Below are 121,896 nucleotides of genomic sequence, written 5' to 3' on the forward strand. Positions count from 1 at the left end.
GTTGTGTGTTGTGGGTTGGTAAGTAAGTTCGTATAAAAGAAAGAATTTGCATCTATATAAATACTTTTCACATCCTCATAATGTCCCAAAGTGTTTTACAGCCAATGGGTCATATTTTAAACTCTTGCTATGTTGGCAGAGCAGCAAGGTTCCATAATTAATAAATGAATAAATTGCCATATATTACAGATTACAAGAAAAGAGTAAGATTGCTTGGGGACTAAGATGATAACTTGCAAGTGGAGATGGAGAATGTGGGCAAGGTTCTGAAAGAATACTTTGCCTCTGTCTTCACAGAGGGGTACGATGTGAACATTGTGGTTGAGGAGGAGCAGTGTGAAATATTGAATGGTACAAACATAGCAAAAGAAGAAGAATGAAGGGGTTTATAGCATCCTGGATATTAGATAAATCACTAAATCACCAGGCCTAGGTGAAAAGCTGCTAAGGAAAGCAAGAGAGGAAATAGCAGAGGCTCTGACCATCACTTTCTAATCCTCTCTAGCTAGACACATGTTGCTGGAGGACTGTTAACATTGTATTGTTGTTTAAAAAGAGAGGAAAGGACAGAACAACCAGTCAGCCTGACATTGCTGGTGGGCAAATTACTAGGAAAAATTCTAAGACACAATCTGAATCATCTTTTAGAAAGACACAAACTAATGAAGGACAGTCAGCATGGATTTGATAAGATTGTATCTGAGTAACATGATATTTTAGGAGGTAATAAGGAGGATTGATGTAAGTAGCATGTCTGATGTACTCTTCATGGATTTTAGCAAGGCTTTTGACAAGGTCCCACATTGCCTCTGGTCAAAAAAGCAAAAGCATATAGGATCCAAGGGGAAATGACAAGTTGGATCCAAAATTGGCTCAGTGGCATGATGGTTTTTTGTGACTGAAAGGCTAATTCCAGTGGGGTTCCACATGGCTCATTACTAGGTCCCTTGATTTTTGTGATATATATCAATGATATAAACTTAAATATTGGGACATGATTAAGAAGTTTGCAGATGATACAAAAATATATGGCTAATAGTGAGGAGGAAAGCTGCAGACTGTAGGAAGGTATCAATACAATGGTCAGGTCAGCAGGAAAGTGGAAAATGGAATTCAATCCAGAGAAGTCTGAGGAATACATTTGGGAGAGCAAATAGGCAAGGAAAAACACAATAAATGGTAGGATACTACCAAGTGTAAAGAAACAGAGGGACCTTGAAATAGATGTCTACAGATCCCTGAGGGTAACAGGAATATGTGGATAAGGTGGTTAAGAAGGCATACGGAATAATTTCCTTTATTAGTCAAGGCATAGAATATGTAAGCACAGGGAACTGTGTAAAACACAACTTAACCCATGGCCAGAGTACTGCGTACAGTTCTGGTCACCATTACATGAAAGATGTGACCACATTCGAGAGGTACCGAGGAGATATTGCCAGGACTGGAAAGTTTTAACTAGGAGGAAAGGTTAGACAGGCTGTAATTGTTTTCTTTGGAACAGAGGAGGCTATGATGAGATTTAATTGTGGTGTATAAAATTATTGAGAGGGCTATAGTTAGAGTGTATAGGAAAGACCGATTTCCCCTAGCAGAGTGGTAAACAATCAGGCAGCATAAATTTAACGTGATTGGCAGAGGGATTAGAGGGGTGTTGAGGAGAAATTTTTTCACCCAGAGGGTGGTGGAACTCACTGCCTAAAAGGGTGATGGAAGCTGAAATCTTCATTGTATTTAGAAAATACCTGGATATGCACTTGAAGTGTCATCTACAAGGTTACAGACCAAGAGCTGGAAAGTGGGATTAAGCTGGATAGCTCTTTCCTGGCCGGCCTCCAACTGTGCTGTAAATTTTCATGTTTCTAGGTTTCTATTACATAGAATTCAAAACACAGAAACCAGCCATTACAATGTGTCGATATTGTAAAGAAATTAATCCTAAATTCTTTATATGATATATTCATTGCGAACATGACTTTCTTCTCCCTTTTTCTGGACTTGCCCATAAGTAGAAGTTCCTCTTACCACAATGGACAACTTCATAATTTGTTATATTGAATTAATTTCACATTCATTTACTCTCTCTGCATCCTATAATCTGCTTTTGGCTCTGACGCTGAAGTGGATAAAGTGGCGAGGAGAGAGATCTAAAAAAAATTGCACATCTGACAATTGCCTCATTGTGCTGAAATATTTGGATTGCACGCTCAGAATCCTGGAGTAGGGCTTCTGCACTTCGGAGGTCAGAGTGCGAATAACTGGACCAAACTGACATTTTCAATTACGTTGAGGTGCTGTCGAAAGCATGGGCAAGTTGTTGACTAGAATTTTATGGCTGAACAAGGGAAGACATGATGGTAGCTGGAGGAAAACAAATTGGAAGTGATAGAAGATGGGAGAAATGAATGTGGATAGAGAAGGGGGTTGGACTTGGCAGCAGATTAAGGAAACATGCAGATTGTCAGATTTTTGAAACAGAAAGTTGGAAAACAATCAAACCCAGCAAAGGATAGAGCAAAATAACTTATAGATGCTGGATGAGAGTTTAAAATCATGTTGTTTAAGCTCAGTGAGAGGACTAAATCACACGGGCAAGTTGTAAGTTTCTCTTTCTTTTTCGACACATTGACTTGCAGTAAGCACTAAACAATGGACAAAAATTGCAGATACTTATTGCCTCAAACTTACACAAATATATATAAAAGTAAATATTATTTAAAGTAAAATAAGATATCAAAGTACTTACTTTTAGCCTCTGCCTTGGTGCTGTGGTTTAAAAACAGCTTTGTGCAGCCTCTTGCCTGCAGATTGCGAATCCAATTTGTTGCTACATTACTCCTCCCCCCTCTGCTGCGAATTCCCACTCTTACCAAATTCTCAACTTTTCCACTCTATTTACACAGCACACTTTTCATGACTTCTTTGTGCATTAACTTTAGACAACTTTTTGAGCCATGCCTTCAGCCCCTGACTCTGTTTCCTGCACATTGTAATCAGCATCTATTCAAGCGATGACTTACTCTTTATGGACAATTCCTATTAACGGGCTTGCAGTTCTTAAAGTTCTCTAAATTTAATTCAAAATGTTTAAAAACAAAATTTCAGTTTGAGACATATGGCGGAATTTCTTGCCGCCACTGGCATCGTCCAGTCCCGCTGAAAGTCAATGGGCTTTTGGCTGGGCCGCCGGATCTCCCGCCACAATGGGTATGGAAAATCCCAGCCATAGTCACCTATAGCCAATCCGAGAATTCCCACTTTCCTACTCTCAGCAAATTCTGGACTTTTATAGTCTATTTCCACTGCATTCTTTACATAACCCCTCTGCAACCCATCATAAGCTAGAAGTGGGAATGTTCTCTGATGATTGCACAGTGTTCAGTTCCATTTGCAACTCCTCAGATAATCAACAGTCTGTGCCTAAATGCAGTAAGACCTGCACAACATTCAAGCTTGGGTTGATAAAGTGCAAGTAACATTTAGGCCAGGAATTATGTAATATCCATCTCCCATTGGTATTCAATGGCATTCCCATCACTGAACCCTGCACGAGCAATACCCAATGAGTCACGATTGGCCACAAACTGAATGGAAAAATCTGTAGCTACAAGAGCAGGTCAGAGGCTGGGTATTCTGCAGTGAGTATTCTGCATCTCCTGTCTCACCAAAGTATGTCCATCATCTACATGGAAAAGTTAGACATGTGAAGTAATACTTTCTACTTGCCAGGATGAATTCAGCTCCAATAATACTCAAAAAGCTTGCCACCAAGCAGAAAAAGCAGCAAACTTGATTGCACCCCAACCCCAATACACAAACTTAAACTGCCACTACTCCCACCATTGCTGCACAGTGGCAGCAGTACCAAACAAGGTGTGCATGCATCAACTTGCCAAGGCTACTTCAAGTCAAGTATTATCCTGACTTGGAAATATATTGATTTTTGGTGATCATCACTGCATCACAACCCTGGAACTCCCTCCCTTGCAGCACTGTTTGTATACCCCCCAGATGGTTGCTCTCCACTGTCACATGGTACCTCTGTGCCTCACAGAGTCACCCACTGCCTCTTTATCTCCCAGTGTCACCAGCAGCTTTTGTATCTGCCAATATCACTGGGTGTCATTGTGTCTCCCAGTGTCACCCGCTGTCCCTGTATCTGCCAGTGTTACCCTGTGCCTCTGTATCTCCCAGTGTCACTCAATTACTCTGTATCTCCAGCATCTCTGTATCTCACAGTGTCACCTGGTCTCTCTGTATCTCCCAGCATCACCCCGTGTCTCTTATCTCCCAGAGTCGTTGCATCTCCCACTGTCTCTGTATCGTGTGTTATTCACCCAGTTCTCTCTATATCCCAGTGTCTCTGTATCTCTCATTGTCTCCCATTGTCCCTGTATCACCCAATGTCTCTATATCTCCCAGTGTCACCCAATATCTATGTTTCTCTCAGGCTTCAGTATCTCCCAGTACATTCAGTTGCACTGTATCCCTGTGTCAACTGGTGCCTCTACTGCCTCTGTATCCAAAAGTGTAATCCACTGTCGCTGTATCTCCCTTGTCACCCAGTGCTTCCATATCCCCAGTGCCACCCAGTGTCTCTGTATCTTCCAGTGTCACCCAGTGTCCTTGTATCTTCCACTGTCTCTGTATCTCCCAGTGTCACCTGATTCTCTATATACCCCAGTTTCACCTGCTGGCCCCATATCTGCCAGCGTCACCCATTGCCTTTGTATCTCCCAGTGTCACCTGGTGTCTCTGTATCTCCTAGTACCACCCACTGCCTCTGTATTTCCCAGTATATCTGCACCTCCCTGTGTCACCCAGTGTCTCTGCATCCCCCAGTGTCAGCCAGTGTCTTTGTATCTACCAGTGTCACCCGATGCCTTTGTATCTCCCAGCGCCTCTGTATCTGGCAGTGTCACCTGGTGTCTCTATCTCCCAGAGTCCCTGTATCTCCCACTGTCTCTGTATCATACAATATTCACCCAGGTTTCTCTATATCCCAGTGTCAACCAGTGCCTCTGTGTCTCCCATTGTCTCTGTATAAACCTGTGCCTCTGTATCTCCCTATATGATCCAGTGTCTCTGCATCTCCCAGTGTCAGCCAATGTCTTTGTATCTACCAGTGTCACCTAGTGCCTTTGTATCTCCTAGCACCTCTGTATCTTGCAGTGTCACCTGGTGTCTCTGTATCTCCCAGAGTCCTTGTATCTCCCACTGTCTCTGTATTGTATGATATTCACCTAGGTCGCTCTATATCCCAGTGCCTCTGTACCACTCAGTGTCACCCAGTGCCTCTTTGTCTCCCATTGTCTCTGTATCTCTCAGTGTCACCCAGTGTCTATGTTTCTCTCATGCCTCAGTATCTCCCATTAACAAGCAGTTGCTCTGTATCTCTGTGTCATCCAGTGTCCCTACTTCCCCTGTATCCCAAAGTGTCACCCACTGTCTCTGTATATCCCAGTGTCACCTGGTGTCGCTGTATCCCCCTGGTGCCTCTGTTGTCACCCAATGCCACCCACTGTCTCTGTATCTCCCAGAGTCTCTGTATCTCCCAGTGTCACCCACTGCCTCGGCATCTCCCTGTGTCTCTGTATCCCCCAGCATCATTAGGTGTCCCTGTATTTTCCAGTGTCCCTGTATACCCCAGTGTCACTTGGCATTTATTTATCTCCCAGTGTCACTCAGTTTCTTTGTATCTCCTGGTGTCTCTGTATCTCCCAGTGTCACCTGATTCTCTGTATATGCCAGTGTCACCCAGTGTGTCTGTGTCTTGCTATATCACCTGGTGTCTCTGTATCCCCCTGTGTCACCTGGCGTCTCTAAATCTCCCAGTGTCAACCAGTGCCACTGTATCCCCCAGGGTCTCTGTATGTTCCAGTGTCACCCAGTGTCTCTGTATGTTCCAGTGTCACCTGCTGCCTCCGTATCTGCCAGTGTCACCCGATGCCTCTGTATCCCCAATGTCATCCATTGCCTTTGTATCTCCCAGTACCACCCAATGCCTCTGTATTTCCCAGTTTCCCTGCATCTCACTGTTCCACCCAATGTCTCTGTATCTCCCAGCATCAGCCAGTGTCTTTGTATCTACCAGTGTCACTGTATTTCCCAGTGTCTCTGTATCTTGCAGTGTCACCTGGTACCTCTATCTCCCAGTGTCACCCCATGTCTCTGTATCTCCCAGAGTCTCTGTATCTCCCACTGTCTCTGCATCGTACAATATTCACCCAGGTCTCTCTATATCCCAGTATCTCTGTATCACTCAGTGTCACCCAGTGCCCCTGTGTCTCCCATTGTCTCTGTATCACCCACTGTCTCTGTACATCCCAGTGTCACCTGGTATCTCTGTATCTCCCAGTGTCTCTACCTCCTAGTGTCACTCATTGCCTCTGTCTCTGCCAGGGTCACCCAATGTCTCTGTATCTCCCTGTGTCCCCTGGTGTCTCTGTATCCCCCAGTGTCTCTTTATCTCTCAGTGTCAACCCCTGTCCCTGTATCACTCAGTGTCATCTGGTACCTCTGTATCTGCCAGAGTAACCCGGGGGATCTGTATCTCCCTGCGTCTCTGTGTCTCCCAGTGTCACCCAGTGTCTTTGTATCACCCAGTGTCACCTGGTATCTCTGTATCCCCCAGTATCTCTTTACCTCTCAGTGTCAGCCCATGTCTCTGTGTCTCTCGCTGTCATCTGGTATCTCTGTATCTGCCACTGTCACCCAGTGTCTCTGTGTATTCCAGTATCACCTGGTGGCTCTGTAAATCCCAGTGTCACCTGTTTTCTCTCTATCTCCCTGTACCTCTGTATCTTGCAGTGCCCCGGTGTCACTGAAGCTCCACGTGTCACCTGGTGTCTCTGTATGTCCTAGTGTCTCTGTATCTCCCAGTGTCACCCGGTCCCTCTACGTCTCCAAATGTCTGTACCTCTCAGTGTCATCCAGTGCCCCTCTAACTCCCAGTGACTCCCATTGCCTCTGTATCCCCAAATGTCACCCGGATTCTATGTATTCCCCAGTGTCTCTGTATCTTTTAGTGTCACCCAGTGTCTCTCTTTCTCCAAGTGTTTCCCGATGTCTCTAGTCTCCCAGTTAACCAGTGCCTCTATATCTCCCACTGTCTCTGTATCTCTCAGTGTCACCTGGCGTCTCTGTATCTCCCAGTGTCACCCACTGCACTGTATCTCCCAGTGTCCACCCAGTTTCTCTATATCTCCCAGTGTCAACCAGTGTCTCTATGTCTCCCAGTGTCTCTGTATCTCCCAGTGGCAGCCAGTGTCCCTGTATCCCCTAGTGTCACCCACTGCCTCTGTATCACCCAGTGTCACCTGGTGTCTCTTTATCTCCCAATGTCACCCACCACCTCTGTATCTCTTTGTGTCACCCAGTGTCTTTGTATCTCCCAGTGTCACCCACTGCCTCAGTATCTCTCAGTGTCTCTGTATCCCCCCCAGCATCTCTGTATCTCCCAATGTCTCTGTATTTCCCAGTGTCACCCACTGTCTCGGTATCTCCCACTGTCTCTGTATCTCCCAGTGTCTCCGTATCACCTAGTGGCTCTGTATCTCCCAGTATCACACACTGTCTCGGTAACTCCCAGTGCCTCTGTATCTCCTAGTTTCCCCCCACCTCCCCCCGCCGCCTCTGTATTCTCAGTGTCTCCCGGTGCCTCTGTACATTCCAGTGTCACCTGGTGCCTCTGTATCACCCAGTGTCACTCACTGCCTCTGTATGCCCAAGTGTCACCTGGATTTTCTGGATTTCTCAGTGTCCCTGTATCTTTCAGTGTCACCCAGTGGCTCTCTATTTCCCAGTGTCAACCAGTGACACTGTATCTCCCGTGTCTCTGTACCTCCCAGTGTCACCTTGTGCTTTTGTAATTCTCAGTGTCAACTAGTGCCTCTGTCCCCCCCCGTATCACCTGGTGTCTCTATATCTCCCAGTGTCACCCATTGTCTCTGTATCTCACTGTATCATCACTTAAATGTGGGTGGCAAGACTGGGAAGCTTGCAGAAGACACAAAGATTGGCCATGTAGTTGATAGTGAAAAGCTGTTGTCTCCAAAATGATATCAATAGTTTGGTTGAGTGGGTGGAAAAGTGACAGATGGAATTCAAACCAGAGAAGTGTGAGGCAATGCATTTGGGGAGGACAAACAAAGCTAGAGAATACACAATGAATGAGAGTATATTGGGAGGGGTAGAGGAAGTGAGAGACCTTGGTGTGCATATCCACAGGTCCCTGAAGGTGGCAGGTCTGGTGGATAAGGTGTTAAAGAAAGCATGTGGAATGCTTTCCTCTATTGGACAAGGTATAGAATACAAAAGCAGGGATGTAATGATGGGACTGTATAAAATGCTGGTTAGGCCACAGTTCTGGTAATTACATTACAGGAAGGACATAATTGCTCTGGAGAGAGTACAGAGGAGATTTACAAAAATGTTGCCAGGGCTTGAAAATTGCAGCTATGAGGAAAGATTGGATAGGCTGGAATTGTTTCCCTTGGAATTGAGGAGATTGAGGGGTGACCTGATTGAGGTGTACAAGATTATGAGAGGCCTAGATAGAATAAACAGAGATGCCCTGCTTCCCCTAGCAGAGAGGTCAATTATCAGGGGGCACAGATTTAAGGTTATTAGTAAAAGGATTAGAGGGGATATGAGGAAAAAGTTCTTCACCCAGAGGGTGGTGGGTGTTTGAAATTTGCTGCCTGTTTTGGTGGTGGAGTAGAAACCCTCAACTCATTTAAAAGGCACTTGGATCTGCACCTAAAGTGCTGTAACCTGCAAAGCTATGGACCAGGTGCTGGAAGGTGGGATTAAAATGTGCAGCTAGTTTTTTATATTTTTTCTTTTTCAGCCAGTGCATACACGATGAGCTGAATGGCCTTCTTCTGTGCTGTAATTTTTCTGTGGCTCTAACCAGTAACTCTGTATTTCCCACTGTCACCTGCTGTGTATCTCCCACTGTCACCCAGTGTCTCTGTATTTCCCGTGTTACCCAGTATCTCTGTATCTCTCAGTGCCACCTGATGTCTCTGTATCTCCCACTGTCCCCCGGTTTCTCTATATCTCCCACTGTCTTGGTATCTCCCAATGTCACCAGCTGTCTCTGTATCTCCCATTGTCACCTGGTGTCTCTGTATCTGCCAGTGTCTCTATTTCTCCCATTGTCACCCACTGTCTTTGTGCAAACCAATATCACCTGGTGTCTCTCTATACCCTAGTGTCTCTGTATCTCCCATTGTCACACACTGTCTCTGTGTTATCCCATGTTACCCATTGTCTCTGTATCTCCCACTGTCACCCAGTGTTTCTATATCACCCAGTGTCACCCACTGTCTCTGGACCGGCCAGTGTCACCCACTGCCTCTGTATCTCCCAGTGTCACCCACTGTCCCTGTATCTCACAGTATCACCCAGTGACTCTGTATCTCCCACTGTCACCCACTGACTCTGTATCACCCACTGTCACCCAATGACTCTGTATCCCCCAATGTCACCCACTGATCCTGTATTTCCCAGTGTCACCCAATGTCTGTGGGTCTCCCAGTGTCACCCACTGACCCTGTATCTCCCAGTGTCACCCAATGTCTCTATAGCTCCCAGTGTCACCCACTATCTCTGCATCTCCCAGTGTCACACACTGTCTCTGGATCTGCCAGTATCACCCAGTGTCTCTGTATTTCCCACTGTCATTGGCTCTGTAACCTCAGTGTCACCCACTGTGTCTGTATCCCCCAGTGTCACCCATTGTCTCTGTATTTCCCAGTGTTTCTGTAGCTCCCAGTGTCACTACTGTCTTTGCATCTCCCAGTGTCACCCACAGTCCCTGTATCTCCCACTGGCTCTGTACCCCACAGTGTCACCCACTGTCCCCATATTTCCCAGTGTCACTGTATCACCCAATGTCTGTATCTCCCACTGTCTCAGTATTTCCCAGTGTCACCCAGTGTCCCTGTATCTCTCAGTGTCACCCACAGCCTCTGTATCACCCTGTACCACTCACTGTCTCGGTGTCTCCCAATGTCACCCACTGTCTCTGGATCTGCCAGTGTCACCCAGTGCCTCTGTACCTCCCACTGTCACCCACTGGCTCTGTAACCACAGTGCCACCCACTGTCTCTGTATCCCGCAGTGCCATCCAAAGTCTTTGTATCTCCCAGTGTCTCTGTAGCTCCCAGTGTCACCCACTGTCTCTGCATCTCCCAGTGTTGTCCACGGCCTCTGTCTTTCCCAGTGTCACCCATAGGCTCTGTATCTCCCACTGTCACCCACGATCTCTATATCTCCCACTGGATCTGTATTTCCCAGTGTCATCCACTGTATCTGTATCCCTCAGTGTCACCCCTGTTTCTGTATCTCCCAGTGTCACCCATTGTCTCTGTATCATCCAATATCTCTGTATCTCCCACTGTCTCTGTATCTCAATGTGTCTCTGCAACTCCCAGTGTCACCCACTGTCTCAATATCTCCCAGTGTCACCCATATCTCCCAGTGTTACCCAGTGTCTCTGTATCTCACAGTGTCACCCGTGTCTCTGTATATTCCAGTGTCTTTGCATCTCCCAGTGTCACCCATTGTCTTGGTGTCATGAAGCTATCAATGCATATAATATTTTGGAAAATATTTTTCTTTTAAAATAGAGGTTCAGTCTGCGGGTGTGTCTCAATTGGATTAAAGCTAGCTAGCCTGGGTGCTTTGATGGGCACTAGTTTTGATATGTGAGGAAGATAGCGTGCATTTGCATTTTTTTGAATATAGCATTCAAGAAGTGGGGTGAACAATATGTTTATATTACGAATAAAATTGGTACTATGAAAGGGGTTTCATTGTTAAAAGGTGAAGTTCAAAGAGGCTGGTGAGACAATGAGAATCTGAATTCAATCAGTGGTGGAGCACCCAACTGGCACCACAGTGAAAAGAACCTCATTTTGAATTCATAAGGTGAATATGATCTGCCTGGTGTCTGCTTAAATCTATGGGTTGCTGTTGCCTCAATGGAGATTAGTTTGGAAATTTGTTAAAAGTTATGATAGTAGTAATTTGTAGCCATGTGTACATATATTTTAACCTGTGTAAATTAAATAAATGTTTCATTTAGTTTATTGTAAAAGTTCGAGAACCGGTGGTCAGATTCCTGAATTTAGAGTCGCATCTCAAACATAACACTTAAAATTACAGGTTATGACAGTTGTTTAAAGATTCCCCCTGGGATTTTTAAATAACTCCACATTACCAACTGCATCGGTCATAACAATTGGGTGCTCTGCCGGGATAAATTATATTCCTAATTCCTTGATTGGTTAGAAATTGGTGAATTTTAAGCTTACGAGTACGAGAAGCATTTTGAATTCAGGAGTTGGTGAGATATTTTAGAAGTGGTGAGACAGCTTAATGGCTTTGGCAATTGCTAAGACTTGTCTGGGAGTAGAAGAGATAACTCTGATTGGGTTGGAGAAAATAACCAAAAGTAAGTTAACAGAGTTGATGGATAAGTTACAATTAAGGTTACCTACGAGGGCTAGGAAATCAGATATAATTAAAAGTATAGCACAGCATCTACAGTTGGATGTGAAACCTGACACTAGTGAGTCACAGCTGGAGGTAGTGAGACTTCAGTTACAAATGAAGATGCTTGAATTGAACAAGCAAAGGAGCTAAAGAAGCTTGAATTTGAAGCAAAGGACAGAGAAATGGCTTTGAAAGGGGAACTAGAAATTGTGAAGATAGAGAAAGAAGGAAGAGAAAAAGAGAGAGAGAATTCGAACTGCAAATGTTGGCAGTTAGAAAGGAGACGTCAGTAGGTGAGGAAGGATTTGTCTCCAGAGTAGAACCCAGTGGGAATCAGTTAAAATTTGTACAAGCTCATCCAAAGTTTGAGGAAACAGATATTGAAGCATTCTTTATTTCATTTGACAAGCTAGCCAAACAGAAGAAATGGTCACAGGAAACCTGGACGTTATTATTACAGTCTAAGTTGTTAGGTAGGAAGCTTGAGGTATATGCTTCACATTCAGAAGAAATATCGGTGAATTATGATGTGGTGAAAAAAAGTTATTTTGAGTGCATGTGAGTTGGTTCCTGAAGCATTTGGGCAGAAATTTAGGATTATGAGAAAACAGCCTGGACAAACTCATATTGAATTTGAAAGAGTAAAACAAAGTAATTTTGACCGGTGGATACGGGCATTAAAAATAGAGACAACCTATGCAGCTCATGGGAAGACATTCTTTTGGAAGAATTTAAAGATTCAATCCCTTCAGTAATGAGAACTCATGTGGAGGAACAGACGGTTGATTCTGTAAGGCAAGCAGCAGAGATAGCTGATGATTATGAGCTAGTTCTTGGAGCTAGACCTTTGTTCCATCACTCTTTCAAATTAGAAAAGGATAAAAAGTGGGAAGGTGAAAGGAAGGCAGATAGTCAGGGAAGAGAAGGAGTAGCTGGAAGTTCCCAGGACATTTTTTCTCAGAATAAAAAGGAAGGTGCTGAAGGTAGAAGTGACTTTTGAAAATTGATTGTAATAAAGGGGGCACAGGAAGTCAATGTGTTGGAGATTGCAGGGAAAATCTGTAGGAATTGTTGGGGTACAGAAAAGCTTTGGAAGTAAAAGTACTGTGGGTTTGGAGATTCAGGCACAGGAGAAACTAGTGGATTGTGTACAGGTGAAACAGGGAGAATCAGTGAAAGGTAACGGTAAAGAAATGAGATTGTGTTCACAATTTACTGAAGAGACTTCTGAGAGCAGGTTGCAGAAATGTTTAAAGACTTTGTAAGTGAAGGGAAAGTCTTACCATTTGTACAGGGTGAAGTATGCAAAGATGTTAAAATTTTCAGAGACACAGGGGCTAGTCAATCCTTAATGCTGTTCAAATGGAGTGTTGCAGAAGAAGGTAATAATAAATGGTATTCATGGAAATGCTAAACCTATGCCGCTGTGGAAGGTAAATTTAAAGAGCAGACGGAAGACGGGTGAAGTTATAGTTGGGGCGGTGGAAAAATTGCCCATTGCAGAGGTTCAGTTTATTATGGGTATTGGTATAGCTGGGTCGCAAATGTGGGTGATGCCTGTAGTAGTTGAGCAGCCTGTAGATGTGTTTTCAACAGAGGTGTTACAGAAGGAACATCCTGGATTGTTTCCTGATTGTGTTATAACAAGATCAAAGGTCCATCGGGAAGAACAAAATAAACAAGATAAGCAGGCAGTTCAAAGGCAAGAGGAAGGTGTTGAAATCCAATTAGCTGGCTCTGTATTTGATAACGTTGTTCAGGAGGAAGGAATGCAGCACAGTTCAGTTGAAGTGTCTAACTCAAAGAGGTTAGTGGAGTTACAGAAAAATGATTTGCAATTAAAACAGTTATATCAGAAAACTTATCCAGAACCCAAAACAAAATGTATTCCAGTATGTTATTTTCTTCGAGGGAATATATTAATGAGAAAGTGGCTGTCAGACCATGTCTCAGCAAATGAAAGCCGGAGAGAGGTGCATCAGATTGTTATCCCATTAGGTTATAGAAATGAGATTCTGAGGATTGCTCATGAAATTCCAATGGGGGGACATTTAGGAATTAGGAAAATACAGGAAAAGATACAGAGGTTTTTTTTTTGGCCAGGATTGCATAGGGATGTAGTCAAATCCTGTAGAACCTGTCATATATGTCAAGTGACAGGAAAATCACAAGCAGAGATTAAGCCGGCACCATTAATCCCAATACCAGCATTTGAAGAACCTTTTACCAGGGTCATGATTGATTATGTAGGACCCCTCTCTAAGACTAAAAGTGGAAATCAGTATTTATTGACAATAATGGATGTGTCTACTAGGTTTCCTGAAGCGATACCTTTAAGAAATATTACAACTAAGAAGATTGTGGAGGAGTTAATTAAATTTTTCACAAGATATGGTTTACCTAAGGAAATACAATCAGATCGGGTCAAATTTCATGTCACAGCTGTTTAAGGAAGTAATGAACAGTTTGGGGATAAAACAGTTTAAGTGAGCAGCTTATCATCCAGAGTCACAAGAAGCTAATTTGGTGATGAACTTGGCTAAAAGTGACTGACTGAACCAGTGTCACCCACTGTCTCTGTATCTGCCAGTCTCTCTGTAGCTCCCAGTGTCACCCACTGTCTCTGTATCTGCCAGTTTCTCTGTATCTCCCAGTGTCACCCACTGTCTCTGTATCTGCCAGTCTCTCTGTAGCTCCCAGTGTCACCCACTGTCTCTGTATCTGCCAGTCTCTCTGTATCTCCCAGTGTCACCCACTGTCTCTGTATCTGCCAGTCTCTCTGTATCTCCCAGTGTCACCCACTGTCTCTGTATCTGCCAGTCTCTCTGTAGCTCCCAGTGTCACCCACTGTCTCTGTATCTGCCAGTCTCTCTGTAGCTCCCAGTGTCACCCACTGTCTCTGTATCTGCCAGTTTCTCTGTATCTCCCAGTGTCACCCACTGTCTCTGTATCTGCCAGTTTCTCTGTAGCTCCCAGTGTCACCCAGTGTCTCTGTATCTCCCCAGTGTCTCTGGATCCCCCCAGTGTTTGCTGGTTCAGAGCTGCTTCCGGGACTTGCTCAGTAGTTTGCGGTGCTGCTCAGGCCGGCTGGGCTGCAGTGTCCGGGCCCGACTTTGCTGTTGTCTATCCCGGGCTGGGTTGGGTTGAGCCGGTCCCGGTCGGGCTGTCCTGCACCCCGGGCCGGGCTCGCTGTGTTTGCGGTGTTGTTGGAGCCGGCCCTGTGTCCGCTCACAGCGGCTCCGAGTTGAAATGCTGCGGGTTCTGTGGCTCCGGCTGGGCGGAGCGGCTCCGGGACTGGGACTGGGGCCGGGGCCGGGGCCGGGGACTGGCAGAGCTGGAAGCCGGGGCTCGCTGCTGATCCTCTGGATTGGCATCAGACTGTGCGCCGCCTCTCTTGATCGATCCCCCTGGGCTGAACATTACGGCACCAAGTCCAGGTATGAGGGGCTGAGGGGGGACTCAGTGCCTGGTGCTGACTGGCTGGCACCTGCCAACTGCACTGTCTTACAGGTGAACGCCCTCATCCGGCATGGCACCAGGTACCCAACCAGGAAGAATGTGCCCCGCATGGTGGAGATCCACCAGCTGATCAGGGAGCAGGGTGACCCAGGCAGCAGCCTGGTGCAGGCTATTGCAGGCTGGCACATGTGGTACAACGAAGGCATGGATGGCAATCTCCACCCGTTGGGCATCTCCGACATGGTCAAGTTGGCCAAACGGTTGGCTGCCAGGTTCCCCGCTCTCTTCACTGCGCGGAGTTACAAAGAGAAGAGACTCAAGTTTCTGACCAGCTCCAAACACCGATGTGTCAACAGCACTAAGTCTTTTATCCAAGGGCTGGAGAGCTACCTGAACTTGCGAGATCAGGCAAGCGGGCAATGGGAGGTCAATGATGGGCTACTGCGCTTTTTTGATCACTGCGAAAAGTTCAAAAACCTTGTGGAAAACAATAACACGGCTCTGCAACAAGTAGAAATATTCAAGAAAGGTCCAGAGATGGAAAGAATAATGAATAACATGGCAAAGAAGCTCGGCATCTCACCTAAGGCTATAACCACCAGTAAGTACGACTAACTAATCGATTTTAAATGAACACTTTAAGACCTTTAGTGGTTACAAGAGCAGATTGATACCACTAATGTGACATCATGTTGATGTGTGACTTCCAATCTGTTACCATGTTTCCTGTGACCACCTTCAACTTTTGCCTAATGGGCAGGTGTTACTGAGCTGCTATTTGTCTTTACTACAATTTCGAGGTTAAAAAGAATCAAAATGTTCACATAAAGTGATAGAAATAAGAATGTAAATCATGAAAACAAATTAACAAGCCACAATCTGCATTAAATGGCTTTTTAAACAAAATGTAATAGCCAATTTATATTACTGCACCATTTCCATATTTCAACAAACAACTCTGGCAACCTACTTGATTTCAACACCAACCGTCAGCCACACAATATAGGGAATGTTAAAAATCCAGTACCAGGCCTTAGGCCTATGTTTAGTTGCCTCCTCAATATCCTTTTAACTCAAAAAGAAAACAACTTGGAGAAAAACAATTGAGCAACAGTTGCCATGCCTTGTATGATTACACATATCACTGCATGATTTCATTGTGTTTACTTTCTTAATTTTTGTTCACAGGTTCATAAATAGGCACAAGTTCTGTTGTTATAACAACTTGACAGCCTGACTAACATCTCTCCCGACCTTGGAGCTCATGTGGTTTTGCGTATTCTCTGACATGTAGTGCGATATTGCTGCAGTTAATTTTGTCGTGTCCATTTGTGCAGTTGAATGCATTCGGATATAGTTAAGTCAAATACAAAATTCAGGGTTCACAGCACATTGACGTTCATTTGCTGTCCGATTATGATCTTGTCAAAATCTGCAGGAGTTTTCTTTTAAACATGAATTGTTTTGCTTGCATGTCCGTTGATGAAGTTGTAAGAATGTTTTAGCTTCTGATCTGTGTAGATTACAATTCTCAAGCTGCAGAAGTGTCTCTATTTAGTGGGGATTTTGGCACAAATCCTGTTATGACCCCAGCAATTCACAATATATATTAATGATTTAGATGAAGGAACTAAATAAAATATCTCCAAATTTGCAGATGACACAAAGCTGAGTGGGAGGGTGAGCTGTGAGGAGGATACAGAGATGCTTCAGTGTGATTTGGACAAGCTGAGTGAGTGGACAAATGCATGGCAGATGCAGTATAATGTGGTTAAATGTGAGATTATCCACTTTGGTAGCAGAGGAAGGCAGATTATTATCTGAATAGCTATAAATTGAGAGAGGGGAATGTGCAACAAGACCTGAAGGTGAGCATGCAGGTGCAGCAGGTGGTAAAGAAGGCAATTGGTATGTTGGCCTTCATAGCGAGAGGATTCGATTACAGGAGCAGGGACGTCTTGCTGCAATTATACAGGGCCTTGATGAGACCACACCCAGAATATTCTGTGAAGTTTTGGTCTCCTTACCTGAGGAAGGATGTTCTTGCTATAGAGGGAGTGCAGCAAAGGTTTACCAGACTGATTCCTAGGATGGCGGGGCTAACATATGAGGAGAGATTGAGTTGGTTAGGATTATATTCGCTGGAGTTCAGAAGAATGAGGGGGGATCTCATAGAAACCTATAAAATTCTAACAGGACTAGAGAGGGTAGATGCTGGAAGGATGTTCTCGATGGTGGGGGAGTCCAGAACCAGGGGTCACAGTCTGAGGATACAGGGTAGATCATTTAGGACTGAGATGAGGAGAAATTTCTTTACCCAGAGAGTGGTGAGCCTGTGGAACTTGCTACCACAGAAAGTAGTTGAGGCCAAAACATTGTATGTTTTCAAGAAGGAGTTAGATATAGCTCTTGGGGCGAAAGGGATCAAAGGATATGGGGAGAAAGCGGGAGCAGGCTATTGAGTTGGATAACAAAAACAGAATTACCTGGAAAAACTCAGCAGGTCTGGCAGCATCGGCGGAGAAGAATAAAGTTGACGTTTCGAGTCCACATGACCCTTCAACAGAACTGAGTAATATTAGGAGAGGGGTGAAATATAAGCTGGTTTAAGGTGGGGGGGTGGGGGGAGAGAAGTTGGGGGGAGGGGTGGTTGTAGGGATAAGCAAACAGTGATAGGAGCAGATAATCAAAAGATGTCACAGGCAAAGGAAGAAAGAGGTGTTGAAGGTGGTGATATTATCTAAACAAATGTGCTAATTAAGAATGGATGGCAGGACACTCAAGGTACAGCTCTAGTGGGGGTGGGGTGGAAAGACTAACAGGGCATTAAAGATATAGATTTGAAAATAATGGAAATAGGTAGGAAAAGAAAAATCTATATAAATTATTGGAAAAAACAAAATGGAGGGGGAAGAAACGGAAAGGGGGTGGGGATGGAGGAGGGAGTTCAAGATCTAAAGTTGTTGAATTCAATATTCAGTCCGGAAGGCTGTAAAGTGCCTAGTCGGAAGATGAGGTGCTGTTCCTCCAGTTTGCGTTGGGCTTCACTGGAACAATGCAGCAAGCCAAGGATAGACATGTGGGCAAGAGAGCAGGGTGGGGTGTTAAAATGGCAAGCGACAGGGAGGTTTGGGTCTTTTTTGCGGACAGACCGCAGGTGTTCTGCAAAACGGTCGCCCAGTTTACGTTTGGTCTCTCCAATGTAGAGGAGACCGCATTGGGAGCAACGAATGCAGTAGACTAAGTTAGGAGAAATGCAAGTGAAATGCTGCTTTACTTGAAAGGAGTGTTTGGGCCCTTGGACGGTGAGGGGAGAGGAAGTGAAGGGGCAGGTGTTGCATCTTTTGTGTGGGCATGGGGAGGTGCCATAGGTGGGGGTTGAGGAGTAGGGGGTGATGGAGGAGTGGACCAGGGTGTCCCGGAGGGAACGATCCCTACGGAATGCTGCCGGGGGGGTGAAGGGAAGATGTGTTTGGTGGTGGCATCATGCTGGAGTTGGCGGAAATGGCGAAGGATGATCCTTTGAATGCAGAGGCTGGTGGGGTGATAAGTGAGGACAAGGGGGACCCTATCATGTTTCTGGGAGGGAGGAGAAGGCGTGAGGGCGGATGCGCGGGAGATGGACCGGACACGGTTGAGGGCCCTGTCAACGACCGTGGGTGGAAAACCTCGGTTAAGGAAGAAGGAGGACATGTCAGAGGAACTGTTTTTGAAGGTAGCATCATCAGAACAGACGTGACAGAGGCGAAGGAACTGAGAGAATGGGATGGAGTCCTTACAGGAAGCGGGGTGTGAGGAGCTGTAGTCGAGGTAGCTGTGGGAGTCGGTAGGCTTGTAATGGATATTGGTGGACAGTCTATCACCAGAAATTGAGATAGAGAGGTCAAGGAAGGGAAGGGAAGTGTCAGAGATGGACCATGTGAAAATGATGGAGGGGTGGAGATTGGAAGCAAAATTAATAAATTTTTTCAGGTCCCGACGAGAGCATGAAGCAGCACCGAAGTAATCATCGATGTACCGGAGAAAGAGTTGTGGGAGGGGGCCGGAGTAGGACTGGAACAAGGAATATTCCACATACCCCAGAAAGAAACAGGCAGAGCTGGGGCCCATGCTGGTACCCATAGCCACACCTTTTATTTGGAGGAAGTGAAAGGAGTTAAAGGAGAAATTGTTCAGTGTGAGAACAAGTTCAGCCAGACGGAGGAGAGTAGTGGTGGATGGGGATTGTTCGGGCCTCTGTTCAAGGAAGAAGCTAAGGGTTCTGAGTTGGATGATCAGCCATGATCATGATGAATGCCGGAGCAGGCTCAAAGGGCCGAATGGCCTACTCCTATTTTCTATGTTTCTATGAAATAAGGCTTGTAGAGTCTGGCAATCATTTTCCAGCCATCCAATATGAGTTGGGACTGCCAGTTCTACAGTGGAATTATTTACAAAGTTTAATTTTCCCCTCAGGGAAATCACTTTTTAAAAGCAAAACATCAAGGCACAGAACATCATCAAGGTTGAAAAGAATAAAAGAGCTGAGTCAGGAATAGTGATTCGGTGACATTAAATTTAGGTTTTAAAAGCTTTTTTAATTTGTCAGAGGCATGAAAGATGTGAGGAGTACAGAGTTTAACAGTTTTTTTCTTTGGCATCTTGGGAAAGAATAAGTTGGAGAAGGGCAGAATGCCATTGAGTCTTAATTTCATCTCTTTGGAAGAACCTCGGGCAAAGTGAGCATGGATGGTGTGTTTTGAACTTAGACTATTGCTGCTATCAAGAACATTGCAATGAAGTGTTGTGAGAAGCAGAAATAATCTAAAATGACTAATTATGTTGTTTCTCCTGGCTGCATATCCTGCAACTAAATAGTTAACTCCTTCTATTGACAGTGATATAAACACTGATATATGTGATATGCATATGATTATAGACATGCTTATTATCTTACACAGTTTAAGGAGTTTAGTTTATGTTAGTGAGATGTATTACGTAGAGTGTACAGCACAGAAGCAAGCCTTTTGGCCTAACTGGTCTATGTCGGTGTTAACGCTCCACATGAGTCTCCTCCCACCCTTTATGATCTAATCCTGTCAGCATTTTGTTCTATTCCCTTCTTCCTCTCATGTTTATCTAGCTTTGCCTTAAATGCATGTATAACAAGTAGCTCGGCCTACTTTTCCATGAAAAACCTGGAATTGAAAAATAGTTTTCACTTTCAGCAAGCTGCAACCATGGCAACTTCCTCAGCATGGCTGCCGTATGAATTCATCAACAGTACAAAAACATTCATGTGCTGTAAACCTGACTAATCAAAAGCTTGAACAAAAGGCATTCAAATAAAATAGAATAAAACGGCCCTCCAATCAAAGCTGAATCCTGGTTATCAGTTGCACAAGGACTTCAGGGCTCTCTTTTTTTATTCATTAATGGATTGTGGGCATCGCTGGCTAGGCCAGCATTTATTGCCCACCCCTAATTGTCCTTGAGAAGATGGTGGTATGCTGCCTTCTTGAACTGCTGCAGTCCATCTGGTGTAGGTACACCCACAGTGCTATTAGGGAGGGAGTTCCAGGATTTTGACCCAGCGACATTGAAGTAACGGCGATATATTTCCAAGTCAGGGCAGTGAGTGGCTTGGAGGGGAACTTCCAGGTGGTGGTTTCCCGTGTGCCTGTGCCCTTGTCCTTCTAGATAGTAGTGGCTGTGGGTTTGGAAGGTGCTGTCTAATGAGGCTTGGTGCATTCCTGCAGTGCATCTTGTAGGTGGTACACACTGTTGCCACTGTGCATCGGTGGTACAGAGAGTGAATGCTTGTGGATGGGGTGCCAATCAAGTGGGCCACTTTGCCCTGGATGGTGTCAAGCTTCTTGAGTGAGTTTGGAACTCTTATCCTGGCAAGTGGAGAGTATTCCATCACACTCCTGCCTTGTAGATGACGGACATGCTTTGGGGAGTCAAGAGGTGAGTTACTTAATTATATGGCTAGTCCAGTTCAGTTTCTGGTCAATGGGAACCCCCAGACTGTTGATCATGGGGGAATTCAGCGATGGTAATGCCATTGAATGTCAAGGGTCAATGGTTAGATTTTCCATTGTTGGAGATGGTCATTGCCTGGCAATTCTGTGGCACGAATGTTACTTGTCACTTGTCAGGCCAAGCCTGCCTACTGTCTGTCTTGCTGCATTTGTACATGGACTGCTTCAGTATCTGAGTACTGTGTAGTGCTGCTACACAATACTCCACGTGACATTACAGAGAAGCTACCAATGTGGATTAAAAAGTAACCAGCACATTCAAGTAAATACTGCATAGGAACTGTTGTACCATGTTTATTCAACAAGTGAAGAGGACTTGTGTAAGTTACTCCTGGCCTTTTGCACAGGAGATGGGTGATATGAACCATCACTATTCATAGTGTGAAGTCAAGGATGAACACGGTTTGAAACCCCACTGTGCTCAGATCCCACTCTGAGCCCTGCACAATGGGGAGATGCAAAGTGTCAGCTTGGCTGCTTCCTGCAGCAGGAAAGTGATGTGAGGGCCCCTTTCTTCCACAGGACATGCAGAGTTTATCTTTTGGTTAAATCTGCCCCGCTCTTTTAATCTCAAGAGCTAAGATTCTGCATAAATGCCGATCAATCCCCAGTGGAAACAAAGCAAAAATTTAGAATGTTCCTAACCTGCTACTGTCTGATATCACTCTCTCAAACCCCACTCATGGCTGCAGTTCCAGCAGGGGACAGAGCATTGTGTCACATGCTATAGATGATCTCAACCTAATTTACACCTGTTTTGAAAAGGAATTCGTGCTGCATAACACACCCTCCAAAGCCTGCCTGATTTCAGTCCTCATCGTGTCAAATAATTGGATAACCAATGGAGGTGATGGAACTGATGATGGGGAGCTTGGCAGATTTCTTTTACTGTATTTATTAAGGCATGCTTGCTCACATTAAAAATGAAACTTTGAGTGTATGCTAGATCAGTTAGAGATCGAAGAGATTAACGTTTTGCAACATGGGAAGGTAAGGTGCACGGTTTGTGTTCATACAAATATACAAATTAGGAGCAGGAGTAGGTCACTCGGCCCATCAAGATTGCTCTGCCATTCAATAAGATCATGGACTAGGGCAGCAGACACATGGGAACACCACCACCTGCAAGTTCCCCTCCAAGCCACTCACCGTCCTGACTTGGAAATATATCATTGATCCTTCACTGTCGCTGGGTCAAAATCCTGGAACTCCCTCCCTAACAGCAGTGTGAGTGTACCTACTCCACATGGATTGCAGCGATTCAAGAAGGCAGCTCACCACCACCTTCTCAAGGGAAATTAAGGGTAGGCAGTAAAAAATGCTGGCCCAGCCAGTGAAGCCCACATTCTGTGAAATAAAATTTAAAAATTGTATTCTAATTCCCGGGAAATGGATGTCGCTTTCAAGATTGGCATTTATTGCCCCTCCCTAGTTTCACTGAGAAAGGAGTGGTGAGCTTTTTTATTGAACTGCCACAGCCCATGAGGTGAAGGTGCACCCACAATGTGATATTGTTATTCTTTGTAGCAGTTTGCCATGACTGAATAGTTTGCTATGTCTTTTCAGAGGATAGTTAAGAGTTAACAATGTTCATGTGGGACTTGTCTCCCTTCCTAGAGCACAACAGTGAACCAGCTGGGTTTACACCACAACGTGACAGTTTCATAAGCACTTTTGCTGGTACCTTCATTAAACTGCATCAAGTTCTCAAACAACTATAGAATATGAATTCATGTTCTCCTGGATATTGTTCTTAAAATGGGTTGTATTCTTCAACTGTATTGAGCTAAAGAACTTGTTTCATGCACAGGGCTGGAGGAAGTTCAATGCATTTCTTCATCCTGTAACACAGCTCCATCATGTTCCATTTCCTTTTGTGAATATAAGACAGGAACAAGCTGCAAGCTTCCCCTTGACTCACCCTCCTGATTGCTTGTCGTAACCTTCCTGTCTTAACTTTTTGTTTTGAACTTAGAACAAGCCCAGGTGAGTTTGGAGTCCTATCCCACAGAAAGAAAGAAAGACTTGTATTTGCATATAGTGCTTTTCATAAGCTCAGGATGTGTAATCATTGTTGCAATGTAGGACGCTTGATAGCAAAATAACACACAGCAAGCTCCCACGAACCACATTGAGGTACATAACCAGATAATCTGTTATTAGGTGTCGGGTGAGGGATACATATCAGCCAGAACACTGGGGACAGCTCCCCTGCTTTCTTTGAAATAGTGCCATGGGATCTTTTACACCCACCCGAGAGAGGCCTTGATGTTATGTCTCATTGAAAGACAGCGTCTCTGCTAGTTGTCACAAAGACATAATAATGTCTATGTTATTGGAAATTATTTTAAAATAGAGTTTAGTGGTGTCTGTGTCTATGTGTTTGTGTCTTAATTGGATTAAAGCCAGCTGGTCTAGAGGCTTTGATCTATAGAAGAGAAGTAGGTTTGAAATGTAATTATGTAAACGTGGGGGCAATTTACATTTTTTCTTTAAACAGAATCACAGAATCACACAGTGCAGAAGAGGCCCTTCGGCCCATCGAGTCTGCACCGACACGTGAGAAACACCTGACCTACCTACCTAATCCCATTTACCAGCACTTGGCCCATAGCCTTGAGTGTTATGACGTGTCAAGTGCTCATCCAGGTACTTTTTAAAGGATGTGAAGCAACCTGCCTCCACCACCCTCCCAGGCAACACATTCCAGACCGTCACCACCCTCTGGGTAAAAAGGTTTTTCCTCACATCCCCCCTTAACCTCCTGCCCCTCACCTTGAACTTGTGTCCCATCGTGACTGACCATTCAACTAAGGAGAACAGCTGCTCCCTATCCACCCTGTCCATGCCCCTCATAATCTTGTACACCTCGATCAGGTCGCCCTTCAGTCTTCTCTGCTCCAACGAAAACAACCCAAGTCTATCCAACCTCTCTTCATAACTTAAATGTTTCATCCCAGGCAACATCCTGGTAAATCTCCTCTGCACCCCCTCCAGTGCAATCACATCCTTCCTATAATGTGGCGACCAGAACTGCACACAGCGCTCCAGCTGTGGCCTCACCAAGGTTCTATACAACTCCAACATGATCTCCCTACTTTTGTAATCAGTGCCTCGATTGATAAAGGCAAGTGTCCCATATGCCTTTTTCACCAGCCCACTAACATGCCCCTCCGCCTTCAGAGATCTCTGGACACACATGCCAAGGTCTCTTTGTTCCTCAGAACTTCCTAGTGGCATGCCGTTCATTGAATACTTCCTTGTCAAATTACTCCTTCCAAGGTGTACCACCTCACACTTTTCAGGGTTAAATTCCATCTGCCACTTATCTGCCCATTTGACCATCCTGTCTATATCTTCCTGTAGCCCAGGACACTCAACCTCAGTGTTAACCACCCGGCCAATCTTTGTGTCATCCGCAAACTTACTAATCCTACCCCCCACATAGTCACCTATATCGTTTATATAAATGACGAATACTAGGGGACCCAGCACAGATCCCTGTGGTACGCCACTGGACACTGGCTACCAGTCACTAAAGCATCCTTCTGTCATCACCCTCTGTCTCCTACAACGAAGCCAATTTTGAAACCAGTGTAACTAGTGTAGCTTGGATTCAAAGAGAGGGAGTGAAATATTACACCTAACCAGGTGAAGCTCAGAAACAGTGTGTTTGTTTATTTTTGCCAAGGATTATTAATATAGTGGGTATTATGGAAGGTCTTATTATTAGAAGGGGTGAAGTTCAAAAGACATAGTGATACAATGAAAATTCACATTCAAAGAGGAAAATATGCATAAAGGAAGAGAAGGCTGTTGGTAAAAAGGAAAGAGATTCTAAGATCTAAAGCCTCCAGCCTGTGAGCCTCAAGCTGCTGTCTGCAAGGACCCAGAGCTGAAAAAAACTCATTTTGAATATGACTGACCAGAGTGTGCTTTGCCAGGGGTCTGTTTAAATCTATGTGTTTTACTGTTGCCTTAGCGGAGATGTAACTGAGAATCAGATTAATATGGAGAATATTAGCAGTTATTATTGTAGTAATTTGTAGTCATGTGTACATGCTTATAATCTTTTAATTGATAAATGTTTAATTTAGTTTAAGAAAAACCTCTCAAGACTTGGTGGTCTTATTATAACTGAATTCAAAGAAGCCTGCATCTCGAAACATACAAATTGCAAAAATTAGTTATGACAGTTGTTTCAAGTTTCCCCCTGGGATTTGAACAACTCAGCATTTACCATCAACTATGTTATAATATAGTGCATCACTCCCTCATTACTGTACTGGAGTATCAGTCTTGATTTTTATTCTCAAGTCCTGAAGTAGGTTTCGAACTCACAACTGCCTGATTCAGAAATGAGAGTGCTATCACTGAGTCACGGCTGGAACCGAAAGGTAGTGCAGCTCTCAGAGACTGCATGGAAGGGAATAATCAAATAAATACGTTAATCCCAAGATGATAGCACCTCACAAGTAATGCGAGGTAGCTTGTTTTGGGTGTTTAAATAAAGCACAATGGTTTGAAGCTTTTGACATTTTGACATGCAGGCCATCACCATTTGGAATGGGCACTCAGTCTATTCACATCAGAATCAATCAATCAGATTGGGCCATAATTGCTGGAGCAGGGCAAGGGATGGTACCCTGGTATTGCACCACTCCAACAGTCAAAGCAGACACTAGTGATCATCAGAAGATGAAGGGAACAAAAAAAACTTTTATAATCTGAGAACAAGAAGGGAGAAGAGAAGAATAAATAAATTCAAAAACACCACATACAGTAGTACTTCATGGCTATAAAACGCTTTGGACCATCTTGAGGCCGTGGAAGGCTTTATGCAAATTCAAGACTTCTGTGGCTAAGAGCAAAGATCAGACAAAGTTAGGGAATAAGGGTCACCTAAACAGCCAGGGAACAAATGCAGTTATAGAACATTAGTTTGAAGTGACTGCTAAAAATAGAGTGAGGGGAACGATTAATAAAAGATTAATTGCCAATACAGCAATGTGCAGAGTATATGAAACAAAGCAGTGGAGCTGGAGGCAATAATTTGTAATGAAGAGCCAGCTGTAATAGAGATAACTGAAACCTGGCCAGATAATGAACAGGACTGGCAGCTAAATTTTACAGGAGGTGACATCTTTATAAAAGGATCAAAGAATAAAAAGGGGATTGTGGGATAGCAGCGCTAAGTAATGGCAACATAATAGCAGTGCAAAAAAAAACTAACATTAAGATAGAAACAGAATCGATACAGGATGAGATTAAGGATAATAAGTGACCAAGCACATTAATAGGGCATTCTATAGACCACCAAATAATGGAAGTAAAGTGGAGGAAGAAATATGGGGACAACTCTATAAAACAAATAAAAGAGAAGGGAGATCATTTGCCAACCTCCCTTTCCTTTCCAAAGTCCTTCAACATGCTGTTGCCTTCCAAATCCATGCACATTTCTCCTATGTTATGGTCCCATAGAGACCAATAACTTCTAAAAAGAGAAATTAATTACCCAGTGACCAAAGCAAAAGGTTGCACAACAGGATTTCATGTTTTAAGACTTTTACTGTAACAAAGTAAAATCAACAGTTACTAAACATTACTTAGTAGGTAATTAATACACTAAACTATAGTACACATTAATACACTAAACTTAACACAACCAAAAAGCCCATGTCATTTTATATATTACACTGCGTTCTCAGCTGAAATGTAGTCTTATCTTTAAAATCCCAAGCTCTTCTCAGCTTTAACAAGATCACTTTTCCCTGCCACACCAAGGTAAATCTTCCAGTTTCCTTTTAAACAATGTCCACTCACTCAATCCTTTGGGCATAATCGAATGGACTTCAGTAACAAGGCACTCTCTGGCAACTCCTTGGTCTCTAACTCTCCACAAACTTTGTTTTTCTGAACAGGGGACCCATCCTCAGCAGCATTCTGCTTGGTGGTTTACCCAAAAACCATCCTTTTTTCGTGCTTGGCAAAGCAGCACTTGTTGTGGTCTTCTTCCCCAAATCTCTCTGGCTGACTGACTCAGAGGCTATGGCCTGGATTTTCATCACCAAGGCTGATAGCAGGAATCAGGAAAATTCCTGGCTCAGCCTGCACACCTCGAGAGAAAGCGCCCGCAAAGGTGGGATCTTCATTGTTCGGTTGGGGTGTGGGTAAGGGCTGGAGTCGGGCCAGCTAACCCAGGAATGAGGTCGGAGGCAGCCACAGGGGCTGCCGGGTACCAAGGTGGGCTGTTTAAAAGGCCCACTGTGGTGTTGTGGGACTTGGACCCCGTTAAAAGAGCAACAGGAAAGTTCCTCCAGCCCTCAGCCCTTACACCCAGTCAACCCCTCACACACTTCCCATACCCCATTCATGCCACATCATGCCCCCCACCCACCTTGTGACTCTTCATGCCCCCCATGCCAAGGTAAGGCTTGCCCAAGCACCCCCTATAGCTTGTCCATGCCACGCTATTGGCACTTCCATGCCCATTCACCCACTATATACTGTATAGAAGCAATGAACCCTGTAGTGGCAGTAGGATGTGTAACAAAAAAACCTTTTAAAAAAAAGTCATTCATTGATAATTTTCCACTTTCTTGAAAAAACTCCTTTTTACTACAGGGCAAAGTGTCAATCATCCTTTAAAGTTTCAATAGTTGAAACTGCAGGCACTTGAAACCTCTTAATCTTGCATAAGCAAACATTGCGAAGAGAGATCAAAGAGCCAGATCAGTCAATGAAGCAATATTTTCTCTGGGACTCAGATGTTTTAGTGCTCTAATGGATGCCCGGGCTCTCAGGCTAGCATACATAATGAGGTGGGGCACCTCTGAGCCCCTGTAATTGGACTTCTGCCTCAGCCACAGTACAAACAGCTCTTACCAAAGTCACAATTGACATATTATCTGACTGTGATAAGGGTAAACTTTCTCTCCTCATCCTTCCTGACCTGTCTACAGCCTTTGACATGGTTGACCGCATCATCTTCCTCCAACACCTCTCTTCCATCACCCAATTGGGTGTGTCTGCATGTGCCTGATTCCATTTTTATCTATCTAATCCTATCCAAAGAATCTCCTACAATGGCTTCTCTTTGCACTCTTGCACCATTATCTCTGGTGTCCCCCAAGGATCTATCTTTGGCTCCCCCCCTATTTCTCATCTACATTCTGCCCCTTGGCAATATCATCCAAAAACAGTGTCAGTTTCCAGATGTACACTAACGACACCAATTCTATCTCACCATCATCTCTCACAACTCCTCCACTGTTCTGAATTATCAGACTGTGTTATTCAGTATTAGATAAGCAGAAATTTCCTTCAATTAAGTATTGGGAAGACTGAAGCCATTGCCTTCAATTTCCACCACATACCCTGTTCCCTAGCTACCAGTTCCATCCCTCTCATTGTCAACTGTCTGAGGCTTTTCCAGACCATCCACAACCTTGGTGTCCTATTTGACCCCAAGATGAGCTTCTGACCACATACCCACATTGACCCTGAGACTGCTTATTCCCATTTCTGTAACTTTGCCTGACTGAAACCCCCTTCCATACCTTCGTTACGTCTCAACTTGGCTATTCCAAAACACTCCTTGCTGGCTTCCGACATTCCACCCTCGGTAAACTTGAAGTTTGTGTTCTGTGTCCTAATCCACACCAAGTCCCTTTCACCCATGACCCCTGTGCTCACTGACCTACACTGGCCCCCAGTTAAACAATACCTTGATTTTATAATTCTCATCCTGGTTTTCAAATTCCCCCATGGCCTCACTCCTCCCTATCTCTGTAATCTCCTCCAGCCCCACTGCACTCATTTAATCCTCTTTAGCATCTCTGATTTTAGTTGCTCCAGCACGGGTGGCTGTGCCTTCAGCTTCCGAGGTCCTAAGCTCCAGAATTCTCTCCCTAAACCCCTCTGCTGCTCATCTTTCTCTTCCTCTTTCAAAATGCTCCTTAAAGCCTACCTCTTTTATAAAGCTTTTGTTCATCTGCCTGAAGATGCCCTTTTATGCCTCAGTTTCAAATTTGGTTTTACAGTGTTGTGAGGCACGTTGGGACATTTTACATTAAAGGCACTGTATAATGACAAGTTGCTTTTGTTATGGAAGAGATAGGTAAAGGGTAAAAGGGAATTGAATTTTCACCGTGCAGTCAGGTCTCTTCTTACACAATACATAAACAGCCCGGCTAGAGAGGAATCACTGCTGGATATGTAACGTAAAATGAACCAGAGCAGATAAGAGAAGTAAGTGTAGAGGAACATCTAGGCAATAGCAATCATAACATGTCTCTGTTAATCATTTAAACTTTTTTATAAGTATGACAAAGGCCAAAGTAGTAGATTGGAAGAAAAGCCAATTTTGAGAGGATGTGATCATGGAACTGGGGTAAGTCTACTGGAAAAAAAATGTTGACAGACTAAGAGATAAAACAGCAGAGGAAGATATTTAAAATGGTGATCAGTTGAGTTCAGGGGAAATATGTTTCTCTAAAAGTCAAAAACAAACTAGCCAAAAATGACGAGGAAGACAAAAAGGAACTCAAAGAGGTTAGAAAAGACAAAGCAATTAGGAAAGCAAAGAGGAACTATATAATTAAATTACCAAGGGCTTTAAAAATAAAAAGTGAAGTATTCTACAGATAGATAATGAAAGAAAAATCAAAAATGGGCCAGCAAAAGATAAATTCACAGTTAATAACCAGGTAATTACAGTGAAATGATAGAAGTTAGTTACTTTGCCTCAGGATTTACATAAGAGATGAAAATGGATGTGACAGAAGAAAGGAGCATAAAGATCTAAAAAATTTTAAGACAGAAAGGGGTGATTTAATTAATAAACTAATCAAACAAGAAAGGATACCACATCCCCACCCCCTTCAAGGTGGGGATGAAATAAAGGTGCCTTTTACATATATATACATTTTAATGAAAAATTCATTAAATAAATAAATAAAATAGTGCCGGAGGACTGGCAGACAACAAATGGGATTCCTGTCTTCGAAAGGGAAGATAGAATGAGATCGAAGAACTATAGACTCATTTAGCTTAATATCAGTGGTGGAAAGGTAATGGAATATTTAATCAAGATGTAATTGAAGAACATCAGTATGACCTATTGGTCAGCACAGATTTCAAAAGATACAGTCTTGCTTAACCAAACTTATTCAATCCTTTAAGAAGTTACACAAGGGTAGACGAGGGGAATCCAGTGGATGTAATATTTACATCGGTGATGTAAGATTTTCAAAAGGCCTTTGATAAGGTACCACAAAGCAACTTGTGAGTAAGGTCAGACCATGTGAAGTCAGGGGATAAGTAGTGGAATGAGTAGCATGCTGGCTACAAACAGGAAACAGAGAGTAAGAATTAAAGGACTGGCAAAAGCTGGGAAGTTGTGTTCCAAAAGGATTGGTGTTGAGACCACTGTTGTTTACAATTTACATTAACTCAGGAATCTGAAGAAAAATCAAAATTTGTGCGTGATACCAAATTGCAGAGGGTGTAATTAACACAAAGAATGCAATAAAATACAAGAAAACAACAAGCTCGCAGAATGGCGACTTAGCAAATTAAATTTGATAAAGATGTGTGAGGTGCTGCGTTTTAGTAGAATAAAGAGGTCACATTCTGCTTGGATAAAAGGAGTCTAAACGGGGTAGAGGAGGAGAGGGATCTAGGGGTAAAGATTCACAAATCAATAAAAACAGCATCGCAGGTTGATTGGGCTGTAGAAAACCAAATCAAGTGCTGGGGTTTCTTTCTCGAGGGATAGAATTAAAAAGCAGGGAGGTTATATTAAACTTGTATGGAACCTTGTTTAGACCACATTTGGAGCATTGTGAACCGTTCTGGTCTCCATGTTATAAAAAGGATGTAGAGGCATGAATGAAGGCACAAAAAAGATTCACATGGTTGGTGCCAGAACTGAGAGGATATAAGTATCAGGAAAGACTGAACAGGCTGTGGTTCTTTCCTCCAGAAAAGAGAAAGCTGAGGGGGACCTGATAAACCTCCTTCAGATTCTGGAAGGGTTTGCCAATGTAGATGGAGAGAAAATATTTCCACTTGCGGGGAAATCCAAAACTAAGGGTTATAGGAATAAGAACTTCACCATGAAATGAAATAGAAACTTCTTTACCCTGAGTGCATGAACTATCAGAATGCAGAACAAGCTGCCACAAGGTGTAGTTAAGGCAAATGGCATGTATACATTTAAGGGGAAGCTAGATAAGCACACGAGGGGGAAAGGAATAAAAGCTAATGCTGATAGGATTACATAAAGAATGGTGTGAAAGAGGCTCGTGTGGAGTATAAACAGTGACATATAGCATTTGGGCTGAAAGGCCTATTTCTGTGCAGTAGACTCCATGGGCAGAATTTTCCTTTCTGGGACTAAGTCCCATGGCGATGGCGGGAATAGGGAGAGTTTTTCATTGCGGAGGCCGCAGGGAATTCGCGCCATAATGTGCAACCCTGCCCTCATTAATTATGCAATTGGGGGTTTCCTGACGTATCGGGTGGCAGGACGGGTTGGATGGCGTGTGCCCCGCCGTCATATCCGGGCATCATATTTAAAAGGCACCTGGACAGCAACTTACCCAATGTTGAAGATAGAAGATCTTCCACCTCCTGGAAGATACTGAAGTCAGAAGATAGACCTCCTGGAAGAACCTGAGGATAGAAGATGGACCTCCTGGAAGATTCTGAAGTCAAAAGACCCACGTCAAAAATGCTTCACTTACCTACTGATGCACCAGGGACCATCGCTGGAGACCTCCACCTTCTCTTCGGATCGCTGTGAGCTGCCCCTGGCCTTCTTCAGGTAAGTGCCAACGTGTACACGCCACGTAGATCCAGACGTGTTCTGGACTGGTGTGATTTCCCAATGGTGCCCCGCACAATCGAGTGGAGTGGGGGGGAGACAATTCCACTTGGGCCTTAATCTGCACCTCATTAACAGGATGGAAATTAGTTTCACACTGGCCTCTAGTGTGAATGGCGACCTGCCAGGGCAGGCGGGAGTGCAAGTTACCGCAGTCATTTGACGCCGCAAACTGATTTTTCAGCTCCTGCAGCATTGACCCCCCTCCCCCCCCCCATTAAACCCAGCACAGGGGGGGTGGACTGGAAAATTACACCCAATGTAACACGATAAAGAGCTTACTAAATAGCATTACAACATTTTGGTTCTGTGGATCTGCATCTTTCTTTTTCAGTAAAATGTGTCACATTTTTACCTCCTGCAAATCATTGATCCAGTAAGTTTGTTTTGCTTTCAATCGAGGGTGAGCTGCTTAAGCTATAACAAGACCCTGGCAGATAACAAAACCTACTGGTATGTATGTAACTCCCCATGAGCATGGCCATGAGAGTTCATCTAGTTTGCTCTATAAAAATCATATAAGTCACTTCATTATATGTATACAATAACAGACCATGCACAGAGAGTGGCCTTTTGCACCAGATTTTACACCAGAATACATTTGGAGTGATTCACACGTACAAACTCCGTTCCCTAGCTACTGGCTCCACCCCTCTCCCTGGCAACTGTCTGAGGTTGAACCTAATTGTTCACAGCATTGAATTTGACTCTGAGATGAGCTTCCAACCATATATGTGTACAATGCTCAGACCACCTACTTCACCGATATCAAGAAACAGCTGAAGGCACTGGATACTGCAAAGGCTATGGGCCCTGACAATATCCTGGTAATAGTACTGAAGACTTGTGCTCGAGTACTTGCTACGCCCCTAGCCAAGCTGGCATCTACCTGGCAATGTGGAAAATTGCCCAGGTATGTCCTGTACACAAAAAGCAGGACAAGTCCAACCCGGCCAATCACTACCCCACCAGTCTACTCTCTGTTATCAGTAAAGTGATGGAAGGGGTCATCAACAATGTTATCAAGCAGCACTTGCTTAGCAATAACCTGCTCACTGATGTTCAGTTTGGGTTCTGCCAGGTTCACTCTGCTTCTGAACTCATTACAGCCACTTTTAATCCCATATCCTTTTAGCATTGGCAAACCTGGCTGATGAGTTGAGGTGCCTATAAATGCCTTCCGTGGGACAATCTCCTTTTAATTGTCCTCATCATTTTAAATTTGACTTGCACTCAGTTTTTGATAGGTTGTTGTCCCTAGGATCAGCTGAGTTTTCACCTGTAATTATAAGTCATTACACAAATAAAATTCCAGATGAAATGTTTGCCCTTGTTTTTCTGTCAGGCCTTAAAGCAAAACCAAGTAGAATTGAACTGAAGGTGAAAATTGCGCCCTCTTACGTCTATTCTGCACATCTGCTGTCATGTGCAGCATGGGCCACTAGATGGTGGTAAACTGATGTTCTCATTCTGGTTTCTTTGCCCATGCAATATTTCAGACTGCTTAAAGAGAGAGAGTGGGATGGAAATGTCACTTATGTGCTGCCATAAGCATTTCACCAAACTAATGCTGGGAATTTATAATGGCATGAGAAGCTAATCTGCATTTCCAATCAGAATGATTAGAAAAGAAATATTCTTTGTTCATTCTCTTTAACGAGCATAAGGTTTTGCGTAGCAATGATTATTATACAGTAAAAAGAAATCAACTCCTGTGTCTCAAGCTTAATAAAGTACGATTGAATTATAATCTGTTGTTTCAGCACCATTAGAACATTACTTAATTTAAGTGTGGACAATCGTGATTTAGCTATGCTTGTCTTTATTTTTGTACTACAGATATGGTGGAAGCAACGTTTTACCTCTGCATCTATGAGTTCATCCTTAAAGGCATAGTTTCCCCCTGGTGTGACCTTTTGGAAAAAGAAGATGTGAAGGTAAAAACAGGAAGTAAAAGTCAGCAATATCTCTGAGTGACACTTTCCATATATAACCTCCAAAATTAATGTTTGGGGGAGAAACCTTCTTTAAGCAGCAGGCTCCTCATCTCTCAGTGAATGAAGGCACCTTGCTGACTCAGGTCTACTTAACCAACAAGGTGAAAATGAGCAGTCATATTCTGATCTATTCAGTATTATATTGGAACTAGACTCGATGCTGAAGCTGGAAGACTGGGTACCTATAGAAAACCTGAAATATTGAGTCTTTTGGGGGGAAAGGTTAAAACTGTAAATGACAAGTAGTTTTCCTTAATTTTTGTATCTGGAAGAGAAGAAGGAAAGAGCACCTTTCACAACCTCAGGATGTCCGTAAGTGTTTCCCAGCAGATAAAGTACTTTTGAAGTGTAGTCACTGTTGTTGTGTAAGATACATGACAGCCAATTTGTACAAAGCAAACTCCCACAAACAGCCCTGAGATAATGACCAGATAATTGTTTTGTTTCATAATGTTTGAGGGATAAATATTGACCGGGACACTGGGGATCACTCTCCTGCCCTTTGAAATAGTGCCATGTGACCTTTTACCTCCTCAATATTGAACACTCTTCCTGCTGCACTACCTTAGCTTTTAGAACATTACCAGTACTGCAGCAAGAGCAGCACATCTGCAGTTTGATTTACAGTTATTCCAGAACAGTACAACAGACCAAACCCCCAGGCTCATCAGGAATCGCATGCTTGTCTGTTGAACACAGATTTTCCTCGGTCTCATTTTCTTCATAGCCACATTCTGAAACGGTCACTCCACCTGCTCATTGCTTGTGGATACTTTTTTAAACATTTCATTCTTGGGTGCGAGCAATGCTGGCAAGGCCATATTTTTTGCCCATCTCTAGTTACGCTTGGGAAGGTAGCAGGTCTTCTTGAATCATGTAGTGAAGGTCATGCATCACTAATGTGTATAAAATATGAATGAGCTTCTGGCTGTCTTTTCCCAAATTTTCTTTTGCTAATCTTTCTTCCCCTCCTCTCCTGAAGGCAGTGTCCAGTAACTTATCCCGACAGCCATTGTTCATTTGTGTGACTTGGCCAATGAGGGTCAGCAACAATGAGGGTCAGCAACAATGAGGGTCAGCAACAGTGAGGGTCAGCAACAGTGAGGGTTAGCAACAATGAGGGTCAGCAACAATGAGGGTCAGCAGGCAGAAAGACAGCCGCAGCTAAACTTTAACTCATACTGCATCCAGCAGCAGCACCTCCAGCAGGGATCATTGGAATGATCATACCTCCAGCATGAAACAAAACAGATTTAATATTGAATCTGGCTTATCTAAGTCCAGTGAATCATCTAAATACAAGGATTTGATTTTAGCACTAATACAGTATATCAAACAGCACAGCAATTGCAAGACTAAGTGAGACTTATACACCATGTTGAGCAGTTTAGGCCTATACTCGCTAGAGTTTAGAAGGATGAGAGGAGATCTAATTGAGGTATATAAGATGCTAAGGGGGATAGACAAAGTAGACATGGAGCAGATGTTTCCCCTTGTGGGGCATTCTAGAACGAGAGGCCATAGTTTTAGGCTAAGGGGTGGCAGATTTAAATCAGAGATGAGGAGGAATTATTTTTCTCAAAGGGTCGTGAATCTGTGGAATTCAATACCTCAGAGTGCAGTAGATGCCGGGACGCTGAATAAATTTAAGGAGGAGATAGATTTTTAATTAGTAACAGGTTGAAAGGTTATGGGGAGAGGGTGGGAAATTGGAGTTGAGGCTGAAATGAGATCAGCCATGATCGTATTGAATGGCGGGGCAGGCTCGAGGGGCTGAATTGCCTACTCCTGCTCCTTGTTCTTATATTCTTATGTTTTACAGTTTGAGATTGTCAAGTGTTTTTTTCCTTCTAGGACATTGTAGGAAATGTTTGTTTGGTTCTAGCATGACATTTGCAGGCTCTGAGTGCAAGGCCCATTCCTTTAAATTTAATTCTTTATTCAATAAGGATTAATTAGCACCAAACAATGTTTTCACTGTGAAATGCAGAAAAAAAAGTAACTGTTTAAATTAACTATTCCAATTATCCGTTTGTCTCTCAGGTGTTGGAATACTTGGGTGATCTCAAGCAATACTGGAAGAGAAGCTATGGATACAAAATTAATGGCCTCTCCAGCTACAAGCTGTTTCAAGATCTTTTCCAGTATATGGATCAAACCATTGAGGAGAGTGAGAGGTAAAGATCAGAATCTCTGAAGTGTGCCTCAATAATGGATTAACTGTCAGTGCATCAGCCTAACCAGAATCCCTTGGTTCTTGTGCACATTTATCACAGTGAGTGAACATGGCTCTAAGACTTGGAGCATTTTATATTCAGATTCATTCATTTCGCAATTTATTTCAATGTAGTTTTTTAAAAATTATTTCGCGGAATGAGGGCTGCACTAGCTAGGCCAGCATTTATTGTCCATCCCTAATTGCCCTTGAGAAGGTGACAGGGAGTGCCTCCTCAAACTAATGCAGTCCATGTGGTGTAGGTACAATGCTGTTAGGAAGGGAGTTCCAGGATTTTGACTTCTGGAATACAGCCCACTTAATCCCAGAGTTGACTGGAGCCCTGGAGCTCACTCCGGTTAACCTGAGTTTAAAATGCAAAGGTTAATCTCTGTGGAAACGTCTGAATGATAATGCTTTTGTCTCCATTTACGTTTGTGTTGGTCACTTTGTGTGAAAAAGAGCTTTTCTGATTTTCATCCTAAATTTGCCTCTTATTCATTTGTTGTTGCAAAGCAATTTTTATTTCAAACAAGTGCACACTTCCAGTGTAAGCTTAGGCCTGACCCATGTGACTACCCTTTCCAGCGAGCTTTGGCCTATTCCAGAGTAAATCTAGGTGAGAATCCCTGAAGGGGGTAGCCTCGTCCTGCTTCGGTTCAACATCATGTGGACTGTAAATTAGTCGATAGAGCACTAAAAGAATCCATTGGACAGATGAAGGTTTCCCGCTAGGCTCGAGTCAAGCTCTGCAGTCACTGGAATATAAACACACATCCTTCATAAGGCAGAGAAAAGATTGGGGCCAGGCAGAATTGAAGTGTTCTCACTCAATTATCTGCCTTGACCAATAAGAATCAACCTGCCTGGTTTGAATTTAAACAAAGCTTGGCAGTTAACTGTCAGTCATCAGTTAACTGGTGCATTCTCCATGGCAACACCTCTACCAATTGGAGTCCACTTGCCAATAAGTCAGCACTGTCTTCTCATGAAGTGTAAGTTGTAGTTCCCTTTACTTTTGGTATTCTCGTGAATTGTCCCAATGAGTGCAAGACAAAAATCTTTGACAGCATGTGTCTCTTTTCAGCAATACTCCATGTTCTCACACGCCTCAGCAGGAGGATGTCTGTTCACCTTTTGAGTGCAGGCAGAAATAACCAGGTTGCTCTGGGTATAGGTGACAAAAATAGCCAAGCAGGGAACTCAGCCAACTTCAAAGTTTGCAGATGATACGAAACTTGGAAGCATTGTAAACTGTGAGGAGGACAGTATAGAACTTCAAAAGGACATAGACAAATTGGTGGAGTGGGCAGATAGGTGGCAGATGAAGTTCAATGCAGAGAAGTGTTAGGTGATGCATTTTGGTAGGAAGAAAATGGAGAGACAATATAAAATAAGGGGTACAATTCTTAAGAGGGTACAGGAGCAGAGGGACCTGGGTGTATATGTGCATAGATCATTGAAGGTGGCATGACAGGTGGAGAGAGCAGTTAATAAAGCATATAGTATCCTGGGCTTTAATAATAGGGGCATAGAGTACAAGAGCAGGGAGTTTATGATGAGCATATATAAGATACTATTTAGACCTCAGCTGGAGTATTGTGTACAGTTCTGGGCACCACACTATAGGAAGGATGTAAATGCATTGGAGAGAGTGCAGAAGAGGTTTACAAGAATGGTTCCAGGGATGAGAAACTTGAGTTACAAAGATAGATTGGAGAGGTTGGGACTGTTCTCCTTGGAGAGGAGAAGGCTAAGAGGAGATTTGATAGAGATGTTCAAAATCATGAGGAGCCGGATAGGGTAGATATGGAGAAACTGTTCCCGCTTGTAAAAGGATGAGAACAAGAGGGCACAGATTTAGTGATTTGCAAAAGAAGAAAATGTGATGTGAGAAAATTTTTTTCACACAGCGAGTGGTTCAGGTCTGGAATGCACTGCCTGGAAGTGCGGCCGAGGCAGATTCAATCGAGGCATTCAAGAGGGCAATGGTTAATAATTATTTAAATAAAAACAGTGTGCAGGGTTACGGGGAAAAGGCAGGAGAATGGCACTAAGTCATGATGTTCATTTGGAGATCCGGTACAGATATGATGGGCCGAATGGCCTCCTTCTGCGACGTAACAATTCTGTGATTCTGTGAGGCAGAAGAGCTGAGATTTCGCAAAGGGCAATTCAAAAGAATAGGAAATGAGAGATTCCTGGCGAAAGATATCAAGGTCTTCAGAAGGGAATTTTAGAAAGAATAGAACTTCCACTCCAATTCAAAGGACATTATTCTTTTTAATTTTACGTGGTCAAATTCAAGACTTATTGTTGTTGATGTTATACAATATTTCTATCAGTAGATGGTGATATGGCACCGCCTGTACAACCATTTCATTTTCCATTTGACACTGTGGACAGGAAGCACCTCTGGTATCAATGTATTAAAAACTGAATTTTTTTTCAAAAAGGGCCCTTTTATGAAGCTCTTTTTTTTTGTCTCTAGGAAATGAATTTAGTTTTGTATAAGCGACCTTCGTATCTCTTTTCAGCTCAGGATTTCCTGTGATGTTGAAGCCCTATTCTGGAAGATAAATATCCTTAAGACTGCTTTCAGGGTCTGGTCAGTAAGTTCCATGCCAAAGCTAATGTTTAGCCAGATTTGAGTACTTGGGCCCTATACTGACCCAGGGAGGTTTGAGCAGAAATGGTATCTTGTTACAGAAATCTCCACTGCAGCTTTACCCCAGTGATGCAAATCTTGGATGTAATCTACTGCTTGCACTCTCTGTCTGTCCCATAAAGAAGACCAACAACAGCTTGCCTTTATAAAGCACCTTTAATGTTGTTAAATGTCATAAGGTGCTTCATAGAAGCATTACTAAACAAAATTTGACACCAAGCCACATAATATTTTCGCATATTAGGGCCAGTGACCAGCTTGGTCAAAGAGAGAGGTTTTCAGGAAAGCCTTGAAGGAGAAGAGAGAGGTAGGGACGCAGAAAGGTTTAGGGAAGGAATTCCAGGGCTTAGGGCCTAGGCATCTGAAGACCTGGTTGCCAATGGTGCAGTGATCAAAATTAGGGTTGTGCAAGAGGACAGAACTGGAGGAGCACAGAGACCTCCGAGGGTTGTAGGTCTCGAGGAGTTAGATAAAGAGGGTTCTACTGCACTTTCAGTCTTAATTTGCTTAAGTTGCTTGTCTTCCTGTGCCTTTCAGCCTAAGTGCGTAGATGTTTTTTCAGCTGTCGGCATTTGCTAGGTTTCTAGTTTGGCATGTATGCCGTTGTCCTGGAACTATGCTGAACTATCTGCAGATGTGTTAAGACATTTAAATAGCTCTGGCAGTGCATGTCCTTATTCGAAAAATAATGCTGATAATGGATAATATATATTAAGCAAGGGTTGCTCAACAGGCTTGTATTCTTGAACCCTAGTTTAATCAGTACTAGAAGATAAGTAAAGAGAACATGTTATCTTGTAACTTTTTACCTAGTTTTTATTTGAAGTCAGTACTGTGGGACAGAGTTTAGTAATACAGACTTTTCAATTTGTACAAAGGCACTCCAAATAAAAGTATGTGCATGTTTTATTGAAGATCATTTGCTTGTGGAGATTGCTGTTTCAGCAAACACAATGCCGTTTATTATATGATTACCATCTCTCCAGAACTGTCCAAGGTTTGCAGGAATGTTAAGATTTTAAAAAATTCATTCCTGGGGTATGGGCGTCGCTGGCTAGGCCAGCATTCTTACTGCCCATCCCTAGTTGCCCATGAGAAGGTGGTGGTGAGCCGCCTTCTTGAACCACTGCAGTCCATGTGGTACATCCATCATGCTGTTACAGGGAGGGAGTTCCAGGATTTTGACCCAGCAAAAGTGAAAGAATGGCTATGTAGTTCCAAGTCAGGATGGTGTGTGGCTTGGATGGGAACTTGCAGGTGCTGGTGTTCCCATGTGCTGTCGAAGGAGCCTTGGTGAGTTGCTGCGGTGTATCTTGTAGATGGTACACACTGCTGCTACTGCGTGTTGGTGGTAGAGGGATTGATTGTTTAAAGTGGTGAATGGGGTGCCAATCATGTGGATGGCTTTGTCCTGGATAATGTCAAACTTCTTGAGTGCACTCATCCAGGCAAGTGGGGAGTATTCCATCACACTCCTGACTTGTGCCTTGTAGATGGTGGACAGGCTTTGGGGAGTCAGGAGGTGAGTTACTCACTGCAGAATTCCCAGCCTCTGGCCTGACTCTTGCTCAGAATATGCAGCAGTGTAAACTATGACCTAACTTTGAAAAATAAAACAAATTAAAAAGGAAGAGAAAACCCACTCCTGAACACTTTTTATCGTGCTAAGTGAGATGTTATTCACGTATGAAGTGGTAAAAGGTAAGAAGCTGACATTTTTAGTACTCAGGGTTTTGCAAAGACTTTTGCTTCAGCTCTCTGGTTTAATCAGATGTAGCACAAGGCACATCATGGAAAGTCCCATCTCATATTCCCAGTCTCTGCCGAATAAGCCTTACTCAGCAGTTAGAGCTGTACAGTTGACCTCAGAACCCCCTGGGCTGAGGTTAGGAAAAAATATCAGTCAGGGCCAAGGACCTGAGCACTTTCCTATGGCCCTGCTGGGAAGCATATGGATAACAGCCTGGAACAGAACCCGACTGGTTCTGGTAACCTCAATGATTGGAAAAACCTGCTTCATTCACTGGAGCCTAGCAAGGACCAGAGGGAAAATAATTGGAAATAGTCTTATTTGTCCCTCTTGATACCTTGCCCTCTCCATTTTAATTTGTTTTATCCCCAGCTCACAAATTTTCTTCTGATGGTTCAATTTTTATTTTGTTGCCAGTCTGTTGTCTCCATTCAAACCAAAAGGTTGCTAAAGTGACAAACTTGAGTATTCTTCAAAGATACTGCAAAACCACAAGGAGGTTTTAAAATGACACCTGGAAGCAGCAAGAAACAAATCACTTGTTGATGCCTATGTGTCATTCCAATGTTTCAGTTATTAAAGTCTTTTCTTGCTTTAAGGAGGCAGGCTACCTACTCAGTTATCACTTAGCATCAGCACATCCCTTGTTGCATTACTTATGGTGCATTAGAGGTGATCTTGTTTTGAGGGCAAGATCTCCGGCATACAGACGTATGACAGGAGTGGACTAAAACATTAGGAAAGAGTTTCTGAGAGATCTCCCTCGAGTCAGTGATTTAAGTGTTTCTCGGTTCCTGGACAATAAATAGTTTCTCTTTCCTTATTGGTTGCAGGTGGATGTATGTGTTCCCTCATACTGTTTTAACACAGATAGATCTATGCATATAATTGATCCCTTTATTTTAATCTTGTTTTTACATTGTGTATTTAAGTAGAACCTTTTGGAAAAATATCACCATGATTTTAAGGGATGAGTGTAAACAGAATAGTACGGAACAGAAAATAATGCCTGGTCACCAGCTGCCCTGTTTCCACATAGCATGCCAGCTCGAGACTCTTCAGCCAATCTAGCCATTGCCACCTTGGATAGGGTCTTGAGATTGACAGCCAGAACATCCCCATGTTTCAGGCAGGAGGTCACTTATACTATGCAAGTCAAGCTTCCGGGTTGTACCCTGATTGCAATTTTGCATTGACCGACTTAACTAGCAGTCCTTAAACCAACCACTGGAACCATCTTGAAAATGCCCAAAGCTGCTTCTAAAGATTGATTTTTCCTGGCCCCGCGCAAACCTTTGGTCCAATGCTAGAGTCAACATGATCAGCCGGCTGATTTCCCACCCTCAAGGCTGTTACCAGGCTTCTGTTAGGTGTCAGCATCTCACCAGCTGCGTGTCAGTGAGACCTGAGCTTCATGATCAGGCAGTAGACACAATCAGCCCATCACCCACTGTATTCTCTTCCAGCTAAACTCACCCTTATAAATTCAGCTCTTCATTCAGAACTGTCCTCCAAACCTTAATTATGCTCCACTCCTCCAAGAATTTGCTGTCTATAAGGGCTCTCAATTTCTGAAAATAAACATAAATAAAGGAAATTTTACATTTACAGTGTAACACAAAATATAAAGTAGCACTTTGAAAATTATCACAATATAAAATTTAATTTGTCTCACATTTAACCTGGAATGAACAGACTCTTGAATATCAGAATCTACATTGTTTTGTTCTGGCAAAGCACCTCAGAAAAATGAGGAGGGTCCAAGGGCACATTTTGTGAATGGCCATTCATTGCCGTGAATCGAAAGCCTTCTAGAAATTAAGAAAAAAATGCATGCAGGGAAGTGTAGCATGTCAGCTTGAGCCTCTGCAGCCAGTAAGGATGAGTCTGGCAACTTGCATGAAGAGCAGGCTTCTCACTGAGGTACAGGCCTGAAACCAAAAACATTGACCGGAATCTTGTGCCCTCCCCGCTGTGGCGGGTTTGGTGGTGGTGGTGTGGGGGGCATTTAATCAGGCGGGAGAGCGGTGGGTGGTGATCCCACCACCCTCCTCCATCCCGATTAAGTCTGTGGTGGGAATGCTTTCCCACCCTGCCGCCAGTTGATGCTGACTGAAAGGCCTCATCCCATCATCGCCTAGTGGTGGGTGGGGGGGGCTCGCCATGTGGGAAGCACAACAAGTAAATCCGTGTGGGGTTGCTTGCAGGCTCCTGGGAAGAGAGTTGAGGAGGGGGTCTTGTTCAAAGGCACTCTGTGCCTGATCGAGGGAACCCAGCATTGGGAATGGGGAGAGGCCGCTGAGAGCTACCTTGCTTCTCTGGCTGCTCTTGCTGCAAACACCCCTCCCCCGCAACCTCCCTTACACCCATCACTCACCTATGCCTGGGTCCATGGTGATCCTAGGCTTTGGTAGGTGCCATATCAGCAACAGCCACCACCCCACTGGTGACGCTGGTGTTCAATAGAGCTGTCAGCTCAGATTGGCCAGAAACTCTCAGCGGATGGGTCTTCCAGCCCTGGAGTCCTTGATCCTGGGGGAAGGTCCAGCGTGCTCAGATAAGTGCCTGAGTGAAGCAAGATGCTGTGGACTTTCCCTAAAAGAGGTGACATGGAGCTCTCACTGGCTCTCCAGTCAGTGACTGAGATCCCCTGAGATCCGCACAAGATTCAGGCCTTTGTTAGAGAATTTCAAGCATAAAATAAGATGGATTAAGTAAGTTTTATTATTTTCCAAATGTTGTAGTTTTTGTGTATTTATTACATGACAAATAATAAGTGCGCAGCTGCTGAGTTAAGGCAAACGTTATCTTTATTGGGAAACATCTTATAGTGGCTTCATCTTGCCATGAGGTCTACAAGAGAGAGCAAGATCATGAGATGTTGAGGTGAGAGTGATTGCCCTTGACATCAAAGCCGCATTTGACCGAGTGTGGCATCAAGGAGCCCTAGCAAAACTGGAGTCAGTGGGAATCAGGGGGAAAACTCTCCGTTGGTTGGAGTCATACCTAGCACAAAAAAAGATGGCTGTGGTTGTTGGAGGTCAGTCATCTCAGCTCCAGGACATCACTGCAGTAGTTCCTCAGGGTAGTGTCCTTGGCCCAACCATCTTCAGCTGCTTCATCAATGACCTTCCTTCCATCATAAGGTCACAAGTGGGGATGTTCGCTGATGATTTTACACAATGTTCAGCACCATTTGCGACTCCTCAGATACTGAAACAGTCCATGTCCAAATGCAGCAAGACCTGGACAACATCCAGGCTTGGGCTGACAAATGGCAAGTAACATTTGTGCTACACAAGTGCCAGGCAATGACCATCCCCAACAAGAGGGAATCTAATCATTGCCCTTTAACATTCAATGGCATTACTATCACTGAATCTCCCACTATCAACATCCTAGGGGTTACCATTGACCAGAAACTGAACGGGACCAACTATATAAATACAGTGACTACAAGAGCAGGTCAGAGGCTCGGTATCCTGTGATGAGTAACTCACCTCCTGACTCCCCAAAGCCTGTCCACCATCTACAAGGCACAAGTCTGGAGTGTGATGGAATACTCCCCACTTGCCTGGATGAGTGCAGCTCCCACAACACTCAAGAAGCTTGACACCACCCAGGCAAAGCAGCCCGCTTGATTGGCATCACATCCACAAACATTCACTCCCTCCACAGTAGCAGCAGTGTGTACCATCTACAAGATGCACTGCAGGAATTCACCAAGGCTCCTTTGACAGCACCTTCTAAACCCCCGACCACTACGATCTAGAAGGATAAGGGCAGCAGATAGATGGGAACACCATCACCTTGAAGTTTCCCTCCAAGTCACTCACCATCCTGACTTGGAAATATATCACCGTTCCTTCACTGTCGCTGGGTCAAAATCCTGGAACTCCCTCCCTAACAGCACTGTGGGTTTACCTACTCCACATGGACTGCAGTGGTTCAAGAAGGCAGCTCACCACCACCTTCTCATGGGCAATTAGGGATGGGCAGTAAGAATGCTGGCCTAGCCAGCGACACCCATACCCCAGGAATGAATTTTTTAAAATCTTAAAATTCCTGCAAACCTCCGACAATTCTGGAGAGATGGTAATCCTATAATAAACGGCATTGTGTTTGCTGAAACAGCAGGCTCCACAAGCAAATGATCTTCAATAAAACAGCACTGTGACTGGGTCCAAGTTTGTTTTCACTATGTTCATTACATTGAATTCTATTCTAGAGGTTAAAGTTAAAAGTGTTGTCCACAGCAATAGCGCAGTTTGTTGAAATGGCTGACGTCAGATAAGTATTTGGGCAGTTACCCTGTAGCATTTGAGGGAATGCTTTGGAGCCCTACTTGGAGTAAGAAAAAGAGATCTGAGGCTGTACTCAAACGATAGCCACAATGTCATTGGGAAGCTGTTTTACTGGGCACCGAAACAATCCAGGCCCATGGCTGACCACAGACACAAGCAGAGTGAAACTTCCACTTTGTACCAATGTCACACTTGTTCAGCCTTAAGCATACTAAGAAGTCACTATAGAGCTAGTATGATGCATTGACTTAATACTATCAGATGACAATAACTGTTGTTGAATTTAACAAACTTGAACTTTCTAAACCCAATGGAAAGATATTGCAGAACCACAATTAGCAAGTGGTTGCCATCTTTCATGATTGATATCCGTACTAGCATGTAACAAACATCCATCTGAATGAACTATAGAAGTCCACTCTGCTGAATGCATTGACTTAATATTAGCCCTTGTGTTTGAATGGGCCTTTTAATACAACTCTGTACCGTTAATGGCTGTTACACTATGCACCAGATGAAGAAATGCACAGTGAATTAACAAAATTACTTAAGTATTTCTTAATATCCTGTAATTTTAGCACGTGGTCAAGCTATCTAGCAAGCCAAGAATTTCCGAGGTTTGTTTGAAGTCTGTACTTCAGTGGCAATTGGTGATCTATCTGGCAGATGTGGTACACAATAAATAAACCTAATGCAGCCAGTTTGTTACCATGGCAGGACCTGGTAATTTCTTGCTCTGGGACCACCAATTACTGTTTAGTTTCTGTATAACACCAGAAACTATGTAGAATTCTCATCACAATTTCCTCAATATTCTTGAAGATACTAAAATGTTGCATGGATACTGAAAGGACAATATCAGATTTTTCCAGTATATGCTTTTTCGACACAAGAAAAGAGACAGTCAAAAGCCTTGGTGGTTTTTCTTTGTAGCTACTGGGTCTTTGATCTGAAACGGACAGAGTTTTATGTGTTTCCTTACTGTCTATGATCAATGTGATCCATACATGAGGTGTGTGTTTTTCCTTACCATCAGAGTGGTTGTCCCAATTTAAATAATTCTAGCAGCAAACCTTTCTGTGAGTTTGAAAATAAGGGAGGTTATCTATTATCCCACACTTGCCCTGGAGGTTTAAAAAAAATGACATCTCACACACTTGACTCACACAAAGGCTAGTTAAACAATACAAATAATTGTCCCAGTCTCTCTTTCAGTCTCTTAGATGAGTTGATGCTTTTAGGTGAAGTGAAGGTCTTATAAGCAGAGGTTTCTCAGTAACCTGCGAGGCTTCTTGTAGTTGAACTTCCAGGAGGTTGGTAGCCAGGGGAACTTGAAGTTGGAACACGTTGGGGAGGGTCCTTCTTCCACTTTCAAGGTTTTGCTGTTTATTACCTTGAATGCATAGTTGATTCCAGTGGGTTTAATGGCTTTCTGATGGTCACTCTGTCAAGAACAGCTTGCTGTTTTTAAAAGCAGGCCACAAACATGGCTGTCTCACCATGTGACCTGTTGCAAGTCCAAAGGCTTTTCCCAAATAAGGTAGGTGACCAGGTTAATTATACATTTTGGGAATTCACACTTTGGGAGTTTGAGACAGCTAGTGCCTTTATATCTGAATGACTCATTCAATTTGAAATTACCCTTTTGAATTAGTTTCAGGGAAAAGGCATTGAGTCAACATCAGTTTGGAAAATTCCTCTTGTTCCCTCTTGAGACAGGGCCATGTTTCAATCCACAAAAGAAGTCAGGTGATCCTCAGGCAGCCATGTTTTTGTAGCCCATTTGTGGTATTTAAAAATGTAAAGTATTGACTGGAAGTTCATAATATACTGGAACATGACAGATGTAATGTCACATGGAACTAACCTCATACAGAGTCACTGTTAAGTACTTCACAGGATCGGATAATTCAAAGTAGAGAAATAAAAGCCAAGAGACAGACATTCATCATATTGATGCCCCTCCTTGAACGAAAGGACAGGCCCCCTCAAGGTTCATTTGCTGTTGACACCTGCTGGCCATTGAAATAGCATCTTGCTCTGTTCCTGAACATCTGTCAATGCTTTTAAACAATGCGTGACTTTCACTCTTTTTTGGTGTCTTGATGGTTCAGCCGTCTAAGAGGTAATTAATTAATGTGTAGGATCCTTTGCACTTCCTAGCAATTGAAACCATACCTGCGAATGATAAGCAGGAAGTTGGAGTTTACAAATCAAATATCCATTGAGGCTCTGAGGATTACTGACATGCTCTTGTCAACCCTGATCAGTGCACTGAACTATGCATCTACACCCTGACTATTTTAGAAAGGGACAGCAAAGATTCGTTAGAATTACATCAGAAATGAGATTATGACTTTTTTCACTGATCAGGGAAATCTAAGTGAGAATTGAATAGAGATTTACAGATTAGTGAACAGTTTGGAGAAGACAAACTTTGTCTGTAGGTTGGTGAAACAGTAACAAGGAGGCACAGACTGGGAATTGTCACTAGAAAAGTAAAGGGGGAGCTGGGGCAAACTTTTTCACACTGAGGGTTAATAGAACCGGGCATGCTTTACTGCAAGTGACTATTGAGTCAGAGACTGTACAATGTCAAGGAACAGGAAAATAGTTGAAAAATAATAAGTAGGATGCAACGAAATGGGATTACAGTAGTTAACTATTGTGGATGAATAAGCACCTGCCCAAGTCCAGTAATCCAAACAGCTTGCTCCTCTACTGTAACCTCTATGATTTCCATTCGATGACTCAAGCAGGTACAATAAAAATTCTGCTCTTTGTAGTTAGATATATAACTGGATTGCAACAGTACTTGTTTTAAAGATAAGGTTAATGACTCAGAAAGGTCAAAACATCACAAAGCTAAAAGTGCCATCATCTCACCAACAATTGTTAAATCTTTCATAGGAAACAAAATGGCATCTTTATGTGATGTTTGAAGCCAAGGTCGCAAATAACTTACTTTCAGAAGATTGAATTGTATATCATCAATACCTCCAGAAAGGCAATAGGAATTTGAGAGTGCAAAAAGAGGATTCTGTAATGCTTGTTGTACATGGTGTATCTTTCCAACTGAAGTAGAATGGAGGATGAAATGATGGAGTCACCAGCAAGGTTTCTGCCTAGGCCCACTTACCTGCCTCAAAAGTCTTTTTTAAAAAAAGGAGCCTTCCCAAAACTGTCTTACACAATGGTGGCACAGATTGAGAGGGGTCACATATAAGTGGCCAGAGTCAGAGGGATGAAGAGCTGAAATTTAACCTGCCAGGATGGGTGGGTTTTGGTGCATGTGGCAAGTTAAAGAAGCAAAAATTGTCATTGTGTTGGGAAGCTACCAGGAACCCACTGACTCCTGCATTTAACTAGTGCACATTTATTAGTGTGTGGCAGACCCTGGTAGGACACATGGCTCTGAGATTGATGCTAAAAAGCAATTGACTGCATCTTTAACCTTGGACTCTGGCTTTAACTGTCAGCGCAAAGGTTTCCAGGGCTGTCTGGAACTTGCTAAGTTAAACAAAGTGAGAGGACTGTAGGGATTGGCAGGGCTGAGAAATTCGGAGATTGGAAAGTCTTGAAACACAGACTTGAGACAGCTGCTACTTTGCTTCAGTGAAAGGTTTTTGCTTCTTCATAATCTATATCAATAACCTAGATGAGGGGTTTGAGCGTAATGTGTCCCAAGTTTGCTAGCGAAACAAAGTTAGGTGGGAAAATAAGCCATGAGGAGGGCACAAAAAGGCCACAAAAGGATATAGACAGGTTAAGTGAGTGGCCAAGAAAGTGACAGATGAAATATATTGTGGGGAAAAGTGAAGTTATCTAATTTTGTTAGGCAAAATAGAAAAAAAAACAGAATGTTGTTTAAAAGGTAAGAGACTGAAGGATGTTGATAAACAGAGAGTCTTGGATGTCCCTGTATGTGAATCACAGAAAGTTAATACTCATGCAATTCGGAAAGTAATGGCTATGTTAATCTTTATTGGATTGAGGTATAAGAGTGAAGGAGTCTTAACTGCAATTGTATTGTAAAGATTACACCTGCTGTAAACTAGCTGTTGTACCTCATCTGGAACACTTGAGGTTAGACCATTGTGGCAATTTGTGACGTGTTTGTATGAAGAGAGTCAGTATCCATTTGTAAAGGATAGAGCGTGCCTAGTGAAGAGTGTAATTGACAGGGGAATGCCAATAATGTTATTTGTATGAACTTGCTGAAGATTTGATAAAGTCCCTCATCAGAGACTGTTAACTAAAGTTGAAGCTCCTGGAATTGAAAGCAAATTGGGGACCTGGTTAGGAAATTGACCGAGTTGCAGGAGACAGATAGTAGGGATAGGGACACCCAGATGAATTCCGGGTCCCAACCCCACGCACGAGCTGTGTCATGCTGGCAATGCAATCTTCAAATTAAAATGGCCTAATTCTCCAGGAGGCGGGAGCTGCCTGCCTGATGCCAGTGATAAAAGTAGGCGGCAGCCATGTTGGGGTCTGCCACTGCTTTGCTGATTTGATTGGGTAGGTGCTCGGGAGGCCAGGAGGTTAAGCGAGGAAGACAACGGCCTTGGATGATAAGGATCAGCACCCGTGCTTAGTTGACCTCACACATTCCTCTCAAAGTCATCTCCAAAGTAATTTATTTGGGCACTCCAACAACTTTGCACTGATGTGCACAAGATTTTTGGGCATGACAGAAGATCTTTGGAGTTTCATTCCGTTCCAGAAAGACCTCTTAACAAGCTCCTTCAGGAGCTTAAGGGACCATTAATTGGAGATGAGAGCCTTCCCTGTTTCCTCCCCACTGCCAGCCCACTGAAAATTCGAAACCGTCTCTGAGACATGGGGATGCCCGCATGACCTCCAGTCCTGCTGCACTCATAGGCTTTATGCCCTCTTGTATAAGCCAACAGCTTTCCTCAGTACCTCTTGCCATTCTCCGTAGAGCCCATTGAGACATACGTCACAGTTTCCTTATGAGCAGCAACCACAAATGCCTGATCCTACTCTCTCACTGACCTTCCTATTCAGCATGCGCATTGGGGGAAAATTTGCCAATTTCCTCCACGCCCAACTCACGCCTCAGTGCTTGCCCTTTGGACTCTGTTAGCTGATCAGCTATCACTATGATACTTTGCAACCCACTAGAGAATGAATGTTCACTTGTGAACAAGGCCTTTGCCCTCATGAGCTTATTGAAAGTGATTGTGTTGACACCACAGCATTGATGGCGACCTGGCTGAGGGGTGATGACAGCCTGCCCCTAAACAGAGCACCCCCCTCCCTCCCTGCCCCCCCACCAGGCTATATCATCCAACTTTTTAAAAAATTTGTTCTTGGGATGTGAGCATCACTGGCAACTATCACCACGATTTATTGCTCATGCCTAATTGCCCTTGAGCAGTTGGTGGTGAGCTACCCACTTCAAAGAGCACTTAAGAGTTGTGGGTCTGGAAACACATGTAGGACAGATTTCCTGAAGGACCTTAGTGAATGAGACAGGTTTTCTACAACAATCCGATAGTTTCATGACTATTATTAATAAAACTAGTATTTTATTCCTACTTTATTAATGCATTGAATTTAAATTCGCCCTGGCTGCAGTGGTGGGATTTAAACTCATGTCTTTGGCGCATTTAGTCCAGGCTTCTGGAATACCAGTTCAGTAACATTACCATTATGCCATCATGTCCCAACCCTGCCTCACCAAGACTGCCAAAGTAGTAGTGTGGCTCTTATCACCAATTCAAACTTTGGCCTAAACCTGCACTCCTCCAGCACTTTCTCCTTCTTTGAGCATCTCACCTTGTGTGTCCTCCCTCACCTCTCATTTAAAATCCAAGTCCTCGACTGATCTCCCAAGTACAATGAAAATTTTCTTATTGAGATATCGTCACTGCTTTCCTTCCTCAGCCTCTGTACCAAACGACTTCTCACCCTCGGTGATTTCAACCTGCATCTCAGTTCATCATGCTCTCACTCCTCTGCATTCACTCTCCTACCCTTTCTTAATCTCACCCTCAATATAAACTTGACAAACCATTTTCACAGCCATCCCCTTGACCTCGCCATCTCACATGACCTCACTTCTCCCATTGTATTATCACAGGTAAGGCCGCGTTCTTGTATAGCTCACCACACACATCCCCCTTTCCTCTTCCAACCCTACCTTCTATATCCGTCCTTGGGAAAAAAAAACTATTCATCTATAACTGCACTTTCAAAATCCCAACTATTTAGCCTTTTGCCCTCCATTCACCACAGCATTTCTGCAGCTATTGATTAGCTCAAGCACACCTTTACTTCCACCTGTGATATGCAGTCCCTATGGAAACCATTACTTTCCTTCTCCCCTGACTGTTTCCCACAAACACCTCCACTGTATTAAGTTCAACGAACTCAACCTTACATGGATATAGCAGCCAATTGGTTTTGCCATTCACTGTCAGAACTGGTTGGACCACATAAAGCACTCTTGGGCCCATTATCTGGAATGCAAAGATAAGCCCTGCCTTCTGTCCTCTATCATAAACTATCTTCTTAAACCTCCTCATCTTGCCTCCTCCATGCTCACCTGCAACAAGTGAGATTGAGACCATCCAACCACCTGCCTTTGTCTCTTCCTCCCCCTAACCAGTGGGCTAAACTTCCTGTAAGGCTCCCCCCTGCCCTACCCTGACCCGCATTTTGACCTAGTTACTCGCCTATCTCCCCTCACGCCCTCTCTGTGCTCATCTTGTCTAAGAAATATATTTCCTGCTCTATCAATCTTATTCCCACTGAACTGCTGACCACCCAGCTTCTCTTCCTATCTCCATGTTGGCCGACATTGTTAATGGCTCTCACTCTTCAGGTGCCATCCCTCTCTCCTTTAAATCTGCCACCAGATTTCTCACCAAAAGTCCCAGCCCTTGACTCCTCCATTGTTGCAAACTACCATCCCATCTCCAAACTCCCTTTCCTCTCTAAAGTCCTTGAATGTGTTGTTGCCTCATAAATCTATGCCCAGCTTTCCTAAAGTTCCATGCTTGAACCCCTTCATTCAGGTTTCTGCCCCAGCCACAGTAATGAAATGGCTCTTATCATAGATACAGATCACATCCTATGTGGATGTGGTAAAGTTAAACTTTCCCTCCTTGTCCTTCTCAATGTGTGTGCAGCCTTTCACACGGTTGACCACACCATCCTCCTCAAATGCCTCTCTGCTATCGTCCGGCTGGGTGGGACAGTTCTCGACTAGTTTCATTTTTATCTATTTATTTGTAGCCAACAAATCACCTACAATGTCTTCTCCTCCCCTTGCCCTTCTTTTCACCGTTATTTCTGAGGTATCTCGAGCATTTATCCTTCTCTTTGTCACCTACATGCTGTCTCTTGACGACATGAGCTAAAATTACACTGTCAGTTTCCACATGTCCGCTGATGACATCCAGCTGTACTTTATCACCACCTCTCTTGACCCCTCCACTGTCTCTAAATCGTCAGGCGGTTTGTCTGACATCCTACTGGATGAGCAGAAATTTTCTCCTGTTAAATATTGAGAGCCGAAGCAATTGTTTTCAGTCCCTGCTACAAACTCCGTTCCCTAGCCACTGATTCCATCTCTCTCCCTGAAAACTATCTGGTTAAATCTGGTTGAACCTGGTTTATCTAGCCTCAGTTTAGTTGGCTATAAATACAGGGCTCTCTAGTGTAGCCAAGGCAAATGAGTACAGCTGAGGAAACTGAGAGTTTGATGAGTGGGAGATTTCGATGAATGGGGGGAAGGAGGTCTTTGTCTCCTTTGCTTTTCTACCTTTCCCGTCCTGTAGGAATTGGTTCTTACTCAACTACAGGGAAAGGAGCTAGCTGTTTGGTGAGTAGTTAAGGCCTATTCTATTTCTAAGGTTTAAAGTAGTATATAAATTGGTGGTAAAGTTAATAAAATATATAAAACAGCAACATAAATCAGTGAATGGTATAATTAAGTAATTAATTAAGACACATTAAGGATGGCAAGACAGGTGATGTGTCAAGACTGCAGCATGTGGGTGCTCCTGGATAACATTGTTTGTGGTAGGTCTTTGTGGCTCGAGGAGCTTCAGCTGAGAGTCATTGAGCTAGAGGCTGAGCTGCGGACTCTGCGACACTTCAGGGAGGGGGAAAGTTACCTGGATGCTTTATACCAGGAGGCAGTCACACCACTTAGGATAGGGCCTTTTGACTGCAATTGCCCAATAGGTTTGAAGTTTTCCCAGTTTGTTTGGATGAGAGCAGGGGCTCCAGGTTGGACATGCAACTGCCCATGGCACCGTGGTACAGGAAGCTGCTCAAGTCAGGGGAGCAAAAAGGAATGTAGTGGTGGTAAGGGACAGTATAGTGAGGGGGATTAATACTGTTCTCTGCAGCAAAGAACAAGAGTCCAAACGGCTGAGTTGCCTGCCTGATGCCAGCTTTCGGGAATTCTGCCCAGGGCTGGAGAGGAACTTGCAGTGGGAGGGGGAGGATCCAGTTGTCATGTTCCATGTAGGGACCAATGACACGAGTAGAACTAGGAAAGAGGTTCTGCCTATGAGGAGCTAGGCACTAAATTAAAAAGCAGAACCAAAGGCTGGATTATTACCTGAGCCGCATGCAGATTGGCATAGGGCACATAAAATTAGAGAGATGAAAATATGGCTCCAAGAATAGTGTGGGAGAAGTGGGTTCCAGTTTAGGGCACTGGCACCAGTACTGGGGAAAATGGGGGTTGTACCTTTGGGGCAGTCTGCACCTGAACTGGGCTGGGGCCAGTGTTCTTGCAAGCTGCATAACTAGGGAAGTAGAGAGAGCTTTAAACTAAATAATGGGGGCAAGGGATCAAATGTGGAAAGATGTGGCAGATCAAAGAGCAGAGATAAGGTAAGAGAGGAAAATAATAATATGGGAAATGAGGCACAGAGAATGGTAGGAAGGGACAGAGAGAAAAAACCTAAGAATGCACCAACAATCAAGACTAGATGTTACAAAGATAACAAAAAGGCAAAACTAAAGGCTCTGTATCTGAATGCATTCACAACAATGTAAATAAATATATGATAGCCATTACAGAGTCAAGGCTGCAGGATGACAAGGGTTGGGTCCTGAATATTGAGGGGTATATGACATTCAAGAAGAATAGGAAGCTTGGTAAAAGTGGAGGGGTAACACTGTTAATCAAGGATATAATTTGCGTTAGAGATGATCTTGGTTCAGGAGATCAGGATGTAGAATCGGTTTGGGTGGAGATGAGATATAGTCGAGGAAAGAAGTCACCAGTGGGAGTGGTCTACAGGTCCCCTAACAATAACCACAATGTAAGACAAAGCACACGAAGAAATATTGGGTGCTTGTGCTAAAGGGGTGGCAATAATCATGGGTGACTTTAATCTACGTACAAACTGAAAAAATCAAATTGGCAGTAGTAGCCTGGATAGGGAATTCATAGAATGCTTTCGAGAGAGTTTCTTAGAGCAGCAAGTTCTGGAACCAAACAGAGACCAGGTTATATTAGGCTTGGTATTGTGTAATGTGACGGGATTAATTAATGACCTCAAAGTAAATGCCCCTAGATAGCAGCGGTCACAATATGATTGATTTTTACATCCAGTTTGAAAGGGAGAAGAGTGTGTCTAAGATGAGTATTTTAAACTTTAATAAGGGCAACTATGTGGGCATGAAAGCTGAGCTAGCTGAAGTGAATTGAGATATTAGGTAAGGGGATAGATCAATAGAAAAGCAGTGGCAAACATTTAAGGGATCATTTCAGAATACTCAGAATAAGTATATTCCTACTAAAAAGAAAGATTCTAGAGAAGGATCCACCGTCCGTGGTTAACTAAAGAAGTTAGAGAAATCATCAAACTTAAGGAAAAAGCTTACAACTGTGCAAAGATAAGCGGCAGGTCAGATGATTGGTCAGAATATAAAGAACAGAGAATGACTAAAGGTTAATCAGGAGAAAAAAATTAGAGTACGAGAGGAAGCTAGCAAGAAATGTAAAAACAGATAGCAAGGAAAGCGTTCCTATAGGTATTTAAAAAAGGAAAAGAGTAAGTAAAGTGAGTTTTGGCCCTCTAGAGAGTGACAGTGGGGAGTTAATAGTAGATAATAAGGAAATGGCGGATGAAATGAACAAATATTTTGCTTCTGTCTTCACCATAGAGGATACAAAAAACATTCCAGTAATAACTGCAAATTAGGAGACGGAAGGGAGAGAGGAACTTGGTGAAAGTACAATCACTAGGGAAGCGGTACTGAGCAAACTGATGGAGTTGCAGGCTAACAAGTCTTCGGATGGACTTCATCCTAGGGCTTAAAAGAGGTGGCTAATCAGGCAGTCGATGCACTGGTGTTAATTTTCCAAAATTCCCTAGATTCTGAAAATGTTCCATCAGACTGGAAAGTAGTGCATATAACCCTTCTATTCAAGAAGGGAAGGAAGCAGAAAACAGGAAATTATAGGCCAGTTAGCTTGACGTCTGTCATGGGGATAGTTTTACAATTGATCATTAAAGAGGTTACAGCTGGGCACTTAGAAAAACTCAAGGTAATCAGGAGAAGTCAGCGTGGTTTTGTGAAAGGGAAATCATGTTTAACCAATTTATTAGAGTTCCTTGAAGGAGTGACACACTGTAGACAAGGGGGAGCCTGTAGAGGTGCTGTACATGGATCTTCAGAAGGCATTTGATAAGGTGCCACATCAAAGGTTACTGCGGAAAATAGAAGCTCATGGTGTAGGGGCTAACATATTAGCATGGATAGAAGATTAGCTGGCTGGCTGGCAGAAAACAGAGTATGCATAAATGGGTCTTTGTCTGATTGGCAAGATGTGACGAGTGGAGTCCAGCAGGGGTCTGTGCTGGGACCTCAACATTTTAAAAATTACATCAATGATTTAGACGAGGGGAGTGAAGGCACGGTAGCTAAATTTGTAGACGCCACAAAGATAGGTAGGAAAGTATGTTGTGAAGAAGGCATAAGGAGTTTGCAGACGGTTATAGGTAGATTGTGTGAGTGGGAAAAAATTTGGCAGATGGCGTATAATGTGGGAAAATATGCAGTTGTTCATGTTGGCAGGAAGAATAAAAAAGCAGAGCATTATTTAAATGGAAAATGACTGCAGAATTCCGAGGTGCAGAGGGACCTAGGTGTTCTAGTGCATGAGTCACAAAAGGTTAGTATACAGGTGCAGCACGTAATCAAGAAGGCTAATGGAATGCTATCCTTTAATATGAGAGGAATTGAACATGAAAGTAAGGATGTTATGCTTCAGTTATACAGGGCATTAATGAGACAACATCTCGAATACTGTGTGCCGTTTTGGTCTCTTTATTTAAGGAAGGATGTAAATGTATTGGAGGCGGTTCAGAGGAGGTTTACTAGATTGATACCTGGAATGAGTGGGTTGTCTTCTGAGGAAAGGTTGAACAGACTGGACTTGTTTCCACCGGAGTTTAGAAGAGCGAGTGGTGACTTGATTGAAGTATATAAGATCCTGAATGGTCTTGACAAGGTGGATGTAGAAAAGATATTTCCTCTTGTGGGTGAGTCCAGAACTTGGGGGCACTGTTTTAAAATTAGGGGTTGACCTTTTAGAGCAGAGGCGAGGAGAGTTTTTTTGTCTCAGAGGGTTGTGCGACTTTGGAACTCTCTGCCTCAGAAGGTGGTGGAGGCGGGGTCATTGAATATTTTTAAGGCAGAGGTAGATAGATTCTTGCTAGCAGGGGAATCGTAACCTTGGTGTCATATTTGACCCTGAAGTGAGCTTTTAACCACATATCCATGCCATCACCACTGCTTCCACCTCCGTAACATTGCTCAACTCCTCTTTTCCTCAGCTCATCTGCTGCTGAAACCCTCATCCAAGCCTTTGTCGTCTTTGGACTTGACTATTCCAATGCTTTCCTGGCCAGCCTCCATCTTCCACCCTATATAAACTTGAGGTCATCCAAAACTCTGCTGCCCATGTCCTAAAACACACCAAATGCTATTCCTGCATTTGTTGACCTACATTGGCTCCAAGTTAAGCAAGGCGTTCCTTTAAAATTCTTATCCTTGTTATGTAAATCCTTATGTAAATCTCTGCAATCTCCTCTGACCACAAATGGCTCTAAGATCTCTGCGCTCCTCTAATTCTGGACTCTTGATCATCTCCGATTTTAGTTGCTCCACCACAGGTGGCCGTGCCCTCAACTGCCAAGAGCCTGAGTTTTGGCCTCTTTTAAGATATTCCTTAAATCTACCTATTAAATCAAGCTTTTAGTCATCTGCCCTGATATTCTTATGCGGAGGCTGGATCTTAAATTTTGTTTTGTAATTAATACTCCTGTGAAGCACCTCGGGATGTTTTATTACATTAAATACAATTTGTTGCTGTTTGCTCATCGGGTGGTCGGCTGGGGGAGGCATGCTTAATTGAAGTACCGGTATAGTGTTGCCATCATTGTCTTTGTTGTTGAACAGGAATATTAGCTGTACGCTGAATTATCACCTTTTGGAAGCTTTTGCAATGCTGACTAGTAGGATGGTTTAATCAGGTGATACTTTTTCAGCAGAACGATTTCTTATGGGTGATTATAAGACTGGGAAAGATTGTTTCTATGCTTAAAGAGGGGGAATTGATGAACCATTTGCCATTGTAGAATTACAATAGGGTTCTTGTAAGGAATTGGGAAACATCCAGGCTTTATTTTCTGAGCTTAATACATATTTGGCGGAATCATCCCAGGTTTGCACCAAGTACGGTAGCAGGCGGGTAAGACAACGTTTTACCCACCGGCCGCAATGGCGTCTTTTCACGGCGTATTGTCCCAAACCCGCCGCACTAATTACGCATTCCTGGGAAACACGCCGTTTCCATGGCAGCCGGCCTCTCATTTGCCCTCCACACCATCACCTCGCCGCTTCATCATGCCGGGCACCACATTTAAAGTACAGCCGCGCGCACACCTCTCAGTGCCTCCAGCCCAGGACTGCTGCATGGAAGACAGGATGGCCCCGAAAGGCAAAAAGACTGCAGCCCCCTGCTTCAGTGAAGCGTCCCTCGAGCGCCTTTTGAATGTTGTGGAGGCCTGCATCTACCCCTGCTCTGGCCGCAGGATGGGCAGCAGCACGATCAATCCAGCATGGGAGGCAGTGGCAGGCGCCAATGCCCTGCAAAAGAGGACAACCACCAACCGTGATAAAGGATGAATGGCCTCATCTGTTCCGCCAGAGTAACGCATTCTTCTCATCACTCTCAACTCAGACACTCACAAGTCCATCACATATCCACAAGGATCTCACACCTCAATGGACAACATCACTAATTCTCACACACACCCTTCCATCTCCATCAGGCTCACAGCCTCTCGAGTTCGCGTCCTCATCCTGTTCATGACTCTGCTCACCACACAAACATTCCACGCAGTGCCATGTGTCCTGCTCACACTCTATCTGTTTCCATGCAGGAGAAGCTGGCTCACAACAGCAAGCAGGGGACCCAGACCGAGGGGTGGGGTGGCCCACATTAGGCCCCTCACTCACTTTGAGGAGCGTCCCATCGCGCTGACTGGTGAGGACAAGGACTGTGCCTGTGGTGATGGTGATGTCGGCGGTGAACACCCTCGTGAGGATCCTGCATCACATCATCCCTCTCTCAATGCAACTGTGAGTGCTCTCTCTCTCCTGCTTTTGACTCTGCTGCCATGCACTGATTATCTCTACTTTGGTTCACAGGGAGCTCTGCCAAGTAACCGACACCCTCAGCCAGCCAGTCCCTCAGCTCCATCCAGTTCCTCACCTTCAGCCAAGAGGATACCTCCTCCATTGAAAAGCTGGAAGTAAGCAGCCTGGAAGTCCCGTCACAGCGCTTACCCACACACTGCACCAGCACAGACACACACCTTGGTGGGATCTAGAAATAGAGCAGGCTCGGGTTCTCAATCTGGTGGTCACCACACAGACACATGTCCGCAGCTGGAGGAGGCAGGTTCAGTCGAGCTCCCAGCACTTGGAAGACTGCTGGGGACGAGGCATCTGTGAGGTCCAAGTCAGATGAGTAGCCTCTGGATTTGGCCTTCCAACTCATCCTCAAAAGTCAGCAGAAGGCATGGGAACATCACTCAGAGCTGTTGGGAGCCCTTAACAGAGTGGCATGCGACTGGGAGGAGTGCGTCTGCCTGCTCTCTGGTGAAGTGGTGCCCACATGTGCGCGTATGGAGGTCTCCATGGGAGGATGGCAGATGCCATGGAGACACTGGATCGGCAGAATGCTCAGACCTGTTCAGACCTGCACTTCATCGAGGGAGCCACGTTTGAGTTCCTGCAGTAGCAACGCGAGAGGGAAGTGGGGCACCTCGATGTCCCTCCAGGTGCTCCTTCCCCTCAAGGAGTCAGGCTGGGATCCTTGGGCACCCAAAGGCAGGAGGAACTGCAGCTGGACACCCCTGGATCGTACACTCAGGAATCTCAGTGGCTGCCCTCTCCCTCCGAGTCCCCTTTGCCTGTGAGCCCCTCAACCCCGTCCTCTGTCACCACAGAGGAAGCAGCGGGCCAACGAGTAATTCTGGAGGGAGAAGTGTGTGTGTGTGGCAGGGGCTTTCGGAGCCTTGTGTAAGCACTCTCCCACCCACGTGGATCCTTCACATATCTCACACACCTCAATGCCCTGAGCATTTTGAATGCTGCCTGCTGGGGTTCACTTTCAGTTGTCCATCTGAGCTGACCTGCATCTCCGCCCACCCACTGATCACACTCCCAGGCAGCACCTGATCTCACCCACCATGACTGTCTTTTCACATTCGATTTGGACAGCATGGTCTGGATTCGCTTTTTCGTCAACCCCCTCCCCCCGGTCTTTTCCCTTCCCCCAGTCACCCATTTCCTTTCCCCAATCACAGTTGAGCCCCCCAGCACCATCTTCCACCTCCCCTCCGTGACCTACCGGCCACAACCCTTTTCCTTTGGGGATGTCCAGGTGAAGGCGCAAGTTCCCTTCCACATTTCACCCCCATCCACATTCACCTCCCTGACCTCCTCCTTCCCACCTCCAAGGCCCATGTCTGCCTCCGAGTCCCCATCAACCACCCTCGCTGTCCCTTCTACCACTACCGTCTAACCCTCACCCTCCCGTCTCACTCTGTCCTCAGTCATTCTCACCATTCTCTTGTTCCAAGCCCATCCTCAGTTCGCTCCCCAGGAGGCAGTCATGGACTCATTAGAGCCCTCCCTTGCATATTCACCTGGATATCCCCCCCACCACTGTACCCCTTCCCTCCCTTGGAACCCCTTCCGTCTCCCCCTCCACCTCCCTTGGCCCTTCCCACGCCCCTGGACTCCACCCCCGCTTAGTCCTTCCCCTTTCCTGACTTTCTCAGGCACCCTTACTTCTTCCTCCAGCCTTACTCCGTCCCCTTTCCGCACTCCTTCCTTCCCCATGGACTCCCTCCCGGCTCCACACTCCTTCCTCCCCATGGACTCCCTCCCGGCTCCACACGCCTTCCTTCCCCATGGATTCCCTCCCGGCTCCACACTCCTTCCTTCCCCATGGACTCCCTCTCGGCTCCACACTCCTTCCTCCCCATGGACTCCCTCCCCTCTCTGCACTACTTCCTCCCCTTTCCGCACTCCTTTTCCCCTCGGAACTCCTTTCCTTACACCTTCCACCCTCCCCCCTTTACATCTACCTCCCCAGTTGCCATCTTCTCCCCTGTTACCCTCTTTTCCCCTGAACTCCCCTCTCCCAACCTCCTCGCCCTACACCTTCATTCCCCTCCTCCCAACCTCAGCCCATCCTGACATCCTCATTCACCCCCTCCCAACCTCCCTCCCATTCTGACATCTTTTCCTCCCTCAGTTGACCCTAGACCTTCCTCCCCCTCCCCTCAGTGCATCTTCCTCTCCCAAACACAGCTGGACCTTCCTCTCCAGCCCCTCGACCATCATCCATTGTAAGCAGATCCTCAACGGTGACTTTCCAACTTCTGTGAGCTGCTTCGCGGTGGATCCATGTCCATGAGAATCCATCCAGCATGCCGTGGACATTCCTCCAGTATGCCGTTGCTGTCGGGCTCCAGCATCTTCTGCTCCTCGGATGTCCGCGATGTGAGCAAGGCCCTGGCGGTAAGTCCCGACTTCTGCACATCACATTTGTCAAGGCGTGTTCCTGCCAACAGATGATCCAGCGGAGCGGTGGAGCGGGGGAATGTTTCCAGCGGGCTGGCCTTATAATGATATGCTGATGTATTGCAATGGGGCTCTTGACGTCCGATGGTGGAGAACGCAGCCCACCATCGATGGGCTGAGCGGATGATGACGAACTGGTTTCACGACATTGTGAAACTGATTTTTGGCCTTCTCGCCATATTGTCCGCTCATGCCGCTGAGCATGCCCGACACGGATGATTCTGCCCATTGTCTTAAAATGTGAACTTATCCTAAGTAGGGGCAGTTAACAAAAGAAAATATTTTTGTAATATTTAAATATTTTTGAGAGGTTTTGATATTGTGAGAGGTTTTGAAATATGTAAGATCCTGAGGGGTCTTGACAGGGTTGATGTGGAGAGAATGTTTCCTCTTGTGGGGGAATCTAGAACTAGGGGTCACTGTTTAAAAATAAGGGGCCGCCCATTTAGGACAGAGACGAGGAGAATTTTTTTTTCTCAGAGGGTCATGAGCCTTTGGAACTCTGCCTCAGAAGGTGGAGGAAGCAGAGTCCTTGAATATTTTTAAGGCAGAGGTTGATAGATTCTTGATAAGCAAGGGGGTGAAAGATTATCTGGGGGTTAGGTGGGAATGTGGAGTTGAGGTTAAATTAGATCAGCCATGATCTTATTGAATGGCAGAGCTGGCTTGAAGTGCCGCGTGACCTACTTTTGCTCCTAATTCGTACGTTCGTTTATATTTGAATTATGTTAAACTTTTACCAAGGTATTACTGCACAATCATTTCAATCTCCATGTAAATATAGTTTTAGGGAGAGTGCAGTGTTTGTTTTCTGTGCAGCTGTCGTTAAAGTAAATTTCTTCCTTGTACAGTATTCAGGGAGGATATTGAAAACCTCAGTGAGGAAAGCCTCGAATCACTGTGCGTTTCACAGTAAGTCTGTTTTCCAAGCTACATTGCTTAGAAAGAGGCCAGTGTGTGAAATTTTTTTTCTTGCAGGGCTAGTGACCTTTTTACATACTACATCCATTTAGAGCAAAAAAATATATGTTATAGCATTACTCATGGTGAATTGTACATTGTTTTATTACAGTTACACTATTCACTCTAGTATAAGAGTCTGGCACACACAGGTTTAATGTAGGACTGAGTACAGTACTGCCCACATGGTGATGTAAGAAGACACATGACCCAGATCCAGGAGTCAGTGTGGTGTTGAACATGTAAAGACTTAAACATGGAGATATCTCTTAGCCTGTACCCTTTATTGTAAATAGTTCTACTTGTTCATAAAGTCTCGCAGTTAACCTATTGAAGATTACAAAGAGTGCTTAAAAGAGACACCGTTCTGTAATCAACACCCCCCAATGTTCACAATCCTGCTGTTCATTGAAGGTTATCAAGTTTATTGCTCTTAAGTAAACATGGAGGCATGGTCAGCAGGATATCAATTTGCGCAATTAAAGATAATGCACTAATTTTCTGTTTTTGTTTATTCATTCATAGGAGATGGGTGTCTGCAATTGTTGCAGATCCCTAATTACCCTTGAGAAGGTGGTAGTGAGCTGCCTTCTTGAACCGCTGCAGCCTATGTGGTGTAGGTACACCCACAGTGCTGTTCGGAAGGATTTTTCTGTATTTTAGCCCGGTGACAGTGAAGGAACCTGTGATATGTCAGGATGATGTGTGACTTGGAGGGGAACTTGCTGGTTGCGTTCCCATGTGTCTTTTGACCTTGTGCTTCCTGGTGATAGAGGTCATAGATTTGTGAGGTGCTGTCGAAGGAGCCCTGGTGAGTTGCTGCAGCGCACCTTGTAGATAGTACACGCGGATGCCACTGTGAATCGGTGGTGGAGGAAGTGAATGTTTAAGGTGGTAAATGGAATGTCAACCAAGCAGGCTGCTTTGTCCTGGATGGTGTCGAGCTTCTTGAGGGTTGTTGGAGCTGCACTCATCCAGGTAAGTGGGGAGTATTCCATCACACTCCTGACTTGTGCCTTGTAGATGGTGGACAGGCTTTGGCGAGTCAGGAGGTAGTTACTCGCTGCAGGATCCCTAGCCTCTGACCTGCTCTTGTAGCTACTGTATTTATATAGCTGGTCCAGTTCAGGTTCTGGTCAATTGTAACCCCCAGGATGTTGATAGTGGGGATTCAACAATGGCAATGTCATTAAATGTTATGGGGAGGTGGTTAGATTCTTTCTTGTTGAAGATGGTCATTCCCTGGCACTTGTGTGATGAGAATGTTCCTTGTCACTTATCAGCCTAAGTCTGGATATTGTCCAGGTCTTGCTGCATGTGGGAACAGGTTGTTTCAGTATCTGAGTAGTTGCAAATGGTGCTGAACACTGTGCAACCATCAGCGAACCTCCCCATGTCTAACTCTATGATGGCGGGAAAGCCATTGATGAAGCAGCTGAAGATGGTTGGGCCTAGGACACTACCCTGAGAAACTCCTGCAGTGATGGGCCTAAGATGATTGGCCACCTTCCTTTGTGCTAGGCATGGCTCCAACCAGTGGAGAGTTTTCCCTGATTCCCATTGACTTCAATTTGCCAGGACTGCTTGGTGCCACACTCAGTCAGCTGCTGCTTTGATCATAAGGGAAGTCACTCTCACCTCATGTCTGGAGTCAGCTCTTTTACTTATGTTTAGACCAAGATTGTAATGAGGCCAGCAGCTGAGTGGCCCTGGTGAAACACAAACTGAGCGTCAGTGAGCAGGTCATTGCTGACTAAGTGCTGCTTGATTGCACTGTAGATGACACCGTTCATCACTTTGCTGATGATCAACAGTAGACTGATGGGGCAGTAATTGCCCGGATTGGATTTGTCCTGCTTTTTGTGGGCAGGACAAACCTGGGCAATTTTCCACATTGTTGGCTGATTGCTAGTGGTGTAGCTGTACTGGAACAACTTGGCTAGGTGTGTAGTTAGTTATGGAGCACAAGTTTTCGGTACTGCAGCTGGGATGTTGGCAAGGCCTGAAGCCTTTGCCGTACCTAGTGCTCTCAGCTGTGTCTTGATATCACATGGAGTGAATTGAATTGGCTGAAGACTGGCATCTATGATGGTGGTACCCTCAGGAGCAGGCTGAGATGGATCATCCACATGGCACTTGTGGCTGAAGATGGTTGTAAATGTTTTAGCCTGATATTTTGCAATGACTTGCTAGGCTCCATCATTACTGAGGATGGGGATGTTTGTGGAACCTCCTCCTCCAGTTAGTTATTTAATTATGCACCATCATTCATGACTGTTTTTTTACATTGTCTTACATCTGTGATATCTGTACACCCTGGTGAATGATTTTTAATTTATAACAGATAGATACATTTCTATATAAAAAATTATTTTAAATCTGAGACTCAACATGTCGTTGGGAACTGCAGTGTAATATATAGTATGCCTGAATATATTCAGTTCCACATATTACTGGAGTTGTTGTATATCATATGTTGGTGATTGGAGCTTGTTATCTGAAGATCTGAGGATCATTTCGTCTTACATAACCCTTGGTTTATATGTTGGAATTGCTGGCTGGATGTCAGACTGCACTGTGGACATTTAAATTTTGAAATCCTGACAGTTCCAGTGAGGCAACACATAACACAAGCAACAAACACTCACAGGAGGAGGCATTTGCGATCTCAAACTATTGGGTACATTGCGGAGACCTGCATTTGCCATAAAATCTTTGTATGACACATGAGCTTTCCAATAGAAAGAGGTCCACAGAAACTGAGAAAACATCATGGTCACATTTAATTACAGCAAATGCCCATTTCAACTTGGAATCACTATTTTTGCAATAAATGACTGTGAGATTTGCAGAAAAATAAGTCATGCTCTGTAGTTGAAGCTTATGTGATTTTAAAACATGTGACCAAGAGACCTGATTGCCAGTTTTCCATTCTGAACAGGGCAAAGGCAGGAACACTATAAAGCAGAAGTAACACCAGCCTGAGTCACGTACATTGAACCCTCACAAATTACCTGGCATCTGGCTTCCTTACATATCCAGAGCACTTCTGTGACAATGTGATCTGTCAGTGATTGGGAACCTGCTATTTCAGAGCACGATTTCTCATGCTACTGCAGATATTTAAAGGTTTGCAGCAGCCTTTGAAGGGAAGTACATTTTGATAGACTGAAAGCTTACAGCTATGAGAATGGCGGTGAAGAGATGTACTGATTGACATTCTGGAGTGGCAGGAACATGGCTGTTGTAGGCACCGATGAAGTCGCTAATGACCTTTCAACTTGCTCTCAAACGGTGAAAGATCTGGCAGAAAGTTAACAGGATGAGGTAGCCTGCATGGAATTGGATGTGATAGTACCAGTTGGAGGGCCATCCCCTGTCCAAGGACACAGATTTACAGGGGTTTTTAATGCCAAGATACTTCTGATGACAGTCTCTATCTAGCCAACCACCTCACATATTCTTGAAACTAAGGAAGTGCCAAGAAGGGCCACTAGATTAGGATAGAAAGACATGAATAGCTTTGAGCTTGCCCGGCCATTCAGTTAGATCATGACTGATCTGTACCTCAACTCCATTTACCTATCTTGGTTGGATATCCTTTAATACCTTTACCTAAAATGTAGATAGATATAGAACACATAAAAGATATACTAATACCAAGGGGACAATGAGGTTGAAAGCATTGGGCATTTGTAGAGCTGTAAATAGGTTTATTTTGCCATCTTTTCCAGAGAGTTTCTTTCTAATAGTGCAAAAAAGTTGCCAGCAAATGTTCCCTTCATCTCGTACAGGTAAATACATGAAATTCTGCCATTGGACCATTTTCAACATAATTTCACATTAAGTCCCAAACAGCATTGAGCTGTCTACTTCATACTTGAGTATTGTATACTGGCTTAGTTGGAGGGAGTGTTGTACTGAACTCCTGGAAATACTTTATTTTTAGTAAGTTTCTCCTTGAAGCTGAAAACTTATAACAGCAATTTCTTCACGTTCTGAAACACGATGCATTCAGATATAGTGGCATTACCAAAACATCTAGCTAGAAAACAGCCAGAAGATCTAAATAACAAAAGTCTGTGACCCATTAACAGCTGCCCCCTGCATCCTTGTGCATCTATGATTTTCATGCCCCACCACTGGTAACCATGTGTTCAGTTGTCTGAACTCTAAGCACTAGAATTCCCTCCAATACCTCTTCATATCTCAGATGCTCCTGAAAACCCACATCTTTAAATGTTACCTGGCCTAATATCTACTTATTTGGCTGGTTGACAAATTTTGCGAATGATTCTGCAATGCACCTTTGGATATTTTACTGTGTTAAGGCTGCCAAGTACATGTTGTTGTTACATGTAGCTTATCTTTGAGACTGTGTGGAATATTGACATATACCATGACAAAATGTTGAGGATTTTTGCATGTTAATGTGATGCAGGTTCTCTTCGGATTTTGAGCCACGGAGTTTGCAGATTTCAGCTAAGTGATGGAAAAAGAGAAATTGATGGCCCACTGAAATGCCATTAATGTCCATTATGAAGTATTTTCCGAAATCACTGGGGCCACTCACATTTCAAAAGATGATGCACTCAACAATAAAGTGAAACCAATATAATGTGAAATATATAGAAGTAAGATTTAAGTTTGAAAAAACACCTGTGCCACCTTTGTGCCCTCAATAATTCTTATGTTAATAGCGTTGGAGTTAGCAGGGAAGTTGTGGCCGTGATCCAGAGTCTCCCACTTTGAGCAGGAGGATCTTTTATAGCCCGCCCATCCCTTCAGCCTTGTCAGTTGACGGCGGGCTTCACCATTGAAAAGCTTCCCCCACCACAGAATTGCACATGACCCCTTTTAATATTGTGAGACAAATATAGAGGTAAAATTTGACACCAAAAGCTTGGTGAATCAGAAAGTAATCTAATCAGAAAGCACAAAGTAATCTGATTACCTCAGCGACTTATGGAATCATGATTTACAAGTAGGATTGTTACTAGACATCAACATCACCTCAGCAACCGATTATCACCAATCGTTTTTGCAGCAAATTAAACAGCCAAAAAAAATTAATGTGCAATTAAAGTGGAAGCAATAAATGAAATCAAATAACGTGGCATCTTTGAACCAATTTGTGAAAAGGTTAAACAAACCACCTCTATTGAGTTTACTCCTATGATTGGGTTTCATTGTCAATCTTTCTCATAAAACAAATGGACAAGGCCTTTAAGGATGATGAGTAGCCATTTGATTCCTACCAGTCAAACAGCCATTCTTCGAACTATGTAAATGAAATTGGGTCTTGTCTAAGGGCGGAATTTTATCAATGGCGTGCCATTTCCGACAGTGGAACTGGAAGCGGGAGTCACTTCCGCTCTCTTTTTCCCATTTCCCACATGATTACAATTAAAATCTAAAACGCCAGCAGCATGTCTGGGGTCATGTGCAATTCCACGGCGGGGAAGTTTTTCAGTGGTGAAACCCGCCATAGCTGATGGTGTGGCAGGTAAGGATGGGCTATAAAAGAGCCTCCTGGACAAACAGCGAGGCTTTGCATCACGGCCACAACCTTCCTGTCCAACTTCATTGCCATTAAGGCTTATTTAGAGCACAAAGGTGGAACAGGTATTTTCCAAATTTAAATTACACCTGTAAATATTTCACATTTCATTGGTCGCACTTCATTAATATGTGCGTCGTCATTACTTGTTGAGACTAGTTTAGCCAGAAAGCTAAATGTACTGGCACGCCATATGGTTCGTACACATTGATGGTTACAGGGGAGTTAGGTGTTATGACCGATACAGTTGGTACAGCTGAGTTATTTAAAAATCCCAGAGGGAAACTTCAAACGGCTGTCATAACCTATAATTTTAAGTGTTATGTTTGAGATGCGACTATAAATTCAGGAATCGGACCACAAGTTCTTGAGGCTTTACATTAAACTAAATGAAACATTTTATTAATTTACACAGGTTTAAAAATATATATATATTATATATATATATATATATACACATGCATGGCTACAGATTACTACTATCATAACTTTTAACAAATTCCCAAGCTAATCTCCATTAAGGCAACAGCAACCCATAGACATAACCAAACACCAGGCAAAGCATTTTACCTTACGAATTCAAAATGTGGTTCTTTTCACTTTGGTTCCTGTGGAGCCAGTTGGAGGCTTACAGCTGCCTTTTGATCTCACATTGCCTCTGCTCTGCACACCTGAAAACTACTAAAGTTATACCTACTATCCCCATTGAATGTAAATTCTCATTGTATCACCAACCTCTGAACTAAACCTCTCTAACAATAAATCCCCTTTCATAGTACCAATTTTATTAGTAATATAAACAGATTGCTTGGTATCTGCTAGATAGGCATCAGTTTTCACCCCACTCCTTGAATGTCCTATTCAAAAAATGCAACTGCACACTATCTCTCTTACATATCAAAACTAGTACCCATCAAAGCACCCAGACTAGCTGTCTTTAATCCAATTAAGACACACCCACAAACTAAACCTTTATTTTAAAAGAAAAATATTTTCCAATAATATATATATAAGTAGCTTCAAGACATCCCCCTCCTTTTTGAAAAATGAACTGTCATAATTCTAAAAGACAGCTTCATTTTAATAAGCCATCTCACACCATCTCCTACACTTATTAAGCTATTACATTACCAGATTCATGCATTAACATAAATATATATATATACAAGTCCTTGGTATCAACAGAAATCACTCCAGTTCAGTGTCCAGGTTTTTTTTCAAATGTCCCATTTTCCATTAAGCTTCAAACTTTTGATAATGCATCTGTGAAAAGATTTTCTCTTCCAGAAATATGTATAATATGGAGATTAAATGGTTGTAATAATAGACTCCATTTGAAAAGCTTTACACTTTTGTCTCGAAATTTGTCCAAAAACTTCAAAGGATTATGGTCTGCATAAACAATTGTTTCTGATGAATTGTTTGCAACATAAATTTCAAAATGCTGCAATGCTAACACCAAACTTAAAGTCTGTTTTTCGATTGTTGAATATCTTCTCTGCTGTACATTCAGCTTCCATGAAAAATACCTTATTGGTTTTTCAATTCCAATGTCATCTTCTTGTAATAGTACAGCCCCAATGCCTATATCGCTTGCATCAATGGCCAACTTGAATTGCTTGGCATAATTGGGTAGTGCCAACACTGGTGTCGTAGTTAATACAGTTTTCAAACTACCGAATGATTTCTGACACTCCAGTGTCCATTGAAACTCCTTGTTCTTTTTTAATAGTTCAGTCAGTGGAGCAACCACTTGGCTAAAATTTGGTACAAATTTCCAGTAAAACCACTCATGCCCAGAAATCTCAAAACTTCTTGTTTTGTTGTAGGCACTGGAAAAGCCACGTTGGCCTTGACTTTCGCATCTCTCGGAGCCACCTTACCATGTCCAATGGTTTGGGCTAGATATGTAACTTGCGCTTTTGCAAATTCACTTTTAGCCAAGTTCATCACCAAATTAGTTTCATGTAGTTGAGTAAATAATTCTTTCAGATGCTGTAAATGCTCCACCCACATCTGACTGAAAACAATTAGATCATCAATATAAACTGCACAATTGCTTAGACCTGCAATTACTTTGTTTGTCAGTCTTTGAAATGTCACAGGTGCATCCTTCATTCTAACGGCAGACTTTAAACTGATACAGTCCACTTGGCGTTACAAAAGCTGATATCTCCTTTGCTCTCTCCAACAATGGTACCTGCCAATATACTTTTAGGAAGTCAATCTTTGTGATAAATTCCGATTGTCCCACTTTCACAATGCAATCCTCCAACCGTGGTATGGGATATGAATCTGCTTTCATCACCGCATTCACCTTTTGATGGTCCACACACAGTCTTAGTGTTCCATCCGGTTTCAGTACCAGTTACTGCAACTAGACTCAATGATATCATTTTGAAGCATGAAATAAATTTCTTTTTGTACTTGTGATAACTTTGCCAGATTTAACCTATAAGGTTGTTGTTTTATTGAGGATGATATTCCTACACATACATCATGTAAAGCTAAATGTGTCTTTCCCAACTTATTTCCACAAATAGGTTTGTGTGACTGCAATAGCTTTTCTAAATCACTTTGACACTTGCTTGGAAGGTAACTCAATATCTGCTTTAAATTTTCAAGCAACCCCTCACTATCCAATTTGATTAGAGGAAAATGAATTTCAGAGTCCTAGGGCAGAATTTTCCGGTCAGCGTGCGAGGGCGGGCCCGACACGCTGACGCGTAAACTGACGTATGATGATGTCGGGCGTGTGTCCTGACGTCATCGCGCTCAGTAGCAATGTTTTGTTTGGTGGGCACGCACCGGAGTTGGCTACGCACCCACCGATATGTAAATGGCCTATTAAGGCCATTAAGGATCTAATTAAAGTTATTCCAAATGCTGCCTGTCCAACCTTAATGTTGGCGGGCAGGTGAAAAGACCAAGCGGCCTTCACGTTTTTTAGGAAACCTCACCCACGAGCGGGATGAGGTTTCCTAAAGAGTTTATTAAATAAATTTTAAAAATTTCATAACTTTAAAAACAAGTCCCCACTCATGTGACACAGTCACATGAGGGGACATGTTTAAATAAATTTTTACACCTTTTATTTAATAGTTTTATTATTGATTCAAGATCCCTGAGGCAGCTTTGTGCCTCAGGGAGATTGAAGCACTCTTCCACGCACATGCGTGAAAGAGCGCTGGCCCCGACTCTCCCTCCTCCCCCCACTCGCACAGGTAGCGCTGAGCGCTGTTAGCCCTGTATTACGCTGGGCAGACCTTAATTGGCCCACCCACGTAAAATGGCTCCCGCAGAGCCCGCCTGCCATTTGAAAAATCCTGCCCCTGAACTTCTACCTCTTTCTCATCATCCACCATCAGTAAAAGCTTTCTTTGTTCTTCTTCCCTGGCAAAGTACTTTTTAAGCATATTTACATGACACACCCTCTGCTTCTTTCTTCTATCTGGAGTATTTATTAACTAATTTACTTCACTCAATTTCTTTTCAATCCTGTAAGGCCCACTAAATCTTGCATTTAATGAATCATTGAGTACTGGTAACAAAACTAGTACTTTCGCTCCAGAAACAAAACTGTGAACCTTAGCCTTCTTATCTGCTTTCACTTTTATCACTTGCTGTGATATATTTAAATGTTCCCTAGCCACCTCACATGCTCTGTTCAATCTTTCCCTGAAGTTTGGTACATAATCCAGGAGAGTAGTTTCTGAATTTTGACCCACCAATTTCTCATGAATCAATTTCAGTGGTCCCCTTACCTCATGACCATAAACTAGTTCAAAAGGGCTAAAACCAGTCATTAGGAACATCTCTAATAGCAAATAACAAAAATGGAATTCCTGTATCCCAATCCTGTGCATAATCATGACAGTATGCCCTTATAGTTTTTAAAGTTTGATGCCATCTTTCCAAAGCTCCTTGTGACTCCCGATGATAAGCTGTTGACTTAAACTGTTTTATCCCCAAACTGTTCATTACGTCCTTAAACAGCTGTGACATGAAATTTGACCCCTGATCTGATAGTATTTCTTTAGGTAAGCCATATCTTGTAAAAAATGTAATTAACTCCTCCACAATCTTCTTAGTTGTTATATTTCTCAAAGGTATCACTTCAGGAAACCTGGTAGACACATCCATTGTTGTCAATAAATACTGATTCCAACTTTTAGTCTTAGAGAGGGGTCCTACACAATCAACCATGACCCTGGTAAAAGGTTTTTCAAATGCTGGTATTGGGATTAAAGGCGCCAGCTTAATCACTGCTTGTGGTCATCCTGTTATTTGACATGTATAAGAACTTCTACAGAAAACAGCAATTTATACTGTATGTGAAGAGACTGCTGATTGGTAGAGGCGGTGCCATGTAGAATGCACCAGTGATGGTGACTAACAGCTAACTACCAAGCATTGTTTGAAATTTAAACCAGGCAGCTTGACTCTCATTGGTCAAGGCATCGCCCTGAGGAATGAGTCAGCGAATGGCATCACTTAATTTGTTTAGCTGAAACAGGTGCAATGTGTGTACATGTTCTTTCTGTCTGCGAAGAACAGGGCCCTGTGTATTAATATATGTAGCTTCTGGTACACGCAAATGTGCCACATTGCGAGCCTGACTGACAATCTTAAATTGGTTGTCAGCGTAATTCTTAGCACATTGAGGATTATTTAGTAAATGTTGTCTAGTTGCAGAATCAGATCTAACGTTGGACACTGTTTTGAGTTTTGCAAGCACAGTCTGTACCTTGCCCGTTGCGAACAGCAGCTGGGACATGCTGTTTGATATGATCCGCCAGTCTTTGGGATGTACAACCTACATACCTAGCATCACACTGGCACTAAACTTCATATAGCACATTGCTCATTTGCGTGATAGGTAGAACGTCTTTTTGGCTGGACAGCAGAATCCTGTTAGTGGCGAATACCACTCATGTTGCTACTGCATAGTAACAGTGTAAAACAACTAGATTCACCTGTTGCTCAAATTTTTGAGATACCTTGCCCTTCCAGGGTAATCTGAGGTAGACTGGGCCCATTCACGAGTTTGCATGATCTACAGTGCGAAATGATCTGATCAGAGTAGCCATTATCCTGCAGGATGCCCTTGATACGCCCCATTTCAGCATCAAGCTTGCATGGTGAGCAAATGGCTCAGGCCCTATTTACAAGGTTGCCAATAAGACCAATCTTATAGCATGTGGAACTGTAAGAATCCCAATGTGTTTATTGATCAGTGAAGGTAGGCTTGTGGTAGACCGTGGTAGAGAAACCCCTGGCAGATTTCTTAGCTATTGTGTCAAGGAAGGGGAGTTTATTTGACTGCTCCATTTCAAAGGTGAATTTGAGTGCAAGATGGAGCCCATTATGACGTGTAAGGAGATTGTTACATGCAGCTGCAGATTTAGAATAGCAAACGTATCGTCCACATATCAGAAATATGTGAGGGGTAGGAGGTTAGGTGTCATTCCATTGAAGACATGTTTCTCGTGAAACCCAACAAAGATGTTTGCGAGGGGATCTTATGGCAACATGAACTATTTGGGCACACGTGCCATTAAAACTAGACTCAACTGCGCAAATTGCTGAGTTCATAAGTTCATTGAATACTGATTCACGTAATGGTGGCGGATCTAGATTGTGCTGCAGCACAAATATCTATGGCTTCCTAAAATGGGACATCAGTGAATATGCTAGCAATGTCAGATGAGCACACGGACACTGCTATCGATGTGAAAGTCCTGCATGGCCTTCGCAAATGTGAGTAGCAGGACAGATGATTGGACAGAATATAAAGAACGGCAGCGAATGAGCAAAAGGTTAATTAGGAGAAAGAAATTAGAGTATGAGAGGAAGCTAGCTAGAAATGTAAGAACAGATGGCAAGAGTTTCTATAGGCATTTATAAAAGGAAAAGAGTAAGTAAAATTGAGTGTTGGTCCTCTAGAGAGTGGCAGTGAGGAGTTAATAGTAGATAATAAGGAAATGGTGGAAGAAATGAACAAATATTTTGCTTCTGTGTTCACTATAGAGGATACAAAAAACATTCCAGTAATAGCTGCAGATCAGGAGGTGAAAGGGAGAGGGGAACTTGGTGAAATTGAAATCACTGAGCGAATTGATGGAGCTGCGGGCTGGAAAGTCTCTGGGTCCCAATGGGTTACATCCTAGGGTCTTAAAAGAGGTGGTGAATGAGTTAGTTGATGTGCTGGTGTTAATTTTCAAAAATTCTGGAAAAGTTCCATCAGACTGGAAAGTAGCAAATATAACCCCTCCATTCAAGAAGGGAGGGAGGCAGAAAACAGGAAACTATAGGCCAGTTAGCTTGTCGTCTGTCACGGGGAAGTTGTTAGAATCGATCATTAAGGAGGTTATAGCTGGGCACTTAGAATAGCTCAAGGCAATCGGGAAGGGTCAGCATGGTTTTGTGAAAGGAAAATCATGTTCAACCAATTTATTAGAGTTTTTTTGAAGGAGTAAGTGGATAAAGGGGACCCTGTAGACGTACTGTACTTAGATTTTCAGAAGGCATTTGATAAGGTGCAACATCAAAGGTTATTACGGAAAATAAAAGCGCATAGTGTAGGAGTAACATTAGCATAGATAGAAGATTGGCTGGCTGGCAGAGAGTATGCATAAATGGGTCTTTTTCAGATTGGCAGGATGTGATGAGTGGAGTCCCACGGGGGTCTGTGCTGGGGCCACAACTGTGTTGAGGTTGCAGATGGATACAGATAGCTTGACTGAGTGGACGAAGATCTGGCAAATGGAGTTTAATGTGGGAAAATGCCAAGTTGTTCACTTTGGCAGGAAGAGCAAAAAAGTAGAGTATTACCTAAATGGAGAACGGCTGCACAATTCTGAGGTGCAGAGGGATCTAGGTGTTCTAATATATGAGTCACAAGAAGTTAATATGCAGGTACAGCAAGTAATTAAGAAGGCTAATTGAATGCTATCCTTTATCAGGAGAGGGATTGAACATAAAAGTAAGGATGTTATGCTTCAGTCATACAGGGCATTGGTAAGACCGCACCTTGAATACTGTGTGCAGTTTTGGTCTCCTTATTTAAGGAAGGATGTAAATGCATTGGAGGCGGTTCAGAGGAGGTTTATTAGATTGATACCTGGAATGAGTGTGTTGTATTCTGAGGAAAGGTTGAACAGACTGGAGTTTCCACTGGAGTTTAGAAGAGCGAGTGGTGATTTTATTGAAGTATACAAGATCCTGAATGGCCTTGACAAGGTGGAAGTCGAAACGATGTTTCCTCTTGTGGGTGAGTCCAGAACTAGGGGGCAGGGTTTTAAAATTAGCGGTCGCCCTTTTAGGACAGAGATGAGGAAAATTTTTTTGTCTCAGAGGGTTGTGCAACTTTGGAACTCTCTGCCTCAGAAAGTGGTGGAAGCGGGTCATTGAATATTTTTAAGGCAGCGGTAGATAGATTCTTGTTAGGCAAGGGAGTCAGAGGTTATTGGGGATAGATGGAAATGTGGAATTTGAAACACAAGAAGATCAGCCATGGTCTTATTGAATGGCGGAGCAGGCTCAAAGGGCTGAATGGTCTACTCCTGTTCCTATTTCTTAAGTTCTTATGTGAAGGAGTCCTTCGCTGTGTATGTGGAAACTTGGTCAAAACTGGTTGTAACAATTCACCCAATCATCTGACCAATTCACGTTGTGCAGAACCGGTCATAAATAAAGTAGGGTGTCAAGGGACAAGGTTTTTGTGTGCCTTGGGCAGCCCATACATACACGGACATAGCGAAGCATGAGGACGGTCCTTGTCATATATATCACAAGGAAGGTCAGCACTCTTACACAAGTCCAGCAAGCTTACTTTTGAGCATGGCTGTCTGGTCAAGTATATGAATTTGGACCTGTCGTTAAGAATGGCATGCATTTCATTGATCTAGACACGCTTGTTAAGGGTGATTATTCCCGTCCCTTTGTCAGGTTTACTAATATGTATATCCAGATTGGCCTTAAGGCCTCACAATGCTGTTCCATTCTTAAGGAATGAGACTACACACTTGTAAAAATTGATTTTTCTGGGCCAGAGTGGTTGTTTGGCAGTAATTAAGACTTATCACACTGTTAAAAATTCAGTTACACCTGAATGTGCCAGCCCTAACTTTTTTCTCCCGTTAATAGTGGTTAATTGGTGGGTAAGGACAGAAGCGTTCATGCCATTACATGGATTTTAGTGCCAAGTCTATGAGTAACATACCAGTATACGCAGCTTGCGGAAGAGCAGGGCAAATTGGACAGCAACATCTGGATTCCCGTGTTTAACTACACATGCATAGATGCCAGAAGTTGTTGTCAGATTTATTCTACATAACGGTGACGCTGATGGTCTCACCATTATTCTTGATACAAAACCTGAGTCATGATATTGTTTCCTGCAGCTAAAAGTTTGAGAAGAAACAATCCTTCCTTTGGTCCCTTCCAATTATCTTATTTCATTTCACACCTGCTGCCACATATCATCTTCTACTTTTCAAAAATTACAGATACCAGGTCTTGCAATTTGAACTCTTTCCTGATACTCTTCATCCATTATCATAGCAAAAGGCAATCTCTGGAAGCAGAGCTGTATCTCCTGTGGTCTTCTACTTGGAACTTTAGAAGGGAAGAACAGAATTAACAGTTATCTTTTTATCATGGTCTTTTGCAGCACAGATTGTGCAGGCTGCCTACCATATTCTCCTGTTCACTCCAAGAGGCAGACTGCAGTGTTCAGTGTAAAGTAAGAATTGTAGTTATTTTAAAGAATAATATCGTTATGCAGAAGCAAAAGACTACAGCAAATAACTTCCAGTGTAATAATTGGTGAACACAATACTTTAAACTGTTCTGAGCATATTATATTCATAGCAATGGGTAAAATGACATGTGGCCAACACTGCTGATGCTATCCAGGTACAGGTTTACTTCTGATATTCCCAGACTAGAGAAACTGCAATTGTTCCCCTGAGAACAGAGAAGGTTAAGGGGAGATTTTAGCATAAATGTTCAAAATAATGAGGGTTTCTGATGGAGTAAGAGGGGGGAAAAACTGTTTCCACTGACTGTGGGGTTGGTGACCGGAGAAAATGGACTTAAGCTATTTAGCAAAAGAACCTTGAAGGAGGTGAGGAGACTTTTTTTTAAGTAACAAGCGATGATGATCTGGAATGCACTACCAGAAAGGGTGGTGGAAGCAGTTTCAAAGGTAACTTTCAAAAGGGAATTGGATAAATGCTTGGAGGGGAAAAAAATTACAGGACTATCGAGAAAGAGGAGGAGAATAGGATCAGTTGGATACCACTTTCAAAGAGCTGGCACACAATGGACCTGTGCTGTACGATTCTAGGTTTAGATTGAATCTGCACCTGAGTGAACAATCTTGCCAGATAACACAGGGCTGATTCATTTACACCATTTCCTGGCACTCTAGTTATGTCACTCATGATATACTTGGAGTGTCCAGGGATGAAAACTCAGCCAGTGAAGGTCAGCTTGCTGCCCCTTCTGTGCCAAGTGATCTTCCAGCGTGGGAGGAAGGGAAGGTTGTCCTTTGCAAGGAATTAGGAGTGCCCAGGGTTATTTTTAAAACATTGAGCTCCTCTTCAACAAACATTATACACTTGGAATGCAGCCGAATTGTTCAAATCAGAATAAGGAGCTGCTGCCGTTCAGTATAAACAGCAGCTCATTGGCCATCTCATTTTTATTTTCCTCTGCCACTGCATTTGCACATCAAATGGTTTTAATTCAAGAACGTCTCTTTATGGTATCCATCTGCAAGTGTCACATGAATTTAATATCACAGTGAGGGAATTTCTGATGCAATTAATATGTGTAATGTTTTTCCTCCGGGAAGCCAAATAGCCATCTCCCCGTGAACCTAATGGCTATCTCTGGACAGACTTATTTATTGTCCTGCTTCCCCCATGCATCTGCTGTATATGGCATTAGCTACCCCTGACCCCGCTCCACCCGCCCTCCGTTCCCCCCCAAGGAGGCAGGCATTCGAACTAACTGACCAGTCCAACTCAGTTGTGACTGTCTCAATACGAAATAGATGCTTGGCATGCCAGCTCAGGTAAACACCTCAGTGCCTGGTATTTTGTCCTGCCATCTGATCTCCAGAAGCTTCCGAAGGCAGCTCAAGTGAAAGTGGTTGAGCTTCTTGGCATGACGCTGGTGCACAGTTCAAGCCAAGTGTAGAGCAGAGTGGGCAGGGCTATTGCAGACTTCATTGTCAGACTGGTGTTCAAAGTCTGCTGAAGACTACACTTACTTTGGCAATTCTTGCATCATGTGTTTCATCCTCAATATAGACAGCTTGGGAGAGCGTGCTGCAACTGTTCACTGTACCAATGGAAACAAAGATGATAAGCATATAGATCCTGGTATCTCCTGATTTTAGACTTTGTGTGCTTGGTTGCCTAACATGCCACCATAGTTGGGGATACTCTACACACAGAACTGTTAAACTGTTAGCAAAACTAAAGCAACCTGAGTACTCAGACAACTGTACAGTAAAGGATGGCTGTCACCACTGGAGGCGGCATTTGCATTGCCCCTGGGACAACAGGAAAACACCAATTCATAAGGATCTTGGCAATAAAGTCACCTGTTTGGCTGCCACTGCCAGGAACACTAAAATAAATAGGCTTTGGGGGGAGGGAGGAATGTAAAGTAATCATTAAGAACCCAAGAACACAAGAAATAGGAGCAGGAGTAGACCAAATGGCCCACCATGCCTGCTCCACCATTCAATACGATCATGGCTGATCTTGGGCTTCAATTTCACTTTCCTACCCAATCCCCATATCCCTCGATTCTCTGAGAGAACAAGAAAGGGATAGGCTTTAGTATGAGCCTGATATCTCCGCCACCCATGGAACGCTAATGTCCTACCTATGAACTGCAATTTGTCTGTTACCCAGAGAGAGTTTACCTCTGGCTCTCCACCGAAAATCATGATGGTATTGTTGAGGGCAACTGACCAACTATCCCTCCCCCATTTAAATACCTGGCGTCCATGTGTCCTCCTTGTACCTAATGTACAGCATAGTTGCATCATGATTAGCTGGGCTGGCCTGGTCTGCAAGGAACACAGAATAAGAAAAGGATTCCATTAAATTCAATTCATTAAGATGTGTAAATGGATTAGCATTGTTAACTTTGCAGTGATTTCTTTGATTGACTGCTCTGAACTGCAACAGGAATCATTTGGCAATTTATTTTTTTTAAGTTTTGTTTAATCTCAATTCTATGGGGATTGTTTTTGTGTTGTATGTTTTCAGTTTTTAAAATGTCATCATCTGTGAAACATAGGCACGTTAATCACAGGAACATCTGTATTTGTTACACTATTCTCCTTGGAACCCTCTAACAGTCCTGCCCTACAACTTTATTTTTTTTAATGGTTTTTCTCCTCCCTATGCCTGCATGAATTCGGTCAAGATTTACTCCCGTTAAGTAACAACCTAGCATTTAAAACTGGGGTGCCCTGAGTCAATACATTTCCATTGACTGACCAGCAGGTTATTTCTCCTGTGTTGTCTGAATAAACCGCTTGTTTTTTTGTGTTAACTTGCATTGCCTTCTGGAAGTTAGAATGTGTGTCTGTGGGACTCTTTCAGGGGTCTACACTGCCAATGATGCCACATTTTTTTGGTGACATTCAACTTCTGGCCCTGAATAAATAAAACATTATTCCAGTAACATAATCACATTTCAGCTTCATGATTGACATTATGTATAAGGAAAGAAAAATAACAAACTGATGGAAAGGGCTAGCAGGCCAGGCGGCATCTACAAAGAGAGAAACCAGTCAGTGAGCTTTCATCAGAACTGGAATAGCTTAGAGGTTTAACAGTTTATAAGCAAGATAAGTTTATAATCAGAGAAAAGAGGGACAGGAGAAGAAGCGAAAAGAACACAATGGGAATTCCTGTTAGGTTGTTGTTGAATATACCCTCTGCTTTCCTCCAGATCATGAATCTACTGCATTCAAATTTTATTGCTGTCTCTGACCCAAGTTGGTGTCGAGTTGAAAAAAGAGACTTTAGCATCTTGAGATGATTATGAAAGCTGGGATCACTGACACCAAACTGGTTAGATCCAAAAAGCACAAGTCCTGCTCTACTTGCTGTTTTCATTCCTATAACAAGAGCCATAAGCAGAATGAACATTGACTACCTTCCAGCTTTTGATTAAAATTTCCATTCACGTTAACTGCAGTGCTAAGTATTCTCTTCAGTCAAACAACTTGAGAAGCAGGGTTCCTACTATCATCTCTCTCTGAGGTCCCTAGTAAACAGGCCTCTTGGTACTAAGTACTAAGCCTGCTGACTGCTTCATCTATTACAATTCTCAGTGGTTTGTACATATCTGGCTCAGCGCCATTTAACTGTCTTCCAAAACAGATGCATTCAACATTATTCTGTGTTAAGCATGTGAACAACTTGAGCATTCTGGTCTTCTTGGACAGCACGTATTTCACACCCATCCCAATCAGTTTACCAGTAGAACTTGGTCAGTGCTGGCAGCTCCCCTCATAGCCTTCATGAAAGTGGTGCATTGCCAGATTCTCAGGCCAAAACTTCAGTATCCTGGCAAAGGCCACTAGGTACCTCATAAGCCAACCACTTCACAAGTTATGACTTTGCTGCTGAACATGTTTTACAGGCGACTGTGCTCCACCTTCAAGTGTTACACAATGTCTACAATGAAGGCATTAATGTCTAGACATTAGCATTGGTAATCTTTGTGGATGAATGCTTAATTCATTATCATAACACTCACTAGCTGCTTTTTAGAAGGGCTGTTAACCCATGTAAAGTTTACTGGTTGATAATTGTGTGAAACTAACAGTCTTGAAAAATGTCATGTTAATGTCTTGTGTATTCCACGGCCAACAAGTAATAATTAGCCTTTTATTTTGTCAACGGATTGCATACGAACCACACCCAACTTTGGGTTCCTAGGATAAGCAGTGACCTTGAAGATTATTTTGAATCCTGTTTCTGTCAGTGAGCACTCACACACTTAGCCATCTGAGTATTATATCCTATACGAAACTCGTTTCAGACCACCTATATTCTTTCATTATTGATTTTCGCCTGGCTGAAGCCCATCTCAAAATAATGAAAAGGTAAAATAACACAGCCAAAATTGTGCTGACCCCAGTGAAGTTGAATGTCTCCTTTGTCTTATTTTGTTTTTTGAATCAACATTATTTTAAGTGCTTTAGTTGCTAGAAATCAGTAATGAAGTATATCTAAGATCACTGCTGCCTTTATGCAAAGGCAAGAGCTTGTAATTAATGAATACCTGCTGCAGAGTAGAGCCTTAGTGAATTCTGAGGCTTCATTTTGGAAGGCTCTCTATGCATTGATACAGGCATCTACCATGAGCTGTGAGACAGTATGTGTTGAGTGGCTCCCCATACTGAGATCCTTCAGTTGAAAGTGCAGTGCAAAGCTTCTCATTCACACGAAACATATAGCAAGTTAATAAAGTTAAGGTTAAACATAATCTTAACTATTAAAAGGCAAGCAAAACTCATGTCATTTTGGATTAGGCAGAAATAGGTCCGGAGAGAGCTGCAGACAGACTCAATGAAAGTGAATTTCTGGATTTCTGTGAATTCTGCAAACTTCTGCATCAATCACAATCCCATAGGCAGCCCAGGGATACAGTTAATTTTTTGAAAGGCCCACTGTTCCAAAAATTCTTATCTATATCCTTACCTGAGCACCCATAGCAGCTAGCTAAGGTAGATGGGGCAATAGGGGATATGTAAAGGGGTAAATCACCAGATTTGGGTATTAAAGCAATAGCAGCTTGCAGTTATGCAAGACCTTTGATGTAGAAAAGGTTTCAAGTTTCTCAAGGAGAAAAGAAGCAGGTAGACTTTGTGGGAGGGTTAGAACAAAACCATAAAACCATAGAAAAGTTATGGTGCAGGAAGCGGCCATTTAGCCCATCGTGTATGCGCCGACCAAAAAGAGAAATAAGAAACTAGCTGCTCATTTTAATCCCACTTTCCAGCACCTGGTCCGTAGCCTTGCAGGTTACAGCATTTCAGCTGCAGATCCAGGTACCTTTTAAATAAGTTGAGCGTTTCAGCCTCAACCACCAACTTAGGCAGTGAATTCCAGACACCCACCATCCTCTGGCTGAAAAAGTTTTTCCTCAAATTTCCTCTAATCCTTCTATCAATCACCTTAAATCTATGCCCCCTGGTAATTGATCCCTCAGCTAGGGGGAACAAGCCTTTCTTATCGACCCTATCTAGGCCCCACATAATCTTGTACACCTCAATTAGGTCACCCCTTAACCTCCTCTGTTCTAAGGGAAACAACCTAGCCTATCCAAACTCTCCTAAATAGCTGCAGTTTTCAAGCCCTGGCACCTTTTAAATCTTTTTTAAAAATTCCACCAGCTGCCTTGGCAGGATTTGAACCTGTGTCCCCAGAGCATTACATTGAGCCACCAATGTACCACTACGCCACCATCGCTCCCCCTAAAAACCAATAGCATGGTCAAAGAGATGAGTTTTGAGAAAGCTTTTAAAGGCATGAAGGGAGGTAGAGAGGCAGAAGAGTTCAGGAAATAGATTCAAGAAAGTAAAGCCAACCTAAGGAGGAGGCAAGGTGATGGTCGAGTACTGGCGGATGCACAAGGACTTGGAAAGCTGGAAACAGTCAGAGCTGCAGAAGGGAGAAAGGACATTTGAAATTTGAATTCATGCGCAGCAACTGGTAAATAATCCCAAGACACTGGCATCCATCATTGCAAGCAAGGTGGAAACGTCCGACCAAATTCTAAGACTAAGATTTCTGTCTCGAGCTAGGAGAACATGAGGGAGCTATGATGACAAATGCCTGAATGGAACAAAGAAATCAACTTTTTCTTCTTTTCCTCTTGTTCTGTTTTAACAGTGTTTTTTTTTTACTTCAAGGGTTAATCAAAAAGAGGGGTACTCTAAGGCTTCATTGCAATTTCTGTACCTTATTTATGGTGTTGATGTTTGAATGCTGGGCTGAGTGTCAGCTAATGTTATTGTATTTTTGGTTCCATTTCAGACTTATGAAAAGCAGTGAGTAGGCCATTTAGCAGCTATTATTCCCATGCGTGCTGTAAAGGGTCATCTTAACAAACTCAGAGGTTCTCAACCTTTGTGCTTCTAAGGCCCCCCTCCCATGTTATAAAAATTCCAATGTAAAACATATTTCCAATTAAACATATATATTTATTATTTTTGTTTTATTTACTTAATGTGAAACTTGTTGCTGCTGGGCATTTGATAGTAGCTCAGGTGAGGGGTGTAGTGAAGTGTTGTAGCTGTGAGCCACCTTGTGCCTGCATGATCAGTGACACTCAGTTACTAGCCATTGGCTGAATTGAATGGTTGTGCTGCTCAAGATTGTGTTTAAAAATTCATTCAAGAAAGGGGTGGAGGTAGATTACACAAGGCCTGCATTCTACACATTGGTTATTTTTGGCAGGTTCCTTGAAACCTTCTGTCTGACCCCCAGTTGAGAACCCAAAAGAAACTCTGTAAGAACAGTTGGACGTGGCTACTGTTGCTGTGGCAACCTCACTGGACTCAGCTTGTGCATTCATACTATCCAACTTCGAAATCTAATTTAGTAAAGCTGAAGCATTGCCAAATTCCTTCTTCTCTAAATCAGAACCAGTCCAAACACAATGAAGCACAAATCCTCATTTGAAAATGGTTAACAGCCACTCTGAGGTAGGGTGTTGTCATTCAGAGGAAACACACTGATTGCCCAATTAAGCAATATCCAACTCCAGAAAACACCCTCCAGCACTGTGCACATGTATTGAAACTCCATTGTCCCCACTACAGATCAGCATTACCACTCCCTCTCCACTACTTGACAAACATTTTAGCCCCTTGCTTTTCCTCCTCATTGAGTAAATACTCAGCCTCTCCTTGCACTCCCTGTACTGACTGGCTGTCCTGGACCTTGCTTCCCAACCCAACCCCCACTTCCCTGCCCACTGACGTAACAAATGACCCATCACTTTCTGCCTCATCAAAGAGAAACGAGTCCTGGGAAACTCTTCCTCTCACCATCAATAATTATCCAAAATATCCACCCCCATCCACGCACTATGCTCCTATTGTTCCATCTTTCTCTCTCCCCTTTCAATTCTTAACAGCCACTCCCATCCCGCTTCTTTCCTAATCATCCTTACCCTCCCTACTCTCTATCCCCATCCTCTCCCTCTCCATTTGTAACATATCTTTCCCAGTCTTCCTCTTCTTCTTTCCTTCTACATGCTCCTCTATTGTTATCTTTATCGTCCACCCTCTCTTGCCATCCCTCTACTCTCCTCATCTCTTTCATCATCCTCTCCTTCTCCTCCTCCCCATCCATGTCCATTCCCCCCCATTCCGTTCCTCCCTCCTTTCGTCTCCTCCTTCTTCCTTCCTCCATCCGTCACTGTCCATCTTTCCTCCAACTTTTCCAATTTCCTCTGCACGAAGACATTCTCCATCCACTCCTCTCCCTCTTCTTCATCTTCTCCAACTTCCTTTTTCCTTCCCTCCTCCATACCTCCTCTCTTCCCACCACCCCTCGTACTCTTCCAAATGTCTTCTATTCTCATCTCGCCTTGGATCCAGTTACCCCACCTCCATCCACTAATGCTGCCTGTCCTGAGCACTGTATTTGACTTTGACTCCTTGTGTGGTAACAGCAGATTAACTGGTAATTCAAAATCTTGTATGCTTAGTGAGCCAGTCGTTATAAAAGAAAAATGTACTGTTGTGTATGTTCTGGCACTAATACAATGTTAGAAGCATTCCCAGGACAGAAATTGAATGGCCATAAGAAACAGTCATCTACTGATGGCCATGCTAGCTGGTTTGATCGGGGCTTTGAAAGCTTTGGTTGATAATCATTAAATTGCTTTCTACCCACCCAGGGGGAGAGGGAGGGTAAAGGTAATGCCGCTGGACTAGTATTCCAGAGATCCAGGCCAATGCTTTGGGGACATGGGTTCAAATCCCCCCATTGCAGCTGGTGGAATTTGAATGCAGTTAATTAATCTGGAATTGAAAGCTTGTCTTTAGTAATGGTGACCATGAAACTATCATCAATTGTCATAAAAACCCATCTGGTTCACTGATGTCCTTTAGGGAAGGATATCTGTCATCCTTACCTGGTCTGGCCTACATGTGACTCCAGACCCACAGAAGTGAGGTTAACTCTTAACATGCCTTCTGAGATGACCAAGCAATGGGATGGGCAACAAATGCTGGCCTTCCCAGCAACACCTGCATCCCATGAAAGAATAAAGAAAATAAATTGTTAGTCAGGTTTAAATTTGTGCTTTAGGCTGGCAGGAAGAGCCAGTCCAAGCAATGGTGTTCCAACAAACACTGGCTACAACCCTTCAACACATGCATACTTACCATTCTTAAAAAAAAAACTGATGACCAGCTTCACATATGCCATATAGTCCCATAAAGGCTAACTACTCAAAGCAACAACACAGCTGAATAAAGTCCTGTGACCAAAGCACTTGAATGAGTTAAGTTTGTTTTTTTATTACTTTGGACTCTGGGCCTTTTTGTTATGTTTGTTTTTCTGTGAAACATTCATTCAAGCCCACCTGAACTATACCTCACCCTCCCCATCAATACTCAGTATCAATTAAATCTCCCGTGTGAAGCTGGAATGGGATTTTGATTCCTGGGTGTAGTTCCAGCCCAGGCTGATGGGATCTTTCTTCTCTGACAGATTTTTGGGAAATGAGTACAGATCCCACAGGGCAAAACTGATGGTAATTTTGAGTGGCTTTTCAGGAAGAGGTGAGAAGCTGATGTTGGAAATGGAAAAGATTGCACTGGTGCAGTAAGAAATGCTTCTCAGAGGTGGGGTGCAGTGTATATTATGAGAGTTCCCCCTTCATTTCCTGAACCCCCAAGTGACAGTGCATGAAGATGGCTGCTCAAAATAAGGACCAGCTCATCTGCCAGAGATGTGACCTAGGAGAATTTTTTGAATCATTAGAACTGAAAATAGCTTAATTGTTAAAGACGCACGCCTCTTCTTTAATGAGGTTGTTATTAGTGATTTTTCCCATGATATTCATAGCACTTTGTAAAACAGTTGATCCATCATGGACAAAGGTATTGGTCGATCATTACACCTGGTTGTATAGACACCTCCTCTGGGTACTGGGTTGGGCGGAAAGAAATGATTTCGGGGGTTGGAGGTAACTGCGCGTGCACAGTAGAGATGAATCGTGGTAGATGGTAAGGAGATCCAGCCAGCCTCAATATTGGCTCTTTCAGCATCCACCGAGCAGGTGCTACAAACACTGGGAGTTGACAAAGATCTCTGGCAGCCCCCTTAGACAGAAGTGTCCATTAAAGAGTAACAAGGGATAGACAATAAACGCCAGCCTCATCAGTGATTCCCACATCCTGAGAATGTAAGAAATAAGTTCAAAATGCTAGAGAGCGCATTCATTGTAGAATCCCTGAAGCCTGGAATCTCCGTTGAATGTAAATTCGCCCCTTTAATTGTGCTGTACGGCAGCATGGAAGCTCACTCTAAAAATAGCGATTCCGCTAAATCCTCAGAAAAGCTTTTTAATTAATGTTTTCTTTTTCTTCTGCACACAGGAACCAGTCCGTATCTCATACTGCAGTTTTACGGTTTGGACATGCAGAGACCCTCCTGCCGGTCCTGACTCTCATGGGTTATTTTAAGGATGATTACCCCTTACTAGCAAATAATTTTGAAGAACAAAAAAATCGCAAGTTCAGGAGTGGACGGATTTCACCTTTCGCTGCAAACCTCATCCTTGTGCTGTACCAGTGCAATGAAGCACAGAACCTAGGGGAAAAGTACAAGCTCCAGTTGTTTCTGAATGAAAAGCCACTTCCATTTCCTCACAGTGGAAACCTTATTGCTGACTATGGCGAAGTAAAGAACTGCTATCAGAATCTCATCGAAGCACTGAAATTCGGAAATGTATGTGAGTTTGCCGCAAGGGAGGACTTACTTGCTCTAGACCATGATGAATTGTGAGCTAACTGCATGTCTTTTATCTGATGGGCACAGGTTAAGCTGCAAGTTACTGGAATTTGAATTTTTTTCCCCCCATTAATTGAAAGATTTCTTCAAGTATATTTCCTTTACCATATTGTGTAGATGTTGCTGAATGTGCTTTGACAAGACTTGGGACAAATTACTTATTTTGAGCCAGGAGTCTATACTTTAGTTTTTGAATGTCACAAAGCACTTCAGTTGTAGTCAGCTGACATTCTCTGTAAGCAGCATCCTGTGTATTTCACATTTCCTGAGTCCAGAAGAAAACACTTCAATTATTGCAAGTTTTAAGGACTGAAGCTGCTGTTAATCCTCCGAAATCAGTAAGTTTAATTGGGCCACTAAGTAACTTTGACAACAAATCAATCTGACAGCTGGTTCTGGTGAAATAAAAGCAGAAATTGCCGGAAAAATGCAGCCCATCAGGCAGCATCTGTTGATAGGAAAAAGAGTTTCTGGTCGATGTCCTTTCATCAGATCGGGAAGATATTAGAAATGAACATCTGATGAAAGGTCATCCATGAAAGGTCTTTGATGAATGAGTTCCGGTATCTGCAGAATTTTGCTTTTCTTTTAGCTGGTTCTGGTGAGTTTGTTTATTAAGGATTAGTGTTTTGATTAGCCAGGTTTCACAAAGTAATATGGCCAAATGCACTTCCTAAGCATTCTTAAGTTTACAATGCAAATTTTTCTGTTTGTTGATGTTTTTGTATAATAACTGAATGCATTAGTTGGCTCCCAAGGACTGCAGATGGTTAGTTTGCGCTTTACTGTTAAGACCAATACGTTAAGCACTGGACAACATTTCTCCTAGACCAGTGTGACAAACTTCGTGGCCAGGATTTCAGCTCGGCGTGCGGGTGCACACCTGACACTCCCAAGCGTGAAATAGCACACGATGACATCGGGTGAATATCTCGACGCCAGTTTCGATTGGTGGGCGCGCTGCCGACTCTTGCGCGCGCCTGTAGACAACTAAGAGGCCTATTAAGGTCCTTAAGCAGCTTATGAAGTAGAATTTTTCGCTGCCCATCCAACTTTACGGTTGGCAGGCAGGCGAACAGGCTAGGCGTCCTTTGCGTTTTTTGCAAAACTTCATCCACGGGCGGGATGAGGTTTCCAACAGTGAAGAAAAAAAGCAATAACAATTTTTTGAACTCATATTTCACATGTCCCTCCTCATGTGACTGAGTCACATGTGGGGACGTGTTTATATTATTTGTGAAATCTTTATCTTTCACTTTGAAATTCTTCAGGTCCCTGAGGCAGCTCTGTGCCTTCAGGGAGCTTTCAATGAGCGCACCCCGCCACATGCGCAAATTTCAGCGCTCACGCTCCTCCCGCCCCCACCCTGGCAGCGCTGAGGCTCTCAGCACGCATTTCACGCTAGCTGGCTATTAATTGGCGAGCCAGCGAGAAATCGGCCACCTGAGAAGGGGAAAATCCTGCCCCATTTGCCCATTTTTCACAAGGATCTGGCCCCAAAGATTGCTGACATTTTAATGAGAAGATTTGCAGTTCCTTCACATTAATGTAAGTTTAGAATAGCTCATGAGGAAGAGAGGTAGAATTCTTTCCTATACTGTCTCTTACATAATCTCACTACAGGCATACACACTGTATAAATGTAGCTATCAAAGCACCCAGAATGTTTCAGCCTCTCATAACATACATTTACAGGATCAGAGAGCAAATCAGAGAGGAATAACTAAACCCAGTATTAATGGAGAAGAAGATGAAGCATAAAAGTAACATGCTAGAGTTAGCAGCAACTCCATGGTACAGAGTGATCCATAGCTATAGAGTACAGTAAGGATGACAACTAGTGAAGTGGCACATTACCAGGATCCATTTAATGATATCACACATAGGGACCCTATCCTTGCCTTATATTATGGCATGACTATAATGGCTGACAGTATCCCATGATACTCTCATTGACTCTAAGAAAATGGATAAGGGAGTCAATCCGATCTCAGCTCCAACATTTGTGCCATTTCCTCTGGCATTTAGATCCTTACTTGAAGCAAATTCTGGTTTTCTGAGTTGAGAAGCTCAAGCGCACAAGACTTTGGGTCAGAATTGCATGAAGCTGATTCACCTAATAACATGAATAATCTCTAAAGTTTGAGAGATAGTTGAAATTAGTGATTCGGTATTGTGGATATTGCTGAATGCATGGCTCAAACACTGGTGTGGAAAAAGGGGGGGTTCTAATTCATGGGACATTGGCACCAGGAAGAAGCCTGTACCACTTGGATAGGTATTATGACACAGCTGATGGTAAAGGCTGAGTTGCTCAAATCCCACAGGGAAACTTGAAACAACTGTCACAGCCCATTTTTGCAATTTGTGTGTTTCAAGATGCAGGTTTTGAATTCAGTAATAATAAGACCACCAAGTCTCAAGAGGTTTTTTTTATAACACTAAATTAAACATTTGTTAATATAAGAAAGATTGTAAGCACATACATGTCTATAAAATTATTACTATAACTACAAAAATCCCCTAATTAATCTGACCCAGTTACACCTCCATTAAGGCAACAATATATCACATAGATTTAAACAGACCCCTGGCAAAGCACACCCTGGACAGTCGCATTCAAAATGAGTTTCTTTCAGCTCTGGGTCCTTGCAGACAGACTTGAGGCCTACAGGCTGAAGGCTTTAGATCTTAGAATCCCTCCTCCTTTTTCCAACAGCCTTCTCTTCTTTTGTACATATTTTCCTTTTTGAATGCAAATTCTCATTGTCATTAGGTTTTTTTAAACTTTAAATCTTCTAAAAATTAAACCCTTTCATAATACCCACTTTACTAGTAAGCTTTTAAAAAATAAACACATTGGGCAGAATTTTCCCAGAATTGAACTAAGTGCGGTCGTGGGCGTGTAAAATGGAGTCCTACCCGCCGACGTAAATGGTGGGTTTTCACGCTGTATCGTCCCGAGCCCGCCTCATTATTTATTCACTCCCACGAAACACCCCGTTTCCATGGCGAGCGGGTTCTCATTCGCCCACCCCCTCATCATCCCGCTGTTGCATCATGCCGGCTGCCATCTTTAAAAGGTAGCCGCCAGCAAAGTGCTTATCGCCACCAGCTCACCACCGCTGCCCGGGAGTTATGGCCACCAGCAAAGGAAAAAAGACTGCAGCCTTCAACGATGAGTCCCTTGAGCAACTGCAGGATGCAGTGAAGGCCGGCCGAGATGTGCTCTGCTTCCGCTCTGGTCACAGGATGGGCAGCAGAGTCACCAACCCAGCTTGGGAGGCGGTGGCAGCAGTGGACAGTGCAAACGCCCTGCTGAGGAGGTCAGCCACCCAGTGCCGCAAAAGGATGAATGATCTCCTCATTCCGCCAGGATAAGTCACTCTTTTCATCGCTCCCAGCCCACACACTCACAAACCCATCTCACACCCACAGGGCCCTCACTCACTGCCAGTGCAAGGGACATCACCATTCACTCACTTTCACTGACTGTGATTGTCCTCATCCCGTCCATGGGACCACTCACCACCCACACATGCCAGGCATACTTATCATCTGGCCTGGCAGGCATCCTGATACACTGTCCCTATTCTACCCATGCAGGACACACTGGCTCACAAAAGGAGGGAAAGGTCACAGACAGGTGGAGGGATGCCGGAGGTCAAAGTTCTAACAGAATTCAAAAACAGAGCCATCCAGCTAGCCAACATTGACCGGGACTGGTCCTGTGCTGACGGTGAGGTCGGTGCTGATCTACCAAGTGAGGATCCAGCAGTGCAACATCCATCAGACAACCATGTTGTGAGTGATGTGTCCTCTTTCACAGGCCACTGCCATGCACTAATTATCTCTCCTTGCTTTCGCAGGCACATCTGCCAAACAGCTGACAGAGCCCATGACCCAGGGCCTCCAATCAAGCAACAGAGAAATCCCTGAAGAGGAATCTGAAGGCACACTCCCTGAAGTCCCATCACAGCGCTCACTCATGCCCTCCACCAGTGCAAGACACACACCTCGGTAGGACCTAGCTTGAGAGTAGCCTTGGGATCACAATCTGCTGAGCACATCACACTGTCTGATCCACAACAGGCGGAGGCAGGGACTTCCCAGGTCCCCGGCACTTGGAGGACTGCTGGGGGCCAGAACGTTGCTAAGTCTGAGTCAGATGACAAGCCTCTGCACTTGGTCATATCACAGTTGCTGGAGCTGCAAAGGCAAGCTCAGGAACATCGGAAAGGGATGTCCGCTGCACTCCTCAGATTGCAAGGCATGATGGAGGAGTCCGTCCGTCTTCAGGCTGAGGTGATAGCGCCAGCATTGCAACGCAGCGATGTCAACACTGGCAGGATGGTAGCTGCCATGGAGACCTTGGTCCAGGATGTCACTCCTGCACTATTGCGCAGGCTTAACGCCATTGCTGATGCCATAGTTGGCCTCCAACAGTGTGCACGTGAGAGGGGTGCTGGGCAGCTTGATCTCACTCCAGCCTCCTCTTCCACTCACAGACTCAGCCAGGGGCCCTCGGGCACCCATAGGGAGGAGGATCAGCAGGTGCACGCTCCGGGGCCATCCACCCAGATGACTCTGGGAATGACCGGCCCATCAAAATCCCCTCTTCCTGTGACCTCAGCAGCTCCAGCTCCACAGGCCAAGGAGGGTGTCACTGCCACACAGCAGGACCCTGAAAGCAGGCCAGGGCCCTCCAAGTCTCAGCCCTCCAGATGATGCCCGCCAAGGTCATCACAGACAGGGCGTCACAGTCAGCAGGCTGCCTCCATCTCTGCTGTGGATGTCCGGGGAGCACCAAGACATAGGGGCAGGGTTAGGAAAGTTAAGGAGAATTAATTCTTTTGAGTCCAACCAATTAAACTAAATTAACAACATCAGGGACAAAGTAAAAGCAGCCCCTTAAATTGGGGAGACTACAAAAACAAAGACAAAATTTAAAGGAAACTTACAAACATTAAACCAAAATGTGATTAAGAGGGTCAATAAAACACCCCAGTCCCCCTGTTGCCCACCGGGCACGGAAAGCCTCGACGGTGCCAGCAGACACCACGTGCTCTCTCTTAGTGCACAGCCTGGGCATGGGTGTTAATCACTTGTATATACTGTTCACTATTGTAAGTAAACTCCCAAGAATGTCTCCCTGCCTATGGCTCCTTGTTCTGATCAGCAGTGTTCTTGTCACTCAGATGTGAAACCTTTCTGGACAAGATAAAAGGCAGGTGTCTCAGTCCAGGGCCTCTTCCCTGTGTTCTGTGCGGCCTTCAGACCACAGTGATGGTCCAGCCTCACCCTCCCTGTACACGTTACTGATGCCTGCACCTCGGCGGTGCTGGTCATCGCTGCCAGAATGTAGTGGGCAGGTGCCACAGAGTTCTCTCATTCTCTCTATGTACTCTCAGCACCTTTAAGGTGGGGCTGGCCCCCATCACACCAGTATCTGCGACCAGTGATGCTGTGCACCAGCTCCTGAAGGGGTCAGGTGCTGAAGGCGGACACAGCATCAGATGCATCTAAAGTTTCATGGCTGCATTTCTGAGATGGCCCTGATCATGTAGTGCAAGAAAGCTACCCTCAGCCAGACAGGAGTTAGACATTCTCAAAGGCTATGTGAAGATCTATGGAGTGTCCTCACTGCATGTTGCTGTCATCAATCTGTGATCGAGTGACTATTAGGGCCTCCACCGCAACTCCAGGACAGGAGCATTCACACAGAGGGTATTGGCACTGCCATGAGCCAGACCACAAATCTGGCAGCTATGAGGGCCTCCTGAGCACGTCTACCTTGTCTAGCGAGAGCCTCATCGCTGTCATCTTCACCACCGAAGGCCCTGACCCTCATCCCCGTCGGCGTCGTCCTCATCGGAGGAGACGTGCAGCTCCTCCATCTCCTCAGCCAGCTCATCTCCCCGTTGCAGCGCCAGGTTGTAAAGGGCGCAGCAGACAACAATGATGTGTGACATCCTCTGTGGACTGTATTGCAGGGCACCACCAAACCGGTCCAGGCACCAGAACCTCATCTTCAACATCCCGAAAGTCTGCTCCACCAAGTTGCAAGTTGCAGCATGAGCCTCATTATACCGTCGCTCTGCTGCAGTCTGAGGCCGCCACATAGGTGTCATCAGCCACGGTCTCTGCCCTTGTCCCTGAGGAGCCAACCCTGCAGCCTCTGTGGACCCTGGATGACTTCAGGAATCTACAAGCGACTCAGGACGTAGGAGTTGTGCACACTCCCTGGAAACCGTGCACACACCTGCAGGATGTGTTTCTGGTGGTCACATAGCTGCTGTACATTCAGTGAGCGGAAGCCCTTGTGGTTGATGAGATCCACTGAGTGTAGTGACAGAGACCTGAGCTCCACATGAGTGCAGTCAATCGCACTCTGTACCTGTGGGAATCCCAAGATCAGGGTGAATCCAATGGCTCCTGCATCCTGGCTGTCCCAGTCCCAAGCGAAATGCACAAAGCTGTGTGCCATGGAGAAGATGGCATCCGTGACCTCATGGATGCATTTGTGGGTGACGGATTGTGAAATCCCACAGAGGTCACCTGTGAAGCCCTGAAAGGGGCCACTGGCATAGAAATTGAGCACCGCGGTCACTTTCACAGCCACTGGCAGTGGATGCCCTCCATGTACCCTTGGTGCCAGGTCAGGGCTTGCATGGGTGGGCAGGTTAGGAGCCTGACTGTGGCTGCGCCTGAGCTGCCTCAGCTGCAAAGGCAATTTATACAGGTGTCCCTAATGCGTGGCCACTTCTCTCACTTATCCTGCCCCCCACCCCTCCTCTATTGCCTGTGCGCGGGATGCAGCGCCAGGGCAGCACTTGACACCCCCCCGTCACTGACAATGGTCATATCCGATGCTGGCCAGCAGTTGCCCCTGGACAACCCCCCCCCCACCCGGCCTCAGCAGTCGCCTCCGGGGCCAGGCAGCCCCGAGGCCTGTAAACAACAGATAAGCTGTGGTGAATGCTGCTGCTCACTCAACTCAGTTCCCCCAAAGTGAAAGCCGCCAAGTGCACGTCACCTGCATACTGTTGTAAAACATGTTGGTGTGCCTTCCCACCGACGTGGACGGACGATACAGCGGGGTTCCAAGAGTCTGGCGGGATGGCCTTTTAATTATGTGCTGATGTGTTACAATTAGCTCCCCACCAAGCGATGTTGGGAAATGTGGCCCGCTGTCGATGGGCTGAGCAGACGATTGCGACCTGTCTTCACGCTGTCGTGAAGCAGGTCGCATCATATTATCTGCAGATGCCACCTATCATGCTCACTGCCAGCAGGCTTGGAAAATTCTGCCCATTGTTTCTGAGCTTCACCTGGTTAGGTGTAATATTTCACCCGCTTTTTTGAATGGTCTATTTAAAAATGTAAATTACCCCCTTTACACCTCACCACCTCTTTCCCTATGTTTATCTAATTACCACTTTAAACCTACTTCTCTTCCATACATCAAAGCCTCTCGGCCAGTTGCCTTTAATCACATACACACACAACAGACACATACCACTAAAATCTATTTTAAAATAATCTCCGATAACATTATAGACATTATTATGTCTTCTTGAACAGGCTTCATCTGAACCAACATTTTTCCTAAAAGGTTAAATAGGATGTAGCAAGGACTTTAAACCAACACAGAGGTGGGGAGTTAATGGAGTTAATGGTAAAGGTTCGGCTAGAAATAATGGCAAAACGGATAACTTAAAGGTGAGAAAAAGGAAGGGGTGAGAGAAAAGCTCAGTCCAAATCAGCGTATAAATAATCCAAATTCAATTAATAGTATAAAAATTAATAATGTACCTCATGTGAATAAAGCAGGAACATTGAAAAATTAGAGAACGTGATAAATTTTTTTTAAAAAGGAAGAAAAACACAATCAGCACAAATGGTCAGAGTGGGGAAGGTTAACCAGACCAGACTTCCCTACACACATGCACACAGTGTAAGGAATAAAACAAGCAAATTAAAAGCACAGATTCAGCTCAAAGGATGCAACGCAGTAGTCATTACAGACACCTGGCTACAAGCTGGGCATGAATAAGAGCTAAATATTGCAGACTGTAAGGTCTTTAGAAATGTCAGGAAAATAAAGAAAAGAGTAGGAAAAGCAATATTACAGCAGTTTTAAAAAAAAGGATAGACAATGGAAACACTTTGATTAGAATAAAGAAACTGCAAAGGTTGCCAGGTTCTAGTGGGAGCTATATACAGACGTTCTGACAGCAGTGATGTTGTAGCAGAATGTATAAATACAGAGGTCAGAGAACACATAGCAATGGTAAACTGATTATAATGGGAGAATTTAAGTTTTGCATTGATTAGGAGATGCAAAACAGCTGAAACCATAGAAGTAATGAATTTTTAAAGTGCATCCAGGGCAGTTTTCATGAAACAAAGGGCCCACTTTTATTTCACTCAAATTCCATTCACTTAGAGGTCAAAATCAGGTGTAATACGTTTTAGAACTGGCCAGGGAACAGGTAATGCTAGATTTAGTGATGAGTAACAAGCCAGAATTAAGGAATAATCTGACAGTAAAGGGACATCTTGCAAATAGTGCCAATAACTTGATAGAGTTTGGCATTAAGTTTGAGAAGGGGCAAGATCACAGATGAACTCCGATTTTAAGTGAGGCTGACGATGAGGACTGAGACACAGGCTGAACAAATTAAACTGGATTGAACTGTTAACAGGGAAAGTTACAAAAATGACATTGGGAAGCATTCAAAGAAGTATTTAGTACAATACAAGACCAATATTTACCCCGAAAGAGCAAATCTTGTATAGTTAAGCAGATAGGGTCATGTGAGGTAAGATGGAGCGTAAGTGGCAATTCTGTGCAGCAGGTGATAGCAACAAAGGAACGCAGAGAAAATATCCGGACCTGAAAAAGGGAATGAAACAGTAAAGGAAAGGCTAATATTAAAGGTTTTTTTGAGTATGAGTAACTAAGGGAAATGGGGGCCTATTACAGACAGACAAGGGCTATGCTGTAATAGATAACAAGGTAATGGCAGATTTATTAGACAATTGTTTTATATCCATTTTCACAGTAGAGGAACAGGATAAAACATCATTGACAGAAAGGAAATTAAAAAATAATCAAGGGGAAGAATTTATTGGATTCAATTCAAGTAACAAGGTCGCAGTGGAGAAAATAATGGGATTTAAAACAGATAAATCTCCAGAACAACATGGTTTCCACCCCAGGCTATTAAAATAAGTGGGGTGAGGAATTGCAGAAGTGTTAGTCATGATCTTTCAGTGTTTTCTTGATTTGAAAATTGTGCCATTAGTTTGGAAAATTGCTAATAATGCTCCATTTTGTAAGCAGGGCGGAGAAAGAAACTAGGTAATTGTGGACCTGCCAGTTTAATATCAGTTCTAGCACTGCTGTTAGAATCTGTTATTCAGGGGAGAGTGACTGAACTCTTGAACAGATATGACTTGATCAGAGAGAGCAAACAAGACTTTCAGAAAGTGGTTCCACGTAAGAGTTTATTTGTAAATATGAGTGTGCACAGAATTGGAGGTCACAGAATTGACAGAGGGTGGGGATGAGGGGTCGGCACTTTCAAAGGATATTTTAATTCTGGGACCTCAACTTTTCACTATATTTATTAATGTTGGATGCAAGAATAAAATAATAAGGAGTTGTACATCCAAGTTTATAGGTGACTGTAGGTAGGAGGGAGGATCAGAATTGCAGGCTGGCAGTAGAAAGTTGCAAAGGGACATAGATAGATTAAGTGAGTAGGCAAGGTTATGGTAGAGTTTCATGTGGATAAGTATGAGGTCATCCACGTTGCACCTAACAAAGATAAATCAGAACATTTTCTAAGTAGTGAGAAGCTGGAACAGTAGTCTAAGTGCACTAATCATTAAAAGCCAGTAGACATACAACAAAAGCAATCAAAAGGGCTAATGGAATGTGGGCCTTTAATTTAAGGGGTTGGATTAGAGAGGGGAGGAAGTTCTGCTGCATGATATACAGCCTTAGTCAGACCCCACCTGGAGTAATGTGTTCAGCCTGGGCACCGCACCTCAGGAAAGATTTATTGGCCTTGAAGAGAATGAAGCACAGATTCACCAGAATAATATCAGAGCTTAAGAGTTAAGTAATGTAGACAGGTCGCATAAATTTGGCTTTTATTCCCAAGATTATAGAAGATTGCAGGATGATTCTAATGAAGCTATTGGTCGCATTCTTATCTCTGAGTCAGAAGATTGTGGGTTCAAATCCTACTCCAAAAGTCCAAATATCTAGGCTGACACTCTAGTGCTGTACTGAGGGATTGCTGCAATGTCAAAGGTGCTGGCTTTTTGATGAGATGTTAAATGAGGCCCCATCTGTTCTCAAAACGTAAAAGTCCCATGGCACAAGTTTGAAGAAGAGTGGGGGAGTTATCCACAGCGTCCTGGCAAATATTTATCCCTCAATCCACATCACTAAAATAGACTATCTGATCATTATCTTATTGCTTTTTCTGGGATCTTTCTGTGTGCAAATTGGGCTGTCAAGTATTTTGGGGTGCCCTAATGTCATGAAATCTGCTCTATATATGTAAGTGCTTTATTTGATAGGGTACTTATGAAGAAACTACTTTCTCTGATCGGGCAATCAAGAGCAAGGGGACAGCATCTTAAAATTAGACTGAGACCATTCAGGAGTGAAGTTGGAATCAGGAGGCCAATCAGCCTGCTATGGCTTCCTGAAAGTGCAGTCGTGCTTAGTCCTACGTTCTGTTTTTTTTCTTCTTAAGTAAGTTCCTAATCCTCGTGCCTTTCCAACTCCCTTTTAATTATTTATGGAATCAGCTTCCAACTCCTATTCAGGTAGAGCATTCCAGATCCTGACACTCTGAGTGCGATAAATTTTTCTCAATTCCCCTCTGAATCATTGATTTTAAATCTGTGACCTCTGGTTTTTGGCCCATTCTCCAGAGGAAATAGTTTTTCCTCTATCAAAACCCCCTCATCATCTTGAAAACCTCCACTAGGTTATTTCTTAACTTTTTCTGTTCCAAACAGAATACTCCTAACTTTTCCAACTTCTCCTCATAACTAAAGTCCTTTATCCCTGGTAACCCTCTCTGATTCTGACTTTAGTCTCTAAAACAGTTTCCTCTCAGACTCACTGATTCTCTGACGTCAGTTCTCCTGCTTTTATCTGTTGGCCACTCACACTGTTTCCCCTTACTTTTGTGCTCTCCACTCTCACTCATATTAGAAAGCGCAAAGGGTTGTAAAAATGTGGACTTCTCTCCCTCAAAAGTCTGCACTTGTTGGGACAATTGGAGCTTTAAAGACTGAGATTGATAGATTTTTGTAGGGCAGAGGTATCAGGAGATATGGAGCAAAGGTGGGTAAATGGTGTTAAGGTATAGATTAGCCATAATCTAATTGAATGGTGGAGCAGGCCTGAAGGGCTGAGTGGCCTACTCCTGTCCTAATGATTAGAAATTCAGAGGTTATGAGCTCAGATTCTCCCCATGGTAAAACTATGAAACTGAGTTCAATAAATCTCTGGGCTATCACTGGAACAAAATGACCATGAAATGTGTCACATTTTCATAAAGACCCAACTGTGTCACTTATGCCCCTCAGAGAATCCCAGCCTGGTCTGCACTGTGTGTCACTCTAGTCCAAGCTATGTGGTTGATTCTTATTGCACTGACCTACTAAGCTACTCAGCTATAAAAATTATCATGATCCAATGGTCCACCAAAGTGAATCACTACTCCTTTATAAATCATCAATAAAAGCAGGGTCATCACATCCTGAGAACAAATTATAATAAACATAACATCTACATTTGAAGAAGAAAATTTCTCCTCAACCTTCTCAACTGAGAAGTCTCTGTTCAATCCTGGTCCTCTGTAGGAGGTTCAATATCCTTATCACCTTCTATTGGGAATCTGTCGAACAGCTACTCGTCTTCTCCAAGCATGCTTAGAGTGGCATTATTTTGTAGCCTGCTACTTATCACCATCATTCTGCTTGCTCATTCAGGTTCATACTGCAGAGCATGGTTAATGAACTCTCAAACTCTGAAATGCTGCTTTAATAGGCTACTCTATTTCTCACACTACAGGTCGAGTATCCTTTATCCGAAGCCCTTGGGGCTGATTGCATTTTGGATTTTGGATCATTTCAGTTTTCGGATACCACATATAAACTTGTATTACAATAGCTGAAGCCTAGGCTAGGTACAGTCTAACGTAAATAAAATGGCTAGAAAAGTAAGATGTATCACTGAATATTAAATACAGGGTACCTGTCATAAGTTTTTTTTTGACATGTTCACCACAAAATCAAAAGGTAAAGTGTGCAGACAAACAACTAGACTTTCCATGCTAAAGGCCGATGAGGTTCTAAAAAAAGTGTGTTTTTGGATGTTTTCGAATTTATAGTTAAAGGATACTCGAGCTGTACTGCATGCCTTGGTAAACATTTTTTCCTAAGAACTCCTGGGATTCTCCAAAGATATCAGCGAACAAGGTTTGAGCAGATAGACCATCTCTCCCAGGAACCCACCTTTGCAATAATATAAAAGCAAAATACTACAGATGCTGGACCTACCTTTGCAATCTGTGTTTACTGTAGTAATATTGGAACACTTGATTCTTTCACACAATTTTATGGACACCACTAGGAAAACAAAAAATTGCATTATCTTATAACTTTGGTTGTCAACTATCTGTACACTTAATCAGGAGTAGCCTTTTTAGGTTACAAAAAGCATATTATTATGGCAGCGTGCATGAATAAATATTGGACAAGCATTGCTGCTTTGTACGGAGGTCAGTGCCACTCAGCCACAGTATCATTGCCTGTCTTTCTAACTACTAGTGTAGGTGGGTGCTGAACCCTATGTGTGAGAAAGTTTACTGAAATTGGGCCTTTGTTACCTCTCAACTCCTACTGACCTCCAACTGGTAACTTGTCAATCGTAAATGCAAGGCTAAGTTTTCATCTTGACAGAGAACAACATTGGTTTGTTGCTCCTTGGCTGTCGATCTGTTTGCAGGTCAGAGATAGTTCACTTGCTTAGGTGCATGTTCCTCACAAGTAGTGAATGGGCAAATGGTTCTCAAAGTGCCTTGGGTAGTACCAAGTCCTAACGGTTGGCCTCGTAGGCTTTTTGGCCACCCTGAGACCATGTCTTCTCCTGTTCATACTCCTCATTCTCTAACAAATCCAGAAAATGATGCTGTCCTTATGCTGCTGTTGGTCACTGGCTCTAAGCTACGTGCATTGCTACTGGCTACGTAACTAATAATTAAAAGATTGTACTCTTGAGAGGGATGTTAATTCCCAGTATTTTAATGCAAACTCACAATTTACTCCACGTTTAACCCATGGGCTACAGCTAACTCTGAGCAAATTAGCCCCATTAGTAGAGGTGATAAATAGACATGTGGTAGATACACCTGTGGTAGGAGGTTTAGCCCTCAGCCATGCAGGGTGCAGGTTTAATGGCTGATGGACATGCCCAGAGACTCACTAACCAAACTCACAGCTATGGACAAATAGCCCCACTGACTTGTGGCATTGGGTATGAGGTAGCATGGAGGGCATGAGGTGCATGGATGGGGAATGGGTAAGAGGGGTGAGGGCTAGAGGACCTAAAAGCTTTTAAAACAACTGGAACAAAGTCCCAGAGAACGAGGTGGACCTTCTAACCAGCCCACACTGGCACTCATCTGTCCCAGTGGCCACCTCTGATCCGGTTCCGGGGTCAGCAGGCCCGACTCCATCCCACCCCTGTCTCCCAGAGCAAAAATTGCGCGTGATAAAATAGTCGAGATGGGTCTGGGAGTCAGGAAATTTACTGACTCGAGTTATCCACCTCGGTAGTGAAAATCCAGCCATGTGCTACCTTCTGTTATCAATTAACAGATGAAGTTTTATCAGGGGTTTGAATTATTTTTTCCAGAAATCAATCAAATGTACTTAAACTACTGGCACCCCTAGCTGATGGGATTGGCATCCTGTCACTGAACAAAACGATCCTTAATCACTTAGAGGGAACGGTAGAGGGGGTGTCTTTCTGAGGTCTGTTTTTAATTCCTTCACAAGACACGGGCATCGCTGGCTAGGGCCAGCATTTATTGTTCATCCTTAATTGTCCTTGAGAAACTGAGTGGTTTGTTGGGCCACTTAAGAGTCAACCACATTGCTGGGAATCTGGAATCACATGTAGGCCAAACCAGGTAAGGACAGCAGATTTCCTCCCCTATATTAGTGGGTTTATTAGACATCATTAGACTTTTAATTCCAGACTTTAATTGATTAGGGGATTCGAGCATTACCCCCTGTGTCTCTGGATTAGTAGTCCAGTGACAATACCACCAAGCCACTGCCTCAATTGTGGTTTGCAGCAGGATAGAGGAACTTTAATCTGCAGCAAGCATGGTATGCCTCACATGCTCGGGATATTGAATGGATAGAACAGAGAATTAGAGCATCCCGAATAGGAAGATAATTTGTCTCATTGAACATAAAAGACATTTTTTTAAATGATTAGTAAAATGGATGCAAATACTTTAACACTGTAGGCCATATTAATGGCATTCCAAACGAGATCAAAGTAAATACTTGCGGATTTAAACTTTACAGTTTGCATTTAGCAAAGGGTGGGGGGAATCTCTTTTAATGGGGAAGGGTAACCCATGTGAGATAAGAGGCCATAGTTAATCAAGCCAGTAGAGTGAAGTAGATTAATGGTCATCTGTCGCTCAGTGTGCCTGGATGAAAAGTTAATACTATCACAATTGTTTATGTTTTTAACCAAAGAACAATCTTAATTATGTTGCAATATATTTTGTGAATTAATTTGAAAATTTAAGTTTCCCTCGTTAACATGCTAGATCTTTGCAACGCAGCTTAATGGCTGATGTAAAATGAATACAATTTCTTCTTACATAGTAGCACATTGCAACATAACCTAACTATAACATATTGACCCTGCCAATATCATATATTTTGGAGGGCAGCTTATATAAGATCTGGTGGTTTTGTGTGGATAACATTACTTTTCTTGTTGGCAAGATATTTAAAACAAAAACAAAAATACCTGAAAAAACTCAGCAGGTCTGGCAGCTGGTTAACTGTGCTCCCTTCCACAGATGCTGCCAGACCTGCTGAGTTTTTCCAGGTATTTTTGTTTTTGTTTTCGATTTCCAGCATCCGCAGTTTTTTGCTTTTATCTTCTGGCAAGATATTTAGTTCATCATGGTTTCAGTTCAAACAGTTTAGCATGCAGCACTAAAAAATGTCTCTTGAAAAAAGAAGGCTGAGGGGTGACCTTATAGAGGCCAGTAAAATTATGAATGGCTTTGATAGAGTGGACACAGAGAGGGAAAGAGCAAAAATAGAAGCGATCAAGATGAGATAGTCACCAAGAAATCCAATAGGGAATTCAGAAGAAACTTCTTCACCCAAAGAGTGGTGACAAACTCACTACCACAGGGAGTGGTTGGAGCAACTAGTTTAGATGCATTTGAGGGGAAACTAGACAAGCCTATGAGATAGAAGAGAGTAGACGGTTACGATAGTAGATTTAGGTGAGATGGGAGGAGGCTCAAGTGGAGCATAAACACCAGCATGAGCTAGTTGGGCCAAATAGCCTGTTTCTGTGCCATGATCTTATGTAATCCTATGTAGATACTTTGCGATAATAACTGTGCAGTACACATATTTTGTAAAATTCTGCTTTTCTTGCCCACTAAAAATCTGCTCTTTTTCTGCAGGTATGTGATGACCACAGTTCCTTCCACTTCATTTTCTTTCTCTTCCTCCTCTTATTGTTCACAGTTTATTATTAAATTTGCCATCAATTTGGGATTCTCAATTTTTATGTTTATTCAATAGATTCATAACTTGCAATTCTGTAGATAGAATCATACAGCACTGAAGGAGGCCTTTCGGCCCATCATGCTTTGAAAGAGCTGTCCAATTAGTCTCACTCCCCTTCTCCATAATCCTGCATTTTTTTTCCTTTTCTAGTATGTATCCAATTCCCTTTACAAAGTTATTATTGAATTTGCTTTGAGCGTATGCATCCCAGATCACTGTGCTGTGTAATTAAATTTTCCCTCATCTTCCCACTATTTTTTTTGTCATGTCAGGGTGGAGGTAAAAATCAGGGTTAGTATTTCTCCGGGAATAGAACAATACAGTTCATGCTTTAGACTTTAATTACAGCCTTTACAAGCCTGAACAGTGGGATTTTTCAGCCTCTCAACTTTGACAGGCTCAATCCCCTTCCGCATGAGTACCTAAACCAGGGGAGAAGGAAAGTGGTGGTGGTGGTGGGGGGGGAGGTGTAAAAATAAAGCAATTGAGAAGGAAAAGAAGAGAAAGATTAAAAGGAGGAGAAAGAAAACTGCAACCTCACTTCAATCAGCCAGGGTAATGATGAACAATCAGCTTCTAAAACAGCAAGAAACCCAAATCTGAAGGGAGCACAATGGACAACATGTGACAAAGATTGGAATGCAATTCATTCTTTTGAGCTGCTGGAATTTAAAGAAGAAATATGAATAAAAGGGCCTTGGTAGGATGGAGTGAAATCTCGCAAGTCACCAAGAGGAAGAATTGTAATTATCATGACTGTTAACTGTTGGTAGATTAGTCCTTCACAAGGTGAATTACATCCACCGTGTATAATACTTTTTTTTTGCAATGTAAATTAATAACCATAAAATTCTGATTAAACAGTGCTGCATTAATCTATAACAGGCTGTGAATGAGATGGCACATAGAAAAACATGGAGGGGTTTAGTAGTGAGATATCTAGAGTGTGGGGCCTTGACAGCTAAAGGCATATTATTGTCTTTAAAGATGGGTCAGTGATGGGCTGAGAATACACAAAGCCAGAAACAGGGAATGGGAATCAGGTGTGGGAATTCTAGGTCTACAGGAGGTTACAGAGATAGGGAACAAGGAGAGCATGAAGTGGCATAAACATCAGACCAAGGCAGGTCAAGGACCAAGGGAGTTGTGAGGGTGGGGAGGGGGGTGTTGGCAGCTGCAACACAAGGCAAACTATCCACATCACCTGCCCCCAGTACCCAGGAAAGTTTACCTCCTAGGCCTTATTTCAATGTTGGTTGTGAGAAATCCGTGATGAGCATCACCTATATTTTGGGTGGGAAGAAACCACTGCCAGGGACCTGAGGGAATGATTCCCATCAAACAATGAGCAGTGGTGGAGGAAGGGAGTTAGGGGTTGGTCGGATCCAGAGGCTGCTGTAGTGATGGAGAAGAGGGAGAGAAGCCTGGGACAGTGGAGACTCAATGTTCCTGCGGGGGTGGCGGTGTGAAATAGCACATTTTCTCCTCCTGGCCCACAAGAAAATGAATAAAATTTTGAAATACTCAGCTTTGTGTATTCCTTCCCACCTAGCTCCTGTTTGAGCTCTTGTGGCTTCAGTACTGTGTGCAACAGCCACACATGACCCTAAACATCACATCAGAATCCCAATTATGACAAGATTCTGACAATATTAATGAGTCTCCCATCTGCTGGTGGCTGCTGCCAAAAATCTGACCATTAAAATGGCGGCAGGTGAGGGGATGTTGGGAACAGAGAGAACATAAGTAAGAACAAAAATAGGAGTGAGAGTAGACCACTTAGCCCCTCAAGCCTGCTTCGCCATTCATTAAGATCATGGCTGATGTGACTTTAGTTTTAACTCCACTTTCCTGCCTTTTCCCCCATAACCTTTGCCTCACTTGTGGATCAAAATTCTGTCTAATTCAGCTTTGAATATATTCAATGACCCAGTCTCCACTGTTCTCCAGAGTAGAGAATTCCAAAGATTAATGATCCTGAAGAAATTCCTACTCTCTGTTTTAAATGGGAGACCCCTTACTTTGAAACTGTGCCCCCTAATTCTAGATTCTATGTAAACTGAAGCATTCGTAAGTGAACCATGCTGTGAGCTTTGATTTTAGATTTGACTTTAAACAATTTGAATTTAAACACTTTGAATTACACAAAAGTTTGGCAGTTAGCTGCTCCCTAGCGCATTTTCCATGGCAACGCCTCTACCAATCAAAGTCTACTTGCCAAGCAATCATACTTAAATTGGTTGTTAGTGTAATTCTTAAGACAAAGAGCATTGTTTAGTAAGCATTGTCCAATTGCAGAATCGCATCTAATGTTGGACACTGTTTTGAATTTTGCAAACACGGACTAGTTGAGTGCAGTCAGTACTTTGTCTGTTGTGAACAGCCGGAGGAAGGTGTTGTTTGATATTAATCACCAGTCACTGGGACATACATGCTTGGCATCACATCAGCACCGAACTTCAAACGTCACACTCGTTGGGTAGCCAGAAAGTCTTTTTGGCTTGACAGTAGCATCCTGTTAGTGGAGAATACCACTCATGTTGCTACTGTATAGTACCAGTGTGAAATGGCTAGCTTCACCTGTTGCTCAAATTTTTTAAGACACCTTACCCTCCCAGGGTAATCTGAGGTAGACCAGGCATTTTTACGGACCAAAAGTGGCAGCATTTGGGTCACTCATGAGTTTGCATGATATACAGTGAACAATGATCTGATCGGGCTAGCCATTATCTCACAGGATAGCTTTGAAATGGAGCAGTCAAACGAGTTCCCTTCCCTCAACATGCTAGTTGAGAAATCTACCAATGGGTTCTCTACTACTGTGCACTGCAAGCCTACCTTCAGTGGTCAGTATGCATGTTGGGATTCCTCCAGTTTCATGCGCTATAAGATTGGCCTTATCAGCACCTCGTAAATAGGGCTCAAACTATTTGCTCACCATGCAATCTCGATGTAGAAATAGGGCGCATTAAAGCTACCCTGCAGGATAATAAAGCTGTGAAAATGAAATGCAAATCCAACATATGAAGAGCTTCCACGGAAGTACTTCAAAGCCAAAGGAAGTACTTCCAGGTAAGTTGAAGTTGGCCGTTGATCAGAGACTGGAAGTGGGAATTTCTTGGACAGTGTGGCCACCATGTTAAAGGGGCAAGCGCATGTGGAAGAGCAGTGAACGCACAGTAAGTGTGCATTTAAGATCATTTATTAGATTACTGCAGTTTGATTTTGCCAGTAAATACACTGTAATTTCACTTTATTTGTTCCATAGCACAGCATCTTCAGAGCTGTAAAGTTCAATACATCCTATTATGGTGAAATGTTTCCATACTGAGAACAAGTGACAATGCAATAAAGATAGTGCTATTCTGATATTGACACATTGTAAGTTCAAACATTAAGGTTACCTAAAAACAAAAAACTACTGCGGATGCTGGAAATCCAAAACAATAACAGAATTACCTGGAAAAACTCAGCAGGTCTGGCAGCATCGGTGGAGAAGAAAAGAGTTGACGTTTCGAGTCCTCATGATCCTTCAACAGAACTGAGTAATATTAGGAGAGGGGTGAAATATAAGATGGTTTAAGGTGGGGAGGTGGGGGGACAGAAGTTGGGGGGGTGGTGGTTGTAGGGACAAGCAAGCAGTGATAGGAGCAGATAATCAAAAGATGTCACAGACAAATGAACAAAGAGGTGTTGAAGGTGGTGATATTATCTAAACGAATGTGCTAATTAAGAATGGATGGCAGGACACTCAAGGTACAGCTCTAGTCTCTAATGCCGCCATTACAAGCCTACCGACTCCCACAGCTACCTCGACTACAGCTCCTCACACCCCGCTTCCTGTAAGGACTCCATCCCATTCTCTCAGTTCCTTCGCCTCCATCGCATCTGTTCTGATGATGCTACCTTCAAAAACAGTTTCTCTGACATGTCCTCCTTCTTCCTTAACCGAGGTTTTCCACCCACGGTCGTTGACAGGGCCCTCAACCGTGTCCGGCACAACTCCCGCGCATCCGCCCTCACGCCTTCTCCTCCCTCCCAGAAACATGATAGGGTCCCCCTTGTCCTCACTTATCACCCCACCAGCCTCCGCATTCAAAGGATCATCCTCCACCATTTCAGCCAACTCCAGCATGATGCCACCACCAAACACATCTTCCCTTCACCCCCCCCCGGCGGCATTCCGTAGGGATCATTCCCTCCGGGACACCCTGGTCCACTCCTCCATCACCCCCTACTCCTCAACCCCCACCTATGGCACCTCCCCATGTCCACGCAAAAGATGCAACACCTGCCCCTTCACTTCCTCTCTCCTCACCGTCCAAGGGCCCAAAAACTCCTTTCAAGTGAAGCAGCATTTCACTTGCATTTCTCCTAACTTAGTCTACTGCATTCGTTGCTCCCAATGCAGTCGCCTCTACATTGGAGAGACCAAACGCAAACTGGGCGACCGCTTTGCAGAACACCTGCGGTCTGTCCGCAAGAAAGACCCAAACCTCCCTGTCGCTTGCCATTTTAACACTCCACCATACTCTCTTGCCCACATGTCTGTCCTTGGCTTGCTGCATTGTTCCAGTGAAGCCCAATGCAAACTGGAGGAACAGCACCTCACCTTCCGACTAGGCACTTTACAGCCTTCCGGACTGAATATTGAATTCAACAACTTTAGATCTTGAACTCCCTCCTCCATCCCCACCCCCTTTCCGTTTCTTCCCTCTCCCTTTTGTTTTTTCCAATAATTTATATAGATTTTTCTTTTCCCACCTATTTCCATTATTTTTGAATCTATACCTTTAATGCCCTGTCAGTCTGTCCACCCCACCCCGACTAGAGCTGTACCTTGAGTGTCCTGCCATCCATTCTTAATTAGCACATTCGTTTAGATAATATCACCACCTTCAACACCTCTTTCTTCCTTTGTCTGTGACATCTTTTGATTATCTGCTCCTGTCACTGCTTGCTTGTCCCTACAGCCACCACCACCCCCCAACTTCTCTCCCCCCACCTCCCCACCTTAAACCATCTTATATTTCACCCCTCTCCTAATATTACTCAGTTCTGTTGAAGGGTCATGAGGACTCGAAACATCAACTCTTTTCTTCTCCGCCGATGCTGCCAGACCTGCTGAGTTTTTCCAGGTAATTCTGTTTTTATTAAGGTTACCTAACTTATATCAATCATTGAATGATAACAATCTGATTCACGAGTGCCAATGTCCACATGCCAGTGGGCCTGCAAACCCGGGGGGTGGGGGGGTGTCAAACTTCCTCTGTGTTCCTGTTAAGCTTTAGTCTGAGGCTAAGGGGGACCCAGGTTCCATATATCACCACAAGGAGGCACAGCTGAGGACTTTTTTTTATTCATTGGATGTGGGCATCAATGGCCCTAACCAGCATTTATTGCCCACCTCTCATTGCCCCTATGGGCATTTTAAGGGCCATTGTGGGTCTGGAGTAACATGTAGGCCAGACCAAGTTAGATTTCCTTCCCTAAAGAACACTAGTGAACTAGGAACTAGATAGGTTTTTGCAACAATCGGCAATGGTTTCATGGTCGTCAGACTTTTCATTCCAGATTTTATTTTTGCAATTGAATTCAAATTTCACCATCTGCCATGATGGGATTCGAAGCCAGATCGCCAGCATTACCCTAGGTCTCTGGAATACTAGACCAGTGACAATACCACTACGCCACCGTCTCCCCTCCCCTTGCTGATGAAAAGGTTGTGTACTGACAGGAGGAGATTTACACATTTGACTCTCTTTTTGGCATTGCTCTAGCCAGCGATCTGGGCTGAAAATGAGAAGCAAATTAGCACACAGAAGTAGAAAGCATATACTCTTCACCCACATACTAGATGCATCACCTCGACTAAACCATGAACTAAACGCCCAGCTATAGGGTAAATAGCTCCGCTGCCTTGTAGATACCTCGGCAGAGTTGAAGGCTAAGGGAGTAAACCTTAACAAAAAACCTGGAGTGGAGTCCAAAGACGGTTCGATGCGCAAGTATGTCAACTTTCCATCAACTCATGCGGCCAAGCCAATGCCAAACATAGTGCTTTGTGTTTCTTAATCTCAGCACAGGAGGTCAAGAGGGGATCCCTGACGTTTAGCCCGGGGTCTCCATAAATTTTGCCGAGGCTTGTGCCCTGAAGAGGACACTCCAGCTTTGTTTCAAAGCGTTATGAGTGATTAACCTAACTCGATTGGTGTAGAGATCAGGCGCTATGGGCTGTCCCCGATGGTGGGAGGGACCATTGTATCCCACTGGCCAGCCACCACCCACATCAAGCCTGGCAGCCCCCGACTAGTAAGGTGCTGACCCGCCATGGTCCATCTGCTTTAATGAGCCCTTGGAGCTTAGAGTCTCTGCTCAACAAGTGGATGGAATCCATCGCATCAGATAAACAAACAAAACAAATGTAACTTTGATTGGCAGGCTGGAATGTCAGGTCCATTTGCAAAGGTTTGGCAGATAATTTGCAGCTGGTCGATAATACGATCAAGACAGCTGTGATCAACATGGAATTTGATAGGCTGAACATTGACATTGCCTCCCTACAAGAGACTAGGCTCGCCAAGAGCGGATCATTGAAAGAGAAACATTACACATTCATCTGGCAGGGGAAGAGTTCCACATGAGAAAGGTGTAGGCTTCACTGTAAAGAACTCATTACTCTCGGTGATAGAAGCCCTCACAAATGGTTCAAAATGTGTTTTCTCCATCCACCTCTCAACTGAAACAGGGCCAGTTAACCTCATCAGTATTTATGCTCCAATGCTGTGCTACAATACAGAGCTGAAAGATCAGTTCTATGAGGAGTTTGACATTGCTATCAGCAGAATCCCTAAGTCAGAACTTCTTTGCCGACTAGGGGATTTCAATGTGAGTGAGCACGGACCATGGAGCATGGCCCTCCTGCCTCAGACATCATGGCTTGGGAAAGATAAATAAGAGACAGAGACTACTTGAGCTTTGCTGCTTCCAGAAGCTTGTGTAAGTAATATCTTCTTTCAGAACAAACCAAGACCCAAGGTGTCCTGGAGGCAGCCAAGACCAGGGCACTGGCACCAGCTGGATCTGATCATCAACAGACTTGCTTGAACAGTATTCTCAACACATGCGGCTATCACAACACATGGTATCACTCCCTAGTGTGCAGCAGGTTAGAATGCAGCTCGTGAAGCTTTTTCATTCAAAGCAGAAATGCTGTCCTTGTATCAACGTCAGCCATACTGCCTATCCAGACAAAAACCACCGGTTCCTCAATTCCATCAAACAGACGATCTCCGGCAATTCCACAAAGCATGCAGAAGTGAAATAGAACATACTTCAAGACATCATCTACAATACTGCAGTCTCAACATACGGGAAGTGAGGCAGGAAAAATTGACTGGTTCGAAGCTTACATTACTGTGGTGGAACCTGTCATTGAAGGCAAGTGGTCCACTCTCATTAATTACAAGAGAAAATCAAGTGAGAAGTCTCTGAATCCACTAAGAGCTGCCCAACATAAAGCCCAATAGATTGCTAGGCAGTGCGGCGATGACTATTGGTTACAACTTTGCCAAAATATCCAGCTATCCTTCGACACAGGGAATGCTTGGGGCATGTCTGAAGGGATGAAAAAGGTTACAGGTCCATCAGCAAAGAAAACAGCTCCATTGAAAACAGAGGTAGGGAAGGGAATTCTTTGCTTCTTTGTACTGACTGCAGTTGGAGAGATGGGTGGAATATATAAAGTTCTTGGTATTATACTGTTTACTGAGTCTGCTGAGTGAGGAAAACAGGAACTTGATTGAAACATCTCTTACTGCAGACTATATCTTACATGAGATTCTACAAGAGAGAGCAAGATCATTTGATGTTCCATCACTTCCTCTGATAGTGTACACAGTATCTGATTAACATGCTTCACAGTTAAAATAACCCCTTTATACTACATCTCCCCCGGGTCTCTGGCTTCCATTTCTATATTGCAAAAATCAAACCAACTCACTGACATAAGTTTGGTTCTGCAAGGGCCACTCAGCTCCTGACCTCATTACAGCCTTGGTCCAAGCATAGACAAAAGAGCTGAACTCCAGGGGTGAGTTAAGAGTGACTGCCCTTGATGTCAAGGCAGCATTTGACCGAGTGTGGCATCAAGGGGCCCTAGCAAAACTGGAGTCGATGGGAATCAAGGAGAAAACTCTCCACTGTTTAGAGTCATACCTAACACAAAGGAAGATGGTTGTGGTTGTTTGAGGTCAATCATCTCAATCCCGGGACATCACTGCAGGAGTTCCTCAGGGTAATGTCCGAGGCCCAACCATCTTCAGAGGACTCATCAATGAACTTCCCTTCATCATAAGGTCAGAAGCTGGGATTGCACAATGTCCAGCACCATTCACAAATCCTGAGATACTGAAGCAGTACTTATCCATATGCAGCAAGACCTGGACAACATTTTGGCTTGAGCTGATAAGTAGCAGGTAATATTTACGCCATGCAAGTATTTGACCACTTTTCTCTCTCACTTTGTCCAAGTCATCAGCTTGTACATGTGGCATGAGAGTGTGTGGGACAGTAGGGGGTTGAATTCTTGGTCTTCTTGCCGTGATGAGTTCACATGGTGCTGGGCCATTTCGGAGTGGAACATCAGGAAGACAAATGTCTTGGTCAAGGATGTTGCAATATCACCATCTATCAGCAGGCGGAGCGTCTCCTGGTCAGCCAGAACCTACACTGCAAACCATTGCAGTACCTTGACAAGCATAACCATGAACCAACACTTGGAAGTCCATGGTCGCCAATGCCTTCTTAGGGCATGGTACCTGAGGGGAGAGAGAGAGAGAGAGAGAGATAGAGAGATCAGCATTGACAATGTGATGCCAGAGGTTGTTGATAGCTTTACATATCTAGGCTCCACAATCACCAGGACTCCGTCACTTGATGCTGAAATCAACGCATTGCAAAAGCTGCAACTATTATGTCCAAGTTGAGTAAGAGAATGTGGAACAACAGCAACCTGACTGGGAACACCAAACTGCAAGTCTACTAAGCGTCCTCAGCGTATTATTGTACAGTGGTGAGACCTGGACAACATATATTAGGCAGGAGAAAAGGCTGAACAGTTTCTGTCTTTGCTGTCTCAGGCATATCCTTGGCAGTTCTTGGTAGGACAAGGTCATCAGCATACATTCATTGCTAAGCCAACAACATCTGCGCTGGCTTGACCACATTCATCAGATGGATGACAGACATATAACCAAAAAACTTCTATACAGTGAACTGGCCACTGGGTCATGACCTTCTAGGCATCCATACCTCTGTTACAAGGCCATCTGCAAGTGAGATATGAACATGGCGGATATTGACACTGACAACTGGGAGACAGTCGCTAACGACCGTGACCTCTGGAGGCTGACAAAGGAACATAGGAACAGGTGAAGGCTATTCAGCCCGTCAAGCCTGCTCCACCATTCAATATGATCATGGCTGATCGAACACTTCAGTGCCTTTTACCCACACAATCCCCATAACCCTTTATGTTATTGTTAATCAGAAATCTATCAATCTCTACCTTAAACATACTCAATGACTGAGCTTCCAAGGCCTTCTGGGGTAGAGAATTCCAAAGATTGACAACCCTCTGAGTAAAGAAATTTCTCCTCATCTCAGTCCTAAGTGGCTTCCTCCTTATTTTGAAATTGTGTCCCCTGGTTCTAGACCCCCCAACCGGGGGAAATATCTTACCTGCATCTACCCTGTCTATTCCTTTAAATATTTTGTAGGTTTCAATGAGATCACCTCTCACTCTTCGAAACTCTAGAGAATACAGGCCCAGTTTCCCCAATCTCTCTTCATAAAACAGTCCTGTCATCCCCAGAACAAGTCTGGTGAACCTTCGTTGTACTCCCTCTATGGCAATAATATCCTTCCTGAGGTAAGGGGACCAAAACTGCGCTCAGTACTCTAAGTGCGGCCTAACCAAGCTTCCATACAGTTGAAGCAAGACTTCACTACTCCTGTACTCAAATCCTCTTGCGATAAAGGCTAACATTCCATTAGCCTTTCTACTTGTCTGCTGCAGCTGCATGTTAGCCTTCAGTGACTCATGGACAAGGACACCCAAGTCTCTTTGTACATCTAATCTCTTGTACTTTCTAATCTCTTATCATTTAGGAAATACTCTGCACATCTGTTCCTCCTACCAAAGTGAATAACCTCCCAGTTTTCCACATTATATTCCATCTGCCTTGTTCTTGTCCACTCTAAGTCTGTCCAAATCCTCCTGTAGCCACTTTATATCATCCTTACAACACACATTCTCGCCTAGCTTTGTATCATCCCCGAACTTGGAAATATTACATTTGGTCCCCACATCCAAATCATTGATATATATTGTGAACAGCTGGGGCCCAAATACTGATCCTTGCGGTACCCCACTAGTCACATCCTGCCAATGCGAGAATGACCCATTTATTCCTACTCTCTGTTTTCTGCCTGTTAGCCAATCCTTAATCCATGCCAGTATATTTCCTCCTATCCCATGTGCTTTTATTTTGCTAATCAACCTCCTGTGGGGGACTTTATCAAAAGCCTTCTGAAAATCCAAGTATACTATGTCCATTGACTCTCCTTTATCAATTTTGTGAGTAACATCCACAAAAAAACTCCCACAAGTTCGTCAAACATGATTTCCCATTCACAAATCCATGCTGACTATGCCCAATCAGATCATGATTATCCAAGTATCCATTTATCACATCCTTTACAATAGATTCTAGCATTTTCCTTAATACTGATGTACGGCTAATAGGTCTGTAGTTCCCTGTTTTCTCTCTCCCTCTCTTCTTAAATAGTGGGATGACATTTCCTACCTTCCAATCTTCAGGAACCATCCCAGGATCTATAGAATTTTGGAAAATGATCACCAATGCACCACTATCTCTATAGCAACTTCTTTCAACACTCTGGGATGCAGAATATCAGGTCCCAGGGACCTATCAACTTTCAGTCCCATTAATTTCTCCAATACAACCTTCTTACTTATATTAATTTCCTTCAACTCCTCATTCTCCCTAGTCCCTTGGATTTCTAAATCTGGGAGATTTCCTGTATCTTCCTCAGTGAAAACAGGCACAAAGGGCAGAATTTTGCTGTCGGCGAGAAGGGGGTGGGGCCCGCTCGCCAACGCGTAAAATGACGCGGGACGACATAGGGCGGAACTCCCGACGTCATCCCGCCCCATTTAAATTTTCAGGAAGGCGGGGGCGCAGCAAAATCAGCTGTGGGCCCACTGACCTGTCAATGGCCAATTGAGGCCATTGACAGGATCATTTAAACAATTAAAGGACCTCCCCGTCAAACCTTAAGGTTGGCGGGAAGGCCAGGAGCCCTGGCAACAAATAGAAAAAACATAAAACCTCATCCACCGGTGGGATGAGGTTTCATGCAGGGTTTTAAAAATCTTAATAAAGTTATAGTGTAAATTATGAACATGTCCCATCTCATGTGGCATTGTCATATGAGGGGGGCATGTTAGGGAATTTTTTTTTCTATTTTTAATCTTTTTCAAAGTGGAAGCGATCTCCCTGAGGCAGCATTTTGCCTCAGGGAGATGTGCGCTCTTCCATATGCATGCGCGAAAGAGCACACTCTCGCATTTGGGGAATCCCACCACCCCCTGCCCGCACAGGAAGTGCCTTAATTGACCCGCCCACGTAAAATGTGGGCGGGGCCCACTTCTCCAGCGGGGATCGGCTCCCCGCCCGCCGGATATTGGGTCGGGCCCACCCGCCCAACAGGCAGAAAATTCTGCCCAAAGTAATCATTTAGCTTCTCTGTCGTTACTCTATTCCCCATTATGAATTCTCCTGACTGCCTGTGATGGACCCACATTTGTATTAGCCAAATGCTTCCTTTTTACATACCTATAGAAGCTTTTATGGTTTATTTTACTGTTTTTTTGCTAGATTGCATTCATATTCTATTCTCCCTTTCTTTACCAGTTTCTTGATCTTCCTTTGCTGTATTCTAAAAACCTCCCAATCCTCAGGTTTACTACTGCTTCTGGCAACTTTATAAGCCTTTTCGTTTAATCTTATGCAATCCTTAACTTCCTTTGTCAGCCACAGTTGACTGACCTTTTTGGGTTTTTGCACCTTGAAAGAATGTATAGGTGTTGTAAGCTATGTAATAGTTCTTTGAAGACTATCATTGCCTCATACATTTTAATGTATTTTCCCAATCTACCTCAGCCAATTTGTCCCTCGTGCCTTCATAATTTCCTTTATTCAACTTTAACACCCTTGCTTCAGAGTGAACTACCTCGCTTTCAAACATAAAGTAAAATTCTATCACATTGTGGTCACTCATCCCTAAAGGTTCTTTTACAACAAAATTATTAATTAGCCCTTTTTCATTACATAATACTAGATCTAAAATAGCCTGTCCTCTAGTCGGCTCCTCAACATACTGCTCCAGAAAACCATCCTTAACACACTCCAGAAACTCGTCTTCTACAGCATTAGTGCTCAATTGGTTTACGCAGCCTATATGCAGATTGAAGTCGCCGATGAGTACTGTGTTGTCCATGCTACATGCTTCTCTCATCTCCTGATTAATACCGTGTTCCATATTACCACTATTGTGTGGTGACCTATAAATAACTCAAATCAATGTCTTGCCCTTTGCTGTTTCTTAGCTCCACCCAAACAGATTCCACACATTGTTCTTCCGATCTGAAATCCTCCCTTACTAATGCACTGATCCCATCGCTTATTATCAGTGCAACGCCACCTCCTTTCCCTTCTTGTCTGTTCTTCCTGAACGTCAAATATCTTGAATATTCAGTTCCCATTCTTGGTCACCATGCAGCCATGTTTACATAATGGCAATTATATCATAACCATTTACCTCCATTTGTGCCTTTAGATCATCTTCCTTATTGCAAATGCTGTGTGTAACTATGTCTTTCTGACATCATTACACATTCAAAACATACTCAATGCTCTGCTTTGTTTCTCCTGCCTTCTAGTCTTACTACTACTTCCTGTTACCAATTTTACTTTCTTCCAATTTGGGCCAGCCCTCAGGTTCCCACCCCTCTGACAAACTAGTTTAAACCCACCCCAACAGCACTAGCAAATCCCCCTGAGAGCAGAACAGTCCCAGTCCTGTTAAGATGTAACCCGTCCAGCTTGTACAGGTCCCACCTGCCCACAACAATGCTTCAGAAATCGGATGCCCTCCCTCCTACACCATTTCTCCAGTCACGTATTTAATCAATCAATCCTCCTATTCCTGTGCTCACTAGCACGTGGCATTGGGAATAATCCTGAAATTACTAATCTTGAGGTCCTGCTTTATAATTTCCTTCCTAATTCCCTGAAATCTGCTTTCAGGACATCACCCCTCTTCCTACCTGTGTCATTGGTACCAATGTGGACCATGACTTCTGGCTGATCCCTCTCCCCTGAATGATGTCCTGCAGCCGTTCTGTGACATCCTTGGCCCTGGCACCAGGGAGGCAACACACCATCCTGGAGTCATGCTTACTGCCGCAGAAACGCCTGTCTGATCCATGACTATGGAATCCCCTATCACTATTGCCCTTCTATTCTTCTTCTTACCCTCCCGTACAGCTGAGCCGCCCGTGGTGCCACAGGCTTGGCTCTGGCTGCACTCCCCTGAGGAACCATTGCCTTCTCAGCATCCAAAATGGAAAACCGATTAGCAAGCAGGATCGACACAGGGGACTCCTGCACTACCTGCCTGGTTCTCTAGGACTGCCTGGTGGTCACCCATTCCCTCTCTAGCTGTACCCTTCTGACCTGCGGTATGACCACCACCGTGATATCCACCTAGTCCTCTGCCTCGCGGATGCACAACAGTGACTTCATTCACCGCTCAAGTTCCAAAACCTAGAGCTCAAGCTTGTGCAGCTGGTGACACTCCCTACAGGTGTGTTTGTCAAGGACACATGGTGCGTCCATGACTTCACACAGACCGCAGGGCATACACTCCACTTGGCCGAGCTGACTTGCCATCCTGTAACTCTAAAAACTATTTATTACACTTAGAGTAAGTAGAATGAGTAGAATAATTTACTAGTAACTTAATTTTGCTACACTTACGCTAACTTTATCTTACTTTGGTTTACTTTATTACTTTATTTCACTTTGACAATTTAACTTTCCCTATTGCTAGTGTTCCTTACTGAAATCCGAGTAGCTACTTCTTTATAAATTATACGTATTTCTAGTTTTAAGCTATTTAAACACACTTCCTAACAGCAGCTACTCATCAGCCAATGAACTTACAGTTTTCCTGTGACATCACTCATGGATTTTTTTTAAAATTTCAAACTCAACCTGCTCCCCGAGTAGAGGGGTCCCTCACAGGTCTGATTGTCTCCACTCCTGGAAGGTGAGTGATTGGAAAGGTATTGGAAGAGGGGAAGAGAAAAGAAAAGCTCAGCTGGTTAAGAAGAGGGCTCAGAGAAAACAGAGGGCAGAAAATCATGCACCTTCTCACTCCACTGTCTTCCTTTGCAGCAAAGATTACCATGCCAGAATGGGGCTCTGAGCCACACGAGATGATGTTTAACACAGAGTTGACCATAATGATGCAAACCACTGTCTCACGAGACAAAAAGCTACCAACACACTACAGGAATCTGCTCAACCTGATTGGCTCCAAGGAAATCACATGGTTAAGGGCATCATTAATTGTTGCACATGAGCATCACAGGGGTTGCTTCACATAAGACCTATAGTTCCCAAGCTGAATCTCAGAATCTGCACAACATTTCACTTCATTTTGACCTATAATAACCTTCCTTATAAACTCCCTAATTTGGGAGAGATTATAGTATGTGAAGGATGCTATAAATCAAAGAATGGCTGAGACCCTACAGCGTCTTTTTCCTTCTGTGCCCTTCACACACCAGCGGGACCATGCCAAGATAATATCAATTTAAGAAAAATGATGCATGAGGCAGGATGCTTCAATCCCTGCTGCCAAAATAATTGGTCAAAATCACTGTCCTATGGTCAAATGTAAACAGCAATGCCTGGTAAACCTTCATGATTGCCTTCCAGACACTCTCAATGGAAACAAAAGGCAGTCAGCATTTCTCCTACCGGATCTATGCTGACCCCACCCAAACAGGCACTGAGCTAAAGCAAGAACCATTCTTAAGTATTATGTTTATGAAACGCCTACAAAATTTCCCCTAAAGTTACAATGAAGGGTAAAAAATGGTCTTGGCAAAGGTGATAAGTAAGAAGAGAAACCCATTCAGTGATCAGGATGTGTGGGGGCAGGGTTATGCTATTGGATTAATAATCCAGAGAATTGGATCACCATGACAGTTTGGGAATCTGAAATCTGTTTTAAAAAATAAGGAAATTTAGAGAGGTTGTCAGTAAAAGTGACCACGAAATGTCAGGATTGTCAAAAAAACTCAATTAGGAAAGGAAACCTGCCTTTAAATGACTCTTAACTGCCATCTGAAGTAATCTGGCAAACCATTCAGATGTACCGCGTTGCTCCCAGCTGTTCATGAAGAAGGCCCACCGCCAGAAATCGGGAGTGGCAATAAATACCAACCGTGCCCACATCCTGAGAAACATTTTAAAACAGTTGCATGTGGGAAGAAAAAGTCAAACTTGCTCTTCTGTTGAAAAAAAATTGCCAAAATTACTAGAATAATTTGGCAGGAATATTCAAAATTAGGAGTAATAGTAAAATGTTAATTATGGTATGTGCTTTGAAGAATTAGTAAGTGGACCAAAATGGTAGAGAAACTGAAGAATACGAAGCACACTTTACATATTTTGCTTTCGTTGTCCGAAAACGGTCTAGAGTTCACCCAAAGTAGGTAGGTCAGTACAAAAAAGCTTTCTAAAATTCTAAAGAACTGCAATAATTTTGTTACATTGTAGGAGTTATTCATCTTCTGGGAAAATATAAACCTCAAGATAAATGATGTGACAATAAATGACACAATGACACAGCTCAAATTGAGAAATGCAAATTAGTCAGCATCTAAAGATCTAAGCAAAATAATCCAGTGGTGTTTAAAAATTAATTGTTGCCTGCAAGACTGGAAAATTACTTCCAGACAGTTAGTCAAACGCGTGTTCTGTGCAGGCAAAGGCATTCCATTACTCAAAGGGGGAAATATGGGCTTGGCTGAGGTCCAAAGAGCATTTTACCCTGGAAAACGTTGTGTCAACATTGTAATGGTAAGTTAAACCTTTCATACTGTCATGGGGATCACGCCACTGTACAGACAAATCAGCCCTGAGCGCGGATAATCTCAAGGGTGGAGCTTTCTAGCCTTGGTCTTTGAACAAGCATGTAGCTTCATCAGGAGCTCTGTAAATAATGTTCACTGTTTCTTGCAAGAAACTACCCAGTAATCCAAGTTTATTGCACAAACAATCCTTCATAGATGCCAGGAGAACTTCACACTTAATTATTAAAGAGATTTGATCACAACATGGCGAGGGAGAAACACGTTTCTGCTGTTTTTCGCAATGCCAGTGTCCTATTCAATAAGTTCGTTATGACTGCTTGGAACTTGAGGAAGCTACTGCAATCTTTAAAGTTGCAGGGCCTCATCATGTTGCTACTGGTTATTCATGGAAGAGTGGATCTATTTTTTTTTTTGAAAAATATACTTTATTCATAAAATATCAGAAAGAACATTACATAACATTTCAAAATAGCCATCACATAAAGTGCAATCATATTCAACTTTTCCACATTGATCTTGAGGTGCTTCAGTACAATCAATGAACATTAAAGACATTTCAACATGGTCATTACAAACAGTGCAAAGGTATTTGAGTTATTGACATACATCATGTTGCACTCTGAGGTGCTTCAATATAATTATGATATATTTAGCATTCATTGCATACATTCCTTATGAGTCATACAGCTCGAGAGGTCTATACAGTTCCCAGCCCCTTGGTGGACTGTGGCAGAAAGAGCTTTGACAGCGACCTTTCCCCCGTTGCGCCTTTGCGGCGGCTGCCCCAAGCTTTAGTGCGTCCCTCAGCATGTCGTCCTGGACCTTGGAATGTGCCAGTCTGCAACACTCGGTCGGGGACAACTCTTTGCACTGGAAGACCAACAAGTTTCGGGCAGACCAAAGAGCGTCTTTCACCGAGTTGATGATCCTCCAGCTGCAATTGATGTTTGTCTGTGTGTGTGTCCCTGGGAACAGCCCGTACAGCACAGAGTCCTGTGTCACAGAACTGCTCAGGATGAATCTCGACAAAAACCACTGCATCTCTCTCCAGGCCTTCTTTGCAACGGTCTCTTCACCACAGCCACCTCGAGAGCAATGTTCAGCAGGGGTGAGACTCCTGGTGTGTAGGAAGGATCTGACGGGGAGGGCCTTTCTCACCACCAGCCAAGCTATGTCTTGGTGCTTGTTGGAAAGTTCTGGCAATGAGGCATTCTGCCAATTGACTTTGACAGTCTGCTCGGGGAACCATCCAACAGGATCCACCATCACCTTTTCCCTCAGGGCCTCTAGGACGTTACATGCAGACCACGGCCTTATGGACTTGAAGAATGGATCTATTGGCCTTCTCTAGGAAGAGTTAAACTGTGGCTGGCTTAATGCACCTGTTAATGCATCTGCACCCAGCTAATGAGCTAATATCATTGAGGTTCCCTCGTGGCAGCCTGGTTCATAGCGGTTGTCAAGGTTTGGGATTTTTGACTATTTTTACGAGGAAGAATATTGCATTGTTTTAGATTAAGATTTGTTATTGTAAACTTCAGCAAATAAGAGGTTAAATGTACAGCACATGCAAGTTCTGGGAATGCAGATGAGATTCAAAATATCAAAGTTCACAGGATTCCATTGGAGGGTGATTTGATCTATACATTTGAGCATGGCGTAGTGGCAGGTAGGTGATGTGTATTCTTTGCTCTGCTGATTAGTCTGTCATTTCTACATTTTTAAAATTCATTTTATGGTATGTGAGCATCACTGGGCGGGCCAGCATTTTTTGCCCATCCCTAATTGCTGCTCCTGTTTAAGAGCTGAATTCCCAAAGGAACTTAATTTGAGCCTCCTTAGAAGTGGGGAAGGAGGGAAATAGCAGAAGACTCAAAGGTACACAGTCAGCAACAAAAATGCAAAAAAATAAAAAACGGGGCTGAGATATGAATGGTTAATGGATTCTTTCATACAAACAGTTAGGGCCTTTAATTTAAAACTGGCATCTATACCTGAGACCCTAGCAACACTGCATCTGTTTCATACTGGCCTGATTTACATTCAATATTATGAGGTGGTAATGATGGAAAATGAGATGTATGGTATTACTATATAATTACTAACACATTAAATGTGTTTCCATTTCACAACATTGTTTCAAGCTCAGGCAGAAAACACAAGCAGACCATGCCCAGAAAAGATTTAAAGTCAGACACATCTTTTGGCTTTGGGGCATTGACTATAGCCTCGATGTTCTGTTTCAGTGGCTGTAGCCTCTTTTCATTGATTTTCAAACCAAAGTACACTACCTCAGATGACAAAGCACACTTGCTCCTCTTCAACTTCACATGGTGATCATTGAACTTTTTAACACTTCATCCAACACTTAAAGATCCTCTTCCTCTGTTGCAGTCATGAGCAACACATCCATTATAGAAGGCTTCACGCCATACAGCAACATATGTGTTGACTGTGCGATACTGTTAACTCTCTTGATTCATGCCGAGCTGGGCATAAGTGTGGTACAAATCTAACCACGTGAATATCTTGGATCCCACTAACTCTGCATATGAATCTTGGGAGGTCGGTGTTGGATACTCTTCATCATCTATTGCCTGGTTTGTTGTGTCTTTGCAGTTCCCCTCATTGCAGTTTTGTCTGATTTGGGCACTATTATAATTGGGCTTGCAGAGTCATAGTGATCAGTTTTCACTGGTACCATTTCTCTCTCGTTTCTTTAGCCCTTCTTCAAGCTGGGCTTTGAGAGCATAAGGCGCCAGCCTGGCCTTGCAGTATAGTGGTTTTGCATCCTGTTTCAGATGTGCGGTTTGACACCAGTTATGCCTTCGTAGCTGTCCTTGAAAATGTTGCTGAGTATTCAATAGCTGATCACGCTTCTTGGTCATCTCAACTTGGAAAACATGTCCCAATCTAACTTCAACTTGCGAATGAAGTCTTTGCCCTTTAATATTGGTTTGTTGACATATCTCACTACAATAATGGGAAACCTAAGGGACTTACCCTTCTATTGGACATTACACTCCATTTATCCACATGTTTTTAACATCCCACCAGAGTAGATTTTCAATTCCTCTCAGTTAGAGGCACATCACTGAACTTGCTCGTGCAAGTATCTCTGTTCATAATGAAGCAATCTGCAGCCATATTGATGTGCATGATGATTTACTGTTGATTTACTTAAACCTTTGTA

The 121,896-nt window shown here is 43.6% G+C and overlaps 1 protein-coding gene across 1 annotated transcript; it reads left to right on the top strand.

Annotated features, from left to right (window-relative positions):
* The first annotated feature begins 14,462 nt into the window (after positions 1-14,462).
* On the top strand, positions 14,463-103,975 carry minpp1b (multiple inositol-polyphosphate phosphatase 1b). The gene is made up of 5 exons (XM_078565945.1): positions 14,463-15,565; positions 33,715-33,812; positions 35,916-36,049; positions 86,158-86,509; positions 102,343-103,975. Exons 1-5 carry the CDS (start codon positions 14,755-14,757, stop codon positions 102,415-102,417), a joined length of 1,470 nt encoding a protein of 489 aa, XP_078422071.1. The 5' UTR covers positions 14,463-14,754; the 3' UTR covers positions 102,418-103,975.
* The last annotated feature ends 17,921 nt before the right edge of the window (positions 103,976-121,896 follow it).

This window comes from Cetorhinus maximus, chromosome 20 (genome assembly GCF_964194155.1).
Source record: "Cetorhinus maximus chromosome 20, sCetMax3.hap1.1, whole genome shotgun sequence".
In the NCBI taxonomy this organism is placed as follows: Eukaryota; Metazoa; Chordata; class Chondrichthyes; order Lamniformes; family Cetorhinidae; genus Cetorhinus; species Cetorhinus maximus.

Excerpts from the sequence above, each read along its gene's own strand:
- minpp1b (XM_078565945.1), top strand. The coding sequence starts at position 14,755 with ATGCTGCGGGTTCTGTGGCTCCGGCTGGGCGGAGCGGCTCCGGGACTG. Across the intron at positions 15,566-33,714 it reads ACCTAAGGCTATAACCACCA|ATATGGTGGAAGCAACGTTT; the intron begins GTAAGTACGACT and ends TTTGTACTACAG. Across the intron at positions 36,050-86,157 it reads ACCATTGAGGAGAGTGAGAG|GAACCAGTCCGTATCTCATA; the intron begins GTAAAGATCAGA and ends TTCTGCACACAG.